The sequence below is a fragment of the Schistocerca piceifrons genome, chromosome 1, assembly GCF_021461385.2.
Source record: "Schistocerca piceifrons isolate TAMUIC-IGC-003096 chromosome 1, iqSchPice1.1, whole genome shotgun sequence".
NCBI classification, from domain to species: domain Eukaryota; kingdom Metazoa; phylum Arthropoda; class Insecta; order Orthoptera; family Acrididae; genus Schistocerca; species Schistocerca piceifrons.
Genome location: NC_060138.1, coordinates 1,201,064,884 through 1,201,199,456, shown reverse-complemented (window position 1 = coordinate 1,201,199,456; position 134,573 = coordinate 1,201,064,884). Strand labels below are relative to the sequence as shown.

The 134,573-nt window shown below is 41.2% G+C and overlaps 1 protein-coding gene across 1 annotated transcript; it reads right to left on the bottom strand.

Moving 5' to 3' along the window:
* Positions 1-19,864: 19,864 nt before the first annotated feature.
* On the bottom strand, positions 19,865-123,787 carry LOC124802529 (angiomotin-like protein 1). Its single transcript, XM_047263379.1, has 13 exons — positions 123,666-123,787; positions 121,738-121,910; positions 103,859-104,075; positions 100,429-100,651; positions 97,793-98,124; positions 78,453-78,591; positions 72,635-72,920; positions 63,660-63,805; positions 59,018-59,391; positions 48,735-48,869; positions 48,355-48,548; positions 29,512-29,774; positions 19,865-20,033 (listed from the first exon to the last, which is right to left on the bottom strand). The coding sequence occupies exons 2-13, from the start codon at positions 121,814-121,816 to the stop codon at positions 19,950-19,952; spliced, it is 2,472 nt and encodes an 823-aa protein (XP_047119335.1). The 5' UTR covers positions 121,817-121,910; positions 123,666-123,787; the 3' UTR covers positions 19,865-19,949.
* Between the last annotated feature and the right edge of the window lie 10,786 nt (positions 123,788-134,573).

Genomic DNA, 134,573 nt, shown 5'->3' with positions numbered 1-134,573 from the left:
GTGGTGGCAGTCAGTACAGGCATGGCTCGTGCTGTTGTTGCTGGAGTACTGGTTACTCTTCATGCTTTCATGTCTCTGTTACTACATAAAGATAAAACAAATATCACACTAGGCTAATTTCGGATAGCTTCATTGATTTGGGCACATAAAATTCCAGTTTAAAAATAATTTTGTTTACAACGGAAAACAAAATGACGCTTTCTGTCAAACAGTGAACACTGCATGAAAAGCTCCAGTTACATACTGGAAAAAACGAAATTGCAAATATCTGCTGAAACTCAAGAGAAAATGCGTCTAAAGACACTTTGGAAAGTGCTGGTATGTTGATAGACCAATAAAATAAAAAACACAAATATTCAAGCTTTCGCACACAGGCAGACAGTGTTTGTTGGTAATGAGGATCACCCTGTGGCTAAACATGCCTTGGAGCATCGGCCAGCACATCTTGGCACAGTGTTACACCGTCCAGGTTATCTGGATACTTCCCACTGACACCAAACCTATCAGAACTCTGAAATGGGAACTTGCCCTTCAATATATTCTCTCTTCCGTTACCCACCAGGCCTCACCTCCGCTAATTTCATGTTTCCGCCCCTCGTACCTCACCTGTCATTCGACAACATCTTTGCCTCTGTACTTCTGCCTCGACTGACATCTCTGCCCAACCTCTTTGCATTTACATATGTCTGCCTGTGTCTGTATATGTGCGGATGAATGTGTGTGCGTGCGAGTGTATACCTGTCCTTTTTCCCCCTAAGGTAAGTCTTTCCGCTCCCAGGATTGGAATGACTCCTTACCCTCTCCCTTAAAATCCACATCCTTTCGTCTTTTCCCTCTCCCTCCCTGTTTCCTGATGAAGTAACTATGGGTTGCGAAAGCTTGAATATTTGTGTGTGTGTGTGTTTTTTTATTTTTATTGTGTCTATCAACATACCAGAGCTTTCTAGTTTGGTAAGTTAAAGCATCTTTGTTTTTTATATACATTTTTCCCACGTGGAATGTTTCCCTGACCCATTTAGCTTGTTCTCAGGACAATACACTCAACTACTAACTTAATAAAACACAATATAATGTAAATTGTTAAAAGCAAACATAATTCTACAGCTAAAAAAACAAACAAGCACAAGATTATAGTGTTGTCATTTTAGGTTTCTAATACAGTAACAAGAACATTATTCCTTTTCTTGTGACACAGGATTGTGGAGAACTGAGAAAATTTTACTGGAAAGAGATTCACTTAACATAAGTTTTGTGTAGGTAAGAGCTAGTATGTTTTCATGAATCACCAGACAGAATTGCAAATACAGGAGCAACATCCCTTTGTCACATGCACAAGAATAAGGTAAATGTTTGGAAACACCTTCAACAAATAAACCCTTTAGTGTAATTAATGAACTCCATGCACTTTTGATAAAAGTAAAAGGAAAAATGTGTTAAATATTACTATCTAAAAACTTGGTAACACCTACAATAAATGAAAGCTAGATTAACTCAAAACAGACATTCCCATTGTAATTCTTCTGCACGCAGAAAATTGTAAATGCAATAATTTTCATTGTAATCCTAAACTGTCACACATGTCAAACTGCTTTTAATTACTCTTCTTTTACAAAAATTGCTTTTTACCTGCACATTTCGATACAAAATGTAGCACACGGGGTGATACCGCTGTGGAGTTGGCCAACATGCACTGACTCCAGACCTAGAGATACAGTTTTCTACCTGAACACTATATGCTGCTCCTAAATATTACTGTCATGTTCCTATCGCAGACATGACCTTTATTTTTTTAATGCGTTGATCACAGTTTACTCTCATTCAGTAGAATTGTTGAAAGGAATTAACAGATTCTATATTTCTGTCAACAAAGAGATGCCAAACATGTTTGTGGCAGGCTACACTAAACTCTTAATCCATCACCAGTCCTAGAATATCGTAAATGCTAATCTGATCTCAAAAAGTTGTACTGCCAAATAAACTAACAAATTGTAAAATACAATTGCAAATAAAACCATTTCACACAAATCACCCATGAACAACAATTCAATGAAACTTTTCACAAAATATTGAACAGTTTTTAAATATGTACATCGGCAGATGGATTAAATGCTAACAAAGTGAGGTCTTCAAGAGTACGATCAACTTTTTGAAATTGTCTATCTGAAGGTGTAGGTTAGGATACTGATCATCACACCTTGCAGTCTTTCACCAAAGTAAACCCTCATTTGTGAGTAATCAATGAAATTAATTCCACATGGAAGCTCTAGAGCAGGGGTTCCCAAACTTTCTCTACCATGCCCCCTTCTGAAACCCCCCTCCCACCCCCATTTTTCTTCCCTTCCTCAGGTCATCTCATACTTGGCACGATCTGTCTAATTACTGTAACAACAACAATAATAATTAAGAATGTGTCCTTCACTCATTCAGGCTGCCATGCAGGGAGGTGTGCTGGCCCTGGACTGAATCCCCTAGCAAATTAACAATAAGGATCAGCATCCCGGCCAGCCTGGATGTGGGTTTTAGGCAATTTTCCACACCCTCACTAAGTGAATACTGGGCTGGTACTCAAGCCCTGCCCCTGTTACATGATTTGCAAACATTCAGAAAACTTTTGCTCACTTTCACATGAATAACACAACATACAGACAGTTGAGGATACACACATTTCGACCGGAAGGAGGGGTGGGGTAATAGGTTGGCGACAGCATGGGCATCCAGTCACCCCTTTTAATAACTATAGTGACCCGTCATTGCTGTGGAACAGAGGCACAAGAAGAAGGAAGAAGAATATGAAGAAGAAGAATTAAAGAGTGTCTTTCAAGCACACCAGAGTTAAATTGTTTTAAATAATTATGTACATTTGTATCATTGAAAGGTGGTGCAAGTTAACAATTGCAACTAATTCATAAACAACAACATGTGCGTGTGCAGTTATTGGAACTGAAATCTACTTTACTTTTTTTTAAGTTAGGTAAAGTTTAATTGTTTGCATCTATATTGCTTTTAACACATTTAGGATGTTGTTATATCTGAAAGTTCACGAGATACAAATGATGATAAAATGATAGTCAACTTTTAAATAAGTTATATTCAAACCGATCATCCAACAATGAAATACACAGGAGTAAAAAGGCACAAGGTTCAAAATTCTGGAATTTTCTGACATGTACATCTAGAATGATGTGTGTGCTTGAATTTGTGAAGAAAGCAGATCCAGTTTTCATTGGATCTTTGAAACAGCAACTTGCAAGTCCCCTTGCAGATGCAGTCGAGAACAAATGTTTCATCTTTGGTAATGTTATTGCGGAAAGTGTTGACTCACATAAGTAAGTTTGATGCGAAGTTCTATTGTTAACAGCATATCAAATGGATTGTTGATCCAGTGGACGACCATCAACCTCACGGACGGATGTCAACTTGGCCCAGGGTACGTGAACTGATCCGAAGATTATCCATGAAAATGATTGCAGTAGAACTGAACATCAATTGAGAAATGGTTCGTCTAATAATAACTGAAGATCTTGGTATGAGAAAGATTTGTGCAAAAACAGTCCCCAAAAATTTCACACCACACCAGTGACAAACACGAAAAATGTGGCAGCCGATCCTGTTAGAGCAAACGGAAATCAATCCAGAATTGTTGAGCCATGTTATCACTGGTGATGAAAGTTGGTTTTTTCAGTACGATCCAGAGACAAAACGCCAAGGTTCGCAATGGTGCTCAAAGGGATCACCCAGACCAAGAAAAGTTCACATGTCAAAGACAAAAGTGAAATGCAAGCTTGTGTGCTTCTTCGATTCCAAGGGAATTGTTCATCAAGAGTGAGTGCCTCCTGGACAAACACTTAAACCAATGTTACTACAAAGAAAGTTTAGAAAGACTTCGAAAAAGAGTTCTTTGTGTCTGTGCCGACATTGCTGATAATTGGATTCTGCATCAATACTGCTCTGTCAGTACAGCAATTTTTAACCTCAAAACAAATTTCAGTACTACCAAAGCACCTCATTCGCCAGATATCAATCCGTGCGACTTTTTTCTATTTCCAAGAGTCAAAATGGCAGTCAAGGGACACCATTTTCAAACAACACAAGATGTCCAGAAAGCTGTGATTTTATGGAAGATAAGTTCCAGAAATGTTACCGTCAATGGCAGAAGTGCTGGAAAAGTGTGTGCAATCAGAAGGGAACTACTTTGAAGGAGACAACGGTAAACTTGACAAAAACTTCTGGTAAACTATTGTCATACTATTGACAAAAAACTGTAAGCAACATTTTTTTTCACATCAGTCTCATTACTTTATTGTCACACCTCGTAACATCCAACCCATTTCCCTTCAAAAATTCATTCAGACAAGAAAACATCACTTAGTTACCCATTTCCATCTGGATTTTCCGAAGGTCCAAGGTTTCTCTTAAATGCAAACATTTGCTTGGCTGGATAGAAAGATGAATTACCATTTCAGCACTGAAGTGATATGTTAAACAGCATTCGTTTCTCAAAAATGTCGGTAAATTATTAGAAGCCATTTTTGACCTAGGAAATGGGAAAAGATGACCTTCATCCTTCAATGTGATGAAGGACTTTACTAAGAGACAATCAACGCATCTCCATGTAACACAGCTCCTTGTGGAGAATGGAAAATTTACAACACTGATTGTGTCCATTCAGTACTTTATTGATTTCCAGCTGTACTATGTTAGAAAATAGTGCCTCCCCCTATATCACGCAATGTGTAAATTTTACGTAAGGAGAAATAGCACACCTGTCTTGTTGTGAACTCCCTTTTAGTCTTGTTGTGAACCCTTTTTAGTTCCAGTAAATGCTTGCTACCCCACTGGTACATACACGAACATAATTCGTCCATGACACACTTTCGTCAACAAAAAGAAATTCAAAGCAAATGAAATCTCTTCACTTGTAGTCCTCCCATACAGAGCTTTACAGAACGAAGTCCTCATACATTTCATTTTCATAACAGTAGCACATTAGAACAAGAAGTTGGGAAATATTTCAGATAGCAGTACAATCACAAAGTTGCAGGGCGAATTTTGGGCTATTGTGAAGATGTAGTAGCAATTGGTTTTTCATGTCAGTGACTACTGTATCAATACGATGAGCCACAGTATCATCTGAGAGTGGTCAACTTCTAACTCTCGCCAAACTTTCTACACACAACCACGATTTCGCACATTTTGACAGCTGTGGGAAGATGTAATTTCTCACCCGCTGAAGTGTGGTGATTTGGATTTTTCAACTAAGCAGGGATACCTTTAGTATGCTCTTAGGGCTTTCTTTACAACTGACATTATTATTATTATTATTTCTTTCCTTTCTCAGACATTATTATTATTATTATTATTTTGAGAAACCTGGCATTTCCTTTCAGTTGTTGCTCGTGACGCTCAAAAAATTCGAAGGTTTACTTATATGGACTAAATGTTTTGTCTGCAAGTGTATCTTTTAATTTATAAGCTTCAACCTATCATTGGCTAAAATCTCCAAACAAAGAGAACACTGTGGTCATCACATAATCAACTTGTAATTTGGTTTGCATTTAGAACTAACGTTTGCTGATAGGAACAGAAAAAGAGGCATAAGAAGAATGCACTTTCATTACATTTGAATCTTTGTCTTTATTAGAGCTGCATACTTTCCAAAGAGAAGAGAGAGACTCAGTGAATCACTTCAATGGGATTCTCTTGTTACCACTGCAAATCAGTCACTTCTATATGGGAATGACAGAACTTTTACCACTTTATTGTAAATCTTGTTTACTACTTCACTGAACATGTTCTGAATTCAACTTCTAGCTCCAGAAGCCTGTGTGAAATCTAGTGGACAGTTATAACGGCTCTGTTAACAACCTATTCTTGTAATCAGTGTTGCAATGAAATGGCAGTCAGATCGTGAAGCAGCTTATTGCTACTAGTGGTTATTAAAAGTTTAGTAAGCAGTTAACCCTGCATGTGATCAATGATGGGCTGTAAGGTGAAATATTGCTAGTGATTTGTCTCAGCATTTCTGCTGACAAGCGTATACTAGACAGTTCTTGTGAAATAAGACAGCAAATAACAAGTTTCCTAAATTGGTTCATGAAAATGAGAATCTGACACTAGCAATATTTGTTCACTGGAAGTCTTATTCTTACATAATATGAAATATAAATACATAGTCACAGAAAGAGACCGTTGAAAAGTTAGCTTCAGCCAACATGGCGTTTGTCAAAAATAGACCCCTCCCCCCCCCCCCCACACACACACACGTGACCACAGTCTCTGGCAGCTGGAGCAAGACTGGGACCCCCCCCCCCCCCCCCCCTGTCTAACCTCTTGACCTGCATCTAGCTGCCCTGCTCTCCACCTCACCCTGCTTGCTCCCACAGCAGCACTTTACTGTCCCTCCCACCCCTATCCTGCTATCCCTACCCCTCGCTGCACCAGCCTCTTCCTCACACCCACACAGTTGCCTCTCCCATAATGCCCTGCTACTCACAGTCTGGCTCCAGCTGCCAGAGACTGTGGTCATGCGTGTGTGTGTGTGTGTGTGTGTGTGTGTGACAAAGGTCTTGTTGGCTGAAAGCTAATTTTACAACAGTCTTTTTGTTGAGCCTTTCTGCGACTCAGCATCTCCACTTTACGGTGAGTAACTACTATACTTCGCATTATATTCTTACATTCTTTCCTGAATTTTCCATTGTTTGAAATATAAATTTTTCATTGAGAGCCATCGATTCTGAGAACAGCTGCTGTGGCAGTGCAGTGTACCCGTTATGTTCTTTTCCTGATACACTGAAGGATGTGTGTTCAAACACTGATGTGCTTTTAAATTTTTATTCTTAAATCTACACTGAAATGCCTTTGATCTTTGTTTTTATTCAGTTAATTTGTTTAAATATAAGGGTTTTTACTTCTAATTCTTTGCCAGATCATTTTAATCACATTATTACTCTTTTTACTTGCTCTCATTTTTCCCCCCTACCATTCTCTTTTCATTTGGAACCATTGTGCATGTGATTTTAATCATTTTTATTTAACAATCAAAACATTTAAACATTTTAAAATGCCAATCAATCAGTTAATAAAAAACAGAAAACAAAAACTATTTATATCTGCTGTGCAGTGGTGCCATTATAAGATATACACTTTTTGGATGATAATCGTCAAACAAACATTTGAAACTAATTCTTGTTGTACTACAGACAAAACAACTACATGCAGATTTATATGAAAGAAGGGACTGTAAACAAAACAAAATTCACGCGAAAATTAAACAATGAAAACTCCAGGTGGGAATATCAACAATGTAGGAAGATAGATTGTTTTTTAGTTACTGTGAAGAATTCATGTCAAGTTGCAGACAGGCATTCTTAAAAGACACTCACATATAGCTTTCGGATCCAGCTTTTCATCAATAAACACACACACACACACACACACACACACACACACACACACACACACCTCTCTCTCTCTCTCTCTCTCTCTCTCTCTCTCTAGCATCTCGGGCTGGAGAGCAACATCATGTGGGATGCAAGCAGCAATCTAGAGGGGATGCAAAAGAGGAAGGGGAAGGTGAAAGGATAGGAGTGTAGGGCTGGTGAGAGAGACGAACGCTGTCTGGTAGAGTATGCAGGGACTCCAACAGGTGCAGTGTCAGGAGACTGCAGGGCAGGGACGTGGGGAAAAAGCAACAAAAAATGAGAGGAGTGGGAAAAGACAGTTGGATGCATTGGCAGAGGGCTGCAAATAAATAGGGTGGGTGATGAGAATGGGGAGGAGATGACAGGACATAGGGGGTGGAAACTGTTGGGTGGAGTGTGTGGGGACAGCATGTTACTAAGGTTGAGGCCAGGATAATTATGGAAGCAGAAAATGTATTTTAAGGATAATTCCCATCTGCACACTTCAGAAAATCTGATGGTAGAGGGAAGGATCAAGATGGCTTGGGTAGTGAAGCAGTCATTGAAATCAACGTTGTTATGTTCAGCTGCATGTTGTGCCACAGGGTGGTCTACTATGCTCTTGGCCACAGTTTGACGGTGACTGTTCATTCTGGTGGACAGCTGGTTGGTAGTCATACCAATATAAAAAGCTGCGCAATGATTGCAGCAGAGTTGGCAAATGACATGGCTGTTTCCACAGGTGGTCTGGCTCCTGATGGGGTAAGATAAACCTGTGACAGGATTAGAATAGAAAGAGCTGTGTGGGTGGATTAGGAAGGTTTTGCATCTGGGTATGATCCTTGCAGCTTGGGATTGGAACTGGAAGTGGCATGGGGATGGACTATGATGATGTGGAGGTTGGGTGGGCAACAGAACTGTACTTTAGTAGGGGTGGGAAGAATCTCGGGTAGGATGTCCCTCATTTTAGGGCACGATGACAGGTAATCAAAGTGCTAGTGACGGATGTGGTTTGCTTGTTCCCATCCGCAGTCGTAATGGCTGACGAAGGGGACACTCCTTTGTGGCTGGTGGGAGGACTGGGTTGTGAGGGGAAAGGGCACTGAATTTCTGTTTGCGGACTAGGTCTGGGGGTTACTGCCTGTATGTGAAGTCCTTGGTGAAACCCTTTGCATATTGAGCAAGTGAGTTTTTGTCACTGCAGGTATGCCATTCCTGGGTAGCCAGGATATTTTGGTGTGAAAGGGATGACAGCTGTCACAATGCACGTACTGTCAGTGGTTGGTGGGCTCAATGTGGACAAAGGTGCAGATGGAGCCATCAGAGAGGAGGGGGTCAACATCTAGGAAGTTGGATTGCTAGGTTGAGGAGGACCATGTGAAACAGATGGGAGAGAAGGTTTTCGGGTTGGGACGGAACGAAGACAGGGTATTTTGGACCTGGTTCCAGATCATAAAGACATCATCAATGAACCTGCACCAGACTAGGGTTTGGTGTTTTGGGAGGCTAGGAAGGTCTCCTCTAGGCGGCCAGTAAAAAGGATGGCATAGGAGAGTGCCAAGTGAGTGCCTATGGCTGTTCCACAGATTTGTTTATATACTTTCGCTTCCAATGAGAAGTAGGTGTGGATTAGGATAAAGTTAGTAAGGTGTATGAGGGATGAGGCAGTGGGTTTGGAGTCTGAAGGATGTTGTGAAAGGTAGTGTTCAATAATGGTAAGACCATGGGGGTGTATAGGGAGGTGGCATCAACAGTGATGAGTAGGGACCCAGGAAGTAAAGGGGTGGGGATGGTGGTGAGTCGATGAAGGAAGTGATTGGCGTCTGTGACTTGGGAGGCTAGACTACAGGCAACTGGTTGGAGGCATTGGTCAATGAGTGCCAAAATTCTTTTAGTGGGGCACAATAACCAGCCATCCACCTTCTACATGCTCCCCAAAATCCACAAACCCAACAATCCTGAACGCCACATTGTGGCTGGTTATTGTGACCCCAATGAGAGAATTTCAGCACTCATTGACCAAACCTTCACCCAACTGCCTGTAATCTGACCTCCCATGTCAAAGACACCAACTACTTCCTTCACTAACTCTCCACCATCCCCACGCCTTTGCCTCCTGGATCTCTACTTGTCACTGTTGATGCCACCTCTGTATACACCAACATCTCTGAGGTACATGGTCTTACTGCTGTTGAACACTACCTTTACCAATGTCCTTCAGACACCAAACACACTACATCATTCCTCATACACCTTACTAATTTCATCCTAACCCATACCTAGTTCTAATTTGAAGGGAAGGTATATATACAAACCTGCAGCACAGCCGTGGGCATCAACATGGAACACTCCTACGTCAACCTTTCTATGGACCGTTTAGAGGTGATATTCCGAGCCTCCAAAAACACCAAACCCCTAATGTGGTTCAAGTTCATTGATGATATCTTCACGATATGGACCCAGGGCCAAGACAACATATCTTTGTTCTTTCTCAACCTCACCACCTGTCCCATCCGCTTCATGTGGTCCTCCTCAACCCAGTGTGCCACATTCCTATACGTTGACCACCTCCTCCTATCTGACGGCTCCATCAAAACCCCTATCCACATGAAACCCACCAACCACCAACAGTACCTGCATTTTGACAGCTGTCATCCCTTTCACTCCAAAAAATCCCTCCCATCATATAGACTGGCTACCTGGGGATGGTGTACCTGCAGTGACAAAAACTCACTTGCCCAGTATGCTGAGGGTCTCACCAAGGACTTCACAGACAGGCATTATCTGCCAGACCTTGTTCACAAACAGATATCCCATGCCATTTCCCCTTACAGGCCCAATCCTCCCACCAACCAGCCACAAAGGAGTGTCCCCTTCACACAAAGGAGTGTCCCCTTCACACAAAGGAGTGTCCCTTCCATCACCCAGTACCACTCCAGACTAGAACAACTGAACCATATCCTTCGCCAGTGCTTTGATTACTTATCAACATGCTCCAAAATGAGGAAAATTCTACCTAATATACTCCCCCCCCCCCCCCAATAAAGTGCTGTTCCGTCACTTATCCAACCTCCACAACATCCTAGTCCATCCCTATGCCAATCCCAATCGCTTGTCACAAGGATCATATCCCTGTTGGACACCCAAGTGCAAAACCTGTCCAACCCACCCACTCAGCACCTCCTATTCCAGTCCTGTCACAGGTGTATCCTACCCCACCAGGGGCCATGTCATCTGTGAACGCAGCCATGTCATTTACCAGTTCTGCTGCAATCGCTGCACAATGTTTTATATTGGTATAACTACCAACCATCTGTCCATCAGGTTGAACGGTCACCACCAAACTGTGGCCAAGAGCAAAGTAGACCACCCTCTGGCACAACATGCAGCTGAACATAACACACTTGATTTCAATGGCTGCTAATACTACCCAAGCCATATGGGTCCTTGCCTCCTTACAATACATTTTTCCACTTCTGTAATGATCATGGCCTCAATAACATGCTGTCCCCACACACTTCACCCAATGGTTTCCACCCCTTATGTCCTATCATCTCCTCCCCATTCTCATCTCCGTCCTATCATCTCCTCCACGTTCTCATCTCCCACCATGTTTATTCGCAGCCCTTTACCAATGCAACTGCCTGTCTTTCCCTTTCTCATTTTTCCCCCTTTTTCCCCACCTCCCTGCCACACAACCACCTGACACTACACCTGTTGGAGTCTAGTCCCTGCACACTCCACCAGACAATGTTTGTCTCTTTCCCCAACCACACACTACTATTTCTTCTCCTTCTCCTTACCCTTCCCCAGGCCTCCTTGCATCCCATGTATTGTGGCATTCCAGCCCAATATGATGGAGTGTGTGTGTGTGTGTGTGTGTGTGTGTGTGTGTGTGTGTGTGTGTGTGTGTGTTTTTACTGACGAAGCCTATGGCCGAAAGCTACAAGTGAGTATCTTTTAATCCTGCCTGCCTGTAACTTGATGTGTCGTCTTTATAGTAAGTAACAATCTATCTTTTCCCATATTGTTAAAATTCACGGAAAATGAGGAATAGAAATAATGAATGCAATAACACAGATCAAAATATAAAATGATAAACAGAAGAAGTTAAATCAAAGTTAACACACAAAAATAATTAAAATCACACATACAAAAATTAAAATTGAGTGATAAGAGGTTAAAATGGGAGCACAAAGTTAATATGATGACTGAAATGACACAGATAAATCGAAATAAAAAAAATTACGTTGAAACAAATCAATTGAATAAAAAGAATGACAATCATTTCTATAAAGATTAAAAAATAAAAATTTGAAGGTACCTGTCAGGAGTGAAATCCACAATCTTCAGCCCGTCAGGAAAGGAAATAACCACTACACTACACTGTTGCTCTGAATAAAACCATCATAATCAGGCTCTAGAACTTGCTGTGCAACTCTTTTACATTGATTACTCATAAACAAGGGCTCACTTGGGTAAAGAGCTGCAGATTGTGATACATCACCGTAAAAAGTGCTTGGAGGAATGGTAATTTGTTTAAAGACTGTTTTCTTAATGGATTTGTTCGAGCTGTTACAAAATACTCGAAATCAAAAACCTAGCACCCCATGCAACTGTACTGCTAGACAATGCCCCAAGCCACCCCTCTAATTCTGAAGTTCAACAAGGTGACATAAAAGCTGGGTCATTCCATGCCAAGTGGTCTAGAGGCTCCCACATGACCCTCACGGATTTTGATGAAATTTTGTATGAACATTCACACATGTTCTCAATGAACACTGGTGAAGCTTCAGTTTAAGAAATTCAATACTTTCGGAGATACAGTCACTTGTTTAAGACCATAGCACAGCTTTCTATAGTGCGTCCTTGAATTTTCAGCAACTTTGAGATGAGATATCTCTGTAAGTATTTGCATGAAAGAAACAAAACTTGGCCATCTTATACAACTTTTAGAGGTCTTTAAAGTAAAATATTAAGTAAAGGATTTCTGAGCAATTTTCATATAGATAATTTGAGGCAAAGTTGGGCAAAAAAATTGCTGTTTTTTAAAAAAATGCGAACTTTAGTTTTTTATATCTCCAAAAGTAATTGTGGGATGTACATGAAACTTTGCACACTATCACTCACTCACCAACACAAGATCTTAGAATATAAAATTTCATTCTCCTATTGCTTTCCATTATTTCACAAATCTAGGGTAAAGTTGACGATTTTTCAAAAAGTGCTAAAAATGGGTATTTTTAGTCAAATTTTTCAAAAAAGTGTTTTCTCTAAACTCTTCTAAACTATGGTCATTAGAAAGAGCATATTCTAAACTATCTATAAAAGTGGATTTGGTTTTGCAATGCAAGCATATAAGGCACTAAAAAGTAGCATCTTCAAAGAGGCGCACTGTAAGTTTCAACACATTTTTCTGGCACTCAAATTATAGCTGAAATCTTTTATTTTGCCTTATATATGTTTATTAATGTCTGGGATAAGTGAAATAAGAAGTCCTGATGAACAGGACCTAGCTTAAGTCCGAATAGCAAAAGAATAAAAATAAAAACAATGTTATTTTTTAATTGTCAAACCCCCCCCCCTCTCTCTCTCTCTCTCTCTCTCTCTCTCTCTCTCTCTCTCTCTCTCACACACACACACACACACACACACACACACACACAATTATTATTAAGAATGAATGTAAATCGTAAAATTTATTTGCATAATCATCTAATTATTAGTTGACTGTTTAATGAACAACACCAGCTTACTGATGGAAAAGAAGTGTATAAATGAGTTGCTATGGTCCATGGTGGCTTAACCACTGCTAGTTTCATTTCACCTGAGAAAACCAGCATTCCCATTGCCATAGGGGCCACGCCCGATAGCTTAGCAACAACAGCCACGGGTGGGTTTCTTTATCACTGGATCCCAAGCCTGATAAGGGTTTCTTTACACAATTTCCCAAGCCTGATAGTAAAATTATTTAAGTGCCCTGTGTAAAATTAGAAGGCACTCTTGGGTTCCTTAGATTGTTTCCTCTAACCTATTTCAATTTTTGATATGCTACATTAATTTTCTGATGAATATCAAGAGGAATGGTGTATTGCCGACCAGACGAATTTACTGATGGAGCTGGAACAACTGCAATAATGTGGTGTTCTGGAACCCAGCACTTGTCACTTCCTGGTGGCCAATAAAATGAATTTGCTGGACCATGTGGGTGCATAAAGTTTATTAACGCATCCCTTTGCTCTGTGGAGGTCTCACAGATATTCCCAATCCACCACACGTTTTCATAGAGGCATGCAATATATTGTCCTGATTGGAGAGCAGACATTAATACGCCTCCTTCATTACTGTGACCCATTTTAGCTAGAAAAGATGAACAATCATTTGAAACTCTGCTGACCTGAATTGTTGTTTCATCAATAGGTAAAAAGTGATGATTTTCTCTAGTGCCTGCTACAGTTTGTCCAAGTTTAAACCTCTCTTCTTGTGACACAATATTTTTTTCAATTTCATCTTTACTGACGAAAACAAATGTAATTCCATTAATGTTTAAGACCAGCAGTGAAACAGATCCGGGGGGGGGGGGGGTAAGAATTTGTCCATTAAGTGGCCATTGGAAGCTTGCTCTTGCTGCTGACCGCTTTGTTGTACCTCCAATCCCATCACAAGGTGATTTCCCGTGACTAGTAGCAAAAAAATTCCATTCGACTGTCATTCCAAAATCACTCTTATGATAGCATAAATTTAGGAAATTCTTGAAATTTTTATATTGAGCACTGGAGCCATAACTGAAATCATGAATGTGGGATATCTGTGCAAACCGTGCTTTTATATATTTGATGAGGTCCTTGATAAAAGCGTGAACTGTAATAGTGTCATGCCGCAAACTATCACTGATAATGCAAAAACTTAAAGATTGTACTTTCTCATTTTGACGGAAGTAGATAACAAATGGATGAATTGTTGCTTGACTATTGTCCCAGTGGAAGCCTTGCACAGCATCCTGAATGATAAAAGAATAATTTTCTGCAAAATCCATCAGGACAACAAGCTCTTCATCTTTAAGATGACATTTAAGGCCTTTAAGATGCAAGCTTTGATGCTTGGCAATGTAATGATGACATGACAGACTCCATATTTTATTTTTTACATCTTCAATAAATTCATCCACTACCATTTACTTCGAGTCCAGTGTGGCCCGATCGGTATGTATCCATTGCTTAAACACAATAACTTCCTGTGGCTCATGATCTAGGAAATAGCTGGCAATTTCAGATGCTATAGCTTTGGGCCCAGGGCACCTTTCACAGCGATGTAGCATGCACTGTTTAGAGTTCAAACTGCAAACTGCCTTGCTGAGAAACTCTTTATAATTTTCACTTATACCAGCTCCGCTAAGCACAAGCTCAACATTTTGGTGAATTGCACAGACGCAAACTGCATGCATTCCAGCTGATCCTACTGTTACACACCATTTGGGTCTAAGTTCACAAAACTTTGAGAATCTTATTTCTGGACCATTTATATTCTTATAGATAACATACATTTCCCGTAAATTGCAAAGTACCAATCTTTTCTGCATGTATGTCTTTCTATCTAAAAGTCTAACTGAAATACTAACTTTTTTTCCAGGGCACACCCTACTATACTCATCATCTTCAAAAAAATTTCGCACTCTACTAGCAACTTCTGCTGGTAATTTCCTGCTTTGCCTATTTTCGGGAAGAGCCAGAATGCCCTTCTCTGCTTTAAGCTTCCGAGCATTCTTCACCATTCTTTCGGACATGCCGAACTGAGCTGCTGTTTGTCTGACTGTCCAACTTACAGGTGCCAAGGTTAAAATTTGCATCTGTTCTTTAGGAATTGCATTCTGCATCTTGGCACAGCTTCCACATTCCTTAATTTCACTAGCATCTTCAATTTGTCGGTTTACTGCCATTGCATTTACAATTCTGTTTTTAATCACATTTTGAGCCTTTTGAATTTTCTTCTTCACATATTGGAGCTTATCTCTGTAGCTTACTGTTCTCTTCACAGGCGAAATACCGATAGACAATAAGCTACTATTTAATTCTTCTTTTGGTGTAAGGTCCTCATCAGAATGTGATGATGAGGCTGATAAAGCTTCGTCCAAGTGTTTATTTAAGGTAGTCCTGCAAGCCGGACAAATTTTCTGACCTGGCTTTATGTTATTAAGAAGCTGCTTCTTCAACATATCAGAAGCCTTATTAGCTGTTTCAGTATCAAGAGCGTGAATTCCTGCCTTAACATTATGATTCACCTTCCCAAAGGGATTGAAGCATTTTTTTGTAACCTCTCATATTGTGCCAATAACAGGGCTTCATGGTGTAGGCAAACTTGAGAGGTATTGTCCAGCTTTGCTTCAGAACATCGGACCAACAACTCTTTTTCCTCATCAATAAAATCCGCAAACCCTTTTAAAGCAGCTTTTTTGGCAAAGACAGTGACATGACACTTGGTTCCACTATCTCCTTGCCCAATTGAGCAGGAAGGTATGCTGTTCCCTTCTGCATCCATCTCTAATCGGTAACTAAATAATGTATTTGACCTCTAAGTGCAAATTATAATCTGCTTAAATTTCAGACAAATTGCTACTGAATGAAATTATACACAACGTATAATACCAATGAAAAAATCTAATAAGACATATATGCTATAAAAGACACAATCAAAACAATTTTTTGTAAATTAGATTACAAACTTTGATGGTCTTACGAATCACTTAACAAGCCACACTCAGTCAAGAGAACCCACTCACTATGCTGCAAACACACCACTGAAATACAGATTGTTCAAACATGGCTCACAATAATGAAACAATCTGATTGTTAAAGTAATTGTTTGCCATTATATTTTCTATAAACAGTTAATCTTTTGAATTTTCTCTGTGAAACTAGTGGTTACTTATTTACCAAGGTAGTAGGCTACATTTAAGTGTGATTAAATACAAAATTAAAACTCTTAGATGTTTAACCAATCAATTTCACATGTTTCCCTAATACCTTTAAGACAAAAATTCACAGGTTACAACACCTAGGTATTAAAATCTCTGCAATATTGATTGGAAAATTTACATCACTTGATGCATGATTCAAGCAAACCGATTCTTTTTTGGAAAAATGTTTTATACAATTGAATCCAAAAATTAGGTCTTCATTTTCCACTTGTAAATATTTACAATTTTGAGAAGTACAAAAAATATGAAGCTATTATTCATTGAATTCTTTATGATCTCTCTCTTTTTTTTTCTCAAATGAGAAGAGTTTTATGCAGATGAACACTTTCGATAAAAGCAGAAGGGCTACTTCTCACAGTTTTTCTGACAGTCTCATTGCCTATTTACCAGGTCTTTTTATTTCAATTATTCAAGGCACTAATAAACATTTATTAGGCATAATAAAAGGTTTCAGGTATAATTTGAGTGCCAGAAAAATGTGTTCAAACTTCCAGTGCGCCTCTTTGATGATGCTACTTTTTAGGGCCTTATATGCTTGCATTGCAAAACCAAATCCACTTTTATAGATAGTTTAGAATATGCTCTTTCTAATGACCATAGTTCGGAAGCGTTTGGAGAAAACACTTTTTTGAAAAATTTGACTAAAAATACCCATTTTTAGCACTTTTTGAAAAACTGTCAACTTAGATTTGTGAAATAAAGGAAAGTAATAGGAGAATGAAATTTTATATTCTAAGACCTTGTGTTGGTGAGTGGTGGTGTGCAAAGTTTCATGTCCATCCCACAATTACTTTTAGAGATATAAAAACTTAAGTTCACATTTTTTTTTAAACATCTATTGTTTCGCCCAATTTTGCCTCAAATTATCTACATGAAAATTGCTCAGAAATCCTTTTCTTAATATTTTACTTTAAAGAGCTCTAAACGTTGTATAAGATGGCCAAGTTTTGTTTCTTTCATGCAAATACTTACAGAGATATCTCATCTCAAAGTTGCTGAAAATTCAAGGACGCACTATAGAAAGCTGTGCTATGGTCTTAAACAAGTGACTGTATCTCCGAAAGTATTGAATTTCTTAAACTGAAGCTTTACCAGTGTTCATTGAGAACATGTGTGAATGTTCATACAAAATTTCATCAAAATCCATGATGGTCACGTGGGAACATTTCTCGATATTAGACCACTTGGCACGGAATAGGCCAGCTATGTTTTCACCTGCCCTCCCCCTCTCTCACACCTCCACGTGACTTCAATAATCCAACCAACAGACTAGAATGTTACTTAGTGGTTAAAACAACGTTACAAGAGGAAATATGTCAGCACTTTGTTAGAGAAAAAAGGAGAGGGTTGTCATCTTTTTGCAGCAATGACAGGCCTTAATATAAAAGATGCAATTTACACAGTTGCACAGACTTTGGAAGAACTAGAGAAAACCACTCTACAAAAATCATGGAAGGAAGTCTGTCCCAGCCTAAACCAAGAACATGAACTTCCAGAAACTAATGAGTCATATGCTGCAGATTTAGTGATTGATCTATAAACTCTTCAGAATGATGTCTACCCTGCTGATGTACAGGAAGGACTACAAGAAGGTGATTTTGCTATAGTCACCAGTGAAGAACTTGATGATCAGATCATTGATGGTCCCCCCCCCCCCCCCTCTCTCTCTCTCTCTCTCTCTCTCTCTCTCTCTCTCTCTCTCTCTCTCTCTCTCTCTCACACACACACACACATACACACACACACACACACACACACACACACTTTTTTTTTGCAACAGTATAGTGTTGAACAGGAGGATTCAGGTGATGAAAAAGGAAGAAATGGAAATATCAGCCATTCTGCAGCAAAGTATGCACATTCGAGTCTGCCCTCAAATATGTGGAACAACAGCTAATTGCTACAGCTACGGACATACTGTACGGAAAGAAGTGGCGTGATGCAGATACACAACCAAGGTTAAGAAATAGAAACAAAAAATATTTTACACTTTTCTAAATAAGATTTTCAGTATCAATTTTTTGTTTTCCTTTCTCATAATAAAAACATAATTTTTTACCTTAATTTTGATTTACTACATTGTTTCGAGCTCGATGACTTGTTTCATTCACCTCTGATTATCCAACCTTTTTACCATTCTGTCCACCCCTTGTCCCAAAAGTAATGGTTAACAGAGGTTCTACTGCAGATGCTCTCTAAAATTTGATCCCACTCCTGAGGACCTCCCCTGTAAACAGGTGGCTCATAAAGCAACAAGATGAATGCATGTACCAGAACAGACCTGAAACACAGTCATGAACCTTTCCTCCAAAAGTCTTAGCCTCACAGAAGTATCAGTCCTTTCCAAATGCCTCACCTTTTGCCTCACTCCCAAATTCAATCATGCAGGACTTATTAAAGACCTCTCTCCTCCTCCTTATCCCCATAGTTGAAGCACTTTTTCGCCACCAATCCTACCAATCAGACTCAACCAATGACCAATATTTGACCCTGCCTGACTCAGTTCACTCCTTTTTCCAACCATGATCCACTCCCATTCCCTTTGCTTCCAAATCATCCCCTGTTCACTTTCCAGAATTTCTTAACCTTGTACCTTGCCTTGCCATTATTCCCCAAATCCCTCGACAAGCGAGCTAACCTTACATCCACAGAAATAATCGCAAAGCTGATACTGACCTCCTAATCCTACTTGCCAACAAAGGCTCCACCATTGTTGTTTTGAACTGCAAGGATTACCTGGCAGAAGAACTCTGCCAGTTGTCAGATTCATCCACCAACAAAACCTGTCACAGTGATCCCATTCCGAGAATCCAGCAGGATATCCAGCCTCCTCAAATCCTCAGGCCCACCCTACCTCTCCCCAGAGCCCCTCTCCCCCCTACCCCTCCCTCCACTCTTACCTTCTACATGCTTCCTAAAGTCCATAAATCCAACCACCCAGCACACCCCATTGTGGCCAGTTACTGTGCCCCATTAAAAAATCTCTGCTCTCGTAGACCAACACCTTCAGACTATTACCTGCAACCTACTCTTCCACATCAAAAGACACAAACCTTTTCCTCCACTGACTCTCCACAGTTTCTGTTCCTTTACCACAGGAGCGTCCTGCTCTTCACTATTAATGTCACCTCCCTTTACACTAACATCTCTAATGCACATGGCCTTACCACTACTGAACAATACCTTTCCCAACACCCAATGGATTTCAAACCTATGACCTTCATCCTAGTCATCATGACCAACTATATCATCCAGAATTTCTTCTCCATTGAAGGTTTCACCTACCAACAAAGCCAGGATATGGCTATGGGCACCCGTATGGCACCATCCAGGCCAACCTATTCATTGGATACACCTAGAGAAATCCATTCTAATCACTCAGAATCCCAAACTCCTCACCTAGTTCAGATTCACTGATGACACTTTCGTGATTTGGATTGAGGGTGAGGACACCAGCCACATTTCTCCAGAACCTCAACACATTCTTCCCCATTCACCTCATCTGGTCCTCTTTACCGCAACAAGCCATCTTCCTCAATGTTGACCTCCACCTCAAAGACAGCTACTTGTTAAACCTACCCAACCACCAGCAGTTGACTCCTCTTTGACAGCTGCCACCCATTGCATACCAAGAAGTCCCTTCCATACAGCCTCGCCACCTGTGGAAATCACAAGCAAATACATCAAGGGCCTCACTGAGGCCTTCACAGATTGTAATTACCCTTCCAACCTTGTACAAAAACAGGTCCCCCATGCCTTATGTCTCCAGTCACCCACCACCTCCCAAGTCACACAGTCCATTCCACTCATGACTCAGTACCACCCAGAACTTCAGCAGTGAAACCCATTCTCTGCCAGGGTTTCGACTACTACTTGTCATACCCTGCTCCTTGCCTCACGGCTCACATAGACACAAGACCTGTCAAATACGTACTCCCACCACTACCTACTCCAGCCCAGTCACAAGCATCACCTGTCCCAGTCTATTCGCAGTAATAGCCACCAACAAACTGTGGCCAAGAAACTGCTGGACCAACCAGTTGCTGATCATGTTGTCCAACAAGACAACCTTCATTTCAATGACTGCTTCACAGCCTGTGCCATCTGGATCCTTCCCACCAACACCAGTTTTTTCTGAACTGCACTGGTGGGCACTCTCCCTGCAATATATCCTACATTCCCGTAACCCTCCTAGCCTCGACCTTCATTAGTCGTAGTCCTTTATCCATCTCGGCCCCATCCTCTTCCATTTCATTACTACACAGCCCTTGTAATGAAGCAGGATTGCCCCACTGCTATCCTGTTTTGGTTTCACACTCCTTCAGTAACTTAGTTAAGCAATGAACTTTTATTTTTTTTCATTTTCACTACTCAGATTCTGACTACAGATTCTGTGGCCTTCAGCCTCATAGTACAGAATTCAGAAATAGTTTAAATTAAATTTCCCTAAACATTCTAATGCCTATTATGAAAGTAATGAGCTAATCAGTTTTATTGAAAACGCATACTATTAACAGTTATGGACAATGACGTATATTGTGCAATACATATTAAGTAAAATTCGAGTGAGCTAATAGATCAAATTCAGCTATAAGACTGCATCCAAAAGAAAGCCTAAATTTTACTGATTCCAGCAAAGGGTGTTTTAACCTAAAGTCTATTAGTTAAATAGATATTAAAGACTTAAAATCTGTAGCCTGTATGACTTTCAGTGCCAATTGTGACCAAACTACCAAATAATTCCGAGATCTGTTTTGATACTTTTGCTACCTTTATTTTTCTACGTAAAATAACTCCAGTCTCAACTTTGTAAGTGCATTAATTAAGAATTAAGTAAATTTGAATATGTAAAAATTATTGTTCAAAAGGGCTGCAGTGGTTATAAGTCAGGAATTCCCACGGCGGATGTATAAGTAAGTTCCGCGTATTTAAATTAATACAGCTCAGCTCACTCATGTTATTTAAATAATAAAACCCAATAATTAACTTCAAAACCAGTTAGAAAGGATCATTTTAACCCTAGGAAATTATAAACTATAATATATTAACAGAAATAGTCAAATATTCAAGCGCTCGTCTATATAAGGTCCGAGCTGGTGCAGTTCTCAGTTAGTTCTCGGTCAGATTCTCTTGGAGCAAAAGTGCGGCAAGTTGGTTAATTTTTCAGTAATTGTAATTGTGAACTTTGTTAAAGACTAGAAGTTTTTGACCTACCTAATGTGACGATTAAGTGTAAGAGGCCTGGTCACATGAATATTGTGTGTGCGAGTGATAACAAATAAATTGTACTGTGGTTGACATAAATGTTCAACAATGAATACGAGTTTGACTTTTGATTTTGGAAAACCTAACCTAGGATCCTGGCTCCTAAATTTCAGTGTGGTTTAGGTGAGACGGACGCAGCTACCATGAAGACAATATTGAATAAACAAAGCAAGGTAGGTTGAGATTACTGCGCACTACCTACTATCTACTGGGTGAGGAAATGTTTCAATACCAGTACATCCGGTTGTGACGTGAACTTTAAGTGACACTAATACAAGGACATGTCTCAGCACGTTGCATGTGGCGCCCCGGGTGAGGAAACAGCCCGGCACGTTACACCCTCTGTTCCACCAACACACCCACAGTCTATTTACATCTTCCTTACCCCCTCCATTACCCCCCCCCCCCCCCCCCCCAAACCTCCACCTAACCTTCCGACTGCACCTAGCTGCCATACCTTCTTCCCACCTCATCCCTGTATGCTCTCGCAGGCAGCACTTTACTGTCCCCCCTCCCCTCACATGTGCGGAAGTTGCATTTGCACGTGTGTGTGTGTGTGTGTGTGTTTTTCCTAATTCAAAGAAAGCCTTTTGGCTGAAAGCTTAGTTGTTTTACAGTCTTCTGTTGTCCTTCAGAATGAGATTTTCACTCTGCAGCGGAGTGTGCGCTGATATGAAACTTCCTGGCAGATTAAAACTGTGTGCCCGACCGAGACTCGAACTTGGGACCTTTGCCTTTCGCGGGCAAGTGCTCTACCAACTGAGCTACCGGAGCACGACTCACGCCCGGTACTCACATCTTTACTTCTACCAGTACCTCGTCTCCTACCTTCCAAACTTTACAGAAGCTCTCCTGCGAAACTTGCAGAACTAGCACTCCTGAAAGAAAGGATATTGCGGAGACATGGCTTAGCCACAGCCTGGGGGATGTTTCCAGAATTCTCATTCCTGAACTACAGTAGCTTTTCAGAATGTATCTGTGAATGGTCTCAGTTCAAGTATCTAGTGTGTGATGTCACTGGGAAACATGGGTGTCTGCAAAAATCTGTGAGAGGAGGTAAGATTCTAAAATTGTCATTTTCAATATAACTGATTCAGTTGGTCTGAAAAATGTGTAGCCCCTCAAGAACTTATTGTATCCAAATCAATTGCTAATTACTCCCTTAGCATGCTGTGCTAGGAATGTTCATATCAAGGTGCTGAACCAATCCATTTCTGCAGCTTGGTAATGGCTGTACAAGGGAGTGAAAGAGGAAGATTGAGGACAGTTACGGCAAGTCACTGTATTTCCTGTCTCAGTCACCAATGTTAAATCTGCAGTTTAGTAGTGTGGCAGACAGTCACTGCTATAAATTCATGATACTTTCGTAATGAATAAAAGGTCTGTGACCACTTTGCAGCAGGGGCCAAGTGAACCTTCATACTCCACATCTTGTGAATGAATATGGAATTTTTCAAATGTAGGTTTGATGCAGCTCTCCTCTGTAAGTCTTTTCATCTCCAAACAACTACTGCACATACAACCTTCTGAATCTGCTTATTGTATTCATCTCTTGTCTCCCTCTACAATTTCCCATTCGTCCTTCCAGTACTACGTATCCCTTAATGTCTCAGAATGTGTCCTACTAACCAATACCTCCTTCTAGTCAGGTTGTGTTACAATTTCCTTTCCTCCCAATTCTATTCAGTATCTCCTCATTTGTTACGTGATCTACCCATCTGATCTTCTGCATTCTTCTGTAGCACCATATTTCAAGTGCTTCTCTTCTCGTCTAAACTGTTTATCGTCCATGTTTCACTGCCATACATGGCTAAGCTTCACCCAAATATTTTGAGAAAAGACTTCCCTATACTTAAATCTACAGGGTGAAAAGTATTTAAAACGAAAAACTCTGGGAGGTTGTAGGGGACATCAAAACAAATATTTTTCCCTATGAGGAGTATTTAAACAGGTAGAGGAAGATTTCTCTGGCGGCAAATTAATTAAACCAACAAACACTCTTCCATTTTTTTATGACCAAGAGACAACACATTAACACAACCCAATTTCAATTACAGTAGGCTTTTAAAAATGCCATCATTGACACGTAGACAAAGGTTGCGCCGTCTGATCGTGTTCTGTCTGACATGGGCAAAAACCCCAGGAGTATCCTGAATTGTTCCTGCTGCTGCTGCTACTATACAGGCAATCAGATCCTCTTCTGAAGCAACAGGAGTTGCATAAACAAGGTTGCGCATCTCTCCCACACAAAAAATTCCAGAGGGGACATATCTGGGGATCAAGCAGGCCATGGTACAGGACCACCTCTGCCAATACACATTTCTGGGAACCGTCGGTCCAGGAATTGATGCACACGACTGAAATGTGAAGGCGCCCCGTCATGTTGGAACCACATGCATTGTCTTGTAGGGAGGGGGACGTCTTCCAGTAATTCTGGCAATGCTCTGGCGAGAAAATTGTAATAGTGCCTGCCATTTAATGGCCCAGGTAGCAGATACGGCCCAATTAAACAGTCCCCAACAACACCGGCCCACACATTAACGAAGAATGGCACTTGATGAGCGCTAGTAACTGAGGCATGTGGGTTATCCTCACTCCAAACATGCGAATTGTGCAAGTTGAAGACTCCATCACGCCTGAACTTTACTTCATCAGTAAACAACACAGAGGATGGAAATGTTGGATGCATTTCACACTGTTCCAGATACCACTGCAAAAACTGTGGTCTGGGTGGATAATCAACTGGTTCCAGGTTGTGGACACGCTGTAAGTGAAATAGACGTAACAATTGCTCTCGAAGGACTGTTCTTACATTCGTCTGATTCGTCACCATGTTATGTGAAATTGCACGAATGCTGATTGAAGGATCCCGCTCCACATGCTGCAAGACAGCTTCCTCAAATTGCAGCGTTCTTACTGTGCCATGGTGTCCCTGTCCAGGCAATCTGCTAAATGACCCAGTCTCACGCAGACGTTGGTACACAGCAGCTAAAGTTGTATCATGCGGGATACGGCAATTAGGATATTGTTGTTGATAAAACCACTGTGCAGCTCGTCTGTTGTGGTGTGGTGTGCTACGTAGTACGCACCAACCATATCATTGTACTCACTCCAGGTGTATCACTCCATTAGTAAACAGAGACAATGCTCTACTACACTGGTGGACAGCAGTTGTCTACCACTGAAGAGTGTAATACGCCCTCTAACAACTGAAGATCGTAATACAGCCTCTAACAATTGAAGAGCTTAATACGGCCTCCACCGGGAAAAATATTTGTTTTGATGTCCCCTACAACCTCCCAGAGTTTGTTGGTTTAAACACTTTTCACCCTGTATATTCAGTGTTAACAAACTTGTCTTCTTCAGAAACATTTAGATTGTCAGTCTACATTTTAGACCTTCTCTACTTTGTCCATCATCAGTTATTTTGTTGCCCAAATAGCAAAACTCATCTACTACTTTAAGTGTGACATTTCCTAATCTAATTCCCTCAGCACCACCTGATTTAATTCCAATACATTCCATTATCCATGTTTTGCATTCTTGTTATTCACCTTATATCCTCCTTTCAAGACACTGTCCATTCCGTTCAACTACTCTTACAAGTCCTTTGCTGTCTCTGACAGAATTATGTTGTCACCGGCAAACCTCGAAATATATATTGATCCCCTTGGACGTTCATTCCAAATTTTTCTTTGGCTTCCTTTACTGCTTGCTCAATGCACAGACTGAATAATGTTAGAGATAGGCTACAGCCCTGCCTCACTTCCTTCTCAAGCATTGCTTCCCCTTCATGCCGTTTGACTCTCATCACTGTCGTCTGGTTTCTGTACAAGTTGTTAAGAGCCTTTTGCTCCTTGTGTTTTCTCCATGCCACCTATGGAAATTAAAACAGAATATTCCAGTCAACATTTTCAACAGCTTTCTCAATATTCACTATAATCATATTTTTGCCTTTCCTTAACCTATCTTCTAAGATAAGTTGTAGGGTCAGTTTTGCCTCACATGTTCCTACATTTCTCCAGAATACAACCTGTTCTTATCTGAAGTCTGCTTCTACCAGTTTTTCCATTGTTCTGTAAAGAATCTGTGTTAGTATTTTGCAACCGTGACTTATTAAACTGGTAGTTCACTAATATTCACAGCTGTCAGCACCTGCTTTCCTTAGAATTGGAATTATTATATTCTTCTTGAAGTCTGAGGGTATTTTGCCTGTGTCATATGCCTGGCACACCAGATGGAAGATTTTTGTCATGGCTGGCTCTCCCAAGGCTATCAGTAGTTCTTATGAAACGTATTCTACTCCTGGGGTTTAGTTTCAACTTACGTCTTTCGTTGCTCTATCAAATTCTTCTCACAATATCATATATGCTATCTTATCTTCAATTCTATAATATTGCCTTCAAGTTAGTCTCCCTTGAATAGACCTACACACTCCTTCCACCTTTCAGCTTTCCATTCTTTGCTTAGGAATGGTTTTCCATCTGAGCTCTTGATAGTTATACAGCAGCTTATCTTTCCTCCATATGTCTCTAATTTTCCTGCAGGCGGTATTGATCTACCCCACAGTGATATATGCTTCTAAATACTTAGATTTGTCCTCTAGCCATTCCTGCTTATCATTTTGCAGTTCCTATCAAATGTTTGCAGTTCCTTTTGCCTGCTTAATTTGCTCCACTTTTATATTTTCTCCTTTCATGAATTAAAATTCTGAAATTCAGAATCTGTTGTGTGGGAGAGATGCTACTGCATGAAGAATTTGATAGAGAACTGAAAGACCTAAGTCGAATCAAAGCCACATGAGTAGACAACATTCCATTAGAACTACTGATAGCCTTGGAAGAGCCAGTCATGACAAAACTATACCAGCCTTGGGAGAGCCAGAGATGACAAAACTGTACCATCTGGTGAGGTAGATGTACGAGACAGGCAAAATACCCTCAGCCTTCAAGAAGATTGTAAAAATTCCAATCCCAAAGAAAGCAGGTGCTCAAGATGTGAAAATTACTGAACTATCAGTTTAATAACTCACGGCTGCAAAATACTAACACGAATTCTTTATAGGCGAAAGGAAAAACTGGTGAAAGGTAGAGTAGGAATTAATATTCATGGAGAAGAAATAAAAACTTTGAGGTTTGCCACTGACATTGTGATTCTGTCAGAGACAGTAAAGGATCTGGAAGAGCAGCTGAACATAATGCACGATGTCTTGATCGGAGGATATAAGATGATCATCATCAAAAGCAAAAGAAGATAATGGAATGAAGTCTAATTAAATCAGATGATGCTGAGCTAATTAGATTAGGAAATGAGACACAAAGCAATAGATGAGTTTTGCTATTTTGGAAGCAAAATAACTGACGATGGTCAAATTAGAGAGGATATAAAATGTATACTGGCAATGGCAAGGAAAGCATTTCTGAAGAAGAGAAACTTGTTAACATCCAGTATAGATTTAATTGTCAGGAAGTGTTTTCTGAAAGTATTTGTATGGAGTGTAGCTATGTATGGAAGTGAAACATGGACAACAAATAGTTTGGACAAGAAGAGAATAGAAGCTTTCGAAATGTGGTGCTACAGAAAAATGCTGAAGATTAGATGGGTAGATCACATAACAAATGAAGAGGTACTGAATAGAATTGGGGAGACGAGAAATTTGTGGCACAATTTGACTAGAATAAGAGATCGGTTGGTAGGGCACATTCTGAGGCATCAAGGAATCACAAATTTAGTATTGGAGGGCACTGTGGAGGGTAAAAATCATAGAGGGAGACCAAGAGATGAATACACTAAGCAGATTCAGAAGGTTGTCAGTTGCAGTAGGTACTGGGAGATGATGAAGCTTGCACAGGATAGAGTAGCATGGAGAGCTCCATGAAACCAGTCTCTGTTATTGTGTTATACAAGGATTTCTGCCTAGGCTTTTCATCTACTTGATACTTTGCTGCCTTCACTATTTTATCTCTGGAAGCTATCCATTTATCTTCTGTTGTATTCCTTTTCCCTGTTGTAGTCAATCGTTGCCTAATGCTCCCTCAAACTCAACAACCTCTGGTTCTTTCAACTTAAACCAAGTCCCATCTCTTCAATTTCCTACCTTTTCGTAATTTCTTCACTTTTAGTCTACAGTTCATAACCAATAAATTGTGGTTAGAGTTCAACTCTACTCCTCAAAGTCTTGCAATTTAAAAAGATGTGGTTCCGAAATCTGTCTTAACACAACATAATCAATGTGAAATCATCTACTGCCTACATGTGTCTTCCACATATACAACATTCTTTCACAATTCTTAAACCAAGTGTTAGCTATGATTAAGTTATGCTCTGTGCAACATTCTACCTGACGGCTTCCTCTTTCGTCCTTTTCCCCCATTCCATATTCACCTGACTAGAAAAAAAAGAGTGTGAGTGTTGGGGGGGGATAAAGATCATAAAGGGAGACCAAGAGATGAATAGAATAGGCAGATTCAGAAGGATGTAGGTTGCAGCAATTATTCAGAGATGATGAGGCTTGCACAGGATAGAGTAGTATGGAGAGCTACAGCAAACCAGTCTTCAGACTAAGCGCCAAAACAACAACATAAAAAGTAATACCATATTCATTTTCCAGCAAAGGCATCCACAATGTGAGGTATGAGGCACTTGGCTGCTCCTGAAAAATGGGCACAGACTTTTTATTCATTACAGAAGTATCACAAATTTGCAGCAATGACTATCTAACACTATTAAACTTGATAAGGGCTGTATGAGGGAGTGACACAGGAAAGATAGATGACTATTTCAGCACTGTTCTGGAAACATTCGCAACCATTTTGACATCATAAGGTCATGGAAACCACTGCCTTACCAAGGAGCCAGAAAAATTTCTTGTGTACGATGTGACAACCAAAAAGCACTGATAAACTCTCTGCATTTCCTGTCACAATCTGCAATGTTCAATCTGCAATTTAGTAGTGTCGCAGACAGTCACTGCTATAAATTCGTGATACTTCTGTAATGAATAGAAGGTCTGTGCCTAGTCAGCAGGAGGTGCCAAGTGTTCCCTCTTGACCTGCTTTGTGAGTACCTATACCGGATAATGAATATGCATTGTTTTTTATATCAAACAGAAAATTCAAATGTGGGAAAAAACTTAAAATTACAAGGCGAGAGAATAATTGGCTACTACGTATCACCATCTAGTGAAATTCCTACTACAGCTGACAGAAAATAGCAGGCCTATCTTTTAGAACTAGATGTCCCTGCCTCAGAGAGAGAATCAGGAATACCAGGTGAACAAAAGTTGGGGAGGGGAATTACTCAGAGCTTGGTACCTCTCGATCAAGGTTCTGAGTAACCTGCACCCTTCCTCTTTATAATCTTCTCCAGTGGATTATCTTTCCTCCGTGAGGAACAAACATTTAGTTCCGAAAGCTGTGATTATCATTTCCCCCCCTCCCCCTTCTGTGTTTCTATCATAAGAACTCTGAATTCTGCCTACTGAAGGCTAATAATGGCCAGCCATTCCGGTATTTCCAGGAGAACCTCAATATTAATACAATGAGTGAAGACTCTGAGAACTGTTATTTTGTTATAACCAAGCAGTCAATAAATTACATTAAGTTTTGTACTGTTTTCTCATATTAAACTGGTATGTTTTTAGCTTATATTTGCTTGGAGAGACAAGTGCTACGTTACACACTTTTTACCACTGTACATACCAAATTAATGATGATTACAACAATCCTGTAGCTTTCTTTTATGCGCAAACAGCTGCAAATTTTTCAGCTAAACAAATCACCATGTTTGCAATTGGCTGTTTCAAATCAAACTTTTGCTCTTAGGTAAAGCTTCGTTATGTGCAGTATGTGCCCAACAAGGTGGGCTTCCTACCTTACTGAGGAGTTGAGAATCCAGCTGAGAATCTAACTCTTTAAGCTGGTCATCAAGTGACTTGTTTGTTTCATCAAAACTCTTGTTTGCTGCAACACTGCCATACTTTGTACGAGTTGCAGCATAACTTGAAGTCAGAGGGCGATGGTAAGAGCTCAGCTTGCTACCAGCAGAGTCACTACAGCTCCCTGTGTACGAACTGATGCCAGTACTACAGCTTGCTCCACTGACAGTGGAGAAAACACTGGTTGTAGACACAGGGTCTGTAAAATAAATATGCGCACTAAGTAAGGACAATAATGAACCTTATCTACAGAAGCATAAAATTCAGATAATACAAAACCGAAGTTTTTAGTTTAGTAATAAATGTGGGTTGCACACAGAACATTCTTCTAGTCAAGCAATATGTTTTGACACAATTTATTTATAAATCAAAACACAGGACACATTCCTAAACAACAATTATGTTGAAGCTTCCAATGAGTGCAGGGCAAATGGCCCAATCCACATATTACAAATAAATAAAGTGGTTACAACCCCAATATTGTTCTGAATGATATAGTATATTAAACATGACCAACAAGTGAAAGATCATACCAAAAAAGTTACAAGGAGACCTAACAGTTTCACATGGAGTATAAAACAAAGCATGTATTGGCATTTCTTCATATACATAACCCACTGTCAGCTACAAAGACACACATTGAGAACAAGAAAAGAATGTGTGAATATTCTCTGAAATTGTAGTCTGACAATTGAGTGGTGAACTGCCATGCTGTCACTGAACCACTAGCTACATTTGATAATTTTTCTGCAATAGTGTGGTCATATGGTGTGGAAATTAAACCCCATGAAATTTATTGGGGATCTAAATGTGACAGACATAATTGTTTTTGGTCATTCCCAAATCAAATATTTTTGTGAGCATTACACTGTAATTTTTTTAAAATTTAGGGTAAGTATATTTTTACTGAAAAACGTCCAGTTAATGATCATCACCCTTAACTATGTGATTTTATACAAGGAGTTCATAGTCCCTAGTGTCTTGTTGAGGCAGGTATCCAATAGCAAGTAACTTACACAAGTAACTGCACTTGTTGAGGTGGAGGTGTTTATGTTACAACAAAAGCTTGCAGAAATTTTATACATCTGCAAGTCGTTTAGGCAAGTTAATTTCAGGAACTTTGTTGGAAATAATTCCACCTGTGTTTCCACTATAGTCATATTGTGAAACAGGCAAGTGGAAGTTTACAGTGTCACAGTTAAAAACCAGAGCAGCCACCAACGTTGAATAATAATAATATTTTCATCGTTGAATGTATATTTAAGTTTCAAACATCTCTAGTCTATTGTACAATCAAATATTTGGAAACAGAATACTAAAATCCGGCAGCTACATCATGAAGAGATCACCTTTTAATTATTCTTCGATATTTGCAATCAATATTTATTACTTTTACTGCTAATGTAATATGTCTACGTTTATGCTAATGTTAAAAAAATCAACTAAAATTTATAGACGTCCTTACTGCCATTCTGCTTCCCCCTCTGGTGAAACTAGTAAGTGACGATGGCCGCTTATATTTATTTAGCTGTTCAAATATTACATTTGTTTTGGCACATCTGTCTATATAATTCTCCTTTTCAACACTGGCTTTTTTGTACCAGTACTGAATGCACAAAACTTCAAGCTTGAGATAAACTTCCAGCAATTGGTAAATACACTAAGTACGTGTAGTAAGATACGGAAAATGTTAACTTGCAGAAGCTTACTTGTTAGTGGGCATACAATTCATTCAGTTTGCTACCTTGTCACGACAGAACATATTCAGTGTGGTATTGAGGTTTTCACCCCCCCCCCCCCCCAGTTCCTCTACACATATAGTGTCCTATTACTATCAGAGTTCAAATAGTAGAGTGAACAGGCAAGAAGGATTCTCAAGATAGTTCACACAAATGTATTTAGGCCCTTTATCTTTATACTTTTGTCTCGGTAAACATTACAATTTTTGAAGAGTCCTCCAATACCTCACACAGATATGTAAATCACTTAAATAAGTCAAGACCAGAAGCAGGCCAAGCACCAAATCTTCCGGGAAACTATTTTAATGTCTCCCACTCTGAATTTGATTTTATTACTATTATATTTTTTGTAACGCAGCCTTCAGATTTCTGTTAAGGTAAGACTCCATCCAAGAAAGGGAACATCTTTAATGCCATACAATTGCAGTATCCCAGTAGTTGAGAGTGCAGAAGAAGATCCCTGACAGTTCGCTGTGATCTTGCCAGCTTTCAACTGCGAAGTACTAATGGTTGCAGATGAAAACAGTAGCAGCCTACAGAGCTGTGACAACACTGAGGCGTTTCCACAGACGTGTTTACAAAATTGTGTTTTGTTATTGGTTAAGGCAGGCCCATGAAACTGCTGTGCCCAGCCCACTGCAAGTATCAGGGATCAACTTATGCCGACTCAACTATAGTAGAATTTCATGACCTACGCAATCGATGATATTGGTTAGATAACATAAAATGCCAATAGGGTAATTTTTGTTGTTTATTGCTATGAGAACTGAGTTTGTGAAATCATATACTGGTTTTATAACTACTGTTATGAAGAATTAATTTAATTTGGTGGCAAACAATTTGAATGTAATAACATTTTTCTTGATGCTACTGCCATCAAGGAGTTGTATATAATTTGCCTCACTGACTTTATTCACTTCACAGCTAATACTACTACACATTGTTATTGTCTTATTGTCTTTAAAATTTGGATTTCTTGTGCACAGTACACGGTTTATGCCTTTCTGATGATATGAGAATAATTTTACAATAATTTTTTTTTAATTTTAAAATTCACAATTTTACAATACTACTAATACTGCAGTTTCAATTTTTGATTAGGGCTAGTTCTCCACATAGTGCCTTTGTCATAGCACAATGGAAATGCCTCTGTTACCTGGGCTATAAATTCCAATCAGCATGTTTTAAGTCAAAAGAAGTTTTTGAATTACTTTTTGAAGAACTTTATTCAGTTCAGACACCATGTGTGATCCTGACTTACAGTTAAACCATAGATTCTCTTGACAACTGGCCAGTCTGATGTGATACCTCAATATCAGTAACCACATCTGCCCTGGTCTGATATACAGGGTGATCAAAAAGTCAGTATGAATTTGAAAACTGAATAAATCACGGAATAATGTAGATAGAGGGATACAAATTGACACACATGCTTGGAATGTCATGGGGTTTTATTAGAACCAAAAAAATACAAAAGTTAAAAAAAATTCCGACAGACGGCGATTCATATGATCAGAATAGCAATAATTAGCATAACAAAGTAAGACAAAGCAAAGATGATGTTCTTTACAGGAAATGCTCAATATGTCCACCATCATTCCTCAACAATAGCTGAAGTCAAGGAATAATGTTGTGAACAGCACTGTAAAGCATGTCCGTAGTTATGGTGAGGCATTGGCGTCGGATGTTGTCTTTCAGCATCTCTAGAGATGTCGGTCAATCACGATACACTTGCGACTTCAGGTAACCCCAAAGCCAATAATCGCACGGACTGAGGTCTGGGGACCTGGGAGGCCAAGCATGACAAAAGTGGTGTCTGAGCACACGATCACCACCAAACGATGCACGCAAGAGATCATTCACGTGTCTAGCAATATGGGGTGGTTCTAATAAAACCCCATGTCATTCCAAGCAAGTGTGTCAATTTTTACCTCTCTATCTAAATTATTATGTGGTTTATTAAGTTTTAAGTTTTCAAATTTATACTGACTTTTTGATCACCTGGTATATGTGGTTGACTGACCTTTTCTGGCATGTATGTTTACTTCTTCGAAAGGAAAACTGATTTTCATCTAGCATAAAATGAGAGAGAGGAAACATACTTTACTTATACTGTAGCAGCTGACGTTATGTCGATGTCTTTGGCCCCCTGGTAGGAACACACTGAATCACATATTGTATTTCATTGCAGGCAGTTACAAAAGTTGGAACAGTTCTGATTAAGAGTGCCTTCAAACTGTTTCTGAACAAAGAGGAAGTACTGTAGAGCTTCTTGCTAATCACATGCATAAATGTAAGAAACAAATACTTATTTATTTATATATTTGAAATCACTGTCGCATTTCAGTGCAGTGGCACTTGGTAAAGAGTGAAATGGTACAAATTTTTGTGATCGAAGAAATTTTATTAGTAATGTCTGCCTAACAGGTGGAAGAGAGGTAACCGTGCCAAATTCTTATTGCCAGAGCTTGTATCAATGCTCTGAGTTATATCCCAGAACTCTCTGCAGAGGGTCGGAAGCTGAGGGCATGTGATACTATTAACTATGATTAGTTTGTTGGATGGGGCATTAAACACTGTGGCCCCTTTGGTGCTCTTGAGAGTACTGTACAATCCCAGCATTGTGTTTCATCCCCATCCATTATTTCATTCATTTCATCTATAACAAAATCATCAGCATGCGGTACAAGCACTTACCACAGTTCTTAACATGACAAACATTAACATTAGGAATATTATGAAAAGGATAGATTGTTACTCACCGTGAAGATTAGCATGTTGAGTTGTACATAGGCACAATGAAAAGACTGTTACACATTTAGCTTTCAGCCAAAGTCTTAGAAAAGAAAACACACATTCGTACTTCCAAGCACACCTCACCACATTACTACTATTTCCAGCAACTCCGACCGAAATGCAACTGTCACGTTGAATGAAAGAAGTAATCTGCAGTGCAGTAGGGAGGGGGAAGAGATAGCAGAGCATGGGCACTGGAGAGATGGGGGTGGGATGGTGATCAGGGAGGAAGAGGGGGGGGGGGGAGGGGGTTGTGGAAAAGAAGAGGAGAAGGAAAGGGGAAAGATTGGTGGGCGCATTGGCGTGGAGTAATGCACAGTGAGAGTGATAGGATGTGAATAGGGAGGAGGTGATAAGATGGGGGCGGGAGGGGGAAATGTTGGGCGGAGGGTGTGAGGACAGTAGGTTGCCATAGGTTGAGGTCAGGATAATTTCAGGAGCAGAGAATGTATTGGAAGGATAACTCTCATCTGCACAGTTCAGAGAAGCTGGAGGTGGAGCGAAGGATCCAGATGGCTCAGGTAATGAAGCAGCCATTGAAATTAAATGTGCTATATTGAGCTGCATGGTGTTCCACAGGGTGATGTACTTTGCTCTTGGCCACAGTTTGACAGTGACTGTTCATCCTGGTGGACAGTTGGTTGGTAGTCATACCAATATTAAAAGTTGTGCAGTGATTCCAGCAGAGCTGGTAAATGACATGGCTGCTTTCACAAGTGGTCCGGCTGCTGGTGGGGTAGGATAAGCCTGTGACACGACTGGAATAGAAAGTGCTGAGTGGGTGCATTGGACAGACCTTGCACCTAGGTCTCTCACAGGTAAGTGATCCTTATGGCAAGGAGTTGGGATTGGGAGTGGCATTGGGATAGACTAGGATATTGTGGAGGTTGGATGGGTGATGGTGTACCACTTTAGGAGGGGTGGGAAGGATTTTGGGTAGGATGTCCCACATTTCCAGGGCATGATGATAGATAATCAAAGCCATGACAAAGGATGTGGTTCAGTTGTTCCAGTCCGGGATGGTATTGGTAACAAAGGGAGCATTCCTTTGTACCTGATTCTTGGGGGCGGTGGGAGGACTGGGAGGTATATGGGGATAGGGCAAAAGAAATCTGTTTGCAGACTAGGTTTGGGGATAGTGCTTGTATGTGAAGGCCTTGGTGAGATCTTCAACATACTAGGCTAGGGAGTTCTTGTCACTTCAGGTACGCTGTCCCCAGCTGACCAGGCAGTATGGAAGGGATATTTTTGGTGTGGAAGGGAATGCAGCTGTTAAAATGTTGGTGGTTGATGGATTTGATGTGATCAGAGATGTGGATGGACCCATCAGAGAGGAGACAGTCAACATCCAATAATGTGGCATGCTGGGTTGAGGAGGACAAGGTTAAATGGACAGGAGAGGTGTTGAAGTTAATAAGGAATGAGGATAGGGTGCCTCATCCTTGAGTTCGTATCATGAAGATGATATCAATTAACCTGAACCAGACAAGGGGTTGAGGTTCTGGGAGGCTAGGAGGGTTTCCCCTAGATGGCACATTAACAGGTTGGCATAAAAGGGTGCCATATGGGTGCTAATGGCTGTGCCCCAAATCTGTTTGTATACCTTTCCTTTCAGAGGAGAAGTATAAATGGCAGGGGCCTTCCACCAGGTAGTCACTGTGATTCACAATGACAGTGGTGGACCTCCTCTGTCTGCAGGTGGGATGGTAAGGCCGGGATCCATTTCGAGGCTATGTAAGGCTCTCCTTTCTTATGCTGAACAGTTGGTGTTCTCGGGAAGGATGGTGAGCCCAAGTTGGGGGTAAAGAATTCGTGGAGGGTGATCAGGGGGTGATTATGTGGGAGGGAGGAAGGATCACAGCTGCATGACGGTATGGACTGGCAGGGTTAAATGCTGGGATTAGGATGGCTTTGATTGGGAGGATTAGTGGCAAAGAAGTGATTCCATTATAGACATCGGGAGGACAGTAGGTCTTTAAGAAGTACAACATGGTTAAATTTGGGTGTAGAGCTAAAACTTCTGCTGGACTGAAGATTTTGGTAGAAAGGTTAACAACGGAATCGCAGGATTGTTTTGGCTGTGGACTTCGTGGAATGTTGGTTGGGAGAGTTTTAGGGTCTGGTTGCTATGAGGGGTTGACAAGGAGGAGCATTGTGGGTAGGATATGGGTTAGACGATGGTGCCCCAAGGCAGCGGTAGCATTTAAGGAATAGGATGTGGGACTGGGTTTTACCCAGGGAAAGGGATACTTTTCTGAACTCGTGTGGAAAGATGAAGCACCAGTCCATTGTGCTTTGATTACACTGGTCAACACTCATTTTCTTGCCAAGGATATTTGAGTGGCTTTAGGATGGGTTAGTAGTGCTGAGGACAAATATAGCAACCATTTATCAAGTTTGGCTCTAGTTTTTGAGATAATGCATGATTTATTCAAAAAATTAGAAAAAAATTGCTAATACTGAACTCGAGCGCTACAAACTACAATGAAAAAAGAAAATAATCTTTATAAATAGCTTCTATGAAAACCTGGTAGGCATTTGTCCACGTATAAAACATAATTGAAAAGTTTCTCTATAAGTATATCATTTTCCGTCCATGACGAACCGCTTCCTGCACGCTTTCCTTTTATAGGTCTCTTCAGAACAGTCACGTTGCAGATTCCAGCAATAATCTGCCATCATATGCCTGTCCCATCTTCCTTTATATCTTTCCTCTATTCCTTTCATATCTTGATGGAACCGCTCTCCTTGTTCCTCACTGAAAACACCTAGATTACGAGGAAATCGATCCAAGTGGTTGTGAAGGAAATGCAATTTTATGCTCATGTTAGCTACTAAGTTTTGAAAGTTAGTGAGCATGTTTTTGACCAGTTCCTCGTAATTGGGAGCTTTATGATTGCCCAAAAAACATTTTACAACAGCGACAAAACTGTTCCAGGCCGATGCTTCAGTGACAGTCATGACACTTGTAAAATTGGTATCGTTGATGAGCCTGTGAATTTGAGGACCATCAAATATTCCTGCCTTAAGTTTTTCACTACTGAGTCCAGGGAACGTATTGCAGATGTATGTGAAGCAATTATCATTTCTGTCTAAAGCTTTGGTGAATTGCTTCATTAGTCCTAACTTAATATGTAATGGTGGAAGAACAATCTTGTCCCTACTAACCAGAGGTTCATTAATGATGTTTGCTTCACCAACAGCCATATGTTCCCTTGGAGGCCATGTTTTCTGCTTCCAATGTTCGTGCTTTGCCCTACTATCCCACATGCAGATAAAACATGGGTACTTTGTGTATCCACTTTGTTGTCCAAGCAAGAAGTTCACCATTTTCAAATCAACACAAATCAACCACTGGTGCTGCATATACTGAATTTTCTGCAGAACCATCTTGATGTTAGCATATGCTTCACAAAGTTTTGTTGAGTGGGCAATTGGAATAGATGCGTAACGATTGCCATTGTGTAGGAGAACACATTTTAAACTTCTAGTGGAACTGTCTATGAAGAGACATCAGTCCTCTGGTCTATATTCCGGCAGCCCCAATTCAAGTAAAAGTCCAGGTATATTGCTGCAATACACTATAACCTCTTCTTGGTTGAAGTATGGAAGAAGGTTTTCTTCTCTCGTCCGGTAAGCTGTTATTTTAACACTTGGATGAAGACAGTTCTTTTCCTTAAGCCTGGATGCTAAGAGTTCTGATGCTTGCTTTGAAAGATTGAGTTCTCGTATCAAGTCACTGAGCTCCTTCTGGTCGAACTGCTGGGGTTGTGTCTCACGTCCTTCGTATTCCGAACCACTACTTGTACATCCCTCGCCGTGCACATCGTCATCTGATGATGTTAGCGTGGGTAATGTTGTGAAGGTTGGTACAGGAATATCGTTGCTGTGCACCACCGGTCTTCTTGCTGACTCCAAATCGGGATATTCCCACTTTCGTTTTTTTAACCTATTAAAACCTTTCACATTAACAATGCAAAAATAGCAATCATCTGTATGGTTGTTCTGCTCTCGCCATACCATAGGCACTCCGAAGTTTAAGCTTTTCCTTTTTCGTTTTGTCCACTGCCGTAAGCACTCCACACAGCATTTACAAACTTTATGGGGTGCCCACGCCTTGTCTTGATCTCCAAGTTTAATTCCGAAATATGCCAGATATGCTTCCTTCACAAAAGGAGTGATATTCTTCCTGTTCTTTTGAAGAACGTATTCACCACAAATGTAGCAGAACTCATCTGGATGGTTCACGCAAAGACGGCGTGAAGAACTCATGTTTTCCTGAAACAAAATTTCACAAATAGTACATATTATGCAGAACTTTCTTGTATTTGCATGTCAATCACATCCAACAAACATCATTACTTGTTTTGTGTGAAATGAATACTCACCTCTTATTTGCTACGTCTCAATGAAAAGGTTCTATCTCCTTGAAGCTGCACTGCACATGTGTGTGACTTTCGACCATTGCCATTTTTCTTGTTTACACTGAACACTACCTATCGGCTGTCGCAGGGATTACCTCGGCCAACAAATGAATGTCGAGTACCGCCGAATTCAAATCTGCAAAACCCTCAATATCTTCAACACACGCACCTCACAACAGGACTGAACACATGCTGACAGTGTGATGTTTGCATGATGTAATCCTCAATCACACAGATGCACTCCCTGAGCACAATTGTTTAATCAAGATAGTACAATATCACTAATTAAAAAACAGGTAGCAAATACATTACACCATATATGGACCCTGCAGTCGATATTATCCCAATGAAACTCTCATTTCCACAAATAACCTATATCTCAAAAACCAGAGCCAATTTGGAAAAAGTACGAATATACTCGGAATGAGTATCATAACAATATCCCATTTTCGTTCAAACTTCCCTGGCAACGAAAAAAAAATTTTATTTTGTAGAGCTGTGTTATCTAGTATAATGCTCTGATATGAGGGACATCCTACCCAAGATCCTTCCCACCCCTCCTAAAGTCGTGTTCTGTTGCCCACCCATATGCCACTCCCAATCAGTCCCACCCTCTAGCCACAGGGATCATATCCCTGAAGAAGACCCAGGTGCAGGTGCGGCTCGTGGTTTCTATACTGGGGAAGGATGCGGCATTTATCAATCGGAGCCAACATAGACCTCGGGTTACACTACAGATTAGTCTGACATAAACAACTAAAAATTCAGGGGGAGAGGGGTGGCAGATCACTCTCTACCCATAATTTATGATATGAATATAATAGAGGGAAACATTCCACGTGGGAAAAATATATCTAAAAAGAAAGATGATGAAACTTACCAAACAAAAGCGCTGGCAGGTCGATAGACACACAAACAAACACAAACATACACACAAAATTCTAGCTTTCGCAACCAATGGTTGCCTCGTCAGGAAAGAGGGAAGGAGAAGGAAAGACAAAAGGATATGGGTTTTAAGGGAGAGGGTAAGGAGTCATTCCAATCCCGGGAGCGGAAAGACTTACCTTAGGGGGAAAAAAGGACAGGTATACACTCGCACACACACACATATCCATCCACACACACACAGACACAAGCAGACATTTGTAAAGGCAAAGAGTTTGGGCAGAGATGTCAGTCGGGGCGGATGTACAGAGGCAAAGATGAAGTTGAAAGACAGGTGAAACGGTCCCTTCCCTACAGCCTAGGTCTTCGTGGCAAACGAATCTGCTCCAGTCCGGAATCCTTGAACCATTACACCAACAACCTGAAAACAGCTTTTGCATCCCGTAACTACCCTCCCGACCTGGTACAGAAGCAAATAACCAGAGCCACATCCTCATCTCCTCAAACCCGGAACCTTCCACAGAAGAACCCCAAAAGTGCCCCACTTGTGACAGAATACTTTCCGGGACTGGATCAGATTCTGAATGTGGCTCTCCAGCAGGGATACGACTTCCTCAAATCCTGCCCTGAAATGAGATCCATCCTTCATGAAATCCTCCCCACTCCACCAAGAGTGTCTTTCCGCCGTCCACCTAACCTTCGCAACCTCTTAGTTCATCCCTATGAAATCCCCAAACCACCTTCCCTACCCTCTGGCTCCTACCCCTGTAACCGCCCCCGGTGTAAAACCTGTCCCATGCACCCTCCCACCACCACCTATTCCAGTCCTGTAACCCGGAAGGTGTACACGATCAAAGGCAGAGCCATGTGTGAAAGCACCCACGTGATTTACCAACTGACCTGCCTACACTGTGAAGCGTTCTATGTGGGAATGACCAGCAACAAACTGTCCATTCGCATGAATGGACACAGGCAGACAGTGTTTGTTGGTAATGAGGATCACCCTGTGGCTAAACATGCCTTGGTGCACGGCCAGCACATCTTGGCACAGTGTTACACTGTCCGGGTTATCTGGATACTTCCCACTAACACCAACCTGTCAGAACTCCGGAGATGGGAACTTGCCCTTCAGCATATCCTTTCTTCTCGCTATCCGCCAGGCCTCAATCTCCGCTAATTTCTAATTTCAATTTGCCGCCGCTCATACCTCACCTGTCTTTCAACTTCATCTTTGCCTCTGTACATCCGCCCCGACTGACATCTCTGCCCAAACTCTTTGCCTTTACAAATGTCTGCTTGTGTCTGTGTATGTGTGGATGGATATGTGTGTGTGTGCGAGTGTATACCTGTCCTTTTTTCCCCCTAAGGTAAGTCTTTCCGCTCCCGGGATTGGAATGACTCCTTACCCTCTCCCTTAAAACCCATATCCTTTTGTCTTTCCTTCTCCTTCCCTCTTTCCTGACGAGGCAACCATTGGTTGCGAAAGCTAGAATTTTGTGTGTATGTTTGTGTTTGTTTGTGTGTCTATCGACCTGCCAGCGCTTTTGTTTGGTAAGTTTCATCATCTTTCTTTTTAGATATATTCTACCCATAATTTTGCGTACTGTATCTCCTATAATCAGGTACTAAATATCATTAAAATCTTTTAGTGTTTTTATACGTCGTCATTACATTTTCTGACACTTTGCAGCAAATCATATGAAAAGACGCGTTTCGGAGAGATCTTTAATACGATGAATGTTAACTTTGCGGCTGCTTAATATTTTTGGTGTTTTCAGTACTAAACATAAGGCGTTTATTGTGGTTTACCTCCAAAGCTCAAAGTTTATGAGTTCGCATGACGATACTGTGATGTTTTGGTGACGTCACTGGTCTTGTGCTCTGATTGGGTGGCATGAGCAATCCGTGCAACTGCCATATTAATTCAAAAGTTTGAGAAGCAAACAGTTCGTATTTATTGTGTATTATGAAAATATGCATTTATGTGAAATAGTGCACTAAAGATCTCTCCAAAATACGTCATTTTTAGTACGGTTTGTTGTGCTAAAGTACACAAATGTGTAGCGCAACACATTGTACCGGTACCAAAAGTGATTCGTTTCGGAAAATGTCATCACTGGTTAAACACGACACTACCCTTTTTTACTCCCCTTTTTTACTCACTTCACTTAATAGACTAAGTAGGACTTAATATAAAGAAATTACTTCTTATCAATTATGAATGCACTTTTGCTTACCTCAATTCATTTGTTTATAGACAAAGTCAGCTCGTCTCCCCTTCTGCGCAGCAAAATGGTCTCTGACCATTTCATTGAAATTTGGCCGATTCAATAATTCTTTTGCTAGGGAACACATTGCAAGGTCACAAAGTCTGTCCTCATTCATAGTGTTGCGCATGAATGTTTTCACTCGTTTTAATGTAGAGAAGCAGTGTTCTGCCTCGCCGGTCGTCATAGGGAAGGTTACTATTATTTTTACACTTTCAGGAAAAGCTTTAGCCAGATTGTTATCGTAAAGAAAGTTCAACAAGGTCAAAGCACCTGACACCTTCATAAAATCTTTTCGGCTGTACAACACGTTCAGCTCATGACGTAGATCTGAAGACTGTAAATTGAACAAATTAACAGCTATTTTAAGCTCTTTTTCCGGAAAATAGTTTGATGTTTTGCAAACAACGATGGATCAATAAGCTGTGCAATCGATAAATGATCATTGAAACTGAATCATTCTCTGATCTGAGTTGTGATGAGGTCGCAAACGTTTCGTGCACACACTATTCTTGATTCTGTGAAACGTCCCCGTTTTGCAGCTGGTTCTACCTGTTCCCAGTTATTGTCAGTTTTCAGTGAGGCCCTAATTTGCTGGACAGAATCTGCAAAGTGCAATACATATTCAACAGTTTTCACTGCATCAATATTCCTCTGCTGCAGTTGATTAAAGAGAATGTTACAATGAGGCATGACTGTATTTAAAAAATTTAACCAGAAGAGGAAATCTTCGTCTTGCAGGAAACTCTTCAGTCCTGTGGCCTTGTTTATTGTCTTGTAATCACTGGCATCATCATCAATAATTCTTTCTAGGCACTCATCAATTTCCTTTTTGGTATTTGTACACAGTAGTTACGCTGCGTGATTTAAAATTCCATCTCATGGACTGAGGACAGGTAAGAATACGCTTCTTCACTACTTCGTCAAGAATGGCTGTATGGCTAGAAGACCGGGAAAAAAAGGTGGAAATTCCTTCCAAGTTGCTAAAGAAGATCCGCACTTGTTTATTGCCCGTCACACAACGTTCAACAATTGAATTTAACTGATGGGCGTAACAGTGAATAAAGTGAGCATTCCTGTACATCTCTCTAATTCTAGTTTGAACTCCACTTTTATGGCCACTCATAACAGGAGCACTGTCGTAACACTGAGCTATCAGTTTTTCAGGTGTTTCATGTACATTCATTTTCTCTAGCTCGCAGCGAACAGCTGCAGTTACATCGACTGCACTGTGACTTTTTGGGCGTACAAAGGAAATAAATCTTTCATTAATTTGTTCCAGTAGCTTATAGCGAATTATTAGGACCAATTGTGACAAATTTGCACAGTCAGTAGTTTCATCAACTTCTATTGCAAGAAAGTTTGCCTTTGACAGTTCCCTTCTGATGAGACTGAGGCATACCTCATAAATTGATTCCAGGAGTTTTGAATTGTCTTCGATAGGCCTAAGAAAACACGGTTTTCTGATTTCTCAACGTGCTGCTTCAAGACTGAGTCCAGTTCTGCCATAAGACTGACTAATCCTCGAAAAATTCCTGGGTTTTTGGACTCTTCTGTTTCGTCGTGGCCCCTTAAGGCAAGCTCAAATTTGCCGCAAAATTTAATACAGTCTATCAGTTTACCCAGAATATACCGATTTTTTTATAGATTTTCATTATATATCTTTATATTATGGCGGTAAGCACTGTCTAATTGGCACATAATGTCCACTTTCCGTAGCATTGAAAACTCAATGAAACCATTTAAATGTTTTTCGCTGGAATTATGTTTTTTCACCTTTAAGTCAGTGATACCACTTTCAGTCCAGGCACTATCAGCACCATTTGTAAGAAGACAGGTGAAACAGAAAAATGCATTTTTCACTTCACAACCACACAACCACTCAGCTGCATCGTATATTGCTCTATTAAAACTGCGTTTGTATCCTTGCTTAGATTTGCACTGTTTCTGTTCTTGATTGATCGTTAGATCGGGTCTGGGTGCACCAAGTTCTTTCACTTTCATCCTGTGGCCGTGCTCCAAGCTTTTACCTATTAAATTGCACACTAAATTCATATTGCGCTGGTTTCACACTCACCGTATGTCGCAGATATTCACAAGGAAGTAAAACTAACTAAAATATTGCAAAATACACTCCAAAATAGAAACTTCCTAATATCACACGGTATCAACAAAAGCAGTCAGCATCAGCAAGCAAGGAAAATAAAGTAATGGGACAAATTTTGCACGCTTTGTCCTCTAATCACTTATGAAACTCTCGCTAGATGGCAGTACTGTTATGTTACTGAAGTCTAGTGCACTCTGGCAGGATATTTGCAAACTTACTCTAAATGTGGATAAAATAGCCAATGGCAGAAACAAAACAACTATGTAAAACATTATCAAAACAATAATACTAAACGTCGATTAATGACACGAGGCGTAGTAGAGATGTACAGAGACAGAGATTGGATAGCGAAGTTTCGGCCACTCTACATTCTTTTATTACATATAGTGGAACGTGAAAAACGTGTGGTGGTTGGTACGACACCCTTAGGCTGCAAGCTCTGAGCCTTCGGATCGCCCATAAAGAGCAGTACTATGTAGAAGCCATGCCCCCAAACCGCTACTACATTCAGCTTACGGACTTTCCAAGGCGCAGCCTAAACACTACTAACTGTTCGGAAAACATCTATCGATACAAACCGTTCCAAAAATGTTGACTGTCGTTATTTTAATCGGAATGGGAAATATGCGAAATTCGTCCTGATAATTTAAATTATGTAATATGTTCTTGCGAAATTTACTTTAACATATATTTTGGGGCGGCTCCGCCTCAGAGCCTTTAATTACGAGCCACGCCTGCCCAGGTGCGAGACCTGCCCAATCCAACCACCCAGCACTTCCTATTTGCATCCTTTCACGGGCATGGCATCACATCACATCACATCACATCACATCACATCACATCACATCACATCACATCACATGCCAAACAACCTATGAAAGCAGCCACGTCATACACCAGCTCTGCTACAACCATTGCATAGCTTTTTATATTGGTATCACTACCAAGCAGCTGTCTACCAGGATTAATGGCCACTGCCAAACTGTGGCCTAGAGCAAAGTAGATCACCATGTGACCAACATGCAGTGGAACATAACATGCTTGGTTTCAATGACTGCTTCACAACTTTGATCCTTCCCTTCACCCCTAGCTTTCCTGAACTTGTGACGAAGCAAGCTAAGATAATTTTAATTCCCCTCTTGTTTTGCAATCTGCATCCATAAATTTGTTTTGTTAGTTTTAACTAATTATTATTAACATACATAAATAGAACCTGCATTTTCATAAAAGAGAAAGATTGGTCCTCAGTTTTAAAGTAAATAACACAAGATCTAATTTTGTGCTTAGTTTTATGTATGTAATTGATTTTCTAATTTATTTGGACTATTCCTAGTAAAATCAGTTAATTGTTTCATAAAGTAAATTCTATTGTTGACATATAAACAAATATAAATACTGTACTAATTATAAACATTTGTAAGACGAAATACTAGTAATCTTAAAGTATCTATTTGGCGCTATTCGAAAACATGTTAGCAAAACCAGCCCTGAATTAATTCCCAGGTAATTAACAGTTTTGGCAAAAGTGTTGTTTACATAACTATATATGTTAATTTCATCATTTAAACAAATAATTCAGCTTAACCCTTGTAGTAGGAGAAACTGTTAAAAGGAACAAATCTTTCAACATATTCAGTTAATTTAATGCGATAAGTTTTAATTGTAATTTCTGTAAATTTAACTTTGAACAAAGTGTAGTTTCAGCACCTTTTCTTGTGATGATATATAAGGGCTCGATTTTTGGTCATGAGACAGTCAGTCCACAGCCGAGTTTCAGACAACTAACCTGTGCTAGTTAGAACAACAATGCTTCAATTTAACTGTGAAATAAGTGTTAAACAATTAGTCCGTGTGTAAAAACAGTGACAGAATCTGCTCCATACGTACCTGATTATTCTTCAAGAGCTGTGGATTTTGTGGCTATGTTTTTACTGCTCGTAGATGTTCAACAGTGAACTATTGTAGCAGTATGTGGAGTTTCGTATGCAAACTATTAATGAGGCTTAAGGAAAGTTTAAACACTAGTGCGCTGGCCTTACACATATAACTGTGTATTATTGGGGGGTTGTGAAGCGTGAAATTAAAGTACTATGAAACACAACTGAGCACCTGTCGGCTACATAAATTGCAGTAGCCAGTGTCGAAATCCACAACCCATTTTTTCAGCCAGTGTAGTAATGCAGTACATCTACACCGAGGTCAATAATCAACAAACGAAGAAATAAAAGCAGGAGGACCCTAGTGTGTCCCTTTCCATATATTTGACATGAACAATATAAATAACGACAAAAGAACTATACATGCATAATGTTGTGTGAACTTTAATGCCTAACTGTGATACGGACAAAGTGACGAAATAACTTTAAGGACAATTTATCAATTCTGATAACAGAAAAGAGACATTATTCTCCATTATTCTCCGCGATATAAGACCATATGAGTAAACTAAAGAACTGAACACTATAATCTTTGTTATATTATAAAAGGACTGGAAGATAATGAACTTAGTCTTCTTCTGATGTTTTCTTGTGTCTTAGCTGTTGTTCGAGTGCAGAAGGTACGATTGTATTGTGATAGCTTTTGTCTTGCTCTCGTTTAATTACTAAAACATAACTGATGTGTAAAAGAGTTACGAAGATATAATAAGCTAATCTGGAGTGCAGAGTAATCATTTAAGGAACCCACGCCACATTTGTTATAACACAAGAGTTTGTGTAGCATTTTTTGCAGCTGCTGCAGAGCTAGTGCGATCATCTTTGACCGAGAAAGTTGGTCGCCATGACGCGGCGCATTTAAACTTTTTATTTCCACAGGAAATACAACGAAGCCGGAGCAGAAGAACTTATTTAAAAATACTATCAAAATTAATTAGCATCAAATCACAAGATTTATTTGATTATAAAGTGACTATTTTACGTAATACAATTTATTATAGGTCAGGTGCCTCTTTGCATACATTTTATTATGCTAACACATCTGATATTATTTGTAGGGAGCCTGGCACTCGTTTTCAATCAGAATTTACAGTTTAATTTGGCAACCTGCAAATATAATACTGCTTATTTGTAATTGTTTCTTACGAGGTTTTATGGAAGATAGCTTTACGAAATTTAACTTCACGAACTTAATAGAACCCTCATATAACTTATAGCAGAAAGAGACATTACAAAACGTCACGGACTGGACAGATGGGAGTTTTCCTTACAATACATTATCCACTCCTGGAATTATCCTGCACTCAACCTAACGTAACCTCCTGTACTCACACCCTCCACCCAACAGTTTCCACCCCCTCCATCCCATCATCTGCTCTCTATTCATGCCCCCTCACCCTCACTCTTCTCCATTCTCTGCCAAGGCACCCACCAATCTTTCCCCTTCCATGCTCCACTACTTTTCCACCTCCCTCCCCCCACCTCTCTGCCCTACAGCCATCTGATATTGCACTGGACAGCACTACCATGCCACCATCCAGCCTTAGCATGCTCCACCAGACAGTGGTCTTGTCTCCTGCACCCATACTCTGCTATTCTTCCCTCCTCCCTGCCACATCCCAAATTGCTGCTTTCGTTCAATGTGAAAGCTGCACTTTGGTCGGTGCTGCTAGTGGTCATATGCGCACGTGGTGTTCTTGCTTGTGTGAATAAGTGTGTGTGTTTTCTTTTCTGAAAAAGACTTTGGCTGAAAGCTAAATGTTTAACAGTCTCTTCGTTGTGCCTGTCTGCAACTCATGTGTCACATGTCTTCTTTACAGTGAGTAGTAATCTGTCCTTTTGCTAATATTGTTGATATTCCAAGCAGTATTTTCCACTATTTGACAAATTAACTATAGATACATAACTGCTCAGAAGGCAGTAATCAAGCTTATTGCTTGTAAAAACATAATATTATGGCAGTAACAAAATTACCTCTATTTTTAAAATGTGAGGCACCTGTTAGGTTTTGGTAATGATGAAATTATGAACTCACTGTTTACGATAGCCATCTGACTTCATGCCTGTTAAAAAAGTATGACTTATTCCACACACATATCCCATAAATTTTGTAATCTAAGAGTTCATACTGTGTGTGTGTGTGTGTGTGTTTGTGTTTGTTTGTGTGTGTGTGTGTGTGTGTGTGTGTGTGTGTGTGTGTGTGTGTGTGTGAGAGAGAGAGAGAGAGAGAGAGAGAGAGAGAGAGAGAGAGAGAGAGAGAGCATACACACACTAGCATTTGTTTCCTCTACATGTTGTGCAGTTGTCTTTGTTCTTACCATCATAACTCAAGAGAGAGAGAGAGAGAGAGAGAGCATACACACACTAGCATTTGTTTCCTCTACATGTTGTGCAGTTGTCTTTGTTCTTACCATCATAACTCAGTTATTTGTTTCACTGATGTAATTCAGTATTTGAACTGGTTATCATTTATACACATACTTTCATAACCTAAACAGAAATTTCACAGAAATGCAGGTTCCATAAAACAAAGTGATAGAACAGCTACAGTAGAGGCAGAGTAATTATGAAAATGCAACTACTTTATTGTATTTCTACTGGTCTTACTAAGGGAAGAAACTTCTTACCGAGTTCCTCTCTGGAAACTGAAGTTCCCAAAACACCAAGATCAGAATTGCCATGTAGACTGGGATGAGGGGTGTGATGAGGTGAACATACCAGCATGCTCGGAAAACTAGACACATCTTTATCATATGTGTGTTTCTGTAGCACCCTGATCATCGCATCACGTTCTGCAAGCTTTGATTCTAGGTCCTTTAACCTATGCAGGGTAAAATTATAAATAAGTAAATTGGTACACTATCTGAAAGTGGATTAATTATTAATTCAAAAAATACATGCTATAATGTGAATTTAGCATTATTTAATGTAATAGTAATTGTCAAAATACTGCAATTGGAATATGAAATGCCTCAACCATAGGAAAATAAAGCATTTAAAATTGTACCTGGACTCTAGATCAGCTACTTTTTTCTGAGCTGCATGGACTTCATCCATGTGGCGTATCTTTTCAGATCTTGCTTCAGCAATCAATTTTTCAGTTTCCTGGCTTGTTTTCTCAAGGGCAGCTATTTTTGCATCCCTTTAAGAAAATCGTACATTTAATTACATTTAAGTCAATTCTAGATTGTGACTAAAATTTTCAGTTTGGTTTAGGCAAATGCAACAGGTCACTTCTTTCCGTTTTTCTATTTCTTATGAACTACAATAAATAGGTCTTAAACTAAAGACTGACTAGTTGCGATTCCAAAACTAATCCCAAGATTACATTGCACAACTATCACAGATTTAAACAAAATTAATGTCTAGTGGAGAAGTAAAATCTTAATACAAGTGACAATCGCTATTGAGTGTGTATGTGGGTGTTTGTTGTCTAATTCTGACGAAGGTGTTACTGACCGAAAGCTACATTTGTGACAGTCTTTTTGTAGTGCCTATCTGCGACTCAGTATCTCCGCTATATGGTGAGTAGCAACTTCCCTTTTCACAATATTGTTACATTCCATCCTGGATTTTCCATTGTTTGACAAGGTATATTTACTAGATTTGAAAGCAAAATTTTATCTTCCAAACTGATGAGAAAATCTATTAAGTCGAGAATTAAAAAAAAATTATGTACCGCTCAGTCAATGGATCAAAGTCACCTATCCAGTCACTGATACGGACACCAAGGTAGTGGATCACAAAGAGAAGAGTGAAATAGTGAATTCTGTTATTTCAGTGGAGAAGCTCAAATATGAAGGAAGTTTATTATTTAACATCCCATTGATGGAGCCGGCATTAGAATCTCTCTCTTGGGATGGGATATTGCCCCTGCAAGCAAATTTTTATATACTTTTTTGAATAGAGATATTTTTCATTCTTTTTGGAGGATTTGGGAGTAAGGTATTTAGTTTCACTATGACAAACCTGTGTTCCCTAATCCTCATATGCTTGCTATTAGCTCAGGATTATTTGTTGCTAAGAGATCAAGTGTGTTTTCACAGAAAAACGTTCAGGAAAATTGAGGCACATAAAAATAAGTCACCCAGGAATGAAATAAAAAGGAAGTGCAGGAAAGAAAAGATGAAACGGCTGCACAAAAAAATGGGAAGAAATCAAAAGAGAAAGGTCGTCAAGGACTGATTCAGCATATGGAAAAATAAAAATAACCTTCGGGGAAATTATATCAAGGGTTTCAAAATTAAGCATGCAAACTAATTCCACTTTGAAGTGCAGGGGACTGAGAACATAGGCAGAATAAGTGCACTGAAAACTTCTACGAGGGAGAGAACTTGTTAGACAACATGACTGCAGAAGAAATGGGAGTCGATGTGGACAATTTAAGGGATCCATTGTTAGAGCCATAGTTTAATACAGTTTTGGAAGACTTGCAACCAAATAAGGCAGATGCAATAGACAAAATTCCTCCTGAATTTGTGAAATAATTGAGGGAAGTGGCAACCAAGCGATTATTCAAGTTGGCGTGTAAAATCCACAACTTTGGAGACATATCATCAAACTTTTGAGAAAATATCATCCATATGATCTCTAAGATAGCAAGGGCATATAAAAGCAGGAACTATCACACAGTCAGCTTTAATGACTCCCACATGTATGTTGCTGAAAAGGATAAAACACATTAGAAAAGAAAGAAAATTTAGGATCTGTCAGACAATGATCAGTTTGTCTTTCAAAAATGTAAGGGCACCAGTGAGGCAGTTCTGCTGTTGTGAATGATTCTGAAAGCAAGCCTGAAGAAAAATCAAGACATGTTCATAGTTTTTTCAATCTGAAAAAGCACTGAACAATATAAAATGGTGCAAGATGTTCACAATTCTGAGAAAAATGTAATAACAACAATGGATTTTCCTAGATGGAATAATACATAAGATAAGGAAAGGCAACCTCTCACCTATATCTGACTGGTGTGTGGCTCAGAAAAACACACAACAGAAAATAATATTCACACTAGCTTTCAAAGTTCTTCCTCTTTCTCTAGCAAAAGTAAACACACAATCATGCACACAACTGCCAGAATATGCACACTCTTGGCCGCAGCAAGACTGCCTCAGTCAGTGGCTGCGGAAAGACTGCCTCAGTCTAGGCTCAGCCATAGGTGTGTTCAAAGAGAAGTCTGCTAGTATCAAGCATCAATCTTAACCCAACAAATTTCTGAGCATGTATGTTTGTATCACAGTACCATTTTGCAGTGAGTTATGAACTGTAGGAAAATCAGAAAAGAACAGAATCAAAGCATTTAAGATGTGGTGCTAGAAAAGAAAGTTGAAAATTGGGTGGACTGATAAGTTTAGGAATAAAGAGGTTCCCCACAGTACCAACAAAGAGAGAAACATATGGAAAACACTGGCCAAAAGAAGAGACAAGGTGACAGGACATGTGCTAAGACCACCAGGGAATAAATTACATAGTAGTAGAGGGATCTGTAGGGAACTGCACAGGAAGACTTACATCGGAATCCATCCAACAAAGTGGATTTAAAGAAGACAAAGTGTACTCATAATAAAATGTTTTTAATTAAAAACTGAACAATTAATTTTTTCTTATAACAAATATTTGCAATTTGAATAAAGGCATATTGCTGCGGTACATATCCGACTGCAGGTATGAAATCGCTTTAAAGAGAAAAAAAAAAAAAAATCTAGCATCAAGATTATTATTGGCAGATTGAGTTGTACAAGGGGTGCAAGTTGGTAAGACACACTCAAAACCTTCATTTCAAAATCGAGAACTGTAGATTTTTCTAAGATAATTACATAATAAACAACAATTTGTTATTACAGACAGTGACGAATGTGCCATCCCTTGCTTAGTACACCAAAATGATTAGCACAAATTAGCTTGTATCTGATAACTCTTTATCAGTCCAACTACATTACATCATGGATGCAATGTTACAGTCTGTGCCGAAAGATTGAAAGCTTAGTTTCCAAACCACACAAAAAGCACACTTATTCAGTCTTCATTTACAGGGAACTGTTGTTGATACTGAATGTTTAACCGCTTGTCAGTAGCCTCTTCCCAAAAATTTGGAATTTTCAATTTGTTTGTGTCACTACTTACACCATTAGGATCTACGCCTGAAGAACAGAAACTGCAATTTGCCTCACACATCCTCTATTGTAACCAAATTGGTGCACGAAACAGTCTGTGGCTAAAGAGCTCAGAAGCAGCATAGCTTGGGCTCTTCATCCACATTTAATTTCCCATCTATTGCTAAAATTCTTCAGTTTCACTCCAGTCTTCTCCGTTTCTGAAAGATGGCACATACGAGGGCAAATCATACAGTCTTTGTCCCTATTTTTTATTGGCCAAAGTAAAGTACATATAGGTAATGACAAATATACATCCTATTCTGTGTACCTTATGCTATTTTCCAAATAGTCCCCACACCAGTTAACCCATCTGTCACATCGCAGAACTAAATTCGAGATGCCCCTGCGGAGGAATTCGTCCAGCTCAGTACAGAACCACCGTCTGACTGCTTTCTTTGTTTCATTACTTGTGAACTGCTGCACTCCCATACAATACGCCAAGCTACTGATAAATGGCCGTGATGTGCACTCACTCATTGATCTGCTTTCACCATTGCATCCACACGGGACATGCTGTCATCAGTCAGTGACGAACGCAGCCTCCCCGACCACTCATTGTCATGCAAGACTTCACGGCCTTTGTCAAACTCACACCACCACCACCACCACCACCACACCACCACCACCACCACTTTTCCTCCAAAAGCCTTAGTCCCACAGAAATACCAGTCCTTTCCAAAGGCCTCACCTTTAGCCCCACTCCCAAATTCAATCACGCACGACTTGTTAAATATTTTTTCTCCTACTGCATGACCCTACAGTGAAAACACATTTTTGCCACCAGCCTTACCAATCAGACTCAACCCAAGACCAATGTTGAACCCTGCCTGACTCAGTTCATTCGTCCATCCAACCGTGATCCATCCCTACTACCCCAAATCACTTCCTGTTAACTTTCCAGAATTTCTTAACAACCACATTGCCTCACGATCATTCCGCAAATCCCTCAACATGCAAACTAACCTTACAGCCACAGAAAGAACTGCAGTCCACCTAAAAACTGATTCCGACCTTTTATATCTACATCTACAGTAAAAGCCCGCTTTTACGTTTCCAGAATTAATGTTTTCCCATCCTTTACAACATTTTTTATTGTTCCCGTCAAATTTCATATGTCTACAATGTTAATTCACACCTGATTTTGTGTCAACATAATTATAATTTTCCCAGAATTTACGCTTTATGAAAAAATATTTGTGGAAAAAAAAAAACTGACGTAAAATGACACTGGCATGATGTTGGCCGTCAAGTAGTGTTTACGAACATTATGTGGTTAACTTTCTTGACACTACGCTGCTCTACTTAGTGGATTTAAACCAATAAAAGTGTAAAAGTTTGAACAATTCATGCCATATCTCCTGTCGCTGCCAGGCTAAAATCTGCATGGTGGCTGATAGGAGCAACTAGGTTCATACGAAAAAAGGTATCATGACTAATCCCACTGATTTCCAAACTGTCTCTACAGTGCACACGCAGTTTTGTGATTGTTGTAATCGTCATCACACTTCTGTCGAACTATATTTAGCGTGAAACTTCCTGGCAGATTAAAACTGTGTGCCGGACTGAGACTCAAACTCGGAGGTTTGGAAGGTAGGAGACGAGATACTGGCAGAAGTAAAGCTGTGAGTACCGGGCATGAGTCGTGCTTCGGTAGCTCAGTTGGTAGAGCACTTGCCCGTGAAAGGCAAAGGTCCTGAGTTCGAGTCTCGGTCCGGCACACAGTTTTAATCTCCCAGGAAGTTTCATATCAGCGCACACTCCGCTTCAGAGTGAAAATCTCGTTCTATATTTAGTGTGTTTCGTCTTTTGGCCACTTGCAGCAGTAGCTGACACCTTCAATCAGCTCGCGTTGCTCAGATGTTTTCGGTTTAAACACAGCATGAATTACGTATATTCTCATGCTGAGCAAAATGTGTTCCCAGGATTTATTCTCTTTGTTAAGTGCAATATTTACGTATGTATTTTTTGTGACGTTACACAAAAAGAAACCATGTGAGTGATAGTTTGCATGTGTGTGGTTTTCTACACAACTGAGGAAGCACAGTAGCGGATAACCTCAAAAAGATGACTACAGTTCATGAGACGCAGAACTATACATATGCAAACACCGCACAAAATACTTATGTAAATATTTTCACTTGATATAACGAAAAGATTCTCAACACACACTGCGCTAAGCATGAAAAATATTTAACTGATGCAGTGTTTCATTATTTAAATAACGAATGACAGATGCAGGCGTTCCAGAAACACTGATAAAGACGAATGGTAAACCATTATTAGTTAAGAAACAAGTCCCTGACATGAGTATTTTGATGACTATTATGTGCACATACATAAAAAGAGAAAATGCAAGGGAGTATCCTATACATAATTTTTACAGCTTAAAACGTTATTTACCACATTTCACATTTTCCTGAATTTTACACAATTTTTTTTTTTTTTTTTGAGTCTCTTGAAAAGTGTAAAAGCAGGGTTTCACTGTACATCTACATGGATACTCTGCATATTACACCTGCGTGCCTGGCAGAGGGTTCATTAGACTACCTTCACAATAATTCTCTATTATTCCACTCTCGAATAGCGTGCAGAAAAAACAAACACCTATATCTTTCTATGTGAGCTCTGATTTCCGTTATTTTATAATGGTGATCATCTCTCCTTATGAAGGTCGGCGCCAACAAAATATTTTGCACTCTGAGGAGAAAGTCGCTGACTGAAATTTCATGAGAAGATTCTGTCACAATTAAAAATGCCTTTGTTTTAATGGTGTCCATACCAAACCCTGTACCATGTCCTTGACACTCTCTCCCCTATTTCATGACAGTACAAAACATGCTCCTTTTCTTTGAACTTTCTCAATGTACTCCATTAATCCTATCTGATAAGGATCCCAGACCACGCAGCAGTACTTCAAAAGATGACAGACAAATGTAGTGTTGGCAGTCTCTTTAGTAGATCTGTTACATTTTTTAAGTGTTCTGCCAATAAAACACATAGTGTGGTTTGCCTTCCCCACAACATTTTCTGTGTGTTCTCTCCATTTAAATTGTTCATAATTGTAATTCCTAATTATTTAGTTGAATTTACCGTCTTTAGATTGGGCTGATTCACTGTGTAACCGAAATTTGACGGATTGCCAATTTATGCGTCATTCAGATATCTTTTCTAAATCGCTTTGCAATTTGTTTTGATCTTCTGATGAGTTTACTACTCGATAAATGACAGCATCATCTGCAAACTACCTAACATGGCTGCTCAGATTGTCTCCTACATCATTTATAGAGAAAAGGAACAACAGAGGGCTTATAACACTATCTTGTGGAACACCAGGAATCACTTCTGTCTTACCTGATGACTTTCCATCAACTGCTACGAACTGTAACACCTCTGACAGGAAATCACGAATCCAGTAACTTAACTGAGATGATATTCCAGAAGCATGTAATTTCACTACAAGCCACTTGTGTGATACAGTGTCAAAACCCTTTTGGAAATCTAGGAATATGGAATCACTTTGAAATCCCTTGTCAGTAGCACTCAACACTTTGTGTGAGTAAAGAGCTAGTTGTGTTTTGTAAAACAGATGTTTTCTAAATCTATGCTGACCATGTGTCAATAGACAGTTCTGTTTTAGGTAATTCATAATGTTCAAACACAATATATGTTACAAAATTCTTCTGCATATCAACATTAACAATATGGGCCTGTAATTTGGTGGATTACTCCTACTAGGACCAGAAGACTTGCTTTTATTAAGTGATTTAAGTTGCTTCACTACTCTGATGATATCTACTTCTAAGTTACCCCTGTTTGCAGCTGTTCTATATTCCAATTCTGGAATATTTACTTTATCATCTTTGTTAAAGTATTTTCGAAAGGCTGTGTCTGTAATTCTGCTTTAGCAGCACTGTGGTCAATAGTATTTCCATTGCTATTATGCAGAGAAGGCACTGACTGTCTTGCTGCTAGCAGCCTACATGCTGACAAAGCCTCCACCAATGTTGTCTTGAACCGTAATGATTACCTGGCAGAAGGTCTCTGCTGGCTGTCAGACACTTCCACCTAGAAAACATGCCACAGTGACCCCAAGTGGAATGATCATCATTTTTTTTAATGAACACGATATGAAAATCGTTTTACAAACACTAATGCACTGAATTTAAAATAAAAAAGTTTTTATTTATTTATAAGGTAAGAAACTTGTAATAGAACTAATATAATACTTATTTACAATGAACACATTTCTGCACTGAAATGGTGGAGAAGTTAGATTGTACTTACACATGCGCGTATGCGCGCACGCACGCACGCACGCACACACAAATCAGTTGGTTCTACTGAGAAATTCATCAATGGAGTAGAAGGAGTTGCCCACCAATAAATCCTTTAGGCTTCTCTTAAACTGAAATTCACTGGTTGTTAAGCTTTTTATGGCTGCTGGCAAGTTATTGAAAATGTGTGTTCCTGAATAATGCATACCTTTTTGTACAAAAGTAAGTGACTTTAAATCCTTGTGAAGATTATTTTTAATTCTAATACTGATTCTATGAATTGAGCTGCCGGTTTAAAAAAGTGAGATATTTTTAATGACAAATTTCATTGAGGAATAAATATATTGGGAAGCAGTAGTTAGTATCCTTAGTTCCCTAAACAGGCTTCTGCAGGATGTTCTTGAGTTCACACCACATATAACTCTTACTGCACGTTTTTGTGCCCGGAAAACTTTACCTTGGCTTGATGAATTGCCCCAAAAAATAATCCCATATGACATTATGGAATGAAAGTAAGCATAGTATGCCAGCTTTTTCATTTTTATATCCCCTATGTCTGGCAATTCGCATTGCTAATAGATATGCTGGAAGTACAGCGGGAAGACATATGGCTGTACTAGGCTTCATGGCATCTCATCCGCCCAGATGCCGCCCACTCCAACCAGTGGCCTTCCCCACGGGCACCACCCAGTGCAGCATAGGCCACCTGGCAGGATGGCCATTGCCGGGAGTCCCGATGCCTCAGGGTGACGGGCATCTACTCCTTGGCATATGTGGGGAGTTAACAGTGCAGGCATCAGCAGAGCGATCCCTGTGTGGTCAGGGGCTAAAACCAACAGGGTACATGGTGGCCCTACCACAACGGTCTGGCTACCGTGCTGGGTATCAGGCGCAAACTACTGTGTCCAGACTAAGCGCCTGCAACTGTCGCTTCCCGCGAAGCAGACCGGTACAGCGGGCCCCGGACCGAGTAGGGGTCAGCCTGGCCGGTCGTCCGGGTAACACAGGCGCTTCCCAGAGACCACCAGGAGGCATCCACGGTGCCTCAAGAGGTTGCTACAGCCGCGGACCTCTTTCCTTCCGCTCGACACGTGACTACAAATAGAGCCAGCCATATCCATGTGCCGAGCAGTATTTAGGCTGGCACAGGAGCCTGGAGAGGCAGTTCACACCGAGCGAGCCCACTGGTGTCATCGTAGCCACCGCGTCTTCGTCCACCGCCGCCAGCGTACCCGAGCCATCCCTGCAGGGCCTCTACTCGTCCTCGGACTCAGATGACGGCAACGTGGACTCCGCGCCGCTCTTCACGGGATGCCCAGGGCTTGGTTTGGTGAAGTTGTATGGTTACTACAGACAGTTTATGTTTGGAAGAATCTCTGATTTAGTTATTGGTAGGCTTGGAGGATCAGTCCTACCTCACGAATATTGTTTTGTAACTTTTGAAGAAAGACTTTAGTTTAAATAAAATGCTATCACTCACACTCTGAGATTTTCCTATTCGCGGATGGCGGATATATTACAAACGAACTAAGAAGTCCATTATAGTCGACAGCGCAGAAAGCGATACTGCACAGAGGATGGAAGAAAATGCACCCAGGAGAGTGACCTTGCCCAACAGCTGGAGAATGAGCAGATGTGCAGATCCACGTCGGCGAAGGATCTACATCTACATCTATACCCATACTCTGCAAGCCACCTGACTGTGTGTGGTGGAGGGACGCCCAGGATGCGAGAGGTCTAAGCGCAGATGGACACTGCACACTGCACCATGTAAGGCGCCCTTCCTCAACAGGCTCGCACTTCAGGAAAATTTTGAAAAATGAAGGTCAAACCCAGGGGCCCATCACATACAGGCCGAAACATGAAAGACTCCTTTTAGTCGCCTCATAAGAAAGGCAGGAATATCTCGGGCCTGTTCTAACCCCAAGACCTGCAGAGGGGCTTTATTCATAACTGAAGCTACTGTATGATCAATTCACTGTTGCTCTACAATTTCAGAACAATACTGAGAATGTACTGCAAATATAACATTACAATCTTGTTACACCAGAATATGATATCTGGATTTTTGGCATAAATGTGATGGATAGTAGACTTGTGAAGCAACACTCCCCCCCCCCCCCCCTCTCTCTCTCTCTCTCTCTCTCTCTCTCTCTCTCAACCATCTGAATATTCTTAATGAAATACCCACATTCAATAATCACATTTCCTACTGGCAAGCCCTTCTTCCCACCACCACCACAACCACCACCATCTTGGTGATGTAAGTAGCTGAAGGCTGTGTTCTCAGCAGAACAGAGACAAATGACACTTAAAGATAACTGCATTGTTTGAGACATACAAGTCTACAGTACATCAAGCTGCTCAAAACTGGAACTGAAGTACGTAAATTAATAGATGAGGAAGGGGGAAAAAACCCTCCATGATCAGGATCTGAGGACCATGTGATAGTCGACTGATCTGTGTCATCCTCAGTCATCAATCACTGGATGCAGTATGGAGGGACATGGTGTCCACACACAACACTCATGGCCATCATCGACATTCTGACCTTGTAGCTGCAGCCTCTCAACCAGGTAGCTCCTCAACTGGCATCATGAAGCTAAATGCACCTTTGTCCAGTCCTTCTGCCAAGGAAAAATCCCTGGCAGTACAGAAATCGAGCCCATGTCCTCCCACACAAGGGTCTGTTGCACTGATCATTTGGTTACAGAGCCAGACAGGTAGGTAGAGTGCAGGGAAATTGTGAAATTAAGAATATGCACAATGTTAGCAATTTGATAGGGAAAAATAACTCTACAGTATTTATTAAAACTACAAATACTTTAGAAAGATGCCTATGTGCTGAATGGTATCCTTACTTGGGAATACTAGCAGCATCTATTGCAGCTTGGCGAAGCGCACTCTCTTCCAGATATCGCTGTTCCCATTTGGCCACTTCACCTTCAAGCCGTACTAATCGATCATCACGCTCTCTCAGTTGTCGTTTTAGTTCAGCAATTACTTCGCTACTCGATGGTGCTCCATTACCGGCAGATTCTCCTGACTTGTTATCAGCTCCATTTCCAGACCCTGCTCCTTCACCACCGCCACCACGCTCTGAACGCAACTCTTGCTCCAGCTGCTGCCTCAGTTTTCGTTCAGTCTGCTCTCGACGCTCACTTGCTAACTGAAGTGACGATAGTGCACGCTGCAACTGAGCCACTCGTTCAACATAAACTTGCTTTTTTCGACACTGAAAAAGAACAGAGCTATGTTACGTCCTGATCATCAAATTCCTGTAACCACTTTAAATTAGTGATCTATAGGTTGGAAAGTCTTTAATAATGGACAAGTAAAAATAGTAACTCACTGTATAGTTGAGAGCCTGAGTTACTGAAAGGCAAATAAACAAGCCTGAAAATCTTATTAAGCTTTCCGACAATCTTCAGAGCTAGCCGCGCGTGCATACACGCACACGCGCACGCACACGCACGAAACAGAGGCAACAAGTGTACATGATAGGAGTGTAGTACTGGCGAGCTGCTCTGGTGCAGATAGGAGCAGTTAAACGTCTTGCACAATGACATGGAGGAGTGGATTGTGTCAGGAAGCCAGAAAAGAGAAAAAAGGGGACTATGGAAAGGAAGGTTTGAGTGCAGGATGAGTGAAGTGGGGGTAATGAGAACAGGGGTAGATGGAGATGTGAGGCAGGAGTTAGTGGAGACTGAGGCAAGGAAGGTTACAGGACTGAAGTGTGTGCTGCAAGGACAAATCCCATCTACATAATTCAGAGAGATACACAGGACAAGTTCTGCAGCAGCCATTGAAGTTGAGCATGTTGTGCTCAGCCATGTGTCCAGCCACTGGCTGGTCAGCTGTGCTCTTGAACGCAGTCGGATGCTGATTATTCATTTGGGTGGAAGACTGGCTAGGGGTCAAGTCCATATAAAATGCTGTGCAGGAATTATAGCAGAGCTGGTATATGACAGTGTTGTGTACTCCTTTAGCTCTGAAGAAAGATTCAGAAGTAAGCTCAGCAACATTCTCAGTCTTGTTTATGTGCTTGTTGATGCTAAGCACTGAGTTTCTATCTTTGCTACTTCCCTCAATTAATTAAAGTTTAGTTGTTGAAATTTTTACATTGCATTTGTAACTCAGCTGGTGTAATCTGACACTGCAATTTAAGTTTATCCTTATTTTCCTAAATTATTATGTGATTATCAACATAAAGTTGAAGTACTCAGGTTTCCCATTATTAACCCCAGAAAAATTTAAACGAGTGTTCCACAATGCTCAGTCATCAGTAACTGGTTTTTCTTACTGTACACGACGACCCCACATTTCAAATAAACAAGAAGGGGAAGTAACTATATTTCGAGCAACAGCACAGAAAATTGCCTTTATTTAAAAGTTGTTAAAACTGTTCAATGTTTGCAGAAAAGTAGAGAGAAAAGGGTCTTGGAGCTTAAGTAAATATGTCATAGGTTCATACATGAAAGATGACAACTAGAGGTCTAAGAATATACATCAAAAGACTGTAATAAGAATGTGCCATACAAATTGTGCTATGTTACTTAGTACGGGGTGAGAATTATTGAATTATGTGAAATAAAATCATTATAACTTCTGAACAGTTCGCATTAGGACATTCAAACTGCACGGTTGGCCGCAGGGCATGGTGCGAATTAGTATGGTATGTATGGTTCAGTTTGGCAACAAAGCTCCCTTTCATCTGGAAGGGTTCATCAATAACCAAAATTGGCACATTTAGGGGAATCAGAAGCCGCATTTCACAATCGAGAAGTCTCTTCAGCCATGGCGGGTGACTATGTGGTGAGCAATGTCCAGACACACAATAATTGATGCAATATTCCTTGATGGCATGGCGACTACCAAATGGTACATAAAAGTTTTGGATGATGATTTCCATCCCCATTATCCAAAGTGACCCTAATTTTGACAAGATGTTTCATGCAAGACGGTGCTCGCCCCATCGAAGCAGGAGTGTGTTTGATGTCCTGGAGGAGCACTTTGGTGACTGCATTCTGGCTCTGGGGTACCCAGAGAATACAGGAATGGGCCCAGATTGGCCACCATATTCTCCGGTTTTGAACACATGCGACTCCTTTTTGTGGGGATATATATTAAAGACAAGGTGTACAGCAATAACCACAAAACCACTGCTGAACTAAAAACTGCTATTCCGGAGACCAACAGCATCAACGTTCCAACACTTCAGCGGGTCATGCAGAATTTTGCTATTCATCTGCACCACATCATTGCCAATGCAGGCATATTGACCATGTCTTTAACCGATATCTGAATATATGTAGTGACATTTACATGTTGAATTAAGTGTGTGCATGCCACAGTTTGTAGCTATTTTTTCCCCCATATACACTCCTGGAAATGGAAAAAAGAACACATTGACACCGGTGTGTCAGACCCACCATACTTGCTCCGGACACTGCGAGAGGGCTGTACAAGCAATGATCACACGCACGGCACAGCGGACACACCAGGAACCGCGGTGTTGGCCGTCGAATGGCGCTAGCTGCGCAGCATTTGTGCACCGCCGCCGTCAGTGTCAGCCAGTTTGCCGTGGCATACAGAGCTCCATCGCAGTCTTTAACACTGGTAGCATGCCGCGACAGTGTGGACGTGAACCGTATGTGCAGTTGACGGACTTTGAGCGAGGGCGTATAGTGGGCATGAGGGAGGCCGGGTGGACGTACCGCCGAATTGCTCAACACGTGGGGCGTGAGGTCTCCACAGTACATCGATGTTGTCGCCAGTGGTCGGCGGAAGGTGCATGTGCCCGTCGACCTGGGACCGGACCGCAGCGACGCACGGATGCACGCCAAGACCGTAGGATCCTACGCAGTGCCGTAGGGGACCGCACCGCCACTTCCCAGCAAATTAGGGACACTGTTGCTCCTGGGGTATCGGCGAGGACCATTCGCAACCGTCTCCATGAAGCTGGGCTACGGTCCCGCACACCGTTAGGCCGTCTTCCGCTCATGCCCCAACATCGTGCAGCCCGCCTCCAGTGGTGTCGCGACAGGCGTGAATGGAGGGACGAATGGAGACGTGTCGTCTTCAGCAATGAGAGTCGCTTCTGCCTTGGTGCCAATGATGGTCGTATGCGTGTTTGGCGCCGTGCAGGTGAGCGCCACAATCAGGACTGCATACGACCGAGGCACACAGGGCCAACACCTGGCATCATGGTGTGGGGAGCGATCTCCTACACTGGCCGTACACCACTGGTGATCGTCGAGGGGACACTGAATAGTGCACGGTACATCCAAACCGTCATCGAACCCATCGTTCTACCATTCCTAGACCGGCAAGGGAACTTGCTGTTCCAACAGGACAATGCACGTCCGCATGTATCCTGTGCCACCCAACGTGCTCTAGAAGGTGTAAGTCAACTACCCTGGCCAGCAAGATCTCCGGATCTGTCCCCCATTGAGCATGTTTGGGACTGGATGAAGCGTCGTCTCACGCGGTCTGCACGTCCAGCACGAACGCTGGTCCAACTGAGGCGCCAGGTGGAAATGGCATGGCGAGCCGTTCCACAGGACTACATCCAGCATCTCTACGATCGTCTCCATGGGAGAATAGCAGCCTGCATTGCTGCGAAAGGTGGATATACACTGTACTAGTGCCGACATTGTGCATGCTCTGTTGCCTGTGTCTATGTGCCTGTGGTTCTGTCGGTGTGATCATGTGATGTATCTGACCCCAGGAATGTGTCAATAAACTTTCCCCTTCCTGGGGCAATGAATTCACGGTTCTTATTTCAATTTCCAGGAGTGTAGTTCAGTAACTGCACCCCATAAATTCTGTTACTGAACAAACATCGAGGTACTTGAGAGATAAATTTTCAGAATGTATACAACAAACTTAAGCGGTCAATGATATGGGTCAGCTACCCACTGTTAACCAATCAATTTTATTATCCACTGATGATATGATGGTTGCAATTAAAGTGCAGCTACTTATAGAGGTCCAGTGTGGGCTGCAATTATCTTATGGTATAAAAACTTGGTAGATATTTTAATGTGTTAATGAGGAATCGATTTACACCAGAAAATCATTAGTTCCAATTTGGGCACCAGGTGCGAATCTGGCACTGTGAATGCAAGAAAGTCGAATAGAGATGTTTCCGTATGTAATGTATTAGGAACGGGATGTGGGCACAAAAGGTCAAGTAAGTGAAAAGCATAATGCTGATGTTATTATTAATTGCCACTTACGTAATTTGTTCAACACAAGCTCCAGAGAAGTTGACAAGATGCTGTACATCATCAGATTTTCACCTGCTGGCTAAAATTGGTAATTTTTTTCCAGCATCAGTCGGTTCTGCATTAATGCATTAGCACGTCTACCAAGTTTCGCTGCCATACGATAATTACAGCCCACACTGGACCTCTGTGAGTATCTGCACTTTAAAGATAACTAACCAGTTGCATATACTTTCCTCAACCATTCTTTTATATCATGGAAAAACATACTAACCTCTTCTTCCAATCTCACTACATTTGCCTGTGCATTTGTGAGAGCAGTATCCAGAATATCAATGTGTGTTCTCTGCTCTTGCAACGTAGCTCTCTGAGCAGCTAATTCAATTTCCTGGCGCTCCTTTGCTGCAGCAAGCTCTTTGTCTGGAAGAATGGTCATACAGAACCTAGTAATATAGCATGTAAACAAAAGGAGACCACAAACTATGAAATAACATTCACGAAACGAGTCTTTATCAAATAACATTCAAGAAACGAGTCTTCCAAGAGCAGAGTTATACAAGCTACACTTGAATAACGGAAATTGTTTGATGGAACAATACGTAAAATAAAGGAAAGGCAACCAGTCACCTTCAGCAGATTGGTGTGTGACGCAAACACACACATAGTGGAACATTTTATTCTGTTAAGTGTTTCAATGCACCACACCACCTTTATTTTTTGGGAGCTACAAGTGTGTGTGTGTGTGTGTGTGTGTGTGTGTGTGTGTGTGTGTTCCCTCACATTATATATTGTTCGATCCAGGAAGATCCACAATTGTTTTCTGTTAAAAAGGTTGCCAATAAAAACATGATGCGAGGAAAGGCAGTGCGTTCCATCCTGCATGAGTAGTTAGATAAGTATGATAAAAAAGCAAAAGAAAAAGAATGTTAGTTTCATACACAAGTCATCTTACATCTCGACGGTCTCCTCTGAGGGATACACACTTGATCCAGCGATCCTCTAGCTTTCTCATTACAATGGAAAAATAGATTCTGATAAACTCTGCAAAATACTTATTGAGTGCAATTATTACTCCCTCACTTAATGAGAATTTCTTCCCAGGAAGCCACAAGTTGCAGGTTCGGGAAGTCTGGGGCTAAGTCTGGTGAATAGGGTAGTCAAGGAACCAATTCAAGGTCCAATTCAGGCACTTTCACCACTTTTATCGCTGATGTGTGGTCTTTTTTTCAGCCAACACAAGTTTCAAACAATCCAAAAATGAAGCATAATAGTGTCCAAATACAGTTCTGCCACTTTCCAGGTACCGTATTTTACAGACAATTAACACAATTTTTTCTTCAAAAAATTGCCTCCAAAATTCTAGTGCGTTTTATACTTTAAATTAACATTGAAATGTCCAGTATTTGATTTAAAATTCCCGCCAGTCTTAAAAATGGCCACATATTCGATACCGCAGGCAATCTATCTCTATCTGGCAACACTGGATTCAGCTGACAGCAGCAGTGCACCGATGTGATGAACACGAGTTGCGGGGATTCGCAAGCTTGGTAACACTGTTTCCTTCCTCCCCCACCAACACCCAGAACGCCATGTAGCCTATGATGTGTCACTGCAATCTATGGTACCAAAGAACATTAACTGAAAATGATGTGTGTTACCGGTAACAGTACAATATTTTTGTTAGTAGCTAGTTTCGTAATGGTAAAAATAAAAGGCATTCATATGATGTGGGCAACAAATTGAAAGTAGTAGCATATGCAGAAGAACACAGAAACAGAGCAGCTAAGTGGCAATTCAGCCCTCCCCCAACAGATAAAACTATTTGTGATTGGTGGGCTAGTAAAGAAGAACTGAAAAAAATGAACAAGACTTAATGTGCAAATAGATGATTGAATGCAAAATGGCCAAAACAAGAAGTTCACATTTTGAAATGGATTCATGGACAACGTCAAAATGGCACTGGAATTAATACAAACATGATTCAAATACAGGCTTGTAAGCTAGCGCTACAGTGCAACTTAACAGACTTCAAGGATGGAGTTGGTTGTGGATGATGCTACAGGTTTATGAAGCGTCATGGACTTAGCATGTGAACCAAAAGCAAACTATCTCAGAAAATGCGACAAGAGCATCAAGAGAAGATAGCATCTTCCCATCACTTTACTATTCAACATCAAATGAAAACCAGTGTGGAACTAAGCCAAACAGCGAATATGGATGAAACTCCTCCGACATTTGATGTGCTAAGTAACAGAACAGTTGCAACGAAAGATGCTAAAACTGTCTATAAAAACAAGTGGACATGAAAAAATGCACTACATTGTTGTCCTTTCATGCTGTGCTGACTATACTAAATCCAGTGATCATTTTCAAGTGCAAAATGATGCCAAAGCCTTCTGAAATATCGCCAGGTGGTGGTGTTCACGTATATGACAAGGGCTGGATGGATGAGGCAGTATGAAATTACGGATTAACAGCGTACGCGTGAGAAGGAAAGGGGCTTTATTGAAGAAGAGTTCTTCTCGCGCTCAGTTTAGTAACCATTTGAAAAAATCTGTGAAAGAGAAACTGAGACATGGACATATAGCACTTGCTGTTACTCCGGCAGGACTTACTTCACAATTGCAACCTCTTGATGTCTCGATAAATAATCCATTTAAAGTGTATATGAGAGAGAAATTAAAGGAATGGATGATTGATGAAACTCAGCATGAATTCACGCCAAAGGAAGCTTTGAAACGACCTACAATCAAACAAGCATGTCAGTGGATAAAACAGTCGTGATACAGATTGAGAGAAAACATTATTGTTAAACCTCTCAAGAAGTGCAGCATGAGTAACACTCTCAATGGCAGTGCAGATCATCTTATATACGAAGAGGACAACGATGATGACGAACAGGAGGAGGAGAAAGTTCAGTTGACAATTTACAGGGATTTTAAAGGTCAGTTCATTATTCTATACTCAGAATTTTTTTTAGTCTGGCCTTGAAATCTAATAATAAAAATTATAAAAAGTTTTTCTAAAAAACACTGCTTAAAAATTAAGGTGCATCTTACAGCTTGTAGTGTCTTATAGTGTGTAAAATACGATAATCAATGAGGATTATTGCTTGCGACTCCCAAAAATCAGTGCTCTACCAGCTGACAAAACTGTATTTGCCTTCTTGAGTGCACTTTTACCAGCCTTTGTCCATTGTTTTGACTTTGGTGTGTAATGAATGATCTAGGTTTAATCAACAGTCACAAGTCGGCGCAAAAAGTCTTGCAGATTATGATCAAAAATAGCTAGACATTTTGCTGAAATGTGCCACATACACTTTTGGTCAACAACTGTGGCACCCATCTCACACACAGCTTCAGAGCCAATTCTCTGCGCAGGGCCCTATGCACTCGCTCAGTTGAGATGTGTGCAATCTCAGCAATCTCGCGAATTTTTATTCGGCGGTCTTGCATTACCACATCATGGATTTTGTCACTGGTTTCCTATGAGGTGACCTCAACTGGACAGCTGGAGCATGCTTTGTCTTTGGTTCTTGTCTGACCGTGTTTAAACTTGTTAATCCAAAAGAAAATCATCTTCAATGATTGTGAAAAGTCCATGTGCACTTCATCCAATTCTGTTTTTATTTGTACAGCAGATCAACCCTTCAAATGAAACTGCTTAATAACAGCACAAAACTTTGCTTCTCCATTTTCAAATGCAGCAGACATACTCACTAATTCAGATGGCTGCCAACAATAAAACATATGCTGTAAATTGTTGAATTTTTTTATACGATTCTTAAAATAATGAAGCTTAGCAACCACGAGGGTGCAACAAAAATGTTCCATTCTTTCATGGAAATTTACTAATCAAACCATCTTCGTATGTCATAAAGCAAGTAAGTGGATCACTTGGGAATTTAAAATTAGTGAGGTTATTTTTGTATTGTATTCCCCAGCTTTAGATGATAACTCCTGACGTCGATGGAGGTAGTCTGAGTGTTGTGAAAATGGCGTTTCCGTCTTTTACACCCAGAAGAAGGCATCTGATTAGCATGAGTATGTACGAAAATAGTGCATGCTGAGGTGGCGCCCTCATCATCCACAGATTAGGTCTGCACTTGCTGTCCAGTGTCGCTTGCTGTGTCACCACTTGCACTTGACCATAAACTATGAGAAGTCGTCCTCTATGCTCTTTATTTATCAAGTTCACACTTCCACACACTGCTAACAAGGAAGTTGTGTGGAACTATGGAAAAAATAAGCAAAATATACAAACTGAGTAGTCCATGCGCAAGATAGGCAACATCAAGGTTAGCGTGAGCTCAGGAGCGCCGTGGTCAGTGTGAGCAGGTGCGGAACGGGAGGTCCTTGGTTAAAGTCTTCCTTCGAGTGAAACGTTTACTTTCTTTATTTTCGCAAAGTTATGATCTGTCCGTTCGTTCATTGATGTCTCTGTTCCCTGTGTTTTGCGACAGCACCACAAAACCGTGCGATTAGTAGACGAAAGGACGTGCCTGGGAACCGAAAACATTTGATCGCTAGGTCATAGGTCAACCGATTCTTCCACAGGAAAACACGTCTGATATATTCTATACGACACTGGTGACGGCATGTGCGTCACATGACGGGAATATGTTGTCAACCCACCTAACTTGTACACTTGGCGAATGGGTAAAAAGACTTCTACCTTGCCCGATATAGGTTTTCTTGTGGATGTGATAATTACTCCCAAAAAAGTGATGAAAACATAAGGGTTTGTCACATAAACGGCAACAAATGAATGCAACAGTTTCACAGTCGCACAGTTTTTCCTGTGCTCTGTCAAAACATATGTTTTTAACGTTGTCAAATTTTTCAGTGTGTGGACCATCAAATCCTGCATATGTCCAAGCAAATCTGAACATGTCCTGGAATTTTGAAGAGCGAAGTTGATTATGTGTGAGTGCCTGAACTTTGATAATTGTCTGAAAATAAAAAATTAAACTTTTCACTCGAGGGAAGACTTGAACCAAGGACCTCCCGTTCCGCAGCTGCTCACGCTAACCACGGGACCACGGCACTCCTGAGCTCACCCTAACCTTGATGTTGCATATTTTGCACATGGACTACTCAGTTTGTATATTTTGCTTATTTTTTTCATAGTTCCACACAACTTCTTCCTGTTTTCTTGATTGATCTGTGTTCAGGTTTTCAAGGCCTATCCAATGCGCCAACTTATAACTAAATCTGAGGGGGGGGGGGGGGGGGGGGGTGCGATGGGAAGGTTCCCTTGTAAGTGTATAGCCTGTGTGCACCTATTACAGTTAGTACCATCAGATTGTTATTATCTGTAACAGGTTGCAACCTTTCTTTAATTTTCCAGGGTGGCAAGAATATTACTCTGATTCATTGTCTATTTAGGACTCTGTCTTATGACGTGTTGTAATGCAGAACGGAAGCCACACTGTGTGTTGGTCCTCCTGGCTTGGTGGAAAGGCATCATATCTTAACTTCTTTGTAAGCATTGACTTAATATCACGGACAGAGTACCTGTTCCCTCAGAACACTGTCATCAGATTTTTAATCTCTGAGCTGAGGTGCTCCTTGTTTGAAGCATTGCAGGCTCCATGTATCAGAGTGTTCAGCACAGTTCTCTTCTGAGCTGAATGATCAAACCAATAACTGTTGACTTACAGATCTGTATGCATCAGTTGTCAATATACAGAATGGACAAGTTGTCTACCTGCTTTCCATTCAACCTACACATGTAAGAAAAGCAACTTCCTGTCCTCCTCCATCTCTGCTGTAATTTTAGGTTAGGATATATACTGCTCATATGGTCAATTAACTGCTGCAGTGCCTCACTAACAAAATATGGGCTCTCTCTTTACGAAAGTATCAGTAGAAGATGCATTAAAGCTACTGCTCACTCATTTCTCCCCTGAAATTTTATAATTGTTTTGATACACCTTAACAACCATATACTTTTTTTGCAGTGAAATTATTACAAAATAACTTATGGAACAGCCATGGGCTCACCACTGTCACCAGCTATAGCTATAGCTACATTTTTAATTTGATTTCATGGCAGTTAGATGTGATGGTTGAATGGAAAGTAAATGGAGAACTCAGCCATTCCGTGTATTCAAAACTGACGTATATGAACCCATACCTAATGGGCGTAGCTTTAATCATCCCGCTCAGAATTAACACCTTAATACACAGTGCCTCAGGGATTAAAAATCTGATGATACGGTTCAGAAGGAATGGGTATTATGTCCACGATATTACGTCAATGTTGATAAGAAAATTATAATGTGGTGCCAGGAAGACCAACAGAGTGTGGCTTCCATATTGCAGTGCAAAACTTCTAAGATAGGTAGAGCCTTAAACAGGCTACAGATCAGATCAATCTTCCTGCCACCTGGGAAAATTAAAGAAATGTTGCAACCTGTTAAAGATAATCTTGGTCTGAAGCTACAATGGATTTATAGGATTTGTTGTGAGCATGGCAGCAGTTGCGAGACAAAGCCAGTTTGCACTGTTGCTGATCGCTGTGTTGAGCAACAGCATGACTTTAAAACGCAAAAGTCTGTTAAGTAAACAGATGATTTTATCTGAATAAATGCATATTCTTGCTCATGCATCAACTTTTTGGACTCTCATTATCCAGACAGCAGCTGAAATTAAATTATGTGATAACAATGTTAATAGACGCACAGCTTATGCACGGCATTTAGCAACACACAGAAGCAAGAACTTGATCAAGAAAGAGCACACCCGACTTCTCTTAGTTTACTGTCCAATGTAAATAGTGGTGATGCAAGCGAAGCTTGACAGTGAGTGCAAACCTAATCTATGAATGCAGAGGGTGCCACCTGAGCACACACCATATCTGTGACATAATCTAGCCAATCCGATACCTTCCTCTGGGCATAAAATTAGGTGCCTCACAAGTTTTATGACAATGAGAATTAGTACCTGATGGTGATGACAGACACAATCATTGAAATCTTGGGATTTTATCTGAATCTGACGTGGCAAGTTAACCAAAAACATTAGTATTGTTTGGTAGCAAAACAATGTACACAGTTAATATTAGCTACACTGCCAGTGAACTGGGGACAAGTCGCCCATTTAGGATCAGAGAGACATAACTACATTTTTGCCACTTTCGAGCTGATAGTATCATAAAGTACATGGAATCAAGACCTACGTTACAATCAAACACGCATAACTCTATCTTATGTGGTTTCCATTTAAGTTGTCAACGTATCTACATTTTATGAAAAATAGTAATGATCAGACAGACGGGAAGAGCTGATCGGTTTTTAAACCACAGGCCGCAGTGTTAATCTGTGAAATGGAACAACTCTTACATTTCTCTGATCCTAACAGAACTGTTAGAAGTTGAATATTTTAAACATAGCTGCACAACTGCAACAGTTTCACATAATAAAATTATAAACAGCCGACCAGTTGCAATGGATAAAGAAATTCTTTACCTAGGTTTCGACAAATATAAATGTGTCTTCTTCAGGAGGTAGCCCAAGGACAATGAACATCATAGCTTACATTAGAAAAGTATGAAACTTTTAAGCCAAGAATAAATTTTAACACAAATTAGAGAACTCTTGTATTACAGAAGTATGATAACAACGACTGGTACTTACAATTTTTACATTAGTAAGGACTAATGTACCATCGCCGTTTTTACAATTGTCGGCATAGATCCATGTGTCAAAAATAAAATATTGCCCTAGAATTAGGGTTTGTCACGTAAATATAAAATAGCTCATGGATCTTGCAGGGCTCACAACCGACTGAGTGTAATCGGCGAGCATAGTTACTCTGAAAACAGGGCCGGTGGCGCTCGTGCCGAGAAACGTGCCAATTGAGGTACAAAGGGCAACGTGTAAATTATCAGTATTAATAACATCCTTAGGTAAAGTAACAATAAAAAGAAGGAAGGCGTTTAAGACTCCCGTTATAACAGTATGGGAGCATTGATACAAGTAATGTAGTTATACATCAAAAAATCAGGTGGCGCTTACACCGAGAAACTTACGCCCAGTGGCATATACAGCCAAAATATAAAAAAATTACATTACTATATTAGTGAAGCCCACAAACAGTATACATGTCAGAACTTTAAAATTGACAATAATGGGCTCTTGTCAAGAAAGAATTATGAGCACTGGTACACGATCCTGTTAATACACATTCACAGGGAAAACAAAAATTTTAGAGCCAGGCAAAAATCACATAAGGGCCGATGTAGTAGCAAACATACATCATGACAAAACCAACATTACATAAGGGGTAGTGAGCTTAAAGCACTGAAGGTGCATCACAGCTTCCTGAGGAAATAAACCACTAAGGTTACCAGCATTAATGTTATACCGTAAACAGTACAGGTTTAAAGCCTTCGAAAAATTGTCTACAAGCAAGGTTCAACTGGTCGTTCAGTATATTACCGTCCTTGAGCTCAAGATGTTTGAAAATTTGTAACTCTTCCCACAGATCTAATCTATGCCCTTTGTCTTCTCTGTGTAAGATAACAGTGTCTTCCAAATGTTTTGGCATATGACTGGCTATCAGGAGGTGTTCAGCAACAGTAGAATTGTGTATATTCGCTCCTTTTTTACCTAATAGGTGTTCTTTATATCTTGTTTTCACAGCTCTGCCTGTTTGACCAATAATATGAAGGACAGTTGTTACAGGTTAGTTTGTAAACCCCTGAATTGGAAAACCAATCGCTGGCAATCTCTACTGAATGTACAAGATTTCTCTTTAAACTGTTATCTGTAGAAAAGGAGACGTTACAGTTACATTTTTTCATTAGAAGACTTTTATCCTATACGATATATTGCTCAAGAAAGAAACAGAAATAATTTTTTTAGCTTCTTTGCTATGAGTGGGGAGGTTGTTGCTCGTAATCAATCATATTCTGATTGTACTCATTATTAAGCACAATAGCTTTGATGACATTCAATTCTTTTTGTTGATTGGCAGGTGATAAAGGAGTAGTTACCATATGGTGAATGGCAGAACGAAAAAACGCCAGTTTATGAGCTTTTGGATGAGTTGAGTCAGCAGGGATGACATTATCTGAATACGTTTCCTTACGCAAAATGTTGAAATTGAAGGAACTATTCTGTATAGAAATTGTTAAATCAAGAAAGTTAAGTTCACCTTTTTCATTCTGAAGTTCTTTTGCGAAGGAAATTTTTTCATGTAAACCATTGAAAGTATTGAAGAGAAACTATAAAATGTTACTTACTCTGTGTGATAAGTTGGGCAACTAGTATTTCTCGTCGATTGAGTTCTTCTCTAAGACGTGAATCGGCAGAGTGCTCTGCAGCAGCTGCTACTGACACTCGGGGCCCTGTTAGAAGCTGTGCAGACAGTAATTCCGCCTGTTCTCTAAGAGCACGGTTTGCTTCTTGAAGCCGCCGCACTTCTGTCTGCAGCTTAGTGCGAGCAGCACGCTCTAGTCGCTCACGACGCTCTGAACCCTGGACTAGTTCCTCATGTGCTCTGTGTACTTTGGCTATCTCTTGCTCCAACTGAAAACATTACAGATGCAATAATTTCATTTGTAAATGTCCTTAATTCAAGTGCATGAATGTAAGTCATCTAATAGAATTAATAATTAGCATACTTTTGCTAATTTTTGAGGTTGCTCTTTGATTTTTGTCACTTCACGACCTCATATGAAACTTCTTTGATTAAAAATGTCCTTAATTCAAGTGCATGAATGTAAGTCATCTAATAGAATTAATAATTAGCATACTTTTGCTAATTTTTGAGGTTGCTCTTTGATTTTTGTCACTTCACGACCTCATATGAAACTTCTTTGATTAAAATTTTTCCTCTGTTACCATCATTAAGAAGCAAGCACTGTTAAGACCCTGCAATAAGTTTTGTTTGCTGTTTCCTCAATTACAACTGCGTGCAACTGAATACTGACTTTGTATTTCCCTAGATATATGACACCCTACAACAGGGTGTATATGAAGACAAGGGGGGAAAAAAAAATTCCCAGATTTCCCGGTTAAAAATATACTTTCTCCTGGGCGAAAATACACTTTTTCCATGTTAAGCAACAGTATACTTTTCCTCAGAACTCTAAAAACTCTTTTTGGAAAGATGTTTGATGTGCAGCAACATATACACTGCATATTTTCGTATTATGAAAATATAAATTTGAATTCCACCAAACACTACATGTTACTTTCCGAAGCATTGAAATAGAGATTACAATGCGCTTTTGTAAGCCAGTCATGGCTCATGTTAGGTGATCTTGCCAGTCGGCGACAGTGGATATTCAGAGCATAGGACACATGATGTAGTCAGCCAATAGCAACATCACTGTTAAGTAGCTTGTGCCTTTCATAATATTTTCCTGTGACCAGTTAGAAATAGGTTCGTTTCAGCAGTTGCCAGAGAGTGTCAGATAACAGGCATCACCACACTTGCGCAGCTACGATGACGCAGGAAGCCCATATTTTCGTATGTGTAAAACATTAAAAGATCTTAATTATGTCCTAAAACAAACAAGACATTAGAGGATATTGACCATCGGAATTTCGTGAACCATACTAAAATGCATAATTCAGCTTAAAGTGAACATCCGTACGTCCAGATTCGGATGTAAATTTTCTTGGAGTACCAGTACTGTATTATCTCATGTTTGGTTCTTTATTATGGCATAATGCCATACAAGCCAGAAGATGAAAACTCGCACTTGAAATGCAGTGAACAATTGAAACTAGCCAATAGTGTGGAATTAAACACTTCGTTTCAAATAAATTGACTGCCTCAGTGGAAAAGATTAATAAAAGCCCAATTTCTTTAGTATACCGACAAAAATAACTTCATTGCTCTGCAAGGCGATTAATGCTTGACTGTCAGAAAAGTGGAAATAAAATAAAATCTGACACTAATAACATTTTAGCCTTCCGTAATTATGTGAATGTATTTTAATTCACTTGATAGCTCCCGGCCACAGAAACCCATTTTTTTTTCATTTGATGTCAGAGCAATAAACGAAGAGGAAACAGCAAAATCACTAAACTTAAACATGGGTCACGTGGAGACTACCCACCTCCCCACAACAACTCAGACTGCTCTGTGCATCAGCCCCGGATCTACGATATTTCCGAACTGGGGCAGTACTAGCTAGTCTGCAGACATGTGTGCAAGTTACGTGTGTGTGTGTGTGTGTGTGTGTGTGTGTGTGTGTGCGCGCGCGCGAGCGCGCGAGTGTGTGTGTGTACACTGCTGACAGAGGCCTTAATGGCCGAAAGCTATAACTGTGTGAATCTCTTTATTGTGCCTATTGCGACTCAGCATCTCCACTATATGGTGAGTAACAACTTTCCTTCTCTTGTATTATTATATGTTAGGAAATAGTTTCACATTTCGTTCATAAGCTCCTCCAGCTTCTCAAGCAGGGTGTACGAAATTTTGAAATAAATTTCAAATCATCATATTCTTCCATATTTTGTGTGAAGTCCCCGTTTCTTCTCCTACCTTGTTCTAACAAACAATCTTGTCATCACTAATTCTGTAACTATTCCTGCCAGTGTCAAAACTTGTTCTCTGGTTAACTTCACTAACCCCGCCACAATCACCTGTTTAGTTATCCTGTGTTTATTCTCCGGTTAGGCGTTATTATGTGTCTGTACAACGCATTGTTTTCCGCGCTACTCTCAGAGTAGTACTTATGCGGCTACTAGCTGAGGACTGTACAACTGGCCCTTACTAATGTAGCGGTCTGACCAGAAATTTTCTGTCAAAATTCATTTTCTTGGATACACCGAGAAGATAATACGCACTCTTTCTTACCTGTTATTCCTGTTAGTCATTTATTTCCACTCTGGCAATTTGAATCTATGGTTTTCACTAGTAACTATAATAATGCAGATCATTTGCAAACCCAGTCAACAATATAAACAGCGATTGGCGTTCATCACTTCAGCTTTATTTCACTCAGCTCGTATAGCCCCGTCCCCTTTTGTCTGCAGGAGAGTTTATTTCTAGATGCAACGGGGATTCCTCTGGCACAGACATCACGTACATTATGCATAAATCAACTTATGATTCATTCAGAAATCAACTTATGATTCATTCAGAAATCAACTTATGATTCATTCAGAAATCAACTTATGATTCATTCAGAAATCAACTTATGATTCATTCAGAAATCAACTTATGATTCATTCAGAAATCAACTTATGATTCATTCAGAAATCAACTTATGATTCATTCAGAAATCAACTTATGATTCATTCAGAAATCAACTTATGATTCATTCAGAAATCAACTTATGATTCATTCAGAAATCAACTTATGATTCATTCAGAAATCAACTTATGATTCATTCAGAAATCAATTTAGAATGTGTTCAAAAACCAACAGGGATGCGTTTCAAAGTCCTATGAATAATCGATAGACTGAAGTGCGCTGGATGCTAGACTAGAAACTTTGTGAAACAACTTTTTTCCTCTCAAGAATATGAAAGGTTGGTGGCACATGTAAGGCACTTTTTTCATTAAGTGTACTGGAACATCGGTGAAAGGATGGAACATCGATGAAAGGATGTGACTCTGGATGTCTACATCAGCTTTAAAGGTCATAAAAAGGCCTATAACTGTAAAACAGAAAAAATACACTAATAAAACATTCTTCAATAAACTGGTACTGACTGCAATGATTTACATGTAATCACTAACCTGTACTGGCCCAGATTGCAGACGTCAATACTGGTCAAGGAACTTCAGAACAGCCTCAATCATGAAAGGCGTTCATCAAAGCCCTGTATCATGCCTCTTTTGTTCAACATTTATGCGTAAGTAATTTTTGAGAAAGCATCCATGAAAAATTGTGGAGGGCTCTCAATAAAAGGGAAAGTTATTAATCACTTCAGATATGTAATGACACTGTCATCATAGCAAACAAGCTACAGAGGCTGGACAAAAATATGTAAACATCACGAGAAATGTTTGCCTGAATATAAATGCAGATATTAGGCAAGACTGCATATTGTGCTGTGCCACAGAAGGCACCTATTCAAGTCCTCAATACGCTGCAAGTGCTCTGCAAGGTGGCATTACCGCCAAGAGTTATGTGATCATTTTGGCTGATCAGGTCCACCACATAGTATGTTTGTTCCCCAACGGTAATGCTGCATTCCAAAACAGCAAGGCCCCTGTTCACACAGCTCTCATTATCCATGACTGAGTTTGTGATCATGAGTATGAATTGTTGCAGCTCCCCTAGCGACCATTCACCAGATTCTGTTATTATTGAGTCTCGACTTATCTATCACCCCTTCAAAGATTAAAATCATGGTATTCTTCAAAAGGGAAACCCAAACAAATTTCACAATACAGGGTAACATTGGAACAGTCCAGGAACCATTCATCAACATGGAGAAACAGAGTGAAACCACAGTTTGCAATTGAGAAGCATATTTCATTGATGCTCTGCTCTCCTTTATGGGGGTGTGAAAGATGGACCTAGGACCCAAGTACTGAAAAATGAATGGAGGCCTTTGAAATGTGTGTGTGTCGTCGTCTCTTGTATATACCTTTGATACTGGCAATGTCAAGTGATGTGGTTGTTCATTCTATGAAAAAGCAACATGAACAGCTAGATTATAAAACAAAGAAAAAACAATGCCTGGAACATATTACGATGGGCAAAAAAATCAATTATCACTACATACAAATCCATCCAAAAATTTCAAGACTGATTTTTTTCCAGTTGTAAAAGTGACATCAGCACAGTAACTACACTGGCAGCTTGAATTACAGATGCCTTTTTCAATCAGTACAGATGTGCGTTCAACCAGTCAGTAGTGAACAGACAGTATGAAGCAGTGGACACGCGGGCACAGTGTTTCAATCTTGTCGCATCACAAATTGCAATGGAGCAATGTGCCTACATCAAGTGTTCTCGAATTTACCAGAATGTTTTGGAGAAGAGAAAAGTGTGTGCAAAGTTTGCCTCGCACACCTTGACTACTGAAGAAAAACAATGACACATAGACACCTGTTGTGATTTGACTGAAATGCAAAACACGAACAATTCTTTTCTGGAAAAAAAATTATAATGCATGACTAGACTTCTTGTTATCACTGCAAAGCTGCCACAAAACAAATAAGAGCAGAAATTTGGATTAAGCGTCAACGTTTTGATAACAACTGACATTCCAATGTGCGAACTGGACAACATCTCGAAGAAAAACTTTTCTGACAATTTCACACGGCTGCATGAATGTTCTGTGCATTGAGTAGTTACAGGAGACTATGTAGAACACCCGAGGTATTAAAACCATGATCTTAAATTTTCTCTATTTTTTTTATTAATCCAGTCTCAAAATTTTTTGGACTGATGGGTTATTGTTGAAGGAGACAGAGAGACTCATGACACAGACATTTGGAGATGGCACAGTAATATGCCAGAAAAAATCTTTCTGTGATGCACTGTCAAGATCAGTGGATCATCAACCTTTGCAAAGAGATGATAGCTTAAGAGTTTGGATTTTTTATGAACAATACTTCAACTATTGGTATACCCTTCTGTAGTAAGCTCAACAAGCATATCTAGGACAACTGTTCCTGTGTAGGACCATCGTCAAAACAATATGCATAAAAATGGAATTATCAACCTGTGTGGATTAAGAATAATTCCAACTCACCACAAGAGGAAGCGTTCTGCGGCAGACAGGTACATTTAAATGTAGGCAGTTAAGGTAGCCGCACCTTAAGACCCAGAGATGACAGTAGTGTGTGCGCGCGCGGTCGCGCTCCTGTGCTTCTACATCTGACAAAAGACTGTCCAAGCTAATAATATTCAACAGTCTATCTTAAACGCGCCTCTATATATATATATATATATATTCACTCTCTCTCCCATGCAGATCTTATAATATTTCTCCTTTCCAGAGTCTTAATTCTGTCTGAATTTAAAACTTAACAACTGTTGTCGAACTACAGACATTTATCATAAAGCGCAGTACCAAATTTAATACAATTCATAGCTCTGAAACTCAAAAATTGTCATGAAAAAAAAAAAAAAAATGGATTTACCTTCTGTGATTTTGCCACTTTTTGATAGCAAGTTTCAAGTTCTAATTTTAGCGAGCTATTTTCTTGGATCAGGATTTCAACCATTTCCGCTGGTGGCCAAACATCCCTCCTCACATCCTCACGTCCATTTGTTTTTGGCCTGTAACAGAAAGAGCTTGCTTAATTCTTTTTTTCTCAAACAACAGCATCGATAAAATGCAACCAACAATTACAAGAAAAGTTGTCATTTAATCAGTACTACTCACATGACAATGTGAAATTCTGCAAGTAATACAAATAACTCTTTCTGTTAAGGAAGTAGCCACAACAGACTGGGTAAAAGGTGCATGTTGGAGTTTGGTTACTGTGGAACTTGAGATTTGTTTCATGCTGTATTCAGGCCCTGATGAAATACGTAAAACACAAAAATGGCAAAAAAATTTGCAAATCATCTGGACAAAAAGCAAAAGGAGTGAGAACAAAAATAAAGTGAGACGAAAAAATAAAATTGAAGAGCCAGAGAACTGAAATCTAGATGGTGGTGGGAACATGCAAATTTGCATGGTGTAGACAAAAAGTATTGTTCTGCATCATAATGCAAAAAAATTATATTGGAGAAACCAACATTTGGCCACAATTACAATCCTTCCGAGCCTACTGATGTATGCTTTCTTTACACTATGATGTGGTACAATACTCAGAAAACTTTTATCTCAACTAATTCTGCTTGCAGCAGTCTATGTAATTATACTGAATGGTGTAGCAAGGACAGAAGTGACCTTTCCACAATTTGCCACAAAAGTTGTGCGCCATTAGGTGAAAAGTAACTTGAAGGTAACCTGGATGCACAGAGCAAGGGATAAAAGGTATTAACATAAATAAATAGATGAACAAGAATGAAGAAGACAGAATAACACACCAGAATGAGATTTTCACTCTGCAGCGGAGTGTATGCTGATATGAAACTTCCTGGCATCGAGGATTTCAGCCATAAATAGAAATATTAAAAAAGGTAGGAAGATTTTTTTGTTTAGCAAAAGTGACAAAAAACAGATTACAGAGTACCTAAGGTCTCAACACATAAGTTTTGTCTCAAGTACAGATAGTGTTGAGGATCAGTGGACAAAGTTCAAAACCATCGTACAATATGCGTTAGATGAGTATGTGCCAAGCAAGATCATAAGGGATGGAAAAGAGCCACCGTTGTACAACAACCGAGTTAGAAAACCGCTGCGGAAGCAAAGGGAACTTCATAGCAAACATAAACATAGCCAAAGCCTTGCAGACAAACAAAAATTACGCGAAGCGAAGTGTAGTGTGAGGAGGGCTATGCGAGAGGCATTCAATGAATTCTAAAGTAAAGTTCTATGTACTGACTTGGCAGAAAATCCTAAGAAATTTTGGTCGTATGTCAAAGCGGTAGGTGGATCAAAACAGAATGTCCAGACACTCTGTGACCAAAATGGTACTGAAACAGAGGATGACAGACTAAAGGCCGAAATACTAAATGTCTTTTTCCAAAGCTGTTTCACAGATGAAGACTGCACTGTAGTTCCTTACCTAGATTGTTGCACAGATGACAAATTGGTAGATATCGAAATAGAGGTCAGAGGGATAGAGAACCAATTAAAATCGCTCAAAAGAGGAAAGGCCGCTGGACCTGATGGGATACCAGTTCGATTTTACACAGAGTACGCGAAGGAACTTGCCCACCTTCTTGGAGCGGTGTACCGTAGGTCTCTAGAAGAGCGAAGCGTTCCAAAGGATTGGAAAAGGGCACAGGTCATCCCCGTTTTCAAGAAGGGACGTCGAACAGATGTGCAGAACTATAGACCTATATCTCTAATGTCGATCAGTTGTAGAATTTTGGAACACGTATTATGTTCGAGTATAATGACTTTTCTGGAGACTAGAAATCTACTCTGTAAAAATCAGCATGGGTTTCGAAAAAGACGGTCATGTGAAACCCAGCTCGCGCTATTCGTCTACGAGACTCAGAGGGCCATAGACACGGGTTCACAGGTAGATGCCGTGTTTCTTGACTTCCGCAAGGCGTTCGATACAGTTCCCCACAGTCCTTTAATGAACAAAGTAAGAGCATATGGACTATCAGACCAATTGTGTGATTGGATTGAAGAGTTCCTAGATAACAGAACGCAGCATGTCATTCTCAATGGAGAGAAGTCTTCCGAAGTAAGAGTGATTTCAGGTGTGCTGCAGGGGAGTGATATTCACAGTATACATAAATGATCTTGTGGATGAAATCGGAAGTTCACTGAGGCTTTTTGCAGATGATGCTGTGCTGTATCGAGAGGTTGTAACAATGGAAAATTGTACTGAAATGCAGGAGGATCTGCAGCGAATTGACGCGTGTGCAGGGAATGGCAATTGAATCTCAATGTAGACAAGTGTAATGTGCTGCAAATACATAGAAAGATAGATCCCTTATCATTTAGCTACAAAATAGCAGGTCAGCAACTGGAAGCAGTTAATCCATTAATTTATTTGGGATTACGCATTAGGAGTGATTTAAAATGGAATGATCATATAAAGTTGATTGTCGGTAAAGCAGATGCCAGACAGATTCATTGGAAGAGTCCTAAGGAAATGCAATCCAAAAACAAAGGAAGTAGGTTACAGTACACTTGTTCGCCCACTGCTTGAATACTGCTCAGCAGTGTAGTATCCGTACCAGATAAGGTTGATAGAAGAGATAGAGAAGATCCAACGGAGAGCAGCGCGCTTCATTACAGGATCATCTAGTAATCGCGAAAGCGTTACGGAGATGATAGATAAATTCCAGTGGAAGACTCTGCAGGAGAGACGCTCAGTAGGTTGGTACGGGCTTTTGTTAAAGTTTCGAGAACATACCTTCACCGAAGAGTCAAGCAGTATATTGCTCCCTCCTACGTATATCTCGTAAAGAGACCATGAGAATAAAATCAGAGAGATTAGAGCCCACACAGAAGCATACCGACAATCCTCCTTTCCACGAACAATACGAGACTGGAATAGAAGGGAGAACCGATAGAGGTACTCAAGGTACCCTCCGCCACACACCGTCAGGTGGCTTGCGGAGTATGGATGTAGATGTAGATGTAGAAAACTGTGTGCCAGACCGAGACTCGAACTCGGGACCTTTGCCTTTCGCGGGCAAGGGCTCTACCATCTGAGCTACCCAACACGACTCACGCCCCGTCCTCACAGCTTTACTTCCACCAGTACCCGTCTCCTACTTTCCAAAATTCACAGAAGATCTCCTGCTTTCAGAGTAACACATGCTTACAAAATGAAAGAATTTGCCAGCATCTCCCACGTCCATGGTCTTTCTACCATGAAACACTACATTTCTCACTGTCACCAATACCTCAACATTTCCTTAAAAATCCTTTTGGCATATGGTACTCCTGGTGTGTTGGCTTATATTTAAAGAAGGGCAGCAGCTTCAATACTACTTAAGTTTTCTGTGCCATTAATTGCCAACACAGTGCACGTAATTAACTGCAGTTGTATGGTTACCTTACACCCCCTCTCCAGTCCCCCCCCCAATCAAACAACCTCAGTCAGAGTGCTAGGGTTCCACTGTCCTAAATACTCACTCTCCCTTTATTGTACTTACAGGAAAAAGTACTTTTTTACATAAGGGTATATAAAAAAACATTGATAGCACTTCATATATTGCATGGAATGGCAAACTTGATCAGAAAGCGTGGAAGTCTGAGAACAGTGACACGAGTGTGTCCTTGCTAATTTAACTGGTTATGCAACCTACCTGCATCAGTGGATTTATGGACTGGACTAATAGCATTCCTACCTGTGGGTGACCACCAGCTACTACTTTGCTGCAGTCAAGTGTCATCTATCCTGTTTCTAATGTATGTCTAGCTTATCTACAGTGTCGTCGTCCCCCCCCCCCCCCCCCTCCCGGTTTTCACTTTTAGAATGATTCCTCTCAAAATCAATTTTATATCGTGAACATTTTAAATCTTATATTTCCAATCTAAGAGTTACCAACTTTATACTATTATGTAATTAACTGCAGCCTTCAGTTCCAACAACCAGAGTGCAGATATGGTTACAATTTGTATACAATGAGTAGATGTGGAATTGTTCTGTGGAAACCTCAGTCACCAGATTTTCCATCTCTTGACTGTTTTCTGTGGGATACTATGAAGACTATAGGTCCACTACTCTTGTAACATCAGAGGACCTTTCACAGAGAGCCTTTCGCACATATCCAGAATACAACTGAAATACTGAATACACATTCACACTCATTTCACCCTGTCTGTCAAAATTCACATTGCCCACATATATTCTGGATGAAGTAGAAGAGCAAAATTGTGTGTTTTTGTCACGTTTCATATATATCCTGAACCCTGGTTTTGGAATGTGTCGGTATAAAAAGTTAAATACAAACAATACAACATTCTCTCTTTGATAAATTTGATGGAAGATACAGAAATAATCTGCTTTATAAAATATGCTCTATGGCACCTAGGGACCCGCAAGCAGTCTGGTAGTAATGGAATAGGAAAACTTTTGCTGGGAAGCAGTCCCGACCTCCCCCCATGCAATTTCCATACTTTTGGAGCCTTGAACTAAGACATAAGTGGCAATCTATTTGCTTTGGGCCTAGAGGTGCACTCCTGGGTACAATCATGGTTCCACAGTCAACCACAAAGATTTTGCCACGAAGGAATTGACTATCTTGTCTCTCAGTGAGATAAATTTATTAACAGTTACAGAGAAACTTTTGAAATAATAAACAGTTTACACATTTTTTCTCCAACTAACTCATTTTAATTTGAATGCCCTTATAACAGACAAATTCAACCTAGCTAGACTTGTCGAGGACCTACTCTCCTTTTCCCAATCCTTGTAACAGGAACATGTATCTACCACCAATCCCCAAGCCCTCCAACCAAAGCCAACCTAATACCAACACTGAACCCTGCCTCTTCCAGTTCATGCCACCATCCAACCATAATCCCCCCTCCCAGATGACCTTCCAGTAAACCCTTACCTCTAACTTGACTTCACCATCCTTCCCCAGATCTTTTCCTAACAACACCATACAAGAAAGGACAGCCATACACAATCTGAAAACAGATCCTGATCGTATCATCCTACCTAGAGACAAAGTTTCCACCACAGTTTTATGAACTGTACTGGCTACTGATGGTAGGCTTCTACAAACTGTCTGACCCCTTCACCCATAATCTCTGCCAAAATGATCCCACCGCACAAGTACAACATAACTTCAATCCCTTCTTAAAGCCTTAGGCCTTCCCAGAACTTCCCACCTGAATTCATTTCCCTCCTCACCCCTACTACACCTCACACAGCCACCTTCTATGTGCACCCCCAAATCCACAAACCAAACAATCTTGGATGCTTCATTGTAGCTAATTATTGTGAGCCACTGACAGAATTTCATACCTCAACGACCAACACCTCCAACCAACTGCCCACAATCTAGCCTCCCACTTCAATTTAACAACCACTTTCTTCACTACTCTCCACCATCCCCAACCCCTGTCCTCCTGGATCCCTACTCATCAGTGTTGAAGCCACCTTCTATACACCAACGTCCCTCATGCCTATGGCCTTGCTGTTCACGAACACTACCTCTCCCAACATCCTTCAGACTCCAAAGTCACTACCTCAATCCTCATTCAAATTATTCACTTTATCCTAGCACCCAACAACTTCCTCTTTGATTGGAAGTATACAAACAAATCAGCAGCACAGCCATGGGCACCTGCATGGGTATCTCCTATGCCAACCTGTTAATGTGCCATCTAGAGGAAATCCTCCTCCCAAAACCTCAAACACCTGGTCTGGTTCAAGTTCACTGATGGTATCTTCATGATCTGGACTCAGGGCTAAGGCACCCTATCCTCATTCCTCCACAACCTCAACACCTTCTCTCCCATCCACTTCATCCGGTCGTCCTAAAACTAACATGCCATATTCCTGGGCACTGATCACCTCTTCTCTGATGGCTGCATCCCTACCTCTGTCCACATTAAAGCCACCTATCAACAACTGTACCTGCATTTCAACAGCTGCACTCCTTTCCACACACAAGTCTCTTCGACAGCCAGGCTACCTGGAGATGGCGTATCTGCAGTGACAAGAACTCCTTTGTCCAGCATGCTTAGGGCCTCACAAAAGCCTCACAGACAGACACCATCCCCAGACCCAGACTGCAAACAGATCTCCCGTACCATATCCCCACACAGCTTAAAGAACCAGCTACAAAGAAGTGTCCCCACTAATCAACCAATAACACCCCTGGCTGGAAAAAAAAGTCCTCCTTTGATTACCTATACTACTGGCCATTAAAATTGCTAAACCAAGAAGAAATGCAGATGATAAACAGGTATTCATTGTACAAATATATTATACTAGCACTGACGTGTGATTACATTTTCACACAATTTGGGTGCATAGATCCCGAGAAATCAGTACCCAGAACAACCACCTCTGGCTGTAATAACGGCCTTGATACGCCTGGGCATTGAGTCAAACAGAGCTTGGATGGCGTGTACAGGTACAGCTGCCCATGCAGCTTCAACACCATACCACAGTTCATCAAGAGTAGTGACTGGCGTGTTGTGACGAGCCAGTTGCCCGGCCACCACTGACCAGACGTTTTCAATTGGAGAGAGATCTGGAGAATGTGCTGGCCAGGGCTGCAGTCAAACATTTTCTGCATCCATAAAAAGGTCCATACAGGACCTGCAACACACAGTTGTGTATCATCCTGCTGAAATGTAGCGTTTCACACGGATCGAATGAAGGGTAGAGCCACAGGTCTCAACACATCTGAAATGCAATGTCCACTGTTCAAAGTGCTGTCAATGCGAACAAGAGGTGACCGAGACGTGTAACCAATGGCAGTTCATACCATTGCCGGGTGATACGCCAGTATGGCGACGACGAATACATGCTTCCAATGTACGTTCACCGCGATGTCGTCAAACACTGATGCGACCATCATGATGCTGTAAACAGAACCTTAATTCATACGAAAAATGACTTTTTGCCATTTGTGCACCCAGGTTCGTCGTTGAGTACACCATCGTAGGCGCTCCTGTCTGCGATGCAGTGTCAAGGGTAACCGCAGCCATGGCCTCCGAGCTGATAGACCATGCTGCTGCAAATGTCGTCGAAATGTTCGTGGAGATGGTTGTTGTCTAGCAAACGTCCCCATCTGTTGACTCAAGGATCGAGACGTGGCTGCACAATCTGTTACAGCCATGCGGATGAGACGCCTGTCATCTCAACTGCTAGTGATACGAGGCCGTTAGGATCCAGCACGGCATTCCGCAATACCCTCCTGAACCCACTGATTCCATATTCTGCTAGCCATCATTGGATCTTGACCAACGCAAGCAGCAATGTCGCGATACAATAAACCGCAATTGCGATAGGCTACAATCCGACCTTTATCAAAGTCGGAAACGTGATGGAACGCATTTCTCCTCCTTTCACAAGGCATCACAACACTGTTTTACCAGACATTACTGGTCAACTGCTGTTTGTGTATGAGAAATCGGTTGGACACTTTCCTCAGGTCAGCACGTTGTAGGTATTGCCACCGGCACCAACCTTGTGTGAATGTTCTGAAAAGCTAATTATTTGCATATCACAGCATCTTCTTCCTGTCTGTTAAATTTCGCGTCTGTAGCGTGTTATCTTCGTGGTGCAGCAATTTTAATGGCCAGCAGTGCATCATCACACCCTGAAAATAAGGATCGTCCTACCCAAGATCCTTGCCACCCCTCCTAAAGTGGTGTTCTGTCACCCAACGCAGCTCCACAACATCCTAGTCCACCATTTTTATTTTCTCGACTAATCTGCTGCAGCCCACCACGAATTCCTCTCCTCTGCCAACCTTTCCATCTCAGAGTAGCAACTACACACTAAGTCCTCAGTTATTCCAATCTCTGTCTTCCTCTACAGTTTTCACCCTATACAGTTCCTTCTAGTACCATAGAAATTATCCCCTGATGCCTTAACAGGTGTCATATCAACCCGCCACTTCTTCTTGTCAGTGTTTTCCATATTTTCCTTTCCTCATCGATTTTGCGGAGAACCTCCTCATTCTTTACCTTATCGGTCCATCTAATTTTCAACATTCTTCTGAAGCACAACATCTCAAAGGCTTCGATTCTCTTCTGTTCGGGTTTTCCCAAAGTCCATGTCTCAGTAACATACAATGCTGTTATCCAAAAGTACATTTTCAGAAACTTCTTCCTCAAATTAAGGCCTATGTTTGATACTAGTAGACCTCTCTTGGCCACGAGTGCCCTTTTTGCTAGTGCTAGTCTGCTTTTGATGTCCTCCTTGCTCCACCCATCATCTATTATTTTGCTGTCTAGGTAGCAGAATTCCTGAACTTCGTCTACTTCGTCGCCATCAATCCTGATGTTAAGTTTCTCGCTGCTCTCATTTCTGCTACTTCTCATTACTTTTGTCTTTCTTTGATTAACTCTTAATCCATATTCTGTACTGTGGCGCTTCGAGAATTTCTGTGTAAATTCTAGAACCACTCGGCCTACCACCAACTCCAATACCTGATATTTTAGTTGTGAGTGTGAGAAAGGAACCCTATTTACTGTGCATCACTTGTCTGTGAGTGCAGGTTTAAGGTTTATCGTGAGACGACTGTAGACGCGGTGATCGAATAGCACTGACACGTTTTTGCTGGTCGCGCCATGGAAGCCGTAGTGTTTATGTATTGTGTGCTATTTTATAACTTTGATTATTGTAGCGGAAAAAAAGAACAGTTGAAATATTGTTAATTAATGCTTGTCTTGGACTTCGAGAGGATAACACATGTATTCAGATTCAGGATGAGAATGGACTTGGTTTTTAAGTCAACTTTCTATAATGTGTAAATGAACTTTGTTTCTACCCTTTGGATACATGAGGAGACTTACTTGACAGCGTTTGTCTATGTGGAGAATGAGATTTGTATAAGTTTCATGTTAAATATACATTGTTAAGTGAAGCAAAAGAAACTGTGTGCATCTGCTTATTTTTATAAGTAGAAAAAGTCTTGAGAAATTCCTGTTCATAGCAAATATACTTCGGAGAAGAAGAGAAAATGGAGGTTGCAGCAGCAAGCTAACCAGCAAGGAAAGTCGGCTGACAATCTCAAGTAAGTAGTATCGTTAAAGAAGTGGGAGTTTACACACATACTTCGCCAAAGCGTTAAAGTACTCATTAGACTGAAACTTCCTGGCAGATTAAAACTGTGTGCTGGATCGAGACTCCAACTTGGGACATGAGTCGTGCTTGGGTGGCTCAGTTGGTAGAGCACTTGCCCGTGAAGGCAAAGGTCCCGAGTTCGAGTCTCGGTCTGGCACACAGTTTTAATCTGCCAGGAAGTTTCATATCAGTGCACACTCCGCTGCAGAGTGAAAATCTCATTCTGGAAACATCCCCCAGGCTGTGGCTCAGCCATGTCTCCGCAATATCCTTTCTTTCAGGAGTGCTAGTTCTGCAAGATTCACAGGGGAGCTTCTGTGAAGTTTGGAAGGTAGGAGGCGAGGTACTGGCAGAAGTAAAGCTGTGAAGACGGGGCGTGAGTCGTGCTTGGGTGGCTCAGTTGGTAGAGCACTTGCCCGCGAAAGGCAAAGGTCCCGAGTTCGAGTCTTGGTCCGGTACACAGTTTTAATTTGCCAGGAAGCTTCATATTAGTCATTAGGCTGCTCATTCCACTCAGACGACCATGTAAATTTTTTTCACTTTCACTCAGGAGGCAATCTCATCAGTGAATATCCTTTCACCTTGAATTTTAATCCCACTCCAGAACCTTTCCTTAATTTCCACCATTGTTTCTTTGACGTACAGATTGAACAGCAGCAGTGAAAGAATGCATCCTTATCTTAAACCCTTTTTAATCTGAGCACTTTGTTCTTGGTCTTCCAGACTTACTGTTCCCTCTTGGTTCTTGCACATATGGTACCTTACCCATCAATCCCTTTGGCTTACCCCTATTTTTTCTCAGACATTCTAACATCTTGCACTATTTTATACTGTCAAATGCTTTTTCCAGGTAGACAAATCCTATGACCATGTCTCAATTTTTCTTCAGTCTTGTTTCCATTATCAATTGCAGCATCAGAACCACCCCTCTGGTGACTTCACCTTTCCTAAAGCTAGACTGATCATCACCTAACAGACCCTCAATTTTCTTTTCCAGTCGTCTGTACATTATTCTTGTCAACAACTTGGATGCAGCTGTTAAGCTGATTGTGTGATAATTCTCCTAATACAAGATCCCTATTTTTTCCCTCCTGACTCCTGTTTCTTCTTGTTTCATGTTATCAGACAAATCTTCCCCCTCCTCGACACCTTCAATGTATTCTTTCCACCTACCTGCTCACTCCATGCATTTAACAGTGGCATTCCCATTGCACTCTTAATTTTAACACCCTTGCTTTAATTTCACCGAATCGAGTGTTCTATAAGCTGAATCCATTCTTTCACAATCATTTCTTTATTGATTTCTTCACATTTTCCGCGCAGCCATTTTGCCTTAGATTCCCTGCATTTCATATTTGTATCATTCTTAAGTGTATTCACAAATTTCCTTGAATATTTTTGTAATTCCTTCTTTCATTGCTCTGCTGAAGTATTCTACCTGTTACCGATGGTTTCTTCACAGTTGCCTTCCTTGTACCTACAGTTATGTTTCCATCTTCTGTGATTCCCCTCTTCAACTACACTGCCTACTGAGCTATACATTATCACGGTGTCTATAGCCTCAGAGAACTTCAAGTACATGTCTTTATTCCTTAGTACTTCTGCATCCCACTTCTTCACATACTGATTCTCCCTGACTAGTCTCAAACTTCAGCCTGCACTTCATCATTACAAAATTGTGATCCGAGTCTATATCTGCTCTTGGGTACGCCTTCCAATCCAATATCTGGTTTTGGAATCTCTGCCTGAGCATGATGTAATCTGGATGAAATCTTTCTGTACTTCCTGGCCATTTCCAAGTGTGATTCTCGAACAGAGTATTAACTATTACTAACCAATATTTATTTCAGAACTCAATGAGTCTTTCATTTCTGCTACCAAGGTCATCTTCTCCTGTAGCCCTTCTACTCCCTCCTCGAAAACCGCATTCCAATCCCCCATGACTATTATGCACTGAATTACCCATTCAATATCCTCATGTACTTTCTCAATCTCTTCAGCCTCTGCTTGTTACACTGGTAAGTACACCTGAACTATTGTTGTCAGTGTTGGTCAGCTGTCAATTCTGATGAGAACAACTCTACCACTAAACTGTTGACAGTAACTTACTCCCTGCCCTACCCTCCTATTCATAACAAATCCTACTCCCATTACACTATTTTCTGCAGCTACCGGCATTATCTTATACTTGTCTGACCGGAAATCCTTATCTTCTTTCCATTTCACTCTGCTGACACCCAAAATATCTAGACTGAACCTTAGCATTTCCTTTTCCAGATTTTCTAGCTTCCATAATGTATTCAAAGTTCTGACATTCCACATCCCAACTCGTAGAGCTCTATCCTTTAGTTGGTAACTCAACCTTTTTCTCATGGTTACCTACCCCTTGGCAGTCCCGTTCCGGAGATCTGAATGGGTGACTAGTCTGGAATTGTTTGATAATGGAGAGCACCATGACATTTTCAATTACAGGTCCTGTGGACACACATTATCTATCTTGAATGCATTCATTTCCATTGCCTTCTGCATCCTCATGCTGCTGATCATTACTGCTTGTTCCACCTTTCGGGGCAGTTTTCCACCCCAAGGACAAGAGAGTGCCCTGAACATCTACCCACTCCTCCACACACTTTGCAAGACTGCCGGATGGGGGTGACTTCTTATGCCGGAAGCCTTCGGCTGCCATTGTGGATGACTTTCATTCAAAATTTAGGCAGTGGCGGGGTCCGAACCAGGGACTGAGAACGTTTTGATTACTAATCAAACACGCTACCCCTAGACCATGATATCAAACCCCTATGCCACTCGAAATCCCAACCCCTTGTCACAGGGATCAGATCCTAGAGGAACAACCTAGTGTACAACCTGCCCAATCCACACAGCACTTCTTATACTGTGCCATCACAGGCTTATCCTACCCAATCAGAAACTGGGCTACCTCTGCAATCAGCCAAGTCATATACCAGCTCTGCTACAACCATTGCACAGCAGGCCACCCCGTGGCACAACATGGAGCTGAACATAACATGCTCGATTTCAATGGTTGCTTCACAATCTGGACCATCTGCGTCCTCCCCTTGTAGCAAAAAAAAGCACTGTATCCTTGTAAGAGAGAAAGAGGCGAACGAGTGTGCCAGAACTTACCAATTTCACTACTACTAGCACCATGTCATCATAATGTACCTGTGCTTAGCATACAAAGTATTGTGCCATAATTTAAGAGTGAAATTAAAAATAAAAATAATTTTACCAAACTTTGTCAATGTACGATTCAGTATATTAATGTTAACACTGTGAAGTTTTGGAATGATCTAATGAATATGTTTCACAAAATACATTATTTTAAGAATAAAATAAGGGGTGCTAAATAATGAAGCTAGAAAGCTAAATACGTTCAGGATTTGCAAATGTCTGTCACAATCACAAGCTACCAAGTCTCAACTTGAACGGAGCAACATTTTAATCAAAAATCGGCATTTTTACAAAAATTCAAAGGCACTAAATATGAGAATCAGAAAGGTGAAAATTCACATGTAGCTTCAGTTTTATGTAAAAACATTCAGTATGTGACTCCATTACACTACCTCTATTAGTTTTCAGGTTATTCATCAAAAACTAAATTTGGAACAAAAACATCCCTATTCATATTAGATTAAATATCATTTGCATTTGTTAATAGAAAGTTCTAATTACAGCACTTGATTGTGTTCATAAAATAACACAGCTGTACAAAGTCCAAGACTTCATGGTAAATAACAATCACTACAAGGAATCTTAAAGAGGCAGTTCAGAGGTCACTTTCTACCGTCGGATCCGTTCTCAAAATTCTAGTCGGAGATGTTTAAATGCAGTCGAGCTAAAACTTTTTCAGTAACTAAAGCAAAATTAACTCTTCTATATAAAACTTAAGAAGAGTGAATTGTTAAATGGCAGAGATATTAATTAACATGTGCCCGAGAAAGGGGCTATTTAGATGCTGCTATCTGTACCTAGAGCAGTTGATAGCAGATGTTCCATTTGGCAGTCTGCTGCACCCATGTATAAATACAGCCAGAGTGTGCCACCCACAATGTTGACAAAACCATATGGCAAGTGGCAAGATTATTTTCCACTTTTAAGGCAGACATTTAATTCTGATGATAAAAAGTCAGGGGGATAAACCATTTTACTTGAAACTTGCCACAGAGGTCACCTTTGAACTGCTAATAGCACTGAAACTTCCTGGCAGATTAAAATTGTGTGCCCGACCGAGACTCGAACTCGGGACCTTTGCCTTTCGCGGGCAAGTGCTCTACCATCTGAGCTACAGAAGCACGACTCACGCCCGGTACTCACAGCTTTACTTCTGCCAGTATCTCGTCTCCTACCTTCCAAACTTTACAGAAGCTCTTCTGCGAACCTTGCAGAACTAGCACTCCTGAAAGTGCTTCTGTAAAGTTTGGAAGGTAGGAGACGAGATACTGGCAGAAGTAAAGCTGTGAGTACCAGGCGTGAGTCGTGCTTCGGTAGCTCAGATAGTAGAGCACTTGCCCGCGAAAGGCAAAGGTCCCGAGTTCGAGTCTCGGTCGGGCACACAGTTTTAATCTGCCAGGAAGTTTCATATCAGCGCACACTCCGCTGCAGAGTGAAAATCTCATTCTGCTAATAGCACTGTTTCCAATATGGACATTATTATTATTATTATTCCCCTAAATCTTTCCGTTTGAGCTCTGATTTCTCTTATTTTATTATGGTGATCATTTCTCCCTACATAGGTGGGTGTCAACAAAATATTTACGCATTCGGAAGAGAAAGTTGGTGATGAAATTTTCGTAAACAGATCTCGCCGCAAACAAAACTGGCTTTGTTTCAGTGACTCCCATCCCAACTCGCGTCTCATATCAGTGACACTCTCACCCCTATTGCGCGATAACACAGAACGAGCTGGCCTTCTTTGCACTTTTTCGATGTCCTCCATCAATCCTACCTGGTAAGGATTCCATACTGCGCAGTAATATTCCAGCAGAGGACGCACAAGTGTCATGTAGGCTGTTTTAGTGGGTTTGTCACATCTTCTAAGTGTTCTGCCAACAAAGCTCGGTCTTTGTTTTGCCTTCCCCACAATATTATCTATGTGGTCTTTCCAATTTAAGTTCCTCGTAATTGTATTACCTAAGCATTTAGTCGAATTGACAGCCCTTAGATTTGTGTGATTTATCGTATACCCAAAATTTATCGGATTTCTTTTAGTACCCATGTGGATGACCTCGCACTTTTCTTTGTTTAGTGCCAATTGCCACTTTTCACACCATACAGAAATTTTCTCTAGAACATTTTTTAATTGGAATTGATCGTCTGATGATTTTACTGGACGGTAAATTACAGCATCACCTGCAAACAATCTAAGGGGGCTGCTCAGATTATCACCTAGATCATTTATGTAAATCAGGAACAGCAGAGGGCCTATGACACTGCCTTGCGGAACGCCGGATATCACTTCTGTTCTACTTGATGATTTACCGTCTGTCACTACGAACTGTGACCTCTCTGAGAGGAAATCACAAATCCAGTCACATAACTGAGACGATACTCCACATGCACGCAATTTGATTAATAGTCACTTGTGAGGAACATCTTGGAATATGGAATCGATCCGAGATGCCTTGTCGACAGCACCCATTACTTCATGGGAATAAAGAGCTAGCTGTGTTGCACAAGAACAATATTTTCTGAATCCATGTTGGTTATGTATCAATGAGTGTGATTCATAGTGTTCGAGTACAGTACATGCTCCAAAATCCAACTGAAAATTGAGGTCAATTGTATGGGTCTGTAATTCAATGGGTTACTCCTATTTCCCTTCTCAAATATTGGTGTGACCTGTGCTACTTTCCAGTCTTTAGGAGCAGACCTTTCGTCACGAGTACGGTTGTATATGATTGCTAAGAAAAGTGCTATTGTGTCTGCATACTCTGAGAGGAACCTGACTGGTATACCATCTGGACCAGAAGACTTGCCTTTCATAAGTGATTTGAGTTGTTTCACAACACCTAAGATACCTACTTTTATGTCATTCATGCTAACAGCTGTTCTGATTTCAAATTCTGGAATATTTACTTCACCTTCATTCGTGAAGAAATTACGGAAAACTGTATTTAGTAACTCCGCTTTAGTGGCACCATCATCGGTAACATTTCCATCGCTATCGCACAGTGACGGTATTGACTGTTTTTTTGTCACTGGTGTACTTTACATACGACCAGAATCTCTTTGGGTTTTCTACCATATTTTGAGACAACATTTCATTGTGGAAACTATTAAAAGCATCTCACTTTGACGTCCGTGCTAAATTTCAAGCTTCCGTGAAACTTAGCCAGTCTTGGGGATTTTGCGTTCTTCTGAATTTGGCATGCTTTTTTCATTGCTTCTGCAACAGTGTTCTGACGTGTTTTGTGTACCATGGTGGATCAGTCCCATCTCTTATTAACTTATGCGGTATGCATCTATCTATTGCTGTCGATACTGTATCTCTGAATTTGAGCCATATCCGGTCTACACTTACATAATTAGCTAGGAAGGAATGGAGACTCTCTCTTAGGAAGGCATCGAGCAAATTTTTATCTGTTGTTTTAAATAGATATATTCTGCATTTATTTTTAGTGGTTTTCATTGATATGATTTTGAGCCTCGCTACAATGACCTTGTGTTCACTAATCCCTGTATCCGTCATGACTATTAGCTCAAGATTATTTGTGGCTAAGAGGTCAAGTGTGTTTTTGCAACCATTTACAATGTGTGTGGGCTCATGAACTAATTGTTCAAAGTAATTCTCAGAGAAAGCATTTAGTACAATTTTGGAAGATTTTTCTGTCTACCACCAGTTTTGAACATGTATTTTTGCCAACAAATTGAGGGTAGATTGAAGTCTTCACCAATTATAACTTTGAGTGGGATACTTATTACATGAGATTCAAGTTTTCGTTGAAGCATTCAGCTTATAAAACCATCTGAGCTGGGGGGGGGGGGGGGGGGGGGGCAGTAGAAGGAGCCAATTATTATTTTGGTATGGCTGTTGAGTATATCCTCTGTCCATAGTAATTCACAGGAACCATCTACACTCCTGGAAATTGAAATAAGAACACCGTGAATTCATTGTCCCAGGAAGGGGAAACTTTATTGACACATTCCTGGGGTCAGATACATCACATGATCACACTGACAGAACCACAGGCACATAGACACAGGCAACAGAGCATGCACAATGTCGGCACTAGTACAGTGTATATCCACCTTTCGCAGCAATGCAGGCTGCTATTCTCCCATGGAGACGATCGTAGAGATGCTGGATGTAGTCCTGTGGAACGGCTCGCCATGCCATTTCCACCTGGCGCCTCAGTTGGACCAGCGTTCGTGCTGGACGTGCAGACCGCGTGAGACGACGCTTCATCCAGTCCCAAACATGCTCAATGGGGGACAGATCCGGAGAACTTGCTGGCCAGGGTAGTTGACTTACACCTTCTAGAGCACGTTGGGTGGCACGGGATACATGCGGACGTGCATTGTCCTGTTGGAACAGCAAGTTCCCTTGCCGGTCTAGGAATGGTAGAACGATGGGTTCGATGACTGTTTGGATGTACCGTGCACTATTCAGTGTCCCCTCGACGATCACCAGTGGTGTACGGCCAGTGTAGGAGATCGCTCCCCACACCATGATGCCGGGTGTTGGCCCTGTGTGCCTCGGTCGTATGCAGTCCTGATTGTGGCGCTCACCTGCACGGCGCCAAACACGCATACGACCATCAGTGGCACCAAGGCAGAAGCGACTCTCATCGCTGAAGACGACACGTCTCCATTCGTCCCTCCATTCACGCCTGTCGCGACACCACTGCAGGCGGGCTGCACGATGTTGGGGCGTGAGCGGAAGACGGCCTAACGGTGTGCGGGACCGTAGCCCAGCTTCATGGAGACGGTTGCGAATGGTCCTCGCCGATACCCCAGGAGCAACAGTGTCCCTAATTTGCTGGGAAGTGGCGGTGCGGTCCCCTACGGCACTGCGTAGGATCCTACGGTCTTGGCGTGCATCCGTGCGTCGCTGCGGTCCGGTCCCAGGTCGACGGGCACGTGCACCTTCCGCCGACCACTGGCGACAACATCGATGTACTGTGGAGACCTCACGCCCCACGTGTTGAGCAATTCGGCGGTACGTCCACCCGGCCTCCCGCATGCCCACTATACGCCCTCGCTTAAAGTCCGTCAACTGCACATACGGTTCACGTCCACGCTGTCGCGGCATGCTACCAGTGTTAAAGACTGCGATGGAGCTCCGTATGCCACGGCAAATTGGCTGACACTGACGGCGGCGGTGCACAAATGCTGCGCAGCTAGCGCCATTCGACGGCCAACACCGCGGTTCCTGGTGTGTCCGCTGTGCCGTGCGTGTGATCATTGCTTGTACAGCCCTCTCGCAGTGTCCGGAGCAAGTATGGTGGGTCTGACACACCGGTGTCAATGTGTTCTTTTTTCCATTTCCAGGAGTGTATTTCAACTTCACTACAAGATAAACTACTACCAACAGACACCAACACACCACCACCTACTTTATTTAATCTAACCTTTCTGAACATGGTTTGCGTCTCTGTACAAATTTCAGCAGAATTTATCTCTGGCTTTAGCCAGCTTTCTGTTCCTAAAACGATTTCAGCTTCAGTGCTTTCTATCAGCGCTTTAAGCTCTGGTACTTTTCCAAAGCAGCTATGACAATTTACAACTACAATACTGACTGTTGCTTGGGCAATTCTCATCATTTCTTTGCCCTGTACCCTTTGAGACTGGAGCCTTTTTTGATCTTTCCCAAGACTGTCTAACCTAAAAAACAGCCCAGTCCGTGCCACACAGTCCCTGCTACTCATGTAGCTGCCCCCTGTGTGTAGTGGACACCTGACCTATTTAGCAGAACCCAAAACTTTCGTTTATAGTCATAGTTCCTGATCCCGCTGAGTAAATAGCACGTAGGAACATTTTCTTTCAGAGAATACAAAGGGTAACATGGACTTGTAGGCTGGAAATTATGATCAGTATGTTCTCCATCACTTTCTGGCTGACCGCAAAAATAGTTATCAGGCTCTTGTAAATGGCAAAGCTATTTATTAATTTACCTGCCACCCCACACCCTCCATCAGTTTATCTGAATTTCGCAGATGCAAGTTACCTTACAATACATTCTCAGCTCCCGAAATCATTCCAGCCTCAACATATGATAACTTACTGTCCTTCCACCCTTCACCCAACAGTTTACAACCCCTCTGCCCTGTCACCTCCTCCCAGTTCACATCCCCTCACCTTAACAGTGCACCGCTCTCTGCCACTGCAGTCACTGTTCTTTTCCCTTTCAGTGCTCCTCTCCTCTCCCGCCCCCTATTTACCCCACTAATTCCCCCACAGCCCCCAACCCTGTCCTGCTGCACACTCTGCCAGTCAACGCTTCTCTCTTCGTGCACCTGTACACCCTGCTAATTCTCCCCCTTTCACATCCCATTCCGGATTGCTGATTTTGTTCAAGGTTAGAGATGTATTCTGGCCACAGTGACTGGAGACAGTGCTAATGTCTGCATCAGATGCGCCTGCTTGTGTGAATGTGTGTGTGTTTGCTTTTCTGAAGAAGGCTTTGGCCGAAAGCTCAATGTGTGACAGTATTTTCATTGTGGCTGTCTGCAAATCAATGTGCAATCTTTATGGTGAGTAGCAATTATCCTTTTTACAATATTGTCAATGCCAAACATATTTTGTTGTGACAAGAGTATTATCTTCATGCTTCAAATTTTTAGTGTATATTTAACATTTCTTGTCATGAACGTCTTATTTTTTGGGAAATACTACATAAGATTTCTGGGCTTCAATAAATCAACTACAAGTCTAGAAATGACAGTTCCTTTGCAAGTTTTCATGCAGAGATTGAAACGTTTATGTAAATTTGAGTGTAAAACTGTAGCACAGATCAATATAGAAACTATTCAATCACAATCTCCAAATCCCCCCCCCCCCCCCCCCCCTCCACACACACACACACACAAGTTCATAAATAATATTGAAGTTAACTCCAACAGAAAAGTTATGCTCAAAAGCAGATTTTTAAATCAGTAATATATGCGAAGACTTACCTGGGACTCCCAATTTTGCTGGCACCAATGCGAGAAAGATCTGGCTGGGATCTTGAGAGGTTGATCTTATCAGCAAGGGTTCCTGTGGGACCAGCACCAGTACCTCTTAACCTATATGACACAGGGGAGTCAAGCCATTTTGGATATTCTGGTGGAGGTCGTGGTGTAAGTTCTCTGCCTGCAGATAATCGTTCTGGTCTGTCACAAGAATCCCCTCTTTTACTTTCTTCCTCCTCTTCCTCGTCATCTCCTGCAGCAGATTCTCTAATTCCATTACTTCCCTCTGTGCCACATGGAACAACCTTCACTTCTTTTGCAAGGTGTTTTAAAACCTGTGGTGGATAAGACACATAAATATACATTAAAACAAATTGTGAGGGACAGGGTAAGTTACCAAACTACATGTAATTTAGAAAATCTGCGTTATTTTATTTTTAATTACTGGTACACCTCACCTCAAAACTCTTATTCTATCCATAAATTACCACACATCTAGCAACACAAAACTTCAAATGTACCCACTAACAGTACCACACATATTATGAATTTGAAGCAGTTCGCGAATCGCTTCAGTTCAAATTCTAGACCAATCTCCCTTACTTTCCCTACTAACTGATAGCAAAGATACCAAGGAATGGCATAAGTAAAGAATCATTCATCAACAAGGTAAAATGTTGAGCAGCAAATAAGCAGTTACACGTGAAGTTGATCATTGTAGCACGTAAATTCAAATTGGGAAAATCAGTAGTGGAAAGAGACAACACTGGCTATTGTCGTACCAACCACTGAAGCGGCATTTTTTATGATAAGTGCAGTCCCTGTTCTGGAACGTAGAAGACGAAGCACAAGATTGAGCTCAGACCCACCCATTGCTCAAATTCCAGTGGATTGGATACCCCGAGCATAAATGCAGTAGAAGGAAGCTGAATGCACAAAGGGGTAGTATTAGAAATAACTGATTCATTTTTAGCTTATAAGTTGGGAATAGAGTGTTAGAAGTTATTGTGCAAGAAGTGTAGTAATGAATTAAGGTCCGTGGTGTTTGACTTAAAGGACAGGGCAAGGGCCCCCCATGGAAATGTGTAAGAAAAGTGAAAGGGCTAAGGAAACCAATTGTAGAACAATTCTTAAGAGGTGAAACAGGACCAGTTGCCAGGAAGTGTAGTGTAAAGGATAATGTAGTTTATATATTTAAAAATAAAGATGATGTGACTTACCATACGAAAGTGCTGGCAGGTGTGGATGGATATGTGTGTGTGTGTGTGTGTGCGCGCGAGTGTATACCTGTCCTTTCTTCCCCCTAAGGTAAGTCTTTCCGCTCCAGGAATTGGAATGACTCCTTATCCTCTCCCTTAAAACCCACTTCCTTTCGTCTTTCCCTCTCCTTCCCTCTTTCCTGATGAGGCAACAGTTTGTTGCGAAAGCTTGAATTTTGTGTGTATGTATGTGTCTGTGTTTCTATCGACCTGCCAGCACTTTCGTATGGTAAGTCACATCATCTTTGTTTTTAAATATATTTTTCCCGCGTGGAATGTTTCCCTCTATTATATGGATAATCTAGTTTGGTTGACCTGAGGAATTGGGTCTTGATAAAAGGAGAGCAATGTAGCATACTGACCGTGTTTGGTCAAAAAATACACCAGAACGGAAGCGAGCTGCAACAGGGCCGGCCAAAGGCGGGTGAGAGTGTTACACACTGCCAAGCGCAACACAGCCAACTGGCATTGTGAAGGGGAGCCGGGTGGGAGCAGTATAGCAACAGCCGACACTGCAATATGCTAGTTGAAAGAAGGAAGCCTTTTCTCACTTGCACCACAAAAGTGTTTAGAGTCCGTGTCTTAAGCCTAAATGAACACAGTCTGGAGCATATAAGTACTCTGCCATTCATGTACTAGATCATTCTCGTCTCAGTATCAGAGCCTACACCATGAGGCTATGACACCTGGAGCAACATCCTGGAATGCAGAACAGTGTCCGCTGTTCAACCACGAGACAGGGCAGCCTGCCCTGTGTCACGGGGAAGCCATCTGCTTGTGGGAAGAAGTTCATGGCCATCGTCAGCTAAGCAGTTGCAATTGCCATCACAGTAGCAGCTGGAGACGTTGCTGACAGTAGCATCAGAGTAATACCAAGGTAGGCCCTGCTCTTTGTACTGTCAGCAAAGCAGGACCTCTACTGTTTTGCACAAGAGGCAACTGGATGCCTCCACCAAGGTGTTTCTATGAAATTATGCCATTTCATGGTAATATATTATTGTGCTTGGAATTTTGTTCTTCCATGCGAACTACTTTGAGTGTTAATGTACATACAGATTGTTCCCACTTCTTCCATGCTTTGGTTGGTTCTTATTGGCACACCATTACATGCTGATACAGGCCACACTATTGGGTGAAACAATTCACACATCTGACAAAACGATGCTCACAACAGTAGCATGTTTCTTTTTACTTATTTGTCTGTAGCTACAGCTATTATTTTATTAGCATGAACATTATAATGCACCACATAATTTTTGTCTTTTTCCTTAACCTCAAAGCATTTGTTCCAAATCAATTTACAGCCCGGCACACGAAAACTGGTTCAAGAATTTGTTGCGGTTCTACCATAAAAAAGATAATTCATAATTATTACAGTACCTGTGATTGACTCAAGTAATCATCAGGAATATCAGTTATCTCACGAACACTGGGATCATAGATGCGACCTTCTTTGTTGCTGCCCAATGAGAGTGAAGGAGAAGGAGAATGGGAATGAGATCCCATTTTCTTGTTTGTTTCCACAGTTGGTGATGCACTGTAGGAATGAGATGACAAGTAGTTCTGACCATTTCCATCTTGCATATCTCGAATACCCGATAACCTGTAACAATTCCCTACTATCAAACAAAGCATCGTGATCCACGGGTAATATGGCTGTTTTCAACCATAACCATTTGATAAAATTAGTACATAAAATATGATAGATACTACATCACATGTTGTTACTTACCTTTTTATTTTATTAAGGTGTTGCACTTCATGGCATTAGTTTTGCGATTAATCATTCAGCAGTACATGAACAATATTCAAAGACCAGTATGCACTGTTTGAATTTTCTTAGTAATAATGAGAGTGTAGCCTGTACTGAGGAATTCATGGGAAATGCATGGAAGAACTAAGGAAAGGAGAGGGGAGGGAGGGAGGGTGGAGGACAGTCAACGAATTTTCTATCATGGAAGTTTGTGTGTGTGTGTGTGTGTGTGTGTGTGTGTGTGTGTGTGTGTGTGTGTGTGTTTTATACTGTTCTTCCTTTATATTAACAATAAGTTACCTAACAATGGTTTATGGTGCAATAACTATGTTGAATCTCTTATCTTCCAACAGCAATATTTTTCCACCATATAGCCTCATAACACACTGATACTTATATGATGAACCAGAACATAACTTCCTTCTATCCGTTCACCAGTATTAACTACATACGGTAACTGTAACTGATTATGGACTGCTGCAGTCATTTTATGTATGTTTCATGTTGTACGTTGTGCTACGCTGTAAAATGACTTTAGTAAATCTTACGAGTTAGCACTTGTTGTGCCACATGTGTTGAGGTCCATAGTGTTCCTTGTAACTTATGTAAATAAAAAAGTTGCTTGTCACATGTACGATTTATAGCCATGCGGTTACTTTCATCATTCTATGTGATACAAACTTTTTGCTTTAACAATACTGAATTAAAATTACTAAAGAACTGTGTGTGTGTGTGTGTGTGTGTGTGTGTGTGTGAAGTCTGCTTTTCACGTATGATTCCCTTTCCATTTGATGTCATATGCATATTTTTCTGTCTCCTCTAATATACCTATTTACCAGAATTTCTCTAGCAAGCATAACTAGGCCAGATCTTATTTCACAGTGCCCTGCTCTCTGATGTGGTTTTAGAATGACATATTTGTTAGACTTCTAAACACTAAAACAATCATTGTACTAATGGGAACAGGTATTGCAATTCCGGACTGACCTATGTAAAATTTATGGTAATGACTGCACATAGTTTCATGAATATCTGACTTGGCTCACCTCTCACGTACTAATTTTCCATAAACTGTTGGCAGTGGCAAAAGACATTTACATACTTATGTTTTTTTAACAGCTTAGTTAATTTTCACATATAAATCAAAAGTATGCCGGCCATTACAGAGCTTCAGAAGGCAAAATGTGCAGTACTGCTGTCAGATCCACATAAAAGTAAGATGCTTTCTCGTTTTCAGAACTAATAGGCTGGCAAAGGTTAAAAAGAGAGGCAGGTCATTCAAGCTGGAGTTTGAATGACCAACAAGTGGGTGCCACTGCATCCTGAGGTTTGAGTGGCCTGCCTTACCTTTTAATGTTCCCCAACCTATCTCACTCTTCTCCTCAAAAAAAGGAACTATTAGTTCTGAATGTTAGGAAGTGTCTCACTTTTACTTTTATGTTTGTGTATCTGCGTTACTACACATTTAGCCTCCTGAAGGTTAAGTATTAGCCAGGAATTCTGTTTCATCATTGGCTTTCGCTACTGAATTTTCCTTTCTTACTATTAAATCTGTATCTCTATTAGTTCTTAGAGATTTTGTTCTTTTTTGTAGGTGGTGAAATCATTACTTTTGTCACTATTTCTCTCTCTCTCTCTCTCTCTCTCTCTCTCTCTCTCTCTTTTTTCTTTTACAAGCTGTGACAAATATGATTTATTTTTATACTTAACAATATTTGTTAAAAAGAGTGCTATGCCATCACTGCATCAAAAACAGTCTGTTGAATATGAGCCAACATGAACAGAGAAGTTCTCTATGATTGTGTTTATACTTGTTTTCAAGATACAAATCAAGCACTGAAAACAGTTTTCAGCTTTGCGCCTATCCAATATGTACAACAAAACTGATCACATTTGTATGAGCTTAAAAAACTACTCCACTCCCTTTCTGATAGCGTGGTTGGAGGGGGAGGGGGGGGGGGGAGGGGGGGAAGGGAAGGGAGATTGCTTGTTCCAAAAGCAATGCTGATGAATGAGTCAAGTTGGTAGACTTACACAATATTCCAACTGCAATGCCAGAAACTCCAGGAAGGACTCCATAAGAGATTTCAGCACACAATTTATATTACCTTCAGCATACATGTCATTATTTTGTACATTGAGAAAAAGCAACCGCAAAAGAAAATTGTCTACAAAAATCTCCATCAATTAGTGTGAAAGTTTTCAGAAATATGATTCAGCAAATCACAACATTAATCACTACAATTGTAAATAAATGAAATGCTGTTCTGTGCCCAAGGAATCCAGAGGGCAACAGTTGTTCCAATAGTATTTTCAGGATGGATGCTGTGTAGAAAAAGGTACTGAATGAGATGCAATATGTTAGAGCTAAAGGTAACAGTGGTGGCAGTGGTGATACGAGTATTTGAGTAATGATGAAAGAATAATGCATAGACACATTGACAGTTCTTACACCAAATCCTTTTGTTTTACAACAATTTTCAGTTTTCCACGTCATCTTCAGATTAATGACTGCTGTAGTAGTAGTAGTAGTAGTAGTAGTAGTAGTAGTAGTAGGAGGAGGAGGAGGAGTAGAGGTGGATTATTTTGTAACATTAGAATGACAAGGAAACAATAATTATTACTACGTCCAAGTCCACTAAGATGAGGCACCTGTTTGTATGGCCTATTTTAGTTCACTTAGGTAACAGACTGTAACCATGGAAGAATAAGGGATTTGGTGAATAACAGCTTAGCTACAGCCTGTATGGTGTTTCCAGGGTGACTTTCTTATTCTGCTATAATGTAATCCACAATTTTTGACTGACTAAAATAGTGTGCCAGCCTAATTTCCAAATCCAGATCTGTATCTTTCATTAGTAATACGTTTATCACTATGTTACAAAATGAAGGATTTATTCTGCAAACAATTCTTAGGTTGTGGCTATTCAGCTAGGTATACAGGGTAGGCTGTATGAAGTATAGTTAGCTGGACAGTAGGAGAAAGATAATGAAGTATTGAAGGTTTACAGAGAGAGTAATAAACATGCATAAGGAAATAATCCAAAGTTCTATTACCGGCCAGTCCAGCTCTCATCGCCAGCTCCATGGATGATGAGAGTATTATAGGAAGACGACGATACATCTAAACTGCTTCTGTTTGAGCTAAGATTCTCCTGCCCTTGTGGCTCTTGTCGTGCTGTGTGCTTGATTACATATCTTTCTTCATGGCTTAGGTTCTCATTAGATGTAGAAACATCTGTCTCACTTCCACTGAGGCTTTGTGGGAAAGTTCCTGCAATTATGTTGAATTCATCATGATACTAATCACCAAAGTAATTAATCTTATTATTCCATATGCATTTTAAAAAATAAAATAATTTTCAATCACCTATTCATCAACAAAGTAAATGACTTTTCCACATTCTTCACAAATTATGCACACTGTGTCTAGAAAAGCCAGTCCTCATTCAGATGTACAGAAGAAAGAAACATTTTTCGGCACAGTTATAACTAAGTGGAATATGATACAGAAAATTAACTACACAGAACCATGTCATGGTTTTACACACAGAGTATTACTAATGCAGTAATCACTACACCATATTCCATCCAAAGTAATCTGACCATCCTTGTTATTGTTAAGTTATAAGTCTCATACTGCCTCTGAGTTGTTATGGCAACAACTGAATGAAAACAATCAATTCAGTAAGTTGTTTGAAAACAATCACCTCATTTGGTTATATTTTTAGTTATTGGTTGAATTCCTCATTCATTCTTTTGAGTGAAACCAGTCTATTGGAAGAAAGAAAAAAAAAAAATCACTTGGTTTTAGTTTTCCTTATCAGATGGGCTATTCATTCATTCATTCGAGTGAAGCTGGTGTATCAATCAGCACGTCAATATGGTGTAATGCGAATGCAGCAGAAGGCACACAACTTAGGTTCTCATTAGATGTAGAAACATCTGTCTCACTTCCACTGAGGCTTTGTGGGAAAGTTCCTGCAATTATGTTGAATTCATCATGATACTAATCACCAAAGTAATTAATCTTATTATTCCATATGCATTTTAAAAAATAAAATAATTTTCAATCACCTATTCATCAACAAAGTAAATGACTTTTCCACATTCTTCACAAATTATGCACACTGTGTCTAGAAAAGCCAGTCCTCATTCAGATGTACAGAAGAAAGAAACATTTCTCGGCACAGTTATAACTAAGTGGAATATGATACAGAAAATTAACTACACAGAACCATGTCATGGTTTTACACACAGAGTATTACTAATGCAGTAATCACTACACCATATTCCATCCAAAGTAATCTGACCATCCTTGTTATTGTTAAGTTATAAGTCTCATACTGCCTCTGAGTTGTTATGGCAACAACTGAATGAAAACAATCAATTCAGTAAGTTGTTTGAAAACAATCACCTCATTTGGTTATATTTTTAGTTATTGGTTGAATTCCTCATTCATTCTTTTGAGTGAAACCAGTCTATTGGAAGAAAGAAAAAAAAAAGTCACTTGGTTTTAGTTTTCCTTATCAGATGGGCTATTCATTCATTCATTCGAGTGAAGCTGGTGTATCAATCAGCACGTCAATATGGTGTAATGCGAATGCAGCAGAAGGCACACAACTTCCAAGTGAAAGAAGCAAATTAGCAAACTCTGCATTACACCATAACAGGGCTGTCGGAAGTAAGGCTCTGTAACTCCAAGCACCAGAGCACCACTGCAACAGTCCAACATTAGAGAAAGACCTGAGCTCGACAACCAACAATAGTTACTGAACCACCACAATAAGGCAATGAATGCTGCTAAATCCAATAAACCAGGAGAAATACGATCACTTGCCTACAGCAACCGGACCATAGATGTGAGCTATGCTTTTTAAATAACCAGGCTTTTGCAGCTCGTGGACACATTCAGTCATGCCACCATTCTGTACGTGTCCCCAGTGCCAGAGAGAAAGACTTTCTATTGAATTTCACTGAAACCATGGCAAGCCGATCGACTACAGTCTTTCGGCTATCTGCTTGTTCACTCTGACACCAAGAGACAGGCATTCCAATCCAAGTCACAGCTGTGGTCTGCTGTTGCAGCCTATTTGGACGTCGTAGATGAGGTGAAGACTAGTGTGTTGCCAACCCTTCAGCTACTGAGGGTTGTTTGTGGATGATCTGCAAGTTGTCTTCCCGCACACTACCCAGGCACGGCGCATCCAAACTGTCCCCTGGCCGTTCTGTGAACATCTGCTGTAGTCTTGGTCGTCCCACACCGGTCCTAAACGACTGTTGTATTGGACTGCACAGTCAGTTACACTTACCTAAGCACATGACGGACCATCCTAGAGAGCACTGAGGTGTAGAGTCACCCTGTGCTGCGAAACATCCAGTAACGGACAAAACCTCTCATTTTCCTCACTGCAGATGGCACACCACTGCATTGGCTGCCCTCACTAACCTGTGGCATCAGCATCATGATTTGCTAACAATGGGCACCTGTCGTTCTCCCCAATGTGCCCATGAGGCCCAACACACTGCACGACGCTACGAAGCACCTGACCTGTCCTGCACTGCTGCTCAGCTCCCTCAACCCACAGCAGCCTCAAGCAACCCGAGTCACTACATCTGCTGCCAGAAAGTGGTCATCAGATACTCTGACACTGCTACTTCTGGTGGCAGTGGTAGCTGTTGTCTCAATGGTTCGTTCGTACCACATCAGGAGTGTTGCAGTGCCAGCACAATGTGGTGCCGTAGTAAATATTTTTCTTTATTGTTGACTTTTTGGTTTGTGTGTGTGTGTATCTTGTTTGCCCATGGTAGAATGTAGGGACATTTAGCTTAACGTTAAAGTTACCCTTGTCTTAAATGCTGGAGTCTACAGGTTTATTGCAATTTAGAGGGACTGGTAAAAAACACAAGGTAGGTTGGTTGTTGGTGTTAAAGGGACCAAACTGTGAGGTCTCAGTCCCTTCATCTTTTATGTATCGAACCAGGAATAAACCTCAGAAGAGGAAGGCAATTCCTGGTAAGCCTGACTGCAAGCCAGATACAATAAGACACATATAATCATGGAGAAGTAGGGGGAGTGAGAGGTGATAAAGATGTTGATACACTCTGCCCAGAATACCGTTGGAGATTCATGGAGTTTGGTATGCTGTGGAAGATACACCCTCTGCAAACCACCAGCACCACCACACCATCTGCTGCCCCAATAAAATAAGCAACACAGACAAGATTATGAAAGTTTAAGATAGATAAAACATTAAAAATGGCAAACACAAACAAGGAGAATAAAAAAGTAGGAAGGGTAGGGACCAGCCCAGACCTCAAGCAAGGGTTGCCATGGGACCCCACTGATGGGCCACAGCAGGTGAAGGGTGTCCCTCCAACCCCTCAGGCAGTCATTGATGCCAAAGTGCCTCACCTCACAGAGATAAGCAGAAACTATCTTCGCGGGCGAAATGTAAAACCGGGTCAGCCAGGAAGTTTAAGATATCGCCACAAAACAGCCAAATTTGGGCAGTCTAGTAAGATCAGGCAGACACCACATCGGCATTAACGTGGGCCTAATGTTGGAGAAAGTGGCTGTGGGTAAGCCAAGTATGTCCAATGTGTAGCCGAAAAAGGACAATCGATTCCCTGTAAGAAGGGAAGACCCTGTGTGGTCATATCTCCTTTATTGCCCTCTGATTGAAGAGTCCATGGCGAATAATTCCAAGTTCCAGACATCCAACAACTGATGGCGTAGAGTCAACCAAAGATGCACAGTTCTCGGACCCCTTTTCCAAAATCAGCATCCTGGTGGTCAAATTTGCCAAGCTGTCAGCACGTTCATTCCCTGAGATCTCAACATGTCCAGGGGTAAAAACAAAGACTACTTGCTGTCCAGCTTTATGGAGGTCAAAAAGAAGATCCTGGATAGGCATGACTAATGGGTGATGAGGGTAGCACTGGTCTAGAGCCCAAGGCTGCTCAGGGAGTCACTGCAGATTAGAAGAATCTTGCCACTGCAAGAATTAGCATGGCTAAGGGCTTGTTTGATGGCCACCCATTCAGCAGTGAAGATGCTGCATCCACCTGGCCAGCTAGGACAGTAGAACACTTCACCTTGCACGTGTGTGTGCAAAACCAGTTTGTCGACTGACCATTAAGCTATCATTGTATACCACTTCCAAACCTGGAAACACATAAAAGACACCCAGGAACAGGAGGCGAAACACCATGGTGTTGACAATCTTTCGGTCCAAATGACAAATCAAGATAGATCTGAGGTCGGAGTAAAACACATGGAATGTACGCGATTACTCACTGACAAGAGGCGACAGTGGGGAAAGTTGACATTCAGAGTAGATATGTTTTAGTCAAACTGCAATTATGACCCCAATTCTAGGTCTCTGTTGTGGTTGGTTGGTTATTTGAGGTTAAAGGGACCAAACAGCAAGGTCATCAGTCCCTTGTTTCAAATAGACTCCATTCTGCTAACGGGACATCTCAGAAAAGTCCGAACAATAAAACGGAAAAAGGGGAAACGTAAAAGGGCAGTCACGTTGTCAATAGTAAAAACAAATGAGGGAAGTTGGCAAGAGAACGAACCCAACACTATGTTGAAGCAGCATAGCCAAGACCACCTGTGACTTAAAAGGTACAACTGCTATAATGCAGAAAGTACGTATGGGAATAGAAAAACTAACCAAGCCTTAAAAAGAAGGGGTAAAAACAGAGTAAAAGGGAAAGAAAAGAGGATTCCGGTCAGGGAGGTGAATCGGGAATCTCTGAACACTGCCTACAGTGGGAGACACCCAAACACTCACCGCCCTGCCCCAACACCAGAGGGAGATTAAAAACTTTAGAACTGAGAATAAAAACCACTCTCCCGGAGGAAACCTAGAACCAGAGAGACCATCCGGAAATCGTCAGCCAACATCAAAGGTAAAGTGTGGGGGAGTCTGTACTTAGCACGCAGAGCCAAAAGAAGGGGGCATTCAACCAAAATGTGGGCCACTGACTGGAAGGCTCCACAACCACATAGCGGGGGTGGCTCATCACGCAAAAGGAAACCATGGGTCAGCCTGGTATGGCCAATGCGGAGACGACACAGTGTGGTCGAGTCCTTGCGGGAGAGGCGAAAGGAAGAACGCCAAGGGCCTGGATTCACCTTAATGGCACGAAGTTTATTAGACAGTGGAGTAGCCTCCCAAGAATTGGCCCATGACTGTGCAAAGTGGGATTTGATGTGAAGCCGTAAATCCGCTGCAGGAGGGGTGACAGAAAACGGGGGGTAAGTAACTGCTCCCCCAGCCAAACGATCAGCGAGCTCATTACCCGGGATACCCACATGGCCCGGGACCCATAGGAAGTCAATGGAACAAGCAGCACGGTGAAGATCAGCGAGATGGTCATGGATGGCAGAGACCAAGGGATGGCGCGAAAAACACCGGTCAATAGCAAGAAGGCCACTCATCGAGTCCGTACATAACAAAACGCGGTTGTGTTGGGATTGTTTAATAAAGGTAAGGGCCCGGGAAATTGCCATCAATTCCGCAGTAAACACCCCACATGAGGGTGGCAGTAGATGATTTTCTGTTCCAACAAAGGACGTGAAGGCATACCCAACATGATCAGCAGATTTAGAGCCATCAGTGTAAAAAACAACAGCATCCCGAAACTCCCATAAAATTTGGCGGAAAAAGGAACGGAACACCACCGGGGGGGATGGAATCTTTCGGACCGCGGCGGAGATCCATCCGAATTCGAGGCCGAGGAACTAACCAAGGAGGGGTGGAGGGGAGGGAGCGAGGAAGACAGGACAAAGAAGGAAGCCGAAAATCACGGTTAAGAGACGCAAGGCGCAGTCCAACCGGTAAACCCGCCCGAGGGCGGGAGTCAGGCGGGCGACGTCCATGGTCTGGGAATAGGATAGAATAGGAAGGATGAGCGGGAGAAGAACGGATAGTAAGGGCATAAGACACCAGAAGCTGGGACCGCCGAACAGAAAGGGGGGGGATCCCAGCTTCAACCAGGAGACTATCAACAGGGCTAGTAGGGAAGGCACCGGTGGCCAAACGGATACCACGATGGTGGACCGGATCCAGCACGTGCAGCGTGGAAGGAGCAGCTGAACCATAAACTTGACAGCCATAGTCCAAACGTGACAGAACTAAAGCACGATAAAGACGGAGGAGGAGGGAACGGTCCGCACCCCAAGAGGAGTGGGCAAGGAAGCGAAGGACATTGAGTTTACGGAAACATCCTACCTTCAGGAGTCTGATATGGGGCAGCCAAGTGAGCTTGTTGTCGAAAAGAAGACCTAGGAAACGAAACTGTGGAACCACAGGCAATCTTTGTGCAGCGAGATAGAGCTCTGGATCAGGGTGGACCGTAGTACGGCGACAGAAGTGGACCACCCGCGATTTTAAAGGAGAGAATTGAAACCCGTGTGAGAGGGTCCATGCAGAGGCACGCCGTATAGCCACCTGGAGCTGCCGTTCTGCAGATGGCATCGAGGAGGAACTAACCCAAATGCAGAAATCATCCACATACAGGGCAGGGGCGACCAAGGGACCGACAGAGGCCACAAGTCCATCGATAGCAATGAGGAAAAGGACACTCAAGACAGAACTCTGTGGGATGCCCGTCTCCTGGGTCCATGGAGAACTAAAAGCAGTACCAACTCTAACTCGGAATGACCGATGGATCAGGAACTGGCGGATAAAAATCGGGAGTGGGCCCCGAAGACCCCACTGATGAAGGGTTAGTAAGATGTGATGGCGCCAGGCCGTGTCATAGGCCTTGCGAAGGTCAAAAAACACTGCAACCAAATGGCGGCGCTGGGAAAAAGCCTGCCGAACTGCGGATTCCAAGCGAAGTAAATAATCGATTGGAGATCGTCCCTCTCGAAAGCCACACTGGTAAGGGGACAATAGATCCCGAGATTCGAGGACCCAAGTGAGCCGACGGGCTACCAGCCGTTCAAGTAACTTACAACCAACATTGGTCAAACTAACTGGCCGATAGCTGTCAACAGATAGGGGGTTCTGACCAGGCTTAAGGACAGGGACCACAATGCTATCCCTCCACTGAGAAGGGAAGTCACCCCGGAGCCAGATACGGTTAAACACCCCAAGAAGATGGTGCCGTTGTGGAGCACTGAGATGTTGAAGCAGCTGGTTATGAATGGAATCTGGGCCAGGGGCCGTATCGTGAGAAGAAGATAGAGCAGAAAGAAATTCCCATTCAGTGAAAGGTTCGTTGTAAGATTCTGACTCACAAGTGGTGAAACATAAGGTGACAGCTTCAGCCTGCTGTTTTTGATGAAGGAAAGCAGCTGGATAGGAGGCCGACGCTGATGCCACTGCAAAATGTTCTGCGAGAACTAATGGGTCCGTACAAATGCCATCTGGGAGGTGAAGGCCTGGGAGGGTGGACTGCCGATGGCAACCTTGGAGAGAGCGAAGTGTAGCCCATACCCGTGACAGAGGGACAGTGGAACCAAGGGAAGAAACGAATCGTTCCCAACATATCCGCTTGCTCTGTTTGATTAAATAACGGGCTTTAGCGCGAAGGCGCTTAAAGGTAGAAAGGCTGGCTACAGATGGGTGCCTCTTAAAGTGTTGCAAAGCTCGACGGCGATCACGGATGGCAATGGCAATGGCCGTACTCCACCACGGGACTTGCCGACGATGAAATTGTCCAGATGAGCGCGGGACAGCAAGGTTAGCAGCGCGAACAATCGCGTCAGACACGTCACGTAGGACGTCATCAATACAACGCGACAAAGAGGGAGAAAACTCGACCTGTGCAGTATATAGAGGCCAATCGGCGCGGTGGAAAGACGAACGAGGTAACCTCTCCATCGGGGAGCGGGAATTGAGCGTGATAATCAACTCCCTGGTCACTATCACAAAGGTCGGCGTGTGGCGACCAGTGTAATGAAGGGAGGAGAGAGGGAGAAGAAAGAGAAAGATCAATGGCAGAAAAGGTACCATGACCAGCACTGAAATGAGTAGGGGAGCCATCATTAAGAAGGCACAGGTCGTGGTCTGCAATAAATTGGTCTATAAGAAGACCTCGTCTAGATGGAAAGGCACTGCCCCACAAAGGATGATGAGCATTAAAATCCCCAAGGAGGAGGAAGGAGGAGGAAGTTGCTGAAGAAGGGTGGGTAAGGCAGCAGGTGTAAGAGTCCTGTCAGGAGGGAGATAAAGATTGCAAACTGTGACTGCAGAGTCTAAGTGGACCCTAACAGCAACCGCTTCCAATGTAGTTTGGAGAGGAATCCACGTGCTAGCAATGTCTGTACGGACCAACGTACAAACGCCACCAAAAGCCCGCAAGGGTCCGACCCGATTTCGACAGAAAACACGGAACCCACGGAGGGTCGGTGAGTGAGCATCAGTAAAATGAGATTCCTGGAGAACCACACAAGCTGCAGAGTAGGACGAAAGAAGGGATTTTAATTCTGGAAGGTGACGATAGTATCCATTACAGTTCCATTGGAGAACCACAGAACGATGGTTTAAAGGAGGGCTAAACATGCTAAATCCAGTCATACCGCCGGGTCCCCACCCGTCACCGACAAGGAGGGGGCAACATCCATAAACGACAGGTCAGAATCCGGTTGTGAAGTCGGGGAAGGGACCTCCGGTGACACCAGAGGCTCTTTGTCCCGGGACTTATGTTTCTTCTTCTTTTCAGGCTGAGATCAAGGAGGGCTGTGTGGCATAATGGAGCCATCTGCAGCAAGATCAGGAACAGAAAGAGACCGGGCGACCTGGGGACCGATAGACCGCGGCTCTCGCGGTCGCCGCGCTGCAGCAGACCTTTGACCTGGAAGGTGCCGGGAAGGGGCATCCCGGGAGAGGCGCCCTTGACCGGCAGACGCCGAAGGAGTGGGACACTTCTCCGGCTGGGGAGGGGGAGCAGCGCCCAGAGGAGAAGGTGTGGGAGCCGCAGGGGAGGGGGGAAGGAGAGGGGTCCGGGATGGGGGTAAGGAAGGGGGAGGAAGGGATGAAGATGTAACCAAGGCGTAACTAGATGTCATGGACACAGGGTGCAATCGTGCATATTTCTTACGGGCCTCTGTGTAGCTTAAACGATCAAGGGACTTATACTCCTGTATCTTTTTTTCTTTCTTATAGACTGGGCAATCTGCTGAACGTGGAGAATGACTACCATGACAATTTACACATACAGGAGGGGGAACACAGGGACTCCCCTCATGGAGTGGACGTCCACAGTCACCACAGAGAGGGTCCTGAGAACAGCGAGAAGACATGTGGCCAAAACGCAAGCACTTAAAACACCGCATAGGAGGTGGGATGTACGGCTTCACATCACAGCGATAGACCATAATCTTAACTTTCTCAGGAAGGGTATCCCCTTCAAAGGCCAGGATAAAGGCACCAGTATCAATACGATTATCTTTAGGACCCTTCTGAACACGCCGAACAAAATGAACACCCCTCCGTCCGAGATCGTCCCGAAGTTCCTCATCAGTTTGAAGGATGAGGTCTCTGTGAAAAATCACACCTTGTACCATATTTAGAGACTGGTGAGGGGTAATGGACACGGGAATTGTGCCAAGATGGGTACAGGCACGAAGGGCCGCAGATTGGGCAGCCGAAGCAGTTTTTATCAGCAACGAACCCGACCGCATCTTGCTCAGGGAGTCCACTTCGCCGAACTTGTCTTCAATGTGTTCCACAAAGAATAAAGGTTTGACACTGGTGAAAGTATCTCCATCAGTCCTGGTGCAAACTAGATAACGGGGGAAAGGTTTTGCCCCTAGACGACGGGCCTGACCCTCCTCCCAGGGGGTAGCCACGGAAGGGAAGGCCGAAGGGGCAAGAGAAGAAGCACTTGAGGAATCAGTACCACGCAGAGAGACGGCCGCAGAAGAGCGGCCAGAGTTTTGGACCCGTATGCGTTTCATCTGCATAGCGTCCGCCCTGATACCACCTACTCCGATCAGGGGCTCTCCTCACGGGTGCCACCCAGCCACAGCAAGGGCCGTCTGGCACGGCGGCCATTGCCGGGAGTTCCGATGCTCCAGGATGACGAGCAACCACTCCAAGGCATGCATGAGGAGGTCACAGCTCAGGTATCAGAAGTGTGATCCCTGTGTGTTCAGGGGGCTCAACCAAAAGGGTACATAGCGACCCCACCACACGGGCTGGCTACCGTGCTGGCTATGCACCCTAGCATCAGACAACGACGTAAAAGAAAAGGTGGAATGTACTAGGAGGGCACACGTCGGAGACACTAGGTAAGGTGCTCTTCCCCAAATGGCTCACACTATGGAAGAGAAATTTTGGAATGGAGGTCAAACCCCAGAGGGGGACCAAGGAATGCCAAAAGGAGGAGATGATTACGCAACAAAGCCGGAGTGTAAAACCAACAGAACCAGGAGGATAGCGGGGGCCAACATAAGCAAGGACACCAATAGAGGGAGAGGAGAGGGCGAGGGGAAAGGGGTATGGAGGGGAAAGGAGGGGAAGGGAAAGGAAATGCAGCCCGGGAGAGAAAGAAGGCTGCAATGGCTCGGGGCCCCGTGTTCGCCACGCACGTATCCACAAAAGAGTTGTGGACCCCCTGGGGGGGTCTCTGTTGTGGAAGGTGGACCTCCCTACCAGGGAAAAGGTCATGGCAGTTTGGATGTTTAGGGGAGATTTGAACATGCATAGCATAACTGAGCAGCTGCTGTTGGTACCTGGTCTGTAGTGGAGGGATCCCATCCTCCACAAGCAGGTTGTTCACAAGGCTAGTCTGAAAGGCTCCTGTTGCAAATCAAACCCCACAGTGGTGTATAGGGTCCAGTGACCACAATGCTGAGGATGATGTCGTACCATATGCTGGACTTCCATAACCAAGATGGGACGGGATCATGGCTTTGTAAAGCTGCAGAAGGGTAGTGCAGTCTGCACCTCTGCTGCTGCTACTGAAGCAGCAAAGTGTACTAAGGTGTGTCCGGCACCTTTGCTTAAGTTGGAGAAGATGGAGAAGCCACATCAGCCGGGCATTGAAGACCAGTCTCAAAAAGCAGTAAGTCTCCACCACATTGAGTAGTTTGTCATTGACGTAAAATTCTGGTTGTGGATGACCAGTACAATGGTGACAGAAGTGCATGATACAAGTCCTAGTGTCAAAAAATTGAAAGCCCCGGGTGAGGGTCTATGACTGCGCTTCCTGAACAGTGTCCTGAAGTCAGTGTTCAACACCATCCACATTAGAGGAGCAGCAGTAACAGCAAAATTCGTCAGCATACAAGCAGGATGATACCAAAAACCCACAGCTAGACTGTTGATGTTCACTAAAAAGAAGGGGATACTTAATGCAAAGCCCTGCAGGACCCCATTCTCTTGATTATGAGGGGTACTGTGGGAAGCATGAATTCGAACACGGAAAGTACGGTCTAATGAGAAGTTCTGGGCCAAAACTGGAAGTGGACCCTGGTGACCCCACTCATGTAAGGCAGAAAGGATGTGTTGTCACCCTGTGATGTCATTAACCCTTTTGTAGATCAAAGAAGACAGCAATAAGCTGTTGACGTCAGTCAAAATCTGTCTGGATGGCAGACTCCAGGCAAAACAAATTATCAGCAGTGGAAAGGACTTGGTGAAAACCACCTTGGGAAGGAGCCAGAAGGCCCCAAGACTCAAGAGCCAACACAGCTGCCATTTCGCCACACATTCAAGCAACTTACGTAGAACATTAGTGAGACTAACTGGGCAGTCATAGTTCATTTGCAGGGGATGCTTACCCAGTTTCATCACAGGGACAACGATACTCTCCCACCATTGAGATGGGAGTCGCGCTGACAATCCACTCGTAGGGTTTTAAGCATTTAGTTGTGGATGCGGTTTGTTTCTGGGGCTGTATAATTCCCACTCACTGAATGGAGGATTACAGGGCTCCAGGTGCCGTGTAGTGAAAGATACATTCAATCATTCAATCAAATGTTTAAGGATATGAAAGACAGGTCGACAATTCTTGTAGGCAGAGGCTCGAGCACAACACAGAGCAAAAAGTTCAGCTACAGTGTCTGAGTCAGTGAATACAGTACTGTTCAAAGAAATACCAAGTTCACCTGCAGGGGACTGATATGCATTGAGGCGTCTGCTCTTCACCTAAATCTGCGAAGGAAGCGTACAAGGTCCAATGATTGAACAGTACCATTTGCAGCATTCTTGCTTCCATTGTTTTATTAAGTGACAGACCCATGCACAGAGCCGTTTAAAGCCGATGAGAAGGTCAACTGACAGATGTCACGTATGGCATTGAAGAGCCATGGCTGCAAACAGGAAGATCAATAGCCAAAGTAAGTTCCATGTGTCACACTGAAGTGTGTGGAGGCACCAGTACTCAAGTGACAGAGGTCAAGATGTGCCAGGAAGTTTTTGGCGTCTTTACCTCCTCCAGCATTCGAGGTTCCACCCCACATAGGGTTATGAGTATTGAAGTCGCCCAAGATTAGGAAGGGGGGAGATGGGGCGATCTGAGAAACCAATGCACACAATACATTCTCAGGCATTCCATCATAGGGAGGGAGATAAACATTATAGGTAGTAAAATCCTGAAATGCCCTAACTCAAACAGCAACATCCTCCAAAGTTGTATCAAGGGGGACCAGTTCACTATATACAGAGTTAAGAAAGTGTGTGCAAACTTCACTTGACACCCCATCATGATCAGCGTGATTCTTAAAACATATATCCCCAGTAGCCACGAAGGGCACAGGATCTGTGTTGCTGGAAACTAAGTTTGCTGAACAGTAATGCAGAAAGCAAGGAAGGAACTCAACCTGGTGGCGGGGAATAACCACTACAACTCCACTGGAGTACTGTGCTGTCAGTATACTGTGAAGGCAAAAGACAGGTTATGTCTCAGGGTCACCTGCTCCCACTGGTTCAGAGTGTATGGTATCAAGACCTACAAGTTCTGGGGCATGTTGTGTGGTGCAATCTGAAGCCTCTGGGGCCACCGGGATCGTTGCTGTGGGCTCAGAAGCAGAACATGGGAGATATGGTGGCCACTAGAATTTCCTTCATCTTGGAAGACTTCTTTTTGTCTTTCTTTTCTTTAGGGGTTTGGATGAGTGGGAGGATTTCCTTGAATTAGTTTCCGGGAATGAAGAAGATCATGAAGCCCTACAACCAACAGCCTGTGGCTTCTTCAACCACTGGCTAGAATCCGGTTGAAGACCAGCAGAAACCTAGGAGGAGACTGTCCCAAGGGACCACTTCCTGGAGTGATAAGCTGTATGAGAGTGATGTGTCTCGGCTGCAGAAGGGGATCTGCATCCCCAGTAGGTGGGGAGCCATTGTTCCCAAAATGGGTGTGGGGGATACAGCATGGGGAGAGCTCCCAACCATCAGGTGGACAAAGCATGGGCAAGTGGCTCTTAGGGCTTACTGTAGGAAGCATAATGGAGGAGAGTACCACCAGCAGAGAGGGCAATGTTGTCACATTGTTATGCATGCAGGGTGTAGATGCTCATACTTTTCCTTGGCCTCTTGTTATATCAGTCTGTCCAGTCTTATATTCTTGTATTCTCTCTCTCTCTGAAAGATAGTGCAGTCTGGTGAGCACGGAGAATGGTGCCCTCCACCGTTGATGCAGACAGGGGGAGGAGCAAAAGGAACGTCCACGTGCAACAGGCGTTCACAATCCCTACAAACTGGCCTGATGTCACAACACGATGACGTGCCCAAATTTCATACATCTGAAGCACAGCATGGGGAGGGGAGGGGGGGGGGAGATATTATTTCACGTCACATCGGTGTACCACCAATTTTAACTTTCCAGGCAATGAATTGCCCTCAAAGGCCGATACAGCCCCTGGTAGTAACCCTATTGTCCTTTGGCTCCCTATGGACATGACAAAGTGTACCCCATCACTCCAAGTTGGCACATAGCTCATTATCAGGCTACAAGAGGTGGTCACAATCAAAAATGATGACTCGAACCATGTTTAGACTACTATGGGGAGTGACAGACACTGAAATGTTACCCAATTTGTCACAAGCAAGCAACACCCATGTCTGGCAGGGGATGCTGTTCTAACCAGAAGTGACCCACTCTATTTCAGAGATGGCTGCAATTTCCCCAAACTTATTCCCTAGCATCTCTACAATGAATAACGGCTTTGCAGCCAAAAAGGAATTCCCATCTGTCCTTGAACAAACCAAGTATTCGGGGGAGTATTTCTCTACTTGTCCCTTAGCCTGATGTTCCTCCCACAGCGTAGCCAGGGATGGAAACATTTTAGGATCGTATCTCTCTGCATTAATCGAGCTCTTTCCTTCTGAAGAGACTGCTGGAGCTGTGAGACCAATATCAGGAGAAAGCTTCATAGTCAAGTCATCCACCACAGTGCCACCCACTCCGAATGGAGATTCTCCCCATGGACACCCCCCAGCCTCAGCAACAGTTACCTGGCCAGTAATCTGCTGCTCAGAGCCCCTGTGCCCTAGTCACGACAGGCACATACTCCTAGGTATGTATGGGAGATATCAGCTCAGTCACCAATAGTGTGAACCCTGCATGGTCAGAGGGCTACTACCAAGCAGGTAATTGATGACCTCCCTCCCCCGACACGCAACAGGATGGCTACCGGGCTGGGTTTTGGGCATACTGCCTTACTGGAAAAAGAAGGGTGCTAAGGTGGAAAGGCACAGAAGTGGAAGAGACACACTGGGCGACCTTCCCTGCATGATCCACATGCCTGAAAAATTTGGAAAAGTGGTGGCAGGTCAAACCCATCATCATCATCATCATCATCATCATCATCATCATCAACAACAACAACATCAGCATCATCATCCTCATGTGTTCTGCCTAAAGGCAGGTTTTCACATGGTAGTTCTCCAGGCTGTCCGGTCTTCTGCCATCCTCTTCAGGTCTGCACAATTTCCTCTTCCCTTTATGTCGTCTATCATCTTGTATCTCCTGAGGTGTACAGCCATCCTATGTTGCAAACTTCCGGTAAAGAACAACACCTGCTCATCTCCCCTGCTGCAGCCCACATGCCATCGCACCTGCCTCTGCTCACTGACCTGCAGCTGCACCATAATCGCTCAGCTCCCTGACCTGTAGCAGCTTTGGCCAAGCTGAGCTGCTATGGAATTATTCACTCTTTCTGTTTCAAGTGAAACCAGTCTGCTTCTTGTCAGTCGAAACACGTGTTCATTCTTTCAACTGAAACCATCCTTTAGTGTTTTAGTTGGCTGAGCTATCCATTCAGTCTTCTGAATGAAGTCTGTGGTATTTTCACTGGTTGAACTAAAACAGAGATATACAATCAGATACACATATCTCCAAAAGATACCTGTAGCCACAGGGGTTTGTGAAGACATTTCTGGGGGTACACTAAATTTAAATAAGTTTCACGTATATTCCTTTAATTGCACTAAATACATCAATTCTCCTTTCCATAATTAAAAACTGATTTTAGTGACTGTTTGCATTCCATTTTATTGAATAGGTGTGGTGATGTCTATTAATTACAATCATTTGAATCTAGCCTTAAACACTTATTAAGCCATATGTTTGTGTGAAAGGTAAATGAACTGGCTCACAAAAATAACTGATGCAACTAGGAGACATTGTTGGATGTCCATGTATCTTCATACATTGACCCAAAATAGACAGGTAGGTTAATGACTGGAGTTGCAATACTCAGTGACAAGTAGAATAGTCATCAAAGTGTATTGCTGTTGTTACTGTTCAGTGTTGTTACCATGCCTGGTAGTGGGTATAAGAGGGAAATCAACTGTACCAGATGTTGAGTGATGACGGATGTGAAGATGCTGCTTACCAGTGTGAAACAGCACCATCAGCCCCTGACAGTTTGAAAGCAGCTTAACTACGAGTCTCTATTTGGATGGCTGGTTGAAATGTGCAATATTCAGATTTGTGGAGCATTCTGATGTGACAGTGGCCCAATGTTTGACTGTGTAGGAACACGAGAACAAGTATACTTGTCATAAAGCTTCTGGTCGACCAAGCCTGAGCACCACAAGATATGATCGCTGTATTGTGCATCAAGCATACTGTAACTCATTCTGCCCATGACTTCTACCCTTGGACACAGTCTGTCAATTGGGTAAGGGACAACAAGGAGGGAACAAGTCAACTTATGTCAAGCAGTGCTGGCACTACACTTGCACTCACATGCCAATTTATTTTCCAAGTGGCTCTATCTGCCACCTTACTAGCCGTCAACCATGTATTACACGTTAACAAAAGTAAAAACTGACACTGAGGTGTAACAAATTCTTACAAGATTCGTGAAATTGAAATTGATAATTTCACGTTGAATAATCATGCTTGGTGTCAGTTCTCATAGGCAAATCAATTAAAACGGGCCAGTACTAAAACTTACAACATGGCAATTACTGTCATTTTTATTGCAGCTTTAGTCACATAGCAGATCATAGGATTTTTTTTTATTGTTTGTAAACAAGTGCCCACCCCAGCAAATGAGTGAAGTGAGTCATAATACCTATACAACTGCATATGTGGTTTCAAAAAATCTCCTTGTAAAGGAAGCAGTACCAGGAAGCAACTTTACAAATGCGCCTCCAACCACACACACAGTTACACTTTAAAGTGCATTTATTCCACCATGTAGAATTGGTATGAGGTAAATTTGATTGTACGGCTGGAAGCTAAGTGGTGTGCTCGTCCAACAGGACAATCGGAACAGCCCTGCACAGGTACAAATATGGACACCGGTGCGGCCAGAAATGAGTAAAGCACAGAGCATGTGGACAGTGGTTGCTCGCTTAGCCAGAGAACAGACAATGCGGCAGAAACAGCTAAATGTAACAGTCTGAAATATGGCTTCTTACAGCTTTTAGAAATTCAAAAATAAATCACAGTTAAATAATAGAGAAAAACTGAATACATATGCAATCTCAGAAAAAAATGGGGCTAATCCAATGAAACAATTGTTTCAATAACATAAAACCTACAGAAGTTAATGTTTTTCAGTAATTAAATATTTTCACAAGGAACCTCCGAATTAACTTTTAAACATTTCAAGCGATAACAAACTATATCTCAGATGATAGCACTGCACTCTAGCTATCATCCCTGAAAGCTATGTATCTCTATATATTTTATTTATTGATTTATTCATTTTATATCTCTTTCTTTATACAAATGTTTGTCCGAACATCATATCCACCACAACAACACAGTAACTCAATGCACCATGAATACCTCATATTTTGTCACAAATGTGTAGTTATTTAAGGAACATTTTATTACTTTACAGTAACTGTATTTATATGTAATTACAATTAATATTAAAAAAGGCATGGTAATTTAAAAGTGATAGTTGCCTATGTTAGCTGACAACCACTGAAAGAGAGTGCCAAAATACATTTCTAACAAGTAGACATGAGTATTTATTTACATGGCATTTAACAACATTTTGTTATCATTTAACATGAACACACTTGCCAGCTTACTACCACTTGCCCTACTCCCAAAAGTGGAAAGTGTATCTGACACTGCCCCATGATGGGTTAGGAACCATTTTGTCACTAATCAATAGAGGCACAACAATCACTCTGCAATGGCTCGACACAAGATTCTGGGTTTTGATCAATGAGGTTGGCAGTGGAAGATACACAAGAGCAGACCGAAGCCGATCAGCTTTTGCTTATTCGGAATTAGGGAGCCCTTGTTGTCTTTGTGAACAAACTGTAAAGACTCTACCATCTCCACAACTGAGTTGGGGGGGGGGGGGGGTGCATTATCGCACACTGGTCTATGTAGTCTCCAAAGATTGTATCAACTACAGCTTAAGTGCCATTTCGATAAATAGTGCTATATTTCAGATGGGCGGCAATACATGGGTATGTACAAGTATAGCTTCAACACTGTTTTTCTCTAATTGAACCTACAAATACTACTGAAATAAGAATAAGTTTTCATACCTTGTCCAGGAAGTAGTTGTGACCGCTGAGCACTATTCGTGAATGGTATAAAGCGACTCGACTGTTGTAAAGAACTCATTGTGGCATTAATATAAGGATGGCCACATTTGGAAACTTATTTTAATTTTACATTATCTGCAATTCTGACAGAGCCAGCACAGTCTGCATAATAGCTGGAAAAAGGAAGAACACAATGCAAGATGATAATTCACAAGAACTGAATTTAATCCTTAAAGCAACAATAACATACAGAATAGTCCAATGGTGGTGTTGTCATATACTAACATGAAGATGAATAAGGGGAAAAAGTGCTTTAATGATGAATCTAGATCATTATTGGTTTATCAACACAATGTGAAACCTTCAGGGATGTGGAACGAACCAATGCATACAAGAGTAAAAGCTTTTTTGTGGATGGTGCCCATTTCAATAAAATTCTTCTGAGTGTGAAATGTGTCGACTTATTGCTGGCGGCTTTCATCAGTCACACACACTCAAAAGAAGTTTACTGCAGAAATAAGTCGAGTAATTGCTTAACAAAAGAACAGCAACTTAAGAACTGGTATCAGAAACTGAGTGTCCACACTGTGGTTATAATTCAAATTTATCTATCAATAAACACAATCTCCGTCATATAACAACTTCTAGAAAATGCATTATGAGATTCAAACAATATTTCGCAAATGTGCAGACTGCTTCTAATGGCAACAAGTATCTTGTAAAATACAAGATTTCAGTGAAAGTCACACACAAACTTTCAGCTCAAGACGTATTTACGCATTTGTATGTCTTACATAAATGTCGATGTCCATTATAATTATCCGGGCTGTTATGCCATGGTCGGTTGATGAATTTTGTCTCAATTCCCAACTTTTCGTCTCCGACTGCGGGAGACATCTCCAAGGGGGTCCGTAGGTCGATGGAAGGTCCAACACACCAACTGGCTCACTACTTGAGATTGTTGTGTGTGTTGGACCTTCCATCGACCTATGGACCCCCTTGAAGATGTCTCCTGCAGTCGGAGGCGAAAAGTTGGGAATTGAGACAAAATTCATCAACCGACCACGGCATAACAGCCCGGATAATTATAATGGACATGACATTTCCGGCCGTGAAAGTCTACATTTTAGTATAAATGTCGATGTCAATGACTCACATGTCAAATCAATAACTGCAACATCTCTCATTTAAGACGAATTCAAGACCAACTGGGCTGTTATTTAACTGACCAGTACTACTAGTCAGCTTCATTTTGGTGTGGAATACTGAGAAAATGTCGTAGCCTACATGCTGCAGTTAATATATGTAATTCTTCATATAAGCAAAATATTGACATTTAAGTTATGCTTACAGGCTGCATGAAAAACAGATATTGTTTCATCCCACTCTGCGTAGTCTCTTCACTCGTCAACAAGACTCCAGTAAAAACAAACTTCGAAACATACAATGAAATCACTGTACACGATAGAACCCAATAACAAGGAACTATTGCAGTAAAACTGGGTACAAATAAGGGTAGCTACCGTCGGTTACGAATTTTCTTGTGTACTTTGCACACACGCAAAAACTGAGGCACGTAATGGATTAAAGTATAAGTTATTAGTAAACATTGCTGGTAACGAATGTGATATCATTAAGAGATTGACATTAGAACACAGGTACATTATTTGTTGTTAGGTTTCGTCATCCACCGTTTACCACACAAGTCATCCCGCACTTATTCAAAACATTAAAACAGCCGCTGATTTGACAAAAGGTACAATATCGCACAATTACTCCATGCAATCTAAATCATAGCAATACATGAAACTCAGTTCAGGAGATATTAAACTAAACCATTTTTCAAATATTCAGACTTAAGTCGTATGTTCATTACAAACTTATGCGTCCACAAGAACGTCCCAACGTTTTTTAAGCCTTAAACTTACGTTACACAATTCACCCCTCATCCCGTCTGTTGGAACTTAATTTCCGATAATCTCAATAGATGGCGATTGAATAGCTCTACGTAAAAAGTGGACAAAACAATGTCGGTCTCATGATTTCTTTCACGGAGACCAAAGATACTATTCTAACAATTCTCTGTCGCAGATCATGTTGTGAGAAGTATGTCTTTGCTATTATTATTGTTTGGCTGTGGTTTCGAAATTTGAAGTGCTATTGCGGCATATAATTTCTTTTAAATTACTTGTTACCGCTTGCCAGAATGAGCCTCTGTCTTTTAAGAACAGCATCACTTATTCATGAGCGCATTGCTTATACAACACTATCACCCGTACGTCTAATTCATCAGTACAGAAAGCGGCAGTTTGAAAGTAAGTTGTTCAGAGAAGAGCATTTTCAGTAAATTGCTGATGTTGACACCCTTTCAAGTAGAATTACGAATACTGCAAAAACAGTAATTTGGTAACTTGGACAGCAAACTTTTGTAATCTTCTGTAAATGGTTATTTCATTAAGGCATTCAGCCACCTAGTTGTAGGTTCAGTATTATAATGACGCCTAAGTTACTTTATGTTATATGCTTCATGGCAATTTTGGAGGAAACATAGTAACTAGCAAAAGTATGTGATTTAATCAAAACATTTATTTTGTGCATTTTGGCATCCGTTCAAGCTTGGTTCGCGTAAAATTACCCGACAGTTTTAATACAACATCTTTCTTTAAATGTCAGCAGTTGCTTATTTCAGTCTCACTGATCTTAATCCATTTACATAGATCATTAGCGATCCAGTGCCATACATTCTACACCACCAATTTTCCTATGAGTGTAATACACTCTATTCTTTTCATTCAATTCTTATAATACATATACTTCAAGCTCGTTCTGTTTACCCATAATAAAGGTTTCTACAGGCTTACGAAACGTGAGAAAAACAAAACGGTAAAAATTTTATACACCGTTATCGGACTTCCTACCACTGTAGCACAACAAACGGCGCGCTTTGGAGAGATCTTTTCTTTCCTGTGTCGTTCAAACTGCCCCTTTTCGGAACACGCTAGTATGAGTACGAAATCCGCCAACTACGGTGCATTAACTCCACACACACACACACACACACACATTGAAATTAAAGCCCTTTCTTCATGGGATGTGTAGGCTTGCATCATGCACCGGTTCCGCCGTGTAGACGGGGCCACTTGCACAAAACTCACACGTACGATCGCTGTTAGATGGAATACGACAGATCCTATCCTCACGCGTATTTAAGTGCTGCGCACTTGCGCAAAAGATCAAGTGGAGAACACACATGACAAACAGCGCGACGCTCTTTGTGAACTGTCTCCTGCTCGACTAAATGTTCTGGTTCGTCCATCTCATAAATAGTTAACGGGTGGGAAGCATTCATTGGAATTTAAACGATAAGACGCTTATATGGGGAAGTAAATGTAAACCAGTGATCCGGATCTTTCTGGAACCGCTCGTAGAAATATGTTCTTGTTCATTCGCCTATGCACTCGCACACCAGCCATAATGTGTCTTCTCACGAAAAGAGAAACGTGAGTTAATCTAGTGAACTAACATTGGCAACAGAAAAGCAACATTTGTATTGGTTTGTCCATGATTCCCAGCATTTGTAGTGAGGTCGTTTACACATATAAGTGACTTACGTTTCACGTAAACTGCACGAAAACAACTAAAAACGGTGTCCTAAAATACAATTAAATATAGTAATAATAAAACGACATAAAATACTTGATAATCACGAGAAGTAAATTTAGGCCGTCGGTTCACTTGCTGGGAGTTAACAAAAACTGTAGACACTTAGAGCTGACGATTAGACAGGCATGCACCGCATAAACGCTTTTTCTTGGTTGGGCAACCTGTTGTGCGGAGTGTTGCAGTAGATGGCAACTTTCTTGTTCGCGTCGCACGTCCCGTGTAAAACGGGCATAAGATGGCGGCTGCTGAATTTGCTACTGTCAGCCAATCAGCGAACCGGTGCAGGACCCGTGATTTAGTCAGCCAACTACAGCGAGCACAGGAGACGTGACTTTAGTCAGCCTATCAGGATGACTTCGTTGCGCGTTCTGCTGGTAAAGCGCCCCTGTTGTTGTTGTTGTTGTTGTTCAGAGACTGGTTTGATGCAGCTTTCTATTCTACTCTACTCTATCCTGTGCTAGCCTCGTCACCTCCGAATAAGTACTGCAACCTACATCCCTCTGAATCCGCTTACTGTATCCATCTCGTGGTCTCACTCTACTATTTTTACCCTCCAGCACTAAATTGGTGATCCCTTGATGCCTCAGAATGTGTCCTACCTACCGATCAGACGAATGTCAGGTCGGTAGGACACATTTGTCTAGTCAAGTTGTGCTACAGATTCCTCTTCTCCCCAGTTCTATTCACTACCTCCTCATTAGTTATGTGATCTACCCATCTAATCTTCAGCATTCTTCTATAGCACCATATTTCAAGAGCTTCTATTCTCTCCATATCTAAACTGTTTATCACCCATGTTCTACTGCCAGACACAGATACCCTCCACACAAATATTTTCATAGAAGTCTTCCCTACACTCAAATCTATATTCAACGTTAACAAACGTGTCTCCTTCAGAAACATTTAGATTGCCAGTCTACATGCTGTCTACTTTGTCCATCATCAGTTATTTTGCTGCCCAAGTAGCAAAACTCATCTACTTCTTTAAGTGTCACATTTCTTAATCTAATTCCCTCAGTACCACCTGACTTAATTCGACTATGTTCCATTATCCTTGTTTTGCTTTTGTTGATGTTCATGTTATATGCTCCTTTCAAGACACTGTCTATTCTGCTCAGCTGCTCTTCCAGGTCCTTTGCTGTCTCTTACAGGATTACAATGTCATTGGCAAACCTCAAAGATTTTATTTCTTCTCCATAGATTTTAATTCCTACTCCATATTTTTCTTTTGTTTCCTTTACTGCTTGCTCAATACCCAGATTGAATAACGTTGAGGATAGGCTGCAACCCTGTCTCACCTCCTTCTCAAGCACTGCTTCCCTTTTGTACCCCTAGACTCTTATAACAGCCTTCTAGTTTCTGTACAAATTGTGCACAGCCTTTCGCTCCATGTATTTTATGCCTGCCACCTTCAGAATTTGAAAGAGAATATTCCAGTCAACATAGTCAAAAGTTTTCTCTAATTCTACAAGTGCTTGAAACTTAGGTTTGCCTTTCTTTAACCTATCATCTAAGATAAGTAGTAGGGTCAGTATTGCCTCATGTGTTTCAATATTTCTACAGAATCCAAAATGATCTTCCACAAGGTCGGCTTCTAACAGTTTTTCCATGTGTGTTAGTGTTTTGCAACCATGGCTTATTAAACTGATAGTTCAATAATTTTCATATCTGTCAACGCCTGCTTTCTTTGGGACTGGAATTATTGTATTCTTCTTGAAGTCTGAGAGTATTTCACTTGTCTCATTGTATTGAATCATATTATTTTTCCATTCATTTGTTTTCTTATATGTAAACTAAGAGAGTTGTAGACACTGCCAAAGGTAAATTAATGAGCTGTTTTGTGGCAGGGGTAATGTTTTGATACATCATTAAATATCTGTGTGAAACAAAGTAAGAAATACACTCTTCACTTTGGTAACTCGTATATCTTCACCCTTTTGTTTGGGAAGTAGTAGTGTACAGATGTATGCTTGGATTCGTTGTACCAGCATTGTTAAGAATGTGTATTTTAACTGTTCATTAAAAGTATTATAACAAGTTATTAGAAACGGAATATCTATTCGTACGGTTATAAGATCAACCCCTATCTGTTCATCATTGCACTTGCTGCCAAGATCCTGCATCGAGAAGTTCAGTGAAGACAGGAATAATTTACACGATATTCTGGAGGAGCATTCCTGCATCAACATTGTCACAATCAAGACTAAACACAATGGAATTAATGTGAAGGTAATGACTCGGACTTGATTGGTACCTATTGAACGTGGTTTAATTATACTAAAATGTGCTTCTTGTGACAGATCGACAATTTCAATGATTGCTGTGATTATTTGGTACTGCACACTACTGGAAGCAGCAGTACATAATCCAAATTATCTTTATTGACCTTGAATGTAATAATAGTAAAGGTCTGTTGATATTGGCATCAGTCAAAGTTCAACGAAGACTGTGCAGAGACTGATAAATTACCTTCAACATTTTTCCAACTATTCTTTACAATCAGTTTTTCCAATTAATCAAGCAGAATTACAATCGGGCACTTTTATTATGGTTCATGTAATTATACCAGACACAGGAAAAAAAAGGTCTAGACCTGAAAACCTTCACAATCATACAACAAAAACTGACAAGTACAAAGTCTGAGGTAAATTTTGTGGAGGAACTCTCAGATCCTTTCAAAATCAAAAGTTTGGCAAGACAAGGAGATGGACTGTCTCTATCCCTTATCAGAATTTCCTTGAGAAAGTGATCCTAGAATGGCACAAACAGAAATGAATCCTCAAAATTGATCAGCCAGTCAATTTAAGCAGAGACAAGTAATCTACAGATTACCTAGCATTTGCAGGTGATTTAGCAATATTATCTTGCAACCTCTCATCAGCCCAAAGTCAGATTCAATTCTTCAAAGACACTGCAGGAAAAGATGGTCTCCAGATATCTTTTGAAAAGACAGATTACATGACCTGCAACAAAGAAGCACAAACATTTATGGAGACAAAAAAAGGCAGAATTAAATGAGTTCCACACTTTAAATATCTCATGGAACCAAAACAAATTAAATTAGATACCAAAAGATAGGAACTGCATACCGACTTAACCAAAATATCTACAACAAGAAATGTATCCCTAAGCTCACAAAACTAAGGCATTACAATACAGTAATTACATTATTGGTGAAAAGTTTTCGTTCACCCATGATAAAAACTATATACTTCATTTCAATGTACAAACACATCATACAAACCAAATAGACCAAGAAAGTAAATATTTCATCTCTATCATTAAGGACTTGGAAGAACAGTTGAACGGAATGGACAGTGTCTTGAAAGAAGGGTATAAGATGAACATCAACAAAAGCAAAACGAGGATAATGGAATGTAGTTGAATTAAGTCGGGTGATGCTGAGGGAATTAGATTAGGAAATGAGACACTTAAAGTAGTAAAGGAGTTTTGCTATTTGGGGAGCAAAATAATGATGATGGTCAAAGTAGAGAGGATATAAAATGTATACTGGCAATGGCAAGGAAAGCGTTTCTGAAGAAGAGAAATTTGTTAATATCCAGTATAGATTTAAGTGTCAGGAAGTCGTTTCTGAAAGTATTTGTATGGAGTGTAGCCATGTATGGAAGTGAAACATGGACAATAAATAGTTTAGACAAGAAGAGAATAGAAGCTTTTGAAATGTGGTGCTACAGAAGAATGCTGAAGATTAGATGGGTAGATCACATAACTAATGAGGAGGTATTGTATAGAATTGGGGAGAAGAGGAGTTTGTGGCACAACTTGACTAGAAGAAGGGATCGGTTGGTAGGACATGTTCTGAGGCATCAAGGGATCACCAATTTATTACTGGAGGGCAGCGTGGAGGGTAAAAATCGTAGAGGGAGACCAAGAGATGAATACTCTGAGCAGATTCAGAAGGATGTAGGTTGCAGTAGGTACTGGGAGATGAAGAAGCTTGCACAGGATAGTGTAGCATGGAGAGCTGCATCAAACCAGTCTCAGGACTGAAGACCACAATAACAACAACATCATTAAGTGCAATACAATATGTTCTAGATTTTAGCCTCTTCAGAGTATCCGCCCTTTGCCCTCATAACAGCTGCACAAATTCTTGGCATTCTGTAGATAAGAATTTGTACTGTTTTTGCATATATTGCAGTCCAACACATTTCTAAATTATTCCATAGCCCTTCAACATCAGACGACCTCAGTTTTCTGGCCACCTTGTCAAATTGATTCCATAAGAGTTCAATGGGATGTAAGTCAGGTGACAGACTCAGCCAAATCATATTCATCAGTTCCCTACTTTTCTCTTTTCTATTGACATACCTCCTGCGCAATGATATCCTTCATTCTTTAATGTCCCAGAAATTCTCACTAGATCACCAACTTTATCAGCTGTGGAACACCCGCACACCTTGACCAACCCTCCACCATGTTTCACTTTTGGCTTCACACACTGACTCTTCATGTGTCCTCCACGAATTTTACAAACATACATTTGACAATGGCTTTTAAATATTTCATTCTCAGATTTGACCTTGAATATCATCTTGGACCATTGGTGTTTGCTCCAGTTTTTATTTTTTTTGTGCCCATTGGAATATTTTAACCTTATTTTGTTTGCTTAATAAAGGCTTTTTTTGGCCTCTATGCATTCCTTCAGACCTTGTTCAAGAAGACAGCATTGCACTGTTGAGACAGATATTGGGGCTGCTCACATATTATTTACTTCCTTGCATGTTACAGGTGCTGTACAAGTCATCCAATGTTTACCCTACATATGAACTTATCTTTACCTTATGATGTTACTCAGTTTCTCCTAGATCATGGGAATCTTGCTCTGTCGCCAGTATGTCACTGTCATTGTGGATACTCATCAGCACCCCTCAATGCAAACAACCATTCAAATACACAACAGAGGCACTTTATTTGTTTATACAGTAAAGCATCTGAGTAATGGACATCTATGGGGAAAATAAAAGTGTCGTTTTTAAGAAGTGTTCTTTATTCAGGAATGGATAAATAGACAGTATACAATATAGTACGTACAATGTGCTGTGGAGAGAAAGATACTGTACTGCTGTATACTGTATTAAGTAAATTAGTGAAAATTTATCTTTAAGTACAGTACTACATTAATAAATCATCATACATTAGTATAATATAGAATTAAAATGTCTTTCATGCATTCTGCGAGGTTGGTCACGCTGTTTGAGGCGCCATGTCATGGATTGCACAGCCCCTCCTGTCAGAGGTTCGAGTCCTCTCTCAGGCATGGGTGTGTGTGTTATTCTTAGCATAAGTTAGTTTAAGTAGTGTGTAAGTCTAGGGACCAATGACCTCGGCAGTTTGGTCGCTTAGGAACTCGCACACATTTGAACATTTTTTGCAATATTGGTTTGAAATAATCATGTATTTTTTCTGAACCAGAGTGTCATTTATAATTGCTTTCTTAATATGTGTTTCAACTGCTAATACTAAACTGGGTCTCTCATCATCACTTTTCACTAAAAGTGTTTCAATTTCCTTACTTCTTCAACAGTCTGTGTACTTGAAAGGGGAGTAAAATCCAGTTCAGTTATGTCATCATCATCCTGTTGTCAGCACATCCTTCTTGATGCAGCTCTTTTATGAGTTCATTTATGCCAGTTGATTAACTTTCTGTGAACAGTGCATCATCAATAATGACGCATTCTTCGGATCCAACAAAAAATTCCTCTTCTAAAGTCTGATGTTCATGCTCATATATCTTGTGACTGTTTTCTTTGTCATCACTGTCAATCACTGAAGCACGGTCATTAAAAATGAACCTTGCCTTCTTGAAGCAGTTCCTGATTGTAGTCAATGGTACATGTTTTAAGGCTGAAGAAATCCACAGAATTGCATCCAACACTCTTATAGATTTTCGAAGTTCATATCCAGATTCAGCATAGTCCATTAGAGACAAAATCTCCCTCAACACTTTTTGGCTGTGAAACACTTTGAAATTTTGAATAAACCCCTGATCCAGTGATTGACAATGTGAAGTTGAGTTTGGCAGCAATGGAAAGTGGCATCACTTTCCTCCTTTGTCTTTCCGTTCTTCTATCAAACTCCAACAACCACTCAGTCCTTATTGCCCTCATTATTGAAGAGCATTTATTTGCATACCACTCCATGTTCAGTTTACTCAAGACAATACCTTTGAAGCATCTACGCTTCACAGCCTTAACAATAATCAAAGGCTTTTTAAGAAATTCACCAATTGTATTAACACACAATACAATAGTGAGCCATTCTTTTGAAATTTTTCCTCCTGATCAGGCCATTGTCTCACTGGGAAGAATTTAGAAGAAAACCACCAGTCTCATCTCAGTTAATAATGTTTCTTTCTTCATAACCCTTTCAAATTCCTGTTATCCTCTTTTGCCAATCTGGCATCCACTGAGCTGGATTCACCACACAATTTAGAAATGAGATGTGTCAAGCCAGCCTACAAATGCTTTAAAATCATAAAATCCTAAATCTTTGGCGATTGTGAGTGCTTTCTCGTGGACCAGCAGTCCACTAAAAGGCAAATTATTGCTACAAGCATGTTAGAACCATTCAAAAGTCAGACTGTCAACTTTTGAGCCTGGTGTATGAGGAAAAGTGGTAAGGTTATCATTTCCAGTCAATGAATTCAGAATGTCCTTTTTGTTACTTAAAATGTCACTGATCTGTGTTTTTCCACCAGGAAACCACATGGCTGTTTCTCTACATTAATCTTCTCCTTTGTATAGACTCCATGCCATACATAACTTCTCTCATTTGAAGACACAAACAGTACACATTTTAACTTACAATATGTTCAAATGCATTTTAATTATTGCCACTGTTTCCTTTAAAACTGTCTTTTTCTTCCAAACTGTCTTGTATTTGGAAGTTTTAATTGTTGTTGGGGGATACATTTCAGTGTCCACTTCTATTATAGAGAATGCCACTGTTCAGAAGAATTTTATCATAAGAAATAATGTTATTTTGCAGAGGATTTTGAATTGTCTCCTATTGAGAGGAGTCCACTATTGGGAAATGTCCGTTACTGGGAGTTTTACTGTACTTGTCTTAGTATGAGAACGGAGATATAATCGAATATTCGAAATGAAATCATTGTTTTAACCACAGATACATAGTTTGATAGGTGACTGAAAACTTTTGACCCATAGTGTAAACCAGAATGTCTCTGTGAATCAGAAGCACTTATTTTGAACAGGAAGAAAGACATTGAAAACATTGAGAAAAAGGAATGCAAAATTGTAGGAAAAATTCTAGGCCCAAACCTCAGACAAACAATGACATCTCAGAAGCAGTTAGGAAGACAAAGAATACACAAATAAACATAATGACATTAGAAAATGCAATTAAAAGTGTGTGATCACATTAAAAGAGTGAATGCAGACAGACTTACAAAACAAATAATTAATTTTTTTGACGATAGGAACAAAGCTGAAAAAATGGACATGATTAAATTGGTTGGCAAGATCAAAACTGGTCTGAAACTGGCAAATATTACTCCAGATGATGTTCATAACTGTGAAATCTTCAGGTCAAAAATTCACAAATGGCGAGTTGACAGAAGGGAAAACTAAAGAAGAAGACTGGGACAACATGGTCCGAAGAGAGGAAAGCAGATGCTTATATCTATGTCAGATGCTTACCTCTTAGTACTTTGTACAGTCCTAATGGGCTTATTCACAATTATTATTATTATTATTATTATTATTACTGAAACTGTTTGTAAATTAGTGCATGTTATACATGTATCCCATTTTTATTGTAACTTTGCTTATCACGTTGCTCTGCAGCTAATAAGGTCCATAATCACAGAATTCAAATAAAAATAAACAGATAAATAATGTTTCAGCAGCCAAAACCAGAAATGATTTCATTTAAAAAAAGATAAATAACTTCTGCTTACTTCTTTTTCATGACTCAATGCCAAATGGAGATCTGCAAACAGAGAAGCAGCTACCTACTTGCGAACGGATGGGAGAATGATATACATGACAAAAGCACATCGAAACTGGTCTTGTGTGTGTCAGAGATGGAGTTTGTTTAGTAGGGGGAACAAGTATCAAATTTAGTTAGGGATTAATCACTGGGAATTTAGGAAGCAAAAACTTGGAAAATTACTTTGCAGGATCTTATAAGAATAGGCAGAGATTGGAATGCAAACAGAAGACTTATAAGAATATTCACTCATTCATTGTGGCAGATCTCTTTCCTTGTCAATAGCCAACAATGTCCCAAAGCCCAGAATGTTCAATAAGAATAGATGAACAGCTGCCAGATGTGCTGTATGGCAGAGGTTGCACTTATGTAGGTTAGATACCATCCCACCCACTTCCCAGTTCTTGAACATAAAGTGGCCAGGAAGAATGATTAGTCATATCTTTGCATATTAGCACAAATGTCTAATATTGTCACTAAGGTGTGTACAATACGGCGAAGTTTTGTGTTCTCAAAATCTTTTTGATGGAACCTTCTTGTGAGCTCTGACAAAGCTGGGGAGGATAGCATAGCTTCTGGCAGGGCCAAATTGGCTCCAATGTAGGAGCCAGATGAAGTGTGTTCCCAACACAGGGTAGGGAGGGCTCTTAGATTAGTTCAACCCACTAGGGGAGCTAACACGATGTGAAATATTGACACTCCAGTTTGGGGGTTGACCATGGGATCAATACCCCTGCCTGGTAAAAAACTTATCATTGCAAATAATTTAACCAGGAATGCTGGACAGCCCTTACAAAGACAAACTGTGCCTTTGAACAAGAATATGGATATACCAGTGCTTAAACTGGGAAAATGCAAAGTACATACACTGCTGCAGAAAAGAGCTATGAAGCATTGCTTAAGAGGCAATGAAGTGTGGAATGGAAGTTGCACTCCAGGAAATATGGTGAAAGGGAAGGGGTGACATACATATTCTCTGTGTATTACTCAGGAAAAGCTGAAAGACAAGGAGAGTATTGAATTGGATTTATAATCTCCAAAGATGTGCCTAGGTCATTTCAACTAAAATAAAGCCGCACATCCTAAGTGGAAATACAGGGTGTCCCACAAAGGGGCTTACATTGTTTGAATTATAATAACTGAGGAAATATTAAAGATAAACTGATCCAACTGTGATTATATGGTGTTCTCATGACTAG

Bases quoted from the DNA above. Each gene is read 5' to 3' on its own strand.
- LOC124802529 (XM_047263379.1), bottom strand. From the start codon at position 121,816: ATGAGTTCTTTACAACAGTCGAGTCGCTTTATACCATTCACGAATAGT. The intron at 59,392-63,659 runs GTTAGTATGTTT...GTTCTTTTTCAG, and splicing joins TAGTGAGATTGGAAGAAGAG to TGTCGAAAAAAGCAAGTTTA. The intron at 48,549-48,734 runs GTACAATTTTAA...TACCCTGCATAG, and splicing joins GTAGCTGATCTAGAGTCCAG to GTTAAAGGACCTAGAATCAA.